Here is a 141,865-nt window from a genome sequence, read left to right on the forward strand (position 1 = left end):
AGGAAATCTTGTGGTGAGAAGGAGCCGCCTTGGCCCCGCCATCCTGCCATGCCAGCATACCCGCCTCCCACGGACTGGAGGCCGGCTTCAACCGGTCCGGGATGGGTGCACTAGGGCTTGCCTTTGGTTGTGGTTCGGTCACAGCGCTCCAGTCTCCAACTGGATTTTCCCCGCCAAGTGAAGCTGGGGAGGGGGACAAGGAGGCGGGGCGGGAGGAGAGCAGCGGGGGGCTGCTTGCGGATTGGCACTTGCACTGGCCAGACCCCCGCCACGTGCAGGGTGAGTTCGCAGTTGCCTCAGGACTATCTCGCGTGGCGTGGTGGCGGCTGACCTGGACCAGAGGGATCCTTGCCGGCCAATGCGCGCTCCCGAATCCAGGGGTCACGGTTGCAAGCTGCGCGAGTGTCCTTCCATCCTGTAGAAACTCGTGAAGGGCGCCAGGGAGGCTTTCATCTCGAGTATCCCCTCTACTCACACACCTACCTGACTGAAGTTTACTTATTTCTCTTGGAGCACTTGCCATCTGTCTTTGACCTGAAGACGCCACCGAGCCTAAGCCTAATCCCTCCGCAATGATGCTTGGCGCATCTCATGCACCATCTGTGAACCACAGTAACGACGTCAGACCATTTACCTCAAATTTTTAAAGCCTCGGTGTGTTTACAGTTTACAAAGCCCTGGGGTTTTCTCACTCTCTTTTGATTTTCTAAGCTTCCCTGTGAGGTGGGCGTGGCCCGGGACTACAGTCTGCGTTTCAAAGACAGGAAAAATGAGGTTCAAAGATGAGCAAAGATCTATCCAGGGTCACTGCGGTCAACAAGAGTCTAGACTGGGCTAGAGAGATTTTTTCAGCACGTCCTCTGTCTTGGAAAATGGAAGCGAAAAATTCTCCTTGCACAGGAGACTTTTCTTTCTACCCAGAGAGGGGTCAGAGGCCAAAGGGTGAATTATAGGAAAGATTAAGTGTCCAACCAGGATGGCCGTGGGCTCAGGGCAAGGTAGCTCGACTGAGGGTGCTGTCTTTCTTTCAGTTACCCAGAGTGACATTTTCGCTGCCCACAGTCACAGATTCCATCATTAGTATCAGAAATTGACTCTATCTCTGACCCCCATCCTTGCCCAACCACAAGAAGGAAAAGGTTAAAAGATGCCCGTTGGTTTGAATTTAAGATCAGAGAAGAGATACGATTAAAATGGCCCCATCTGCCCCCCCCCTCCAGGGAGGACAGCCAGCATTGGCGGTGAGGGAAAGCTCACTGTACTCACTGTGGCCACACCCGTGGTGACTTTCCTTCTTTTTGTCACCGCTGTGAACATTAGGCATTTATTTCAGCGGTCAGTTCTGAAGCATCGCTCACTTAACTCCACTCCCCAGAGCCACCTCGGACCCCGCCGCTCCTTTCTTCTTTGCCCCATGCGGTTCCCAGACAATGTCTTGGCAATTAATATTGTCTGAGCAGGTAAGAAGTAGGAAGAGGAGGGGACTCTTTCGCACTAAAGTGCTGGGGGCTACTAATCCTATCTATTAGTAAAGAGGCATCCTCGGGGGGCTAGCTCCTTGTAGCTTTTCTCATTCAAACCTTTTAGTCCCTCCCAGGGGTGCCCACCATATTCCCTGCCGACTTTAAAGCCTTGCCGAAATTCAAGTCAGCTCCAGCCTTAAAGCAAAGACGGATTGCGCTTTTAAAGTGGTGGGAAGGAAGTACCCAGCCCAAGCCCACCAGAAAACCCCCCTGCCAAAGGGAATTTGTGCCATGAGAAACTCAGGGAAAAGAGCCCAGAAGCTGAGAGGCTGGGGACCAGGGACAAGGCCTGCAAATCACAGATCCTTCTGGAATGCACACACTTTGTTTTCTGTTTGGATAACCCTTTGTCACCTCTTCCCACATTTTTTAAGTCTTCCGTTTTCTTTCTCTCCCCTCCTCTATTGACCCCAATTCCAGCTACCTTTTTCCATAATATATATATTAGTTTTTTCAGGGTAACTGGGAATAGATAAAACGTTCCTTCTCTTGCCCTCTTCTCTGGAGCGAACACTGAGGCTGTTTCATAAGAATGGGAGGGTGGGGTAAGCATCCCAGAGGGCACCCACATCCTAAACCAGAGGAACAGGAAAGAGCCCCGATATCCTACCCCCCCGCATCAGACAGAACTTGGATTATGTCATTGTACTTCCATAGCCTCTTTTTGTTGTTGTTGTTTAAGTTATATAAAGGTTTTTCCTTTTGTATGAGTCATTTTTCCTTTGAAGTCTATGGTTCTAAATACAGAAAAGGGACCAAAAATGGCAGGAAGTTGCACATTGGAGAGAAAATCCAAGAATATGGAGAGGCCACGTTGTGTAATCTGAAGACTCCTGAGCATGCCTTCTTGTGATGGGATTTTATATTGCTGTCTTCACTTTCTCACCGTTTCTCCTGTGTGTGTGTTCACTACAGGGCGACAGTCCAGGAACCCTGCTTAGTGTTTGACTCTGGATACTAACTGACATGGAAGAAACATTGCTGTCTCACTCATTCAGCCTGGAGATAAACGCCCAAAGACCAGGGTATGTCTTCCCGCCGAGGGGAGACAGAGGCAGGAAGTTTCAGGGAACCGTTTCTCTGACCACTCACTTGGTATGAACCATCAGGCAGTGAAACCTCCCTTCAGGCACAACTGGGAAATGTGCTTGATGCTTGACCCACTAGTGTGGCACATGTGCTACCCAGGCTGTTTCTACGGAATGCATACGTTCCCTCTGTGCGTAGGGTTGATTTGGCTGTTGGTTTTTTGTTTTTTGTTTTTTTGTTGTTTTTTTTTGCTTTCTTCTTCTTCTTCTTTCCCCAGCCTGGACATTAAAATTCTGTTTGAGTGCTGTCTTTAAATTGCTTTGATGCTAGGTGGGTTCCAACTCTGACCTGTCCTGATGGCAAGTGATGGCTGTAACAAGCCCGGGATCAATATTCATAGCGGGTGTCCTGGACTGATAACGCTATCCAAGACAATGTTCGCTATCAGTATAGACAGCTGAGATATTGCACCATTAGGGATGTTGTGTTAAATAACCTGATCCATTTCTGGGGCTATTTAATGAATTTCACAGCTTAGATAGTATCTTTAAGGAGATGGCAAAAGGCTATTCCGGAGGCACCGATGCAAATCAATGGTGCCAGGCTTCTCAAGCAATTGCACAAACAAAGTGGCCTGTAATTCCAGCACAGCCTTGAGAAGCTGCCACCCGCCCTGGGAGCAGGATTAACAATGGAGAGAATGTGCTGTGTATCCAGAGGGAGGGTGCTGATATTATGAGCTGCATTAAGGTCCCTAAGATAAAATCATATGTTCCCGAAATAAATACAAGTGGAGTTTTCTGTTCGAGACAGCCCACAGGTTAGGACATACATGCCAAAGAGACAGCTTCATCAGGCACAGCTGAAGGCCAAAGGGAGGTGGTGACCATGAAGACAGTCATGTATACATTATTCTGCTCGGGTAATCAGCCCGCTTTCCCCAGTCACTCTATACAGAAGGAGGGGAAAAAAAAGACACTGGGTTTTCAAAGGAAGGCTACTGGTGGAGTATTGGTTTGTTTACCTGACCCCAGGCCCTCATTGCTAGAAATTACAATTTACATTTGGGGGCAGAGGCAGGAGGACTGTTGCAAATTTGAGGCCATTAAATTCTATTAAGTTCCAAAGCCAATCAAGGCCTCATAAGAAAATTCAACAAAAGTATGTAATAAAACTGGGAAAAATAAAATGGCAACAGAAAATACAAAACTACCTTGGAGACTTTTGATTTGTGAAAGGAATGTTGAAAACGTAGCCTTCCTAGGCTAGGGTCTTAGCTCTTGGCTCAGCTGGTAAAGTGTTTGTCCTAGTGTGCTCAAAATTCTGTTTTTCACCCAGTACCATGTAATTTGGTGGTGCACACCTGTAATCCCAGCACTTGGGAAGTGGAGGCAGGAGGATCAGGAGTCTGAGGTCATCCATCCTTCCCTGCTTGTGGAGTTCCAGGCAACCTGGGCTACCTATACAAGACTCTGCCTCAAAAACTGATTTTTACAAATAAATAAATTATTCAAAACAAAAGCACAGTCTGCCTGCCTTCCTCTAAACTGCAAACCCCAAACATGGTCACATAGTTCACATCAAACAATAAAAGTGTGCCTTGTGGAAATCTAGAGGTTAAAAAACAACAACTTGTTTTTAAGACAGGACTGTGGGTTTTATGCAACAACTCAGGCTAGCTGGAGCTCGTGGTCCCCCTGCCCACTTCACATCCTGAGTGCTGGAATTACAGAATCATATCTGTAACTTAGAAACTTAGAGGAAACATCAAAGGTTATTAAGCAGCTGGGCGATGGTGGCGCAGGCCTTCAATCCCAGCACTTGGGAGGCAGAGGCAGACAGATCTCTCTTGAGTTCGAGGGCAGCCTGGTCTACAAGAGCTAGTTCCAGGACAGGCTCCAAAACAACAAAGAAATCCTGTCTCAAAAACAAACAAACAAAAAAGGTTACTAAGCAATAGAGGGTTACCTCAGTGAGCAGAACACTTATTTGTCACATGTATTCTGATACATAGTCTCATAATAATAATTAGTATTAACAATATACACTCTTTGTTTGGCTTTGCCCTGGCCCAGGCTTTGGGCTAATCTCTGTTGGAAATTATTTCAGGAGCTCTCCACAGAGGTTTTGAACTAGGTACTATTAGCTTGCAGCTGAGAAAATGAACTTAAAAATAAAAAAAAATTAAAAAATTAAAAATAAAAAAAGAAAGAAAATGAACTTAGAAGGGTGTTGGTTACATGGGGAACAGGCTCAAAATTGTTGGGGCTGGAATTTGAATGTAGTGAGATTTCAGAACCCTCTCTAATAATGTTCTTTCTGAGGAAATCCACTCCTGGCCCCAGGATGTAACCTAATCACAGCAGCTGGTCCTTAAAATTGTGCAGATAATTGGACTATGTAATAGAATATCTGAGGAAATAAGTGACCCCATGACTGGACCACAGGTTTCAGGGACCCCATTGGGGGAGATCTTTTTTGATTGTTTGTTTTGTTTTGTTTTTTTTCTAGTCAGGGTTTCTCTGTGTAGCTTTGGTGCCTGCCCTAGAATTGGGTCTTGTAGACCAGGGTGGCCTCGAACTCACAGAGATCGGCCTGCCTCTGCCTCCCAAGTGCTGGGATTAAAGGTGTGTACCACCACAGCCCGGCTTGGGGGTGGGGGGAATCTTTTACGTACAATGCGTACAATGCGTAGTGACGGGTCTTGAAGCATCCTTAGGAGGAGCCAGAGTAAGGGGAATTGCCAGACAAACCCAATTGCGCTGGATATCTAGAAAGGTAGAGAAGTGGGCCTGGCAGATGTAAAAAGCGGAGCGACAAGCCGAGGGACTGAGAGAACCAATGACGGACAGGAAGAGAAGAGGCACGTGAGATCTGAGCCTTTCCTTTCCGTACCAAGCTAACAGCGAGTGCCAGAGAAAGGTGCGTTTGCATAATGGCGATCAGGAAGCAGGGTAGAATTCTGCAAGCCCGTAAACCACCTGCCTCTGGGCAAAATAAAATCCAGTCAATCAGTTTCTTGTATGGTAACCCTCTATCCCCTAAATCTGCACCCACATCTCACGCTTTCCCCTCCCCTCCGCCCCCACCCGGTCTCCCACCTTTACAACTTGCTTGCCTCACATAAATATGAAAACCTTGGACCTCAGCTGTCCAGGCTGGGGCCTAACCAATCCGGTAAACCAACTGAACAAACCAGCTGTCCAGCGAGCAGAGGCTGCTACCTAACCGTGTGGATGGGCCTTGCGGGACTTCTACCAGACCTTCCTAGTCTCTGCCGCGATGCTGGCGTCTTCTCTGCCGCGGTGCCGGCGTCATTCTAAATGTCCTGGCACCAAACCAAGGTTCTTCGAAATCCCTGACCCAGACATCATCTGAGCCATGTGTTGCTTCCCTGTCTGTTCATGCTATCTCCTGAAAGATTCGCCCTCAATGGGACAGATGGTGGGGGAGGGGGCATTTGTGCTGTATGACAGCCTATTCCTGGTCTGCCTAATAACTAAACTGGATGCTGTCAGCTCTAGCAGGGGTGCTGGGCCACGCAGAAACCTCGGTCTCCCGAGTGTGCACCCTATGCCTATCTTCATTTGAGAAATGGCCAGTTTCAAATTCTCCCTTTGAATTTTGTTTTTGTTTGTTTTTGAGAGGGTCTCTATGTAGCCCTGGCAATCCTGAAACTCACAAAGACCCGCCTGCCTCTGCCCCCTGAGTGCTGGGTTCAAAAGTGTGCAACACTACACCTGCCCTTCCCTCTACATTGTTAGAATTATATTGACCAAAGTGAGGGAACCCTGCCTGGCACAATCTTTGTCCCAGTGCCTGGTTCTTAGGCTGTATAAAGCCATTTGTCTTTGAACCCATTGAGATAGTGGTCTGTAGGCAGAGTTTTTCTTTCTTTTTTTTTTGATTTTTGAGACAGGGTTTCTCCGTAGCTTTTGGTTCCTGTCCTGGAACTCGCTCTTGTAGACCAGGCTGGCCTCGAACTCACAGAGATCCGCTTGCCTCTGCCTCCCAAGTGCTGGGATTCAAGGTGGAGTTTTTCTGTGTCTGGGTAGCTGTTTCCCAAATAACCACTCAGAGTCTTACTATTAATTAGTAGTCCTGGAAGTCTCTTTGTAGACCAGGCTGGCCTCAAACTCAGAGATCTGCCTGTCTCTGCCTCTCAAGTGCCGGGATAAAAGGTGTGCACCACCCCTGCTCAGCTAGATATTGTTTTAAGAAGAAAAAAGAATGGTTCGGGCTGAAGCTAAAACCAGAACCTAGTATGGAAGTGGGTTTATAAGAGATCCAAGACTGGTCAATTGCCATACCTCGATAGAGCAACCCGTTCTTCTAGGCGAGTCGTCCACATGAGGCAACCCTGGTCTTTCAAAACAAAACCACACAGGAGCTGCAGCAAGAATTCAACTCAGTATAGTGTTTCTGGCAGAAAGAGGTTGTGGAATCTGCTCTCCAAAGATCACCCTGAATGTGCCCAGGGCTCAGCATGCCTGACCTGAGTCCCCAGTGTGTCTGGGTAAGCAATTCCAAAAGGCTGAACTGACCAAACTAGGTCACAAGAATTCTGGAGCCTCTGCCTTGTTTCTCACAGAATGCTAGCTCACTTGCTCTGGAGACATTCTGCTTTACTACGATGTCATACTGGGAGATATTCAAGTCACATGTAGAGGCTGTCCTAAACAGCCTGAGTTTTCACAGTTTTCTACAGAGTGAGTTCCAGGACTGTTAAAGAGACCCTGCCTCCAAAAAACAAAAAACCAAACTGAACCAAAAAGCCAAAGGGTCCTGTGCCTGGCATGTCTGCCTGTACATGATTACTCCCGTCTTCCTCTTGCCATGGTAGTTCTGCTCCTTGCTGTGGTAGTTACATATGCACCCCCACAATCACAGTACCAGCCTGGAACAATTTGAGGAAAAGGTTGGTTTTGGTTTTGCTTTTTTTTTTTTTTTTGGCTCACATTTTCAGAGGGTCTCAGTGTGTTGTGGGAAGGGAGGCATGGCAAAGCCTTTATGTCATGTTAGAAGTGTGTATTACGGCTGTTCACGCCACTGGTGACCAGGGAAATAGAGGGCAAGGGCTGAGTATAACCTTCAGAGACCCATCCCAAGTGACTTACTTGTGCCAACTCGACCCAACCCTCCTAAAGTTTCACAACACCCCCAAACAGTACCTCAAAACATGAACTTGTCAGGAACACTGCAGAGTCAAAGCCCGGCATCCCTGATTCCACACACCCACGGTGGAGTTGAATACAAATGTTCTTTCCTACAGCCCTGGGAGGACACATGAGTCAGCCCGAATTTTCAAAGTTCCACTTTCCTCTGAATATAGGGAGTGAGAGGCCCTGACCCAAGAGTCAGAGTTCTTTCTGGAACTGTCAGACCACGTTGAGAAAAGATTCCTCACTGGGTGGTTGATGTGGCACTCTGTTCCCTGGAGCTGGTATGGACAAAGTTTTCGATTAATTGCTTGGAAGGTCAATGAATGCCTTTGAAATTTAAGCTGCAGGAATTTGCTTCCTGTCACTGGCTAACCAGAGCCCTGGCTAGCATGAGTAAACCTGATAGGATTATACATACACCCGCTATAGTAATCAAGAATTGAAGGATTCATATGTGAGCTGAAATTCAGCCGTGGCTGCAGATTTGTTATTGGAAAAGAACTAAGCCTGAAGCAGCATGCTGGTGGAGTATGTATCCCTATATACTCCAGTGTGGCTGGACCAGTGGAATCTGACCCAAAAGGTGCAAAAGCAGTCTTTGGGGGCTAGGAGCCTAGGGAAGCCTTTGTTTCCTCTTCCCCACCCTCTCTGTCTGAAATGCAGAAGCCACCCTGGGAGTGCAGCAGGCATCCTGAGAGTGTGAGGGTCAAACCTCCTGCTGGAGGTGCAGGTGCTGATGGAGAAGGATGGAGCAGCCTGCTGCCTGCTGCTACTGGAGGCTGCTCTACTGGCTAACATTGCCTTTCTTCTGGCTCTCTGCACGTGAGAAAAGCTAACCTGGTCTGGTTATTGCACACAGCCAGATGTGACTCTAAGTTAGGAAATGCCCTTTGCCCATTATATTCAAAGTTCTTGGAATTTTGGATCAAAGGGATAATATTTGGAGACTTGCTATCAATCAGGTCTGGGCTGCTATGCCAGACGTGGATCGCTGGATCCATTCCCTACCTCTGTTGCAATGATGTACATTCAGTGGCTTCAGATGACAGGTTTTTGTATTTGACACAAGTCTAGATATTAGAAATCCTTAAACCAAGGTATCAGCAGAGCTGCTTTCCTTGTAGAGGATTTAGGGACATCCATTTTGTCTTTTTAAATTTCCAGGGGCTTCCTATTTCCCTTGTCCATGTCCCCTTCTTATTCAAGGTTGGCACTGTAGCATGAGCGCACACACACACACACACATTGCTGTTGGCCTATCGCCTTTGCTTCTAACTCCCCTGTCCTTTACTTTCTCCAATGATAACATTTGTGATTCTGTGGGCCCACTGCGTCAGCCAGGCTAATCTCCCCACACTGTCGTGGGTACAACCACACCTGCAAAAGCCCCTTTTTGGCATATAAGCTAATGTATTAGCAGGTTCTGGGCATCAATATGTAGAAATTTCAAGGGTTCACTGACCTTTCTCCATTTTCCTGTTTACCTACAGAGTGACAGTGTTTTGTCCAGGTCCCACACTTTGTCCAGGTCCCACACAGAGCTAGCTGAGAGGACAGAACTGCGCAGACACACTCATCACTGGCAGAGGTGGTAGAGGTACCCTTTATCCTCCTGAGCATGAATCTAGAATCAGACATTCTTTCGAGGTCCACGTCAGACCTCCAGTGTGCTCAGAAGCCATTGCTGTCACCCATGGCCCACAGCGCCCATCCTCTTGGCTGTATCTCTGTCGCTCATTGTCACTTGGCATTCATCAGCCCAGCTGTCCCAAAGGCGTTGTTTTATCCTCTGACCATCTTGATCTCTGAAGACAAAGATAACATCTTAGGCTACTTTGCACCACAAGAACTCACTGTATGGAGTAGAGGCTTCTGGTAGATTCTTCAGTTGGACTCACTCAGCTCCTACCCCGCAGCTCCTACCCACCCTTGCAGACAAGACTGGGTGACGTCCAGCTAAGTGTTGACAGTGGAATGGCAAGCACAGGAAGGCAGGGTTGACAGTTCTTGATTCTTCTGCTTCAGCTGAGGCAGGGACTGTTCTATTAGGTCCATAGCATCTTACAAACAGGCAATGGAACAGGACTGTCAGAAGAGCAGGGCATGTCGCACTTCTCATAGCGGTGGGACTCATGGCATGTAGGACTCCATAACCTGGTTCTGCAGCTTCCACCCTCTCAGCCCCAAATCTGTAAGCTCCTTCTTGCCTGGTGTGAACACATCCTCTCTAGCTGGAGTGGCTTCTCTCGTCTCTGTCTATAGTAAAATCTAGTCTCTGGCATAGCAAATCCACTCAGGGTAGGCACTACACCTTTCTCTTGCAAACAGATCCTCCAGTGAACCCATCAAAAGAATAATGCACAACCTCATTGAAATGGGTAAAAGTTCCACCACTCTGTGGGGCTGGAAAGATGGCTCAGTGGTTAAGAGCACCGGGTGATCACTCAGAGGATCCCTGGTTCAATTCTCACGATGGCAGCTCACCATTGTCTGTAACTCCTGTTTCAGGAGATCTGACGCCCTCTTCTGGCCTCCGCAGGCACCAGACACCCATGCAGACAAAACACCCAAACACATAAATAAAATTTTTTCAAAAAAGTTTTAATATTCTGATGAATTTTTCATGCTTTCTGGGAAACAAGAGCCTAGAATGGAAGCACAATGTGGTCCCTCTCCTTTCACGCTCAAATTTCTTAAATAGAAGAAGTCATTTCCTTGTTTCAATGTTATTACTTCACAGGGGCAGTCCAGAAAACCCTTCTCTTTTTATACCAGTGTTTGTGACAAACATAACGTTAAATGAAGTGTTAGAATTCATTCGAAATTTTTGCTGATTTAACACACTGTCATTCTCCCTTTCTCCCCACTCCTGTTACTATGGTCTTTATTTTTGCTAGGCTGTCGTATGCATGCAACTTTTGGACTTTTGTTTTTCATATAATGTTAGAACAGAAGAGTTTTCCAAGGTTGTTGCCTAGCCTTTCTTCAGCCTCTCTCTCTCTCTCTCTCTCTCTCTCTCTCTCTCTCGGTATTTCAAGACAGAGTTTCCCTGGCTGTCCTGCCTGGAACTTGCTCCTTAGACCAGGCTGGTCTCAAACTCAGAGAGATCCATCTGCTTGTTTCTGCCTCCTGAGTGCTGAGATTAAAGGTGTGCGCCACCACCACCCGGCTGGTCTTTCTTTTCAACCACACATTTCTTCCAGCATCCCTGATATCTGATCTGTGTCCCTACAGTAATTTTCTTTCAGTTTGTCTTGGCATTATCATTTACACTGCAGTCATCATGTTTGCACCTGTTCCTTTAGAGTTTCCAAGGAGCGGGATTGTGCCAACTATATAACTGCTTGCAAGGTCTCCCCCTCTCTCAGTTTTGAGACAAAATCTCAGTATTGCGTTAAGGCTGGTCTTCAAGACTTAAAAATTCAATTATTTAATTAATATGAGTGTGTGCATGCACTCACGGTGCTCTGGGTACAGTGTGCAGGCATCGGTTTCCTCCTTCTGTCATATGGGTTCCGGGAATCGAACTCAGGTTGTTAGGCTTCCTGTCAAGCATTTTGACCCCAGTGGCATCTTGCTGGCTCTAGTCTCACACTCTCAGTCCTGCTTGGATTACAGGTGAGACCCATCCCTGCCGTACTGTTTTACTTTTCATTTCAATTTACCTCGCCCCGATTCTTAGGGAGGCGTTCCGAGGGACGTGTTCTCAGTTTTTCTGCTATGCCCTGTAGATTCCAGCCTCGGAGAAGGAATGCAGCCAAGCACCAGGCGAGTACACACGGTTCCGGGTTTGCACCCGGCCCGCCCAGCTGTGGACTACATTTCCCAGGCAGCACCGCGTGGAAGGCGTGGCCGCGGGGTACGGGCAACAGCGACGCCGGGTCCAGAGTGTACAGCGGGACGCGATGGCCGCGTGGGCCGAGCGGCTGGCGGGCGTGCGGGGAGTACTGCTTGACATCTCCGGCGTGCTGTACGACAGCGGCGCAGGCGGCGGAGCCGCCATTGCGGGATCTGTGGAGGCGGTGGCGAGGTTAGTGGGCTCAACGCGGGGGGTGTCGGACTTCTGTGACTGCCGGGGGCGGGGCGTTCACGCCGGCCCCGCCTCCTCGTGCACTGGTCCCGCCCTTCATGCTGGCTAGGAGCCAGGTGGTGAAGTTTGGGTTGGCGCGGCTAGGTTTCCAAGGGTTGTAGTTTTGCTTTGGAAGCAGGTGAACGGTTGAACTTGGTTAACCTGCAAATAAAATACAGATTCCAAAAGTGTAGGATATTGCAATATGTATTAGGCCAATGAGATGGCTCCATGGATAAAGGCATTCACTATTGTGACAACCTGACATCAATCCCTGGGACCCACATGGTGGAAGAAAAGACTTGACAGCTGCAAGTTGCCTTTTATCTGACCTCCACATAGTGCTCCACTCTAAAAAGAAATAAACGGAAAAGTTATTTTAAAGTATTTCATTATGTTGCTTACATGTTTAAATGACCACTTTTAATATACTAGGCTAAGTAAACTATTTTAAATGTTCCACCTGTTTCTTTTACCTTTGAAAGCTTTAAATCACGTATGTGGCTAGCCATCTAATTCTTTTGGATTGGTTTTGATTTGAGGAGGAGAAAGCATCTGGTTCTTCAAGCCTGCCCATGCAGGACCCTGCCTGCAGGGACCACAGTTGACATTAAGTCTGAGCTATTTGCCTTTGGTGTCCCTAGCCAGCTCTAGGTAATGTTGATGGAGAGTTGGAAGGGGCTTGTTGTTTAGCTAGCACTCAGTCTCCCAGAATCACTAGCTGGGATGCCCTGACCTAACTCGGATTATTTATTTACCGGTAGTTAAGTAAATCGTTTGATCCCAAGAGGCCCTCCCCTACCTCTCCCTTCTCTCTCTCTCTCTCTCTCTCTCTCTCTCTCTCTCTCTCTCTCTCTCTCTCTCTCCTGTGTGTGTGGGGGGGCGGATAGCATTGGTGAGGTGACAAGGACTCCAGCTGTGTTTTGTAGCAAAGTCAAAGGGGCTTGGGAAGGACGTCTGCTCCTAGGAAGCACCTGCGACCTCTGTGTGAGCAGAGGTCTAGGTTTACCTGTTCTTCTGGTCTCAATATATTCTCCACTGACCCCAGAACGTAGGACTGGCTGTGTGACAGTGAGCCTTGTAGGTCGGTCATTATGTGGCGGCCCCTTTTGGAACGCAGTCAGGCACTGGACAGTGCTTTGAAGTGAAGTTCCTTCATGTAGGCAACCTTAGGAGATCTCATCTGAAGGGAAGGTAGATCATATTTTGGGCTCAAATGAATAAATGAGTCACTGTAGATCAGAAGTGAAGATGTTTCTAAGGTATACAAGCCAAGAAATAGTGCCACCCACAGTGGGTAAGTCTTCCCACTTTAAGTAACAAATGGAGATAGTCTACCCACAGACATGCCCAGATGCTGTCTCCTGGATGATTCTAGATCTCATCAAGTTGACAGTTGAGATTACCCCTGTCACAAACATGTACACACACACACATGAACTTGTACACATGTACAAACAAGTACAATGAAAATGAGATTTCCTTTGGCAAGAGAGCCTCAGAATGTATAAATAAAAAAATCAGCAGTTGAGCTGGAGTAAGGACCAATGACGTAATCATTCACCAGGGCAAAAACCAACAGTGACCTCCTAAGCATATGAAAGACCTCCTACCTGGTCACATTAGAAACACAAATTAAGGGGCTGGAGAGATGGCTCAGCGGTTAAGAGCCCTGACTGATCTTCCAGAGGTCCAGAGTTCAATTTCCAGCAACCACATGGTGACACAACCATCCCTCATGGGATCTGGCGCCCTCCTCTGGCCTACAGGCATGCATTGCCTGGTGTAAATTCTGCATCTAGGAAATATTCATATTGTGCATGTAACTCCCAATTCATTTCACTCTCTTGTGTAACCAGCATCTCAGAAAACTCCCTTGACACTCCCCAGCCCAGGGCAACCACTGCTTTGCCCTCTAGTCCTGAAGGTTAATTTTGCTTGTGAATCTGGATATTGTGGGGCCAGAAAGAACAGGAAGTGAAGGAGAGTCATGGCAGCAGGGCCTTGAGGAGGCAGCTAGTCACGTGACTTCTGCAGTCAAGAAATCACAGAGTGTGTTTCCCGTTTATGACTGTCCCTTTTGCCTGCTATCACTTGTGAGAGATTTGTTGTAGTTGTGGACAGTGGTTTGTAGATGGTTTGATTGTGTTACTAAGCTTGGTTCTATGGAGTGATGACTTACTGTTCTACTGTGAAGAGACACCATGACCAAAGCAACTTATAAAGGAACACAATTAACTGGGGGATTGCTTATGGTTTCAGAGGGTGACTCTATGACCATCAATCATGGGGAACACGGCAGCAGGCAGGCAGGTGGGCAGGCCTGGTGCTGGAGCAGAAGCTGAGAGCTTACCTGTGATCCACAAGTATGAGGCAGAGAGAACTACCTGGGAATAGCGCGGGCACAAAGGCCCACCCCCATGACACACCTCCTCCAACAAAGCCACATCTCCTACTCCTTCCTAAACAGTTGCGCTGACTGGGAACCAAGCACTCCAATATATGAGCTTGTTGCGGGGGGTGGGGGAGGCGCATTCATTTTCAGACCTCCACAAATGAGGGCACATTTGTGCACCCCTATCTTTCCCATTTGGGTTATTGCAGCTGGTGTTTTGGGGACCATGTGACTGTGTTCCTACAGGGTGTGCATGCATGGGATGTGGGAGTGTCTGAGTGGAGGAGTTGAATTACAAGGCAGGAGTGTGTTTAACAAGCGATCGCCACCTCTGCCAGCTCCACAGCCTTTGGTGTGTTTGAGGACCGTTATCACAGGCTGCTACATGTCCGTATCACCATGCGGGAGTCACCCCTGCTATGCAAGCCTGCAGGGGTCAAAACAAATTTCTTTACATTTTTATTTATGTGTATGGGTGTTTTGCCTGTATATATATATATATCTGTTTGAGGATGGCAGGGACCTTGGAACTGGAGTTACAGACTGTTGTGAGCTGCCCTGTGGGTGCTGGGAATTGAACCCAAGTCCTCTGGAAGAGCAGCCAGTGCTCTTACTTAACCGCTGAGGCACCTCTTCAGCCCCTTTAATTCTTTTTTATAAAAGATTTATTTTATGTGTATGAGTGTTTGCTGGCATGTATGTCTGTGCACATGTGTGCTTGGTGCCTGCAGAGGTCGGAAGGAGGACATCCCCTGGAACTGGGGTTATGGATGGGCTGTGAGCCACTAGATGGGTATTGGGAACTGAGCCACGATGTGGATGCTGGGAACTGAACCCTGGTCCTCTGCAAGAGCAACAAGTGCTCTTAATCACTAAGCCATCTCTCCAGCCCTTAAACTCATCTTAGCAAAGCCTTCCTGGGACCAGTCAGTCATAAGCCTCAGAACCCACAGAGTCTGCCGGGATCCTTCCCATCACCGTCTGTCTTTGCACCCTTTTCTTGGACAGCACTATGTCAGGATAGGCGAGCCTCCTTTCCAGAAGCCTGTGGGATTATTCTTGTTGAGGGGACAAGGAACCCAAATGACTGACAGTCTCTGAACTCCCTGGCTTCCTTGCTACTGGACCAAGTCCCTAAATCTGTGCCTGGTCCACTGGAGCGTCTCAAGTGACCTTTGGCTCTCTCATGACTGATGTTTCTTTTCTTACCTCATTTCTTCTGTGGGTTTTTGCTGAGCCGTCTTCCAAGCAGCCCTGGCCTCTATAATGCCAACCCTTCCTGCTCAGGCCTAGGGCAGCCCCACAGGCCCTCCCTTCTCGGTGACAGGTGCAGAGGCTTAGGGGTAAGAGATTTTTGCCCTCTGTTAAAACACACCTGCTTTTGAAGTTTTCTGGGGATTTTCCTCTCTGGGTAGCGGAGCCAACACTGGCCTCTCCCAGAACCCTTCACAGATGGGTGCAGCTTGCCAGGGTACACAGCTGGGCATCCAGCTGGCTTGTGTGGCCTTGGCAGCATTTTCCACCTTTCCCTCTGTGACCCCCCTTGAAGTACAGTGCTCCCTTTGAAGTTCTGCAGGAGTTCAAAGGAAGTTCCTGGGGTGAGACCCACTGTGGCAGGGGCTGGATGGGACCTGGGGGAACGCGCACTTCCCTGGCAGCTTCCCGGCACAGGGGCTACAAGGCAGCATCTTAAATTTTAAAGCCTAGTAGGGGATGGCTCACTGTCTCCCATTATTCTGTCTGGGTGTCCTGTTGTAAGCCTTTTGATGTTGTTGTTTGTTTGTTTTTTTACACTACCTAGAAAGTTCCCACTTATGGAGGGGGGACAGAAAGCACAGGAAGAAGGTCAACTTACTTTGAAAATGGGACCAACTATAGTAAGAAGCCTCACGTGAAGGGGGCCTGTCAGGAGCCGGGCAGGCACTCCCTTTCTAGAATGAGGGCTGAGGGCTTGAAAAGGCGGAAGCGAGGCTGAGTTCTTATTAAAAACGGATGACTGAGCACATCCACCCACACAGCCGGCGAACATCCACCCACACACCCGGGGAACATCCCCCCACACACCAGGCAAACATTTGTTGGACGCCTGCAGTGTGCCGGGAACCCTGCTCTAGACCTGGAGAGTTTATGATGGCGAGCCAGGTGTCTAGAAACCAGGGCCCTGGCAGAGCCAGCGTGGCAGTGCCAGGAGACCAGACTTGCCCTAAGCAGGCTCGTCTGCTAAGTAGAGAAAGCCTGGACTGTGAAGAGGTCCAGGGCTGCAGGTGCTCATGGGCCTTACAGGTCCCATGGGCATTGAATTGAGATCGAGAGAGACAAACCTAAGAACATCCCATATGGAAGAAGGGGGCAGCTTTGCCCTTCCCATGCGGTGTCTCCCCCGATGGACCCCAACCCCTGCTACCCACTTAGTCCTGCAAGCTGCTGGGTGGGGCCCACTGACTGCTGTAGGACTTGTGGGCAGGTGTGGCCATCTGTAACCCGCCTGGGTCCCTCCATTTATTGGAGCCCATTTGTGGTCAGATAGGGCTCCCTGAGGGGAAGCATTCAGAGGCAGGCTGGGCACAGCAGGGGCTGCCGCACAAAGGCCCTGGTGGCTGGGCAGGCCCTGGCGAGGGCCCCCAAGGCATCTGCATGTGAAAGGTGATGCGCATTTACTGCATCCTGTGGAAGGCCACTAAAAAGCACATCTGCCGGGCCAGCCTAGCCCACGCTGGCCTTTTGGGAGCCGGCGGAAGGAAGCAGGCTCGGCCTCAGACCAGGGCAGTCTCATAAAGCAATTCCCACCCAGGATGGTGAGCCAGACTCACAGGCCAGCCCTCCAGATGGCCCTTCTCGATCCTGAGGGGGAACAGAAATATCGGGGACCCTAGGGAAATCCAGATGCCATACAGACAGTCTTGGTGCAGCAGCAAGTGATTGGGCCAGGGCAGCTCTGAAATCTGGCTGGCCCTCGGACCCCCTCAGAGCTCAGCTGCCTTTACAGCATCCAGCCACGAGGCACAGTTCCTAGGAGTAGCCATAATAATGCAGACGGCAACCCAGGCCAAGCGCTTCCTCTCAGTCCCACCTGTGGGCCGGGCTAGCCAGGGAGTCAGCTGGGGAAGGCTCCCACAGGCCTTGGGCAAGGGGGTCTCTGCTCTGACCTTGGGTGAGGGCTGTTGGTACTGACTGAGCTCCTATACATGGCCCTTTGCTGTCCTGAGATGAGCCATGGTGGGGGAGGGCATGGCCCAGAGCAGCCTGTTCTTTATCCTGGGTTCTGGGTTTTCTGTTTTGTAATGTCAACACTTGAAGTTTCATAACATAGATGACTTCCTTTTGTAAATGTTCCTGCCAGCCCTTGATTCAGAGAAAAGTTGAAGGCCTCTGTCATCAGCCTGTCCCAATAACTGCCTCAGATTGACCCCGTGGGTCTTCCAGCCCCTTGCTTTTGCGTTCCCCCAAAGCACAGAGGTTTTGTGATAGAGCCCACTCCTTCTCCTGATCTTTGCAGCCCCCAGGGCAGATGCCCATCACACTGCACACTGCCCATCACACTGCACACTGCCCGTCACACTGCACACTGACTGTCACACTGCGCACTGTCCATCACACTGCACACTGCCCATCACACTGTACTGCCCACCACACTGTACTGCCCATCACACTGCGCACTGCCCATCACACTGCGCACTGCCCGTCACACTGCGCACTGCCCGCAACACTGGGCACTGCCCACCACACTGCATACTGCCCATCACACTAGGCACTGCCCACTACACTGTGCACTGCCCATCGCACTGCCCATCGCACTGCCCATCACACTGTGCACTGCCCATCACACTGCACTGCTTTGCCCTGTCCTCCCAACTCTATGTTCAACCAAAGAGTGGGGATTTTAACTCTTTATTGCCCTCAGAACAATTTTTTTGTGAGGGAGGGTGGGAATTTGAGACAGGGTTTGTCTGTGTAGATCTGCCTGTGCTGGAACTCACTCTGTAAACCAGGCTGTCCTTGAACTCAGAGACCCTCCTGCCTCTGCTGGGGTTAAAGGTGAGTACTACCACCGCCTGACCATTATAATACCTTTTTAAAAATGATTTTATGGTTTTATTTATTTTACATTGTGCGTGTGTGTGTGTGCACGCGTGCGCTCACATGTGTGCACCAGCCCACAAGCAGAGGTGAGATGGTAACTTGCAGGAATCAGTTCTCTTTCCACCGTGTGAGTCCTAGGGATCAAATTCAGGTGACCACTCTTGGCAGCAAACTTCCTGATGTCTGAGCCAGTTCATCTTCCCTTATTTGTTTATTTTTCTTTTCTTCTTTTTTTTTTTGAGATAACGATTTTCCTATGTTGCCCAGAACATAGGGAGACCGGAACTGCTGGGCTCAAGAGTATTGCCCTGCTCCCGTCTCCTCAGAGCACGGTTCAGCACAGTTCTCAGCCTCCCTAATGCTGCCACCCTTTGATACAGTTCCTCACGTTGTGTTGACTCCTGCCATAAAATTATGTCGTTGCTATTTCATACCTGTGATTTTTCTGCTGTTATGAATAGTAATATACCAAAGGGTTCGTGACCCCCCAGGTTGTGAACCATTGCCCTAGAGGTTGGGATTCTGTGTGTTCACCCCTGTGCCAGACTATTATGCCATCTTTTCAAAGACAAAATAGGCCAAGCAGTGATGGCGCACGCCTTTAATCCAGCACTCAGGAGCCAGAGGGAGGTGGATCTCTTTGAGTTCCAGGACAGCCAGGACTATTACACAGAGAAACTCTGTTGAAAAGCCAAGAAATAAAAAAGTACAGAGTAAATACAACAACCCTAGTCCATCCTGACTGGTGTCATAATTGATTCATGAACCTGAACTTGGTGGAGGGAGGTGGAGAGGTTTAGGTGAATGTGGAAGGCTGGAACCACAGCTCTGTCTTCAGTAGTAAGATTTGTTGTCTGGGTTGTGATCTCACGTGGGCGGGGGCATCCCTAGAAGTCAAGGCAGCCTGTGTGAGTGTGGTGGAGCAGGGTTACTGCTCTCCTTTAGTGTGGCACAGTAACCTGTGAGGCTCACTTTGGAAGTCATAGATGGAGAAGTTCTCTGGCACTGCTCAGGGTTATGAGAGGGGTAGGGTGGCTTCTCATACCCTTGAGAACAGTACAGATGCCAACCAGCATATAGAGGAGGAATCTGAGGGAGATGGCGAAACTTACATATCTCACAAGAAGGGGTGGGGTTTGATGGCCACACCCAGCAGGTGCCACCTTTTACCTGCCACCAAAGAAGTGATAGGTGTCAGAGCCAGGGGATGAAAGCCTGGGTTTCCAATCCCAGCTCTGCCCCACAGCTGGGGTGTGGGCGTAGGCCAGGTTCCTTAGCCTTTCTGTGCCTCAGTTCTCTGCCTGTAATGCTGCGTGGTGAGGCGAAAGAATTAGGTGAGGGATTTTCTCTGTCGTCAACGTTTGACGTAACCATAGGCACTCCATGGACGGTATGCTGTCAGGTGGAGAACCTGGGACGAGGGGTCGCTTCCCTGAAGAGCAGCGTCTTTCAGTTATAGAGCTTGGTTCCTATTCAAAGTCAAAGCATTCTGTTCTACCCAAGGCCAAGCAGGAAGGGCTGCTGTCCTGGCTTTGCCCTGGTAGGTCTCTCAGCATCCTCCCGCAGGTCCCCATCTGTGAGTGGGACCCCCATCGCTCAGAATGTCATGGGATGCACATGTTACCGGGTGCTGCCAGTAGTTGTCGAAGGGGTGTGTCTCTCCATCCTCCGGACTTGAGGACACCTATCAAGTCTTGAAGCTTCTTCTCCCCAATAGAACTCCGTCCCCCTGGTCCTGTTTCACTGAAAAAGCCCTGCCTTCCTATTGGACAGCACCTGCCTGAAAGGCTGAGATGCCCAGCCCCAGCACAGGTCACCCTCTAGTCATCACTGTCTCTTACTGTTGAGTATTTGTTAAGTTTGCCTCATTCTTCCCAGAATCAACAGCCCTATCTGGTAGCTGTTGTGAGTGCCTTGCTGAAATGAGGAACCTGGGGTTTGAGAGGCTTAGGCAACAACCTGCAGAACACATAGGGAAGCGTGCTTACGTTCTGAGCCTGGTTTCCACCATGCCCTTGGGATGCTTGGCCCTGAACAGTCTGGCTTGCTCAAGGCTGCCAGTGCTTGGGGATGAGTGCCCACCAGCTGAGCTTGCAGGTCTGAAGAGTGGGACTTGTGCCCCATGGATATCCCCAGCATGCTTCATCTGCCTCAGTGTCCCCTCTGTGTGATCCACTTGGGTCAGGGTCACCAGGGTTTCTCCGGTTACCGAGTCTTATATACTTGACTCAAGTATTTGTCAATTGCTATGAGATCGATGCTCTGGCCTTGGCGTGTCCCTGTGATCTGAGTTCAAGCACGTCACAGAGAACACAGTGGTTAGTTGTTCTGAGGGCAGGTAAGGTGGGTACCAGCCCAGGGAAGGCATGCTTGTGTTTTGTAAGGGCCCTGGCTAGGGGCCTGCCCAAGTCACATGACCACCTACATGTGGGCACTGAATGCACTTGGCCGACTGGCCTTCACCAAGAGGAGAGTGTGGACTCTGACCACACAGGTGCTACTGCCCAACTTTGACCTTGGGGAGGCCTGGACAGGCCAGCAGATAGCCATCTGCCGAGTGAGGAGGAGAAGGAAGGAGTCCAGCCAAGCTTTTGGCGGTACTGTGTCTGGTGCCTTCCACCATTCAGGGTCTTGTGCTGATGTCAGTGAGTGAGGCATTCTGGGAGATAGCGGCTCCTCTGTACCAGTCTGGATAGTGTCTCCAGCATGCAGTGCTGGAGAGCCTTCTGAGTGACAGCCCTGGAATGGGGTGGCTTAGATTCCTGGCTTGGGAGGAAACTGGGGAATCAGGAGCTCAAGGTCATCCTTGCCTACTCATTGAGTTTGAAGCCCACCTGGGCTCCTTGGGACCCTGTTTATCAACAAACAGACAAGAACGAAAGCGAGTCAGGAGCCAGCCATGACACTACCATGCATGCCTGCTTCCAGCACTTGGGATGCTGAGGCAAGAGGCTTTTTTTTTTTTTTTTAAATTTAAGTTAAGTCTATCCTGACTTATGTTGTCTCAAGAAACTGAGCCAAACCAAAACCCCAAACCAGCCTTTTACCCTTTGGCTGCTGAGGACCTGGGGAGCTGCCTGTAATTCATTTTCAAACAACCCCAAAGCTACTACTCTTCCCTTGTGATGGTTTATATAGCATGTTAGCTGGACAGGATCTAGAAATACCTTGAAGACACGTCTCTGGGTATGTCTGGGGGAGATTTTCTACATTGGGTGATGGAGGTGGGAAGAACTGCCCTACATGTGGGTGACACCATTCTGTTAGCTGGGGTCCCAGGCTGAATAAAAGGGAGAAAGCTACCTGAGCAGCAGCATTTATCCCTCTCTGCTTCCTGACTGTCAAGACAATTGTGACCAATTGGCTCCTGCCGCCATGCCTTCCCCACCATGACTGACTGCACCCCGCCATGCCTTCTCCACCGGTGGACTGTACCCTGCTACGCCTTCCCCACCATGATGGGCGCTACCCCACCACACCTTCCCCACTGTAGTGGACTGTACCCCACCATGCCTTCCCCACCGTGACAAACTGTACCCCGCAATGCCTTCCCCACCGGGATGGACTGTACCCTGCAATGCCTTCCCCACCGGGATGGACTGTACCCTGCAATGTCTTTCCCACCGTGGTGGACTGTACCCTGCCACGCCTTCCCCACCGTGATGGACTGTACCCTTGAGTTGTGAGCCAGAGTAAACCCTTCCTCTCTCAAGTTGCTTTACCCAGGACTTTTGTCACACCAACACAAAAGTGATTGGCTCATCCATCCCTCTAGGAAACCAACCCTTGTACTCGCTGGCCTGCCTCCCTCTTCAACAGTATGTTGGTCCCACCTCCCCACCCTAGGCAAGGTCCCTGTAGGACTGCTGGTTATAGCGGTGGAAGACAGACAAGGGGAAGGTCTTCCCAATCTTTGCCATGTGAGCTTCTCTGGTACCAGGTGGGCCTTGGATTCAGTTTGGAAGTTGGGTCACTTAGGTCACTCCCAGGAAAGCATCAGCAGTGCCTGATTTGGAGACAGTCTCACATTCGTTTTGGGCAGGAAACTAGCAGGCTTCCAAAACACCGCTCTGCAGGACTGTGCTGGTCACTTCCTGTCCATCTTGGACTCCAGTGAGCCTTTGAGCTGCCATTTCCCAAGTTTGAGGTTACTTCATGGACATTTCACCTGTAAACATATACTTTAATCCCTGATGGCCCTGTCCTCAGGGTCTCCATGACCCTGTTCAGGAGTTTCTTGTCGTCTCCATGACATCTTTTGGTTTTGGGGACCCTGACTTCTCCCACAATCCCTTATTTCCTCCCAGTTGCCCAAGGCTCTAGACACTGGACTTGTCTGTCCTCAGGGCTCCTCTGCCCTGTCTGTTGCTGTGACACCTGTTGAAGCACAGGATGCGATGGCCTGAAATCACACATCTGCTCTCCAGGAGCCCAGAGTTGGCAGAGCGGCAGGAAGAGGCCTTGGTAGCGCACAAAGCACAGCTAGAGGAGGCTGGCCTCTGTATGAACAGGAGAAGATCAAGCTTTTGGAGGGAGGACCATGTGGACCTGGCCTTGAGGGAGGGTAGGATTCAGCTCCAAGAGATGATGAAGGCAAAGACATAGACAGTGAGAGGACCTCCGGGCAGATAAAGGCAACAAGGGCTTGAGGGAAAGAGGGGACCCATTGGGAGTGACCCAGGCTGTTCTTTCCTTGGCAAGCTCCTACCCCTGCCCAGATTCCCTTTCCGGTCCCTCTAAGGGGCACTCATGACTCTCCAGCCTCTCGACCCTTGGCAAGCTGGAGAGGGCAGGCTCGGCGCTATCCCAAGGTCACTCAGGATGTCCAATAATTGTCCTAACACTTTACCTGCCGCGGAGCGGTAATGAGAGGGCTTTCATTATTTGCGGGTGAGCGCTCCTGGCAGATGCCCGACAGCCAGCAGATGTGTAAAGTCCGAGGTGATTTGTAAGGGACCGGCTCATCTGATGCACGGTAATTGCACAGGGCGATGTTGTCACTCAGAGGAGCCTCCTGGCCGGCTGGGATGAGGTTAAGGTCAGTTCAGAGATGCAGCTGGGTCACAGGAAGTAGGGCTTCTTGTGGGGGAGGGGGGAGGAGTGGCTAAGACCCTGGCCACAATTTCAGTGGGGTGTTCAGGCCAGCCAAGGGCATTCCCCTCCAAGGCTTCTGGGTGTTGGGGTGGACCTGCAGCCACTGCCCTTCATCAGGCTCCTTCTGCAGCACTCTGGAAGCTGTGCCTTCTTGGACTTTCCTCTGGTCTGGAATCTGTGTTCTAGGCCTCCCAAGGCCAGATCTGTGTATAGCACATGGCACCAGCACTCACAGAGAGCTGTCAGTGGGACCCCTCAGCTCCCTCTGCCTGGGTCGTCATAACAAACACCACCAAGCTACAGTTTCTACTGCGTGAATTTCCTACTCCCAGTGCCCGAAGCCCTGGATGTCTGTGATCAAGGGGCCAGGATGGTTGGGTTCTGGTGGCAGCAATTTTGCTGTGTGTTCATGTGATCTCTTTGCTGTGTATGCACTGAGGGAGATTCGAGAGCGAGGAAGAGAAGGGAGACGGCATGCACTAAGCCCCGTGGGGTTCTTTTTGTTTATTTTGGGAATAGGGTCTTCTTTGGTATCTCAGGCAAGCCTAAAATTTGCCCTGTGGACCATGGTCTCAAACTTGCAGCAATCCTCCTGCTTTTGCCTTCAGTGCTGGAGTTACAAGCCTGTGTCACCATACCCAGCCTGTGAGGTTCTCTGAGGACCCCCGTCTTACGATTCCACTTAATCATAATTTGCTGCTCATAGGCCTTGTCTCTGAGTACAGACACCCTGGGGATTAAGGCTTCAGTGTAGGAACTGGGTGAGGCACAGTTCAGTCTTCCATCCAGGCCTTCACGTTGGTATGTGGCTTCTTGCCCATCCCAATTTTATCCCAGGTACACACACAGGTCAGGCCCACACATGTCTCACCCCTCCCTAGAGTAAGATGCCTCAGAGCGGATCTGGGACCGCTGGGCTCTGCCTGGGGCATAGTGTTACCTTTGAATGTCCTGGGGAATTTTTTCCCTCTGTGCAAGAGCCTGTGCACACCTTCAGTAGATAACTGAGGGCCCCATAGGCTTTGTGCTTGCAAACCAGATGACCTGGCTCAGGCCTCTTCTGGGTTTCCCTTCTTGTCTCCTGGGTGGGGGGTAAGTTTACTCAGTTAGCTGGTACTTAAGCAGGGCGCTTGTGAGGAGGACCTGCCCTGGGGGTGTGAGGATAACTTCAGGCCATGGACATTTAGCACAAAGACAGTGCTTCTCCAGGGCCAAGACTCCATGAAAGCTGTATTGGTACTTTATCAGCGTTAAACTTTTTTAGTGAATTCTTAATTTTATGTGTGTGGGTGTCTGTGCACCGTGTGTGTGCATGTGCCCACAGAAGCCAGAAGAGGCCGTCTGATCCCCTGGAACTGAAGTTACATACGGTTATGAGCTGCCACATGGGTGCTGAGAACCAAACTTGGGTTCTCTGCAATAGCAGAAAGTGTTCTTAGCCACTGAGCCATCTCTCCAGCCCGTACTTAACTATTTTAATAATAATAGTGACTACTATAATTATTTCCAATGATTTTAAAGAAAGAGACTTCCTGGGGCTGGCCTCTGGTGGTCAAAGGGCCTGTGGTAACGCATTGGAAGGGGGCACGGTCAGTGTCACAAAGGGACAGGACGGGGGGGGGGGGCTCTGCATACACAGTTCCAGTCACATTGTCCCTGCACAGATAAAGTCCCAAATTGAAAGCCCTGATTTTCCAACGAACTCCTGTTGGTATCTCAGAGAAGACAATGAGCTACGCCCTCCCACCCTCATCAGAAGTTGTGTTTGGAGTGACAGCTGTGAGGCTCCTGCCATCTCGCTGTCACACCGATTGCTCACTGTTCTGAGAAGGTCACATCATCATTCATTAGCAGTAATTAGTCCCTTGAGACCCCTGCACTTCTTCACTCAACTGCTCCATTAACTTGGGTGTGAATCACACATTCTGGGCACCAATCAGTGAAGACGCATCCATAACATACAAGGTGATGCTATTAGTTACAATATATTAACTGCCTAATTTAAAAATAAAAACGCCATCTTTATGAAGGGCAATTAACCACTGGGTGCAATTGGTCATTCATAAACCTCTGATTAGGGAAGACAAATAAGAAGAAAGGGGGTGAACCACCTAGGCTGTGGAAGATGCGGTCTGTGCGCCGATGGCTGTAGATCTACAGATTTCTTCCTAAGTGGCCCTCCATAGTCCCAGAGCTGACCGGTCCCTGAAACCCACCTGCTTCTATGGGTGCCAAGGGGCCACAGGCTCAGACAGCCTAAGGGAAGTCCTAGTAAATGTGTTTTAGCTTAGTGTTTTCTCCTCAAGGTCTCAGCTCTGGGTTGCCTCTCCGTGAGGCCTCTCCCACCTGCCTGTGCAGACAGCCATTGTCCCTTTACCCCATTTGTGCCCTTCATGGTCCCTCTCCTGCCAGGCACAGATTGCCTTGCCTGCGATCCTTCGTGCTCACTGCCAGCCAGCCTCCATGCTGCCCCAGATCTGTGGCCAGCAAGGCCCTTCCTGCACTCACCTACAGGTCCGAGCCCAGTACCAAGTGCACACTGACTATTTATAGATGGGTTGAGTGTTATCTCATTGGGGGCCCCTTGGGGCATCTTCTTTGTGGCTTTGTATCCAAAGAACTCACCCACATGTCACCAGGATGCTCTGAAGGAGGGGTCATAGTGCTCTTGGCTTTCAGTGCATCTCAGTTGTACGGAACCTCAATTCTGGGTTTATGCAAGGTGGGGTTCCCATTTCTACATCCCAGAACTGTCATATTCCTGATGCCTGTTTCTGACAGGCCCTATTTATTGACTTTAATGAGAAGACAAGCTTCAGCTTGGTACCTCTGTCTTACGCTGTTGGAGAAGTGTGGATCCTGAGTTAGTAACTCACAGACATGGGGAGCACAGGTCCCAAGGGGAGATGCAGGTGCTGCGGAATGAGGTGGAGAAACACCTGTGGGCATTTGGAGACGGCTTTGCAGCTGGGCCCGGAAGATGGCAATGGAGCATTGATGAGTGGGTCTGGGGTAGGTGACATGTCCCAGGTGGGGGTGGGGTGAAGTGTCCCTAGCAGAGGCTGGGTGGGAAGCTCAGCTGGCTCAGATCATGTGAGGTTACATAGGAGTTTGGGGGTGGGGTCTGCCAGCATTCTCTTTTCCAAGAAGCGGTCTCTTCCAGCTGTGACATCCTATCCTGAACACCAGTTGCTCTTGCAGAAGTCCCTCTCTGGGCCTCTTCTTGGGAGGCCACACCCCTCTGTGCCGAGCACACTCTCATTTGTGTTTTTGTGCCCCAGACTGAAGCGGTCCCCGTTGAAGGTGAGATTCTGTACCAATGAGTCCCAGAAGTCCCGGAGAGAGCTGGTGGGGCTGCTTCAGCGACTGGGGTTCGACATCTCAGAAGGAGAGGTGACCGCCCCTGCCCCGGCCACCTGCCAGATCCTGAAGGAGCGAGGCCTGCGGCCACACCTGCTCGTCCATGACGGTAGGCCTACCTAGGACTTAACTTTTGTGATGGAGGCTGGGGAGAGGGCTTCTACTCCCATTTGGGCCAAACCACACATGCAGGTCAAGGCTGACTTCTTCCATGACCCTTATGAGTCTTCACGGGGACAGAACTCATGAGGCTTCCTGCTGGGGGACAGGGGAGAGGTAAGACCAGGCCCCAGCTGTCCCCAACCAACCCCCAGCCTCAAGGCCAGCTTGCATGATCCTGAGAGTAAAACCTGAGGTCGTGTTCCTTGATCTAGGCAAGGTCAGGGATTTAACCCAAGAGGTAAGATTATTGAGAGAGAAGAAAGGAGGGAGGGAAGGAAGTAGAGAAGATGAATATGGGGATGTGAAAATCAAGATTGCAGCCCCTAGCTTTGGAATATCTGCCACCCGTAGCCTGTCTGCCTTAATGGCAGCCAGACTGCTCTTCGGTGCAGTCTACAAATGGCTGTCAGAGCAAGGGTTGAATCTGGATGGTTCTGGTCCTCAAGACCAGAGAACCTTGAGCCCTCAGTGGGGAGCTTTTGGGGAACAAGCAGAAGGAACAGTATTCTCTGGCGACATTTAAAAACAGGGTTCAAGTACTTCGAAATGCTCTTTTGTCGTTCCTTCCCTCCTTCCTTCTTCCTTCTTCCCCGCCCCCACAGTGTTTTCATCTGGACAAACCTCTGGGCAGAGGCGGGACGCTCCCGTGAGGTGGAGAGTACTCTCCTTGGAAAGCAGGAAGATGGAGTCCATTGCCCTGGCACCAATGAAGGGAATCATGCCCAGCCTTTAAAAACCCTCTTTCTACCCTCCTTTCCCTGTAGTTAGGAGCCCTGCCAGTGTCTTTAGAGACCCCGTCTCCTGTTCCCCGTCGGAAGGGTTGCTAGGCATGGAAGAGACAATGAAGAAGCTGGGCTGGGGCTGAATAAAGCATTGGCTCAGATGTGGTGCTAACCAAGGAATCCAGCTGTCCTTCCTCTGCTGCTGTGTCTTCTTTCCAACTGTGTACCTGATCCTCAGACTTTGGCCTTTTCTAGGTTTTATTATTGATGTTTTCCACCCAATACTGTATTATGAAAATCTTCAGACATACAGCAGACCTCCAAAATTCTCATGGTGGGGTTCTGATGATGACCCCGTCATAAGTACCTGCTGCCCAAGCACTTGGACTTGAGTTTGATCCCCGACAGCCCTATGAAAAGCAGAGCAGTGTACCCCTATAATCCAAGCACGGAGGATATGAGGATCCCTGAGGCTCGCCAGCCATCCAGTCTAGCAATTAGCAAGCTTCAGGGTCTCGACAACAATGTGGAGAGTCATTGAGGAGGCACAATTTTATCCTAACCTCCGCAAACGCACACACGCTCACACACACACACACACACATGTTCGCACTTACATGCACACACACAGTTTTTACTTAGAATAGTTTTACAGGCCATGGATGTTGAGAATGATACTCTATAATGTTTTCTTGGTTATTTGTCCATCCATGCTTCCATCTATCTAGCTGATAGTTTTAAATCATTCCACAGTGGATGTTGGTGCAGTTCCCTATTGCGTTCCAGCCTGTGATTGACTAGGGCTCAGTACCTGGTCAGGTATTTTCTGTTGATGTAAGTTTTACATGTGCTGAAAAAAACCAAACCTCTATTACGCTTTGACTGAACTTAAATTTTGCACCCCAGAATCTCACACCTCTAGAGACCTCCATTATTGTAACCCTGAAGCTTCCTGCAGATCCTTCCAGTTGGTCCCTGGCCCTACCCCTTAGTGACAGTTATCATTATTATTATTACTGGTGTTTTGAAACAGGGTTTCTCTGTGTAGCCTTGGCTGTCCTGGAACTCACTCCATAGAACAGGTTGGCCTCTAGTTCACAGAGATCCGTCTGCCTCTGCCTCCCACGTGCTGGGATTAAAGGCGTGCGCCACCACCACCCGGGTGACAGTCATTGTTTTTTTATTTTCTATCATAGATAAATATACCTGTTTAGGATTATCAATAGAATTGTACAATATATATTAACCCAGGGACCCCAAAGGCCACCCTAGGCCGCAGTTATTCCTTGGACAGACTCAGAAAGACATTGCATTCACCATTAAAGCTAGGCACAGTGGAAGATCACAGCTCCGCTTAACAAGGGAGGAGCTGCTTGGGGTGAAGGGCAGAAGAGACCAATCATCAAATCCCAGTTGCCCCTGCATTGGATGTGCTTGGTTGTCTCCGCAGTGATGTCTGACACTGCAGCTTGGCAACAGAGAGGCGCTGGAGCTTTGTTGCCTACACTTGTCTGAGAAGGGCTGGTCTTCTAAGCACACAGTCCCCATGCGACTAACCTTAGGGGCTCCGCCTCCACCCACATACTTCTCTCAAGATCAAACCGACCCAGTGCAACCCAAATCCTTGGGTGTGGAACCCCCATCAGACAGGATTTTGTCAGGGCCAGGGCTTCTCCCTAGCATTGTTAGAGGGGCCAGTCTAAACGACCAGCCTTTCTCTGGAGCGCGCAGAATTCGAGCAAGCCAGGCCTGCTGAGACGGCCCTCGCTTTCACAGAAAGTAGACTCTCACCAGCCTAGAGGCTCATCACATGTACCACTGTGTTCTTGCTCTTGCCATGTAAGGAGCATACCACAGTATAGTTATGTCTAGCTGTTTCCCAGCTTCAGGCTGTTCTGAAATACATATTCCGACAGGCAGACCCGGCAGAGAGAAAGTGTCCCTGCCGGGAGCAGGCCACATTCTGGGCTTTAGGGCCGTCTGTCTCTCTTGTCATTCCAGGGGTCCGCTCAGAATTTGATGACATTGACATGTCCAACCCAAATTGTGTCGTGATTGCGGATGCCGGTGAAAGCTTTTCCTATAAAAACATGAACAGAGCCTTCCAAGTGCTAATGGAGCTGGAAAACCCTGTGCTCATATCACTGGGAAAGGGGTGAGTCGGTGGCAGGGGGCTGGTGCTGGGCAGCTCTGCCCCATGCCTTGTGGTTCTCTGCTGTGGGATCAAGTAGAGACAGATGCAGACGGGGCTGGGGTGGGGGAGGGAATGAGCACAAGGCGCCTTCTCTCCCTCCCTTGCCTTTTCTCTTCATTCTCTCCTTTCTTCCTTTTTAATAATCTTTCCAGAGATGCTTGGCCAAGTTTCTGTGTGAATCTTGGGCCAGGAGAGGGGTGGGGCCATTAGTGCAGGTGGAGACCCTGAGGAGATCTCAAAAGCCAGGTGTTGTCTGTCCTAAGTTTACAGTAAGGGAGGAAGAGGTTGCTTAGCATAGCACGTAGCACAAGATGTTTAGGAATGGTCCCTAGGGATGCTTTGTGTATTAATAGATAGACTTGGGGTCTGGGAAGGATGCTTTAGTCTGGGTCCCGGGTGCTGGGTGCAGTCTCTAGAGTTAGGATTTGGTCCCCATGCTTCGGCTGGGCTTTGTTTTGTTTTGTTTTTGTTTTTCGAGACAGGGTTTCTCTGTGGCTTTGGAGCCTGTCCTGGAACTAGCTCTTGTAGACCACGCTGGTCTCGAACTCACAGAGACCCGCCTGCCTCTGCCTCCCGAGTGCTGGGATTAAAGGCATGCGCCACCACCACCCGGTTTTTGGCTGGGCTTTTATCACACCTCAACACCAGACTAGTTGGTTTCCACTGCTCCAACAGATGCCGGAGATAAACAGGTTCAAGGAAGGCTGGGTGTCAGGCTCATCGTTTCAGAGGTTTGCTTTGGGCCTATGGTAAGGGCGGACATCATGGGAAAAGTGTCCAGTTTATCTCCCTAGAAACTGGGAAGCAAAGAAAGAAAGATCAAGACTCGCAGTGTCCCCTCCAAGCTTCCCCCTTAAAGGTCTAACTTCCTTTTACTAGACCCCACCCCCTTTTTTTAAAAAGAATAATTATTATTGCTATTTTATGTGTATAGTTGTTTTGCCTACATGCATGTCTATACCCATATGTGTGTGGTGCCCGTGGGGGCCAGAAGAGAAAATCAGAAAACTGGATTTACAGACTGCTGTTAGCAACCATGTGGGTGCTGGGGATTGAACCCAGGTCCTGTGGAAGAACAGCCAGTGCTCCTAACTGCTGAACCATCTCTTCAGCCCTAGTACCCACCTTCTTACGTTCAACTCATGGGTCTCTGGAGGACAGTCAGGATGCAAACCCTAGCACCTACTTTTTCTTTAAAAAGAAGGGGGGGTGTTTACTTAACGTCTTCCTCTCTCCCGCTTTCCTTTCTCCCCTATTTACTTTGTTTTAATTTTGTGTGTGTGTGTGTGTGTGTGTGTGTTTTGCCTACATGTGTGTATATCTGCCACGTGCATACCTACTACCCCTGGAGGTCAGAAAAGGGTGCTGTGTTCCTTGGAAGTGGAGTCATTGCTAGTTATGAGCTGCCATGTGGGTGCTAGAAACCAAACCCAAGTCCTCTGTGAGAACAAATGCCCTGAACTGCTGAGCCATCTTTCCAGCCCTGTTTTGTTTTGGTTTTGGTTTTTTTATATTCCCAGGTTGGCCTGAAGCTGCTTATATTCTATATAGTTGAAATTGATCTTCAGCTTCTGATTCCCTTGCCTCTACCTCTCGATCTCTGGAATTACAGGCATTGCCATGACGACCAACAAAGCACTTTTCCCCTCACATTAGGTACTGGGTATTGAACTCAAGGCCTTGTACATTGCCAGGCAAGGCTGGACCACTGAGCTATATCCCTAGCCCTGCTGGCATCTTTCCTTACCGCCAAGATAGCATATGCTCATTGAAGAAAACCTAGAAGTCACAAGCCCAAGAAGAAGATAAAAGGTATTTGCAGTAGACTGTACAGCACAAACATCACCATGTGGGTGTGTGTCCTCGGATGAGTACTTGCAGATGCATGCATTCATCCGACGCTGCAAACATGACTGGATCGAGAGTTACCTAAGACACACACACTTCTGGAAGTATCTGTGAGGGTGTTTGTAGAGAGGTTTAACTGAAGAGTGAAGACTCGCCCTTAGGGCTGGAGAGATGGGCCAGTGGTTAAGAGACCTGGGCACTGGCTGCTCTTCCAGAGGACTCAGGTTCAAATCCCAGCACCTACATGGCAGCTCGCACTTGTCTGTAACTCCAGTTCCAGGGGATCTGACAGCCTCACACAGGAAAAACACAAATGAACGTAAAATAAAAATAAATTATGCATAAAAAAGTAGACTCACCCGTAAGTGTGGGTAGCGTCCCATGTCTTGGAGTCCTGGAGTGAAGAAGGAGAAAGGAGAATGCTGAATTTGCCCAGCGTTTGCCCCTCTCTGCTTCCTAACCGTGGATGCAGCGTGACCCAGCTGCTTCACGCTTTTGCCCCCATGCCTTCTCCACTGTGGTGTTCTGTACCCCTCAGACTGTGAACCCCATTTCCTTCCTTCCTTGTTATATAGTTGGTCACAGCAACAAGAAACGGAACCAGTGTAGGCTTGGCCTTGTTTTAACACTTGTGGGGTTCTTTTTTTTAATCTATTTTTTGTGTGTATGTGTGTGTATGCTTTTGCATGTGTATGGGTACACATGTGTATGTGTATGCATGTGGAGGCCCAAGGTTATTGTCAGGAATAGCATCCTCCATCTTCTTCTACCTTATTCAGTGAGGTAGCATCTCTCAGTCAAACATAGATCACAACAATGGTCCAATTTGTGGGTGTCTCTCCCTTCCTAGGCTGGAATTAGAGGCGGGCCACCATGTCCACCAGACGTTTATGTGAGCTGGGGATCTGACTCCGCTCCTCACGCTTGTACAGCAAAGGGTTCAAACACAGAGCCTTCTCCTCAGGCCCCTGGTGCCTGTTTCCTACACTCACCAAACAACACCTTGTGAATGACAAGTACCACAGTGACCAGATTATCTCTGTGACACAGTTAATCCGCCTTGTGACTGTCCTGGGGTTATGTTCAATGCTCCCTACTGTTGGACAGTGAGGTTGTTTCTTATTGTCTGGGACAGTAAGCTATGATCGAGTGTCTTTGTCATATCAGATGAACTCAGAGACCACTAAAGGAAGATTTTTAAGTTTTTTTTTCTTTCCTTTTATTTATTTATTTTGATACGGGGGGGAGGGGTCTCACTCTACCCAGGATGACCTATACTCTCAGCAATCCTCCTGCCTTAGCCTCTCAAGTGCTGTGATTACATGTCTGAGCTACCAGTTGTGGCTGCAGTTTGAGCTTCATGATACATGCTGCCCAGCTCACTTCCAGAAGGCTGGACATGTGTAGCCTGGTCAACAGAAACAGCACTAAAAGTTCGGAGTCTCACACTCTTGAGGTTGCATGATGCTTTGGGGTTCCTGCTTTAGCCTGGTAGGCAACAGGGCTTCCTGCTGGGCCCTCATGCCCGTTGCTCTAGGCACACTTGACCTGCTTAGCTCACTGACATGGGCCCTGCCCTTGGATGTTTTAGTGGGCAAACCTGCACTGGAAAATGCACATAATGAAAAAGCAGTATTCTGGGTCATTTATGTCTATATATTTTTGATGGATTTTTATCATTGCTAAAGGTTATTCCAGATTGAGTAATGGCTTAAATAAGTACACTAGTGAAAAAGATGGAAACAGGAATTGCTTGCTCTTGGCTGGGTGATAACTTCAGCAGACACAGCAGTCGGGGAGGGTTGATTTGATACGAGCGGGGCCTCCAGCTCCCTAGATTTTGACTTGGGTGAAGGGTGGCATGTTTCAAACCCGGAGAAAGGTTCCAGAGGGTGGTGGCTTCTCTAGGCAGCCCCGGGGTCCAGGAAGAGCTCCTGTCATGACAGTGAAGGCTGGGGTGGCCTCCCTGAGGGTACAGGGAGGCAGGATGTCCCCCTTCTTGGAATGGAGTGATTTACATTTGGCATCTGTGTGGACTGAGAGAGGGAATTGCCTTTGTAATTTCTCCTGTCATGCCGCCATCAGAAAATTAAGCTGTTTACTCTACAGACTATGGAGGTTAATGGCTCTTCTGGGAGAGGTCAAGTGGTCATTTTGCAGGGAGGCCGCACCGAGGAATGGGAAACGGCAGGAGAACGAAGCATAAAATCAGATCTGACTGCTCCCCGTGCCCCGATCTCCCAGTGCTACAGTGGCCCTCAGTGGCTGGAGGTCCCAGGGCCCTCCCAGGCCCACAGCAGGCCACACTGTGCCATAAAGGAAGGAAAACTATATCCGGTCGCTAGTGAAGGGGTGTAAATCCGATGCCGATTGGCTGCTCATCTTAAAGGGAACGGTGTTTACAGCCAAGTGGAGTTTTGTTTTCCTGAATGAATAAGAAATAAAGATTGTGGGCTCTCTAAACATCAGCTCAGATTCAGTTTAAAAAAGAAAGTAAACCAGGCAGCAGTAGTGGCCCAGGCCTTTAATCCTAGCACTCGGGAGGCATAGGCAGGTGGATCTCTGTGCCTTCCAGGCTCACCTGGGCTTCAGAGTGAGTTCCAGGACAGCTAGAGCTGTTACACAGAGAAACCCTGTCTTGAAAACCAAAATCAAAAACAAAAAGTAAGAAAGAAAATTGGGAGGCGGTGAGTGGGGATGTAGCTTAGTTGGTAGAGTGTTTTCCTAGCATGCGGGAACCACTGGGTTCCGTTCCCCAGCACCATATATGAGGTAGTGGGGCACAGCTGTAACCCCAGCACTTGGGGGGTGGAGGCAGAAGGACCTCTGTGAGTTGGAGGCCAACCTGGTCTACAAAGAGTGCCAGGCCAGCCTGGGTGTGTAGAGGGACCCTGTCTCAAAAGCAAGCCTCTGCTGAGAAGCAAGGAGGAGGGTGGGATTAAAAGTTCTTATTTTAGCTGGGCAGTGGTGGCACACACCTTTAATATCAGCAATCTGGAGGAGGCAGAGGCAGGCAGATCTCTGAGTCTGAGGCCAGCCTGGTCTACAGTGCGAATTTCAGGATAGCCAGGGCTACATAGAAAAATACTGTCTCAAAAAATTTTTTTTAAAAAAAAGGGTTTTATTTGGGATTTCTGAAAATCCCTTTTCTCTGGCTCAGAAGGTCATGTGATTTGAAACACCCTGAAGTTACTTTAGAATAAACCTGTAGATCCGAGGCCAGCAGAGCTGTGTTCCAAGGACTCCTCAGGGGTGAGATTTCCAAATGACAGGGGCTTGTTCCTGTCCATCCAGTCTCCTGTGTCCTCCGGCTGGCCCCGGGGCAGCCTGGAAATCCCCAGAATCCTCCGCAGCAGACAGCTGCCCCTGTTAAAGTTTTGTTTTGGAAGTTTCTGTTTGCTTCTTGCTGAGTGTCTTCTGTTCTGAGTTAGGTCTGTCCCGGCTCTGTCCTCTGCCCAACCCCTTTCTACTCACCCTTTCCTTTGGAAGGACCCTGATAATCCTCTCCTGGAGTTTTTCTCTGGCTACCCATTGGAACAAGGCTGGGAGTCTCTGGGAGCCTCTGAGAGCCCTTGCCCGTGGAGGATGGCTGCCCGCGGAGGATGGCCTAACTGTGGGTGTGGAGGTGGGCCACTGTGGACCCCATCAGGTGCTCTGGTGATCCCAGATGCTCCCTGGTCTCCACACTCCTTCCCCTCACTCAGGACACAGCTTTAATCGTCTATTCTGAGGGATGCCTCTGTCCCCCATTCATGCAGCTCGCCATGTTTGCGCTTATAGTTTCCCTGTGGGTCTGTTTATGCCTCCTCTACACTGGGAGTCCAGGGGTGCCTGCCAGGTCTCATCGTGTCCCTGAGTCCTGCAGAGTCCTGGGCTGAGTAGGGTAAGCCACCTGTCACTCAGACAGCACAGCACCTCTGTGTCTCCCTCTGCTGGCCAAATTCTGTTTATCATTCTCCAGTTCTTTGAAACTCTGGACTAAGGAAATAGTCATTATAATTTATTGTAAAAATAGAAAAAAAAATGAAGGAAACACTTTTAAGTAAGTGTATGTGTGTCTCTCTGTCTTCCTATTTGCCTATGTCTGTGTATCTGTGAGTGTAGGAATGTTCATGGAAGGGTGTGTATGAGGAGGTCACAGGTGTGTATGTGGTGTGTATGTGTCTGTCTGTCTGTCTGTCTGTGAGTGTAGGCATGCCCATGCCAGGTGTGCATGTGGAGGTCACAGATGTGTATGTGGTGTCTGTCTGTCTGTCTGTGAGTGTAGGCATGCTCCTGATAGGGTGTGCATGTGGAGGTCACAGGAAAGCCTCAGCTGTCGCTCTTCATCTTCCACCTTGTTTGATACAGGGTCCCCTTTGTCGTTTGCCTGGCTAGCTTCTGGGACTTCCTCTGTCTCTGCCTCTCATCTAACCCAGGAGTGCTGGGGTCACGGACACCCGGTGTCACACCTAGGTTCTGTGGTTTCTGGGGCTCTGCAGGTCCCCATGCTTGCACCACAAGTGTTCTGCTCACTGAGCCACCTCACCAACTTTGGAGATGGTTAAAGCTGTCGGCATGCAAGCAAGAGGGCTGGAGTTGGAATCCTCAGAACCCACATCAGTGCCAGGTTCTCCTGGCATTTTCTCACAAGCACACAGAATTCTCCTCACGCAACTCCATTCTCAGACCATGTTCCAACACATACACAGGAAGAAAAGAAAAAGACTAAGGTAGGATCTGCTGTGTATCCCAGACTGGCCTAGAATTGACTCTTCCCCTGCCTCAGCCTCCTGAAGACTGGATTACAGGACTAGCACCAGCAGGCCTGGGGCCTGTATTCGTTTTTCCACTGAGCTCCTGTCTCAGGGCCTGTGTTCCAGCTCCAGTGAACAGCTTACAGGAGACTTCTCCAGCCTGCCATTGAGTGGTGGTTGTGTTCTGGGCATATATGAGGAACTTTTATTGTTATTGTCCAAGCTTCACAACAGCCCTAGATATGGATGGTCGTTTCTTTTGACCATTTTAGAGGTGAGGAAGCTGAGGTCTAAAGGCTTACATAGCCCAAAGTCCCTGTTAGAAAGCTGAGAGGGGTCTGAATGTTGGAGCCAGCCTGCGTCTCTCTCCTCTCGTCCTCAGCACACATACTTAGTTAATGTCCCCTGCTGGAAGGGAGAGAAAGGAGGGAAGGGAAAAACTGACAGGGATGGTCAGACCTAATAATTCTAAACTCAGATCCCCGTGCCATTCCTGGGTGTCAGCGAACCTCATCCCTAGAACATGATGTGTAAGCCACCTTCTTGCTTCCTATGGTCACATGGAGAGCCCCAGGTATGGGTGGATGACTTTGCAGTCAGGACTCCTTGTACCTCGAGGCCTTGGTCTGATGTGGGATGGGCCGTGGGCACCTGGAAGAGCAGTGTGACCGTCTTAAGGAGGACGGCTCCCAGAGAGCCTGCGTTGTCTCTGCAGTTGGGCAGACATGCTTCTTGTCTTGTGGAAGCAGCTGGTGCCCCAAGAATCCTGGCACCTTGCCTGACCCCAGCTCACAGGGGATGTGGCAGGCCGCTGTGGAACTAATGGAGTTCTCTCCTCAGGCAGCAGTTAAGGGTTAATTATTAGCAATTAGGGAGTCAGCACATGCTCCGGGGGCCTGCCATCCCTTCCTGGAACACGGGTCACTTGTCTTCCTCTGTGTTAGTAACTGGATCCATCTGTCCCCCTTGGGTCCCCGGTTAATCATTGCGGTAGGGTCCCCACAAGGCCAGCGGCAGGGGGCTACTGGCTGAATGACCCATGTGGCCTCCATCAGTCACTCTGAGCATGGCGTCAGTACTGACCCGCACCTGTGGCTCTCTGCTTATCTCTCCCCTTCTGCTCTCTTGCAGACGTTACTACAAGGAGACCTCTGGCCTCATGCTGGATGTGGGAGGCTACATGAAGGCACTCGAGGTACCCGCCATGATCTGTCCCATGCCCTCTTCAGGCTTTCTGGAGAAGAGGGAGCACTTTACATACAAGAAGCCTTTCATGTGTAGGGTTTCTAGCCGCACACTCCCTCCCCTCTGGAGCTGGCTCTCCCATTGCCTGGGTCACCACACAGTCAGTCACATGTGTGTCATTCTCTCATCCCAACCCCGGCCAACCTCCTGGTCATCTCTCCCAGCATGCTCTTCTCTGACTCCTGGATGCCTCCTTCCTGGCCCTGTCATACCTCAGGCCTCATGTGTCCCCTCTGGCCTCATTCCTGAGCTGACCCTCTGGGTTACAGAAACATCTGCGGCCAGACCTCTGGAGTTCACTTTGACTGTGGCCAATCAGTTAGCCCTGCCTAGACTCCTACCGACCACTCCCCTGCTCACCTGTGCCCAGGTGGGTGGATTGAATCCTGTCCCCTTCAGGAGGGCCTATGATCTGCTTGGAGGTGGGCAACAGGGAGAGGCAAGAGAATGGAATTCTAGCTGAACAGGCAGGCGAGGGCCCTGGTCTCCTGCCCCTCGGGAGCCTTGTGGCTTTGCCAGGTATGGTATGCCACTTTGCCGTGGGCAGCCTTGGAGTGGGTGGCGGAACTGGAGGCAGGACACCTGTTGTGGAGTTGTGACAGTCTTGTCCGTGAGATGTCTCTGAGGCCCATAGCATCCTGCTTTGTGAAGGATCTTAGCCATCATGAGACAGTCTCTCCCATGCTTGGTCACCTTCCCGTTCCTGATCTCAAACCCATGCTATGCCTTTTCTTTGCCAGTATGCCTGTGGTATCGAGGCTGAAGTGGTGGGGAAACCTTCCCCTGAGTTCTTCAAGTCTGCCCTACAAGCCATCGGGGTGGAAGCTCACCAGGTACGAGTGGCAGAATTGCCTTTCTTTAAATTTTTTAAATGACATTTACTTATTTCTTTTGGGTGTGGGATCATGTGAGTTCATTCTCTCCCTCCACCAAGTGGGTGGTAGGACTCGAACTCAGATCGTCAGGCTCAGCAGCAAGCGCCATTACCCACTGAGCCATCTTTCTGTCCCAGAACTCTTCTAACTGAGGAATCAGAGAGTTACTTGCCATGTGTCCCAACAACTAGATCACACGTGGTCCCCTCTTGTAATGTTTACCCCCCCTTAAAAAAAAACAAATGTTTTCCTTTCTTGTGTTATATGTATGTGTACATGTGCATGCATGAACATGTATGTAAGTTGCAGGTACACGTGTGCCACAGTGTGCATGTGGAAGGCAGAGGACAACCTCGGGTGTTAGTCCTTATCTTGTCCTCTGTTTGAGACAGGGTCTCTCTTACCTGCCACTGCATATGCCGAGCTAGCTAGCCAGTGAGTTTCCAGGGACTCTCCTGTCTCTGTCTCCCATCTCTGCACAGGATCACTGGGATTACAGATGTGTGCTGCTGTGCCCAGGTGCACATGGATGCTGGGGATCAGAACTCAGGGCCTCATATCTGCACAGCAAGCACTTTTCCAACTAAACCATCTCCTCAGCCCCAGAACTAATTTTTCACTCTCATGTTTTAAAGCAAATCTCAGGTCTGTTGTATCCTTTCATGTTAAAAAAAAACATTCCTTTTAAAATGGGGCATTTTAACAGTAGAACCCCAGGCGGTGACCCAGGAGCACACAGAAAGATGGCGAGTTTCTTGGCCCCTTGGGACTACAAACCCCGCCATCTACTATGGCCGCTAAAGGGTGGAAGTAGCAGGAAAGTGCAGGCGTTGATATGGAAAAGCTGGAGCCCTGTGTCCCAGGACTGTGAAGGAACAGCACTGTTTGGAAGGGAAACTTCGGTGGCTTCTTCAGGATTAAATGAGTCTGCTGTCTATACCTGCGATGGCGCTCCGAGGTGTAGACACAGATGAAAGGAACTGGGCATCCAGATAACAACCACCACCATGCAGGGTCTGAGGGTAGCTCAGCGGCCAAGCACCTGCCTAGCAAGAGCAAAGCCCTGGTTTTGAGTCCCAGCACCACAGAAACAAGCAGTCCCCTAAAACCATTTCCAGATGTTTGTGGAAGCTGCATTTACACGAACTAAAAGGATGAACAGAACTCATGTCTGCCAGCCCCCAGCGAATGGGTCAGCAACATGTGCCCCACTCGTACAGTGAAACGTTAAGTCATAAAGAGGAGGAATGAGCCAGGAACAGGGTCTGCCAAGGGCAGGAAGCCTGGTGCAAAAGCATGCCTGGAATCCTTAGAGAGGGCTAGAGCAGGCAAGCCCACAGAGGCAGAGAGAGTGGACTAGTGGTACCAGAGGTTAAGGTGGGCACAGCAGGAATGTCAGTTCGTAAGTCCCTGGTCTCCAGTGAGTGATGGAAATGTTCTAGAGCTCAGGCTGGTGTGATAGCTTAGTGAGTAAAGTCACCTACAGCCAGACCTGGTGACTAGGCCTCACAGGGTGCGAGAGAACTGACTCCCAGAACCTGCCTGCTGACCTCCCTATGTGTGCTGTGCTGCACACGTGCGCTTCGTGCCTGGCGTGTGGCAGGCTAATGCAATCTGAGTTTAAACACAGTACCCATGCCTTTTCCCAACTGTCAGTCTCTCCTGGCTCCAGCCTGCCGTTTTGTTGAAAGGCTTGCTGTGATTATTTAAATCTCGGGATATGTAGACATTATAAGACAGAGTTTTACATAACGACATGCACACACAAGTTAAAATCCCTGACTCTGTATTTGTGTGTGTGTGTGTTTAACGAAAGTGCCCTGTGAAGGGCTGCAGGCTGCTCAGGTGCCAGGCTGTGGTATGCCTTGACTGTCCTGAACTGCCCTAATCAATAGAGTCGTCACTGCCGTTCTCTTGGTAGTGGCTCTGCAGAGGTGCTTTGGGCCTGAGCTCCAGCGGTGGCAGCCCCTAATCAGCGATCCATGGCTTTTGCTGTGTTCGTGTTTGTCCTTGTAAATATACTAGGCCATGGTGGAGATGGCTTAGTGATGTCACCTCCGAGTTTCTGAGGTGTCTGGAGGCTGAAGGTGTAAATATGTCTTGAGGACTCTTCATGCGGGGTGTGTGCCTGCCTGCCTCACTGTGTCCTTCCCTGTGATGGGGGCATTGTCTGCCCAGCAGAACCCGGGGAGAGCTGACAGCTCACGAAACACAAACTTTCCTGGGAAGCCCCTGGGCCCTGAAAGCCGGTCCTCCAAGCACGTCGCCTGTTAGGCTCTGTTTTTCAGAGCACCCAGGATGTTGGAGGAGAGACCTGCAGGCAGGCAGTGTTGAAGGAACAGAGGATCTCCTTTTTGAGCCCAGACTGGCTTCTACCTCACTGCATAGACAATGATGACCTTAAACTTCTGATACTCCTTCTCGGTCTCCCAGATTCCAGGATCCACCCCTGCTTGGTGTACTGCTGGGGAAGCAGAGTGCAGGTTTCCATATGCACTGGACGAGTGCTCTGCTGGCTGACCCACATGCCCAGCCCCAGAGCCTGCTGTACAAATCCAAACGACGGAACTGCCTTAGAGGGTGACAGCGCCCGCAGCTCTCTGCATCCCTGGGCTCTCTTGGAATGCGGTCATTCAGTTTTGAATGTCTGTCTCCCCTGTAGCACATCACCGTCACCGGCAGAAAGGAGTAAAAGCCAGGCCTGACAGGTGGAATTTTATTTCCCCCGACGGTGCACCTCTTGACCTCCATCTTCTTGCCAATGATTTTTTAAATCCTAAATGATTTGGCAATAATTGCTCCTCTCGGTGTGATTATTGCCCTTCACTGATGGTAAATCTGGAAATTCCCCAGGGTTCCGAGAGCGTTTTGGTATGCAGAGCCCACAAGCTGGCCCAGACAGGCCTCACTGCACATCCCACTGGCTGCCTGTGTCTAGCCCCAACTCCCTGCCACCCACCTCTCCACTTCCTGGGGTTCTGCCCTGTGCTGGCATCATGTCGTCATCCCAAGCATCCATCCCACAGACGCTCTTCCATGTGTGATAACACTGCCTCCGAGGGATTAATTTTTTTCCTGAAACCATCTTCATGGACCACATCAAAAATGGCAGCCCAAGAGGGCCCTGAGAAGGCGATTCCCTCTGTCTGTTGTGTGTGTGCATGCACACGTGTAAGAGTTTGTTTCGAGGCAGTATTTCATGTATCCAGGCTGGCCTTGAATTCACTGTGTAGCTGAGGATGACCTTGAACTTCTGATCGTTCTGCCTCTACCTCCTAAATCCTGGGATTACAGGCACACACCACCCCACTTAGTGTATACAGTGCTGGAGCTCGAACCCGCAGCCTTGTGTATACTAATGAAGAACTCTACTGACTGAGCTATGGCCCTAGCCCACGTGTACACACGGAAGGTGCCAAGCATGGCATGCAGTAGGTAGGGTGTGCATTTCATTTCTAGGAAGTCCAGTCCCACAAAGGTCCCAGCGCCTTTGGCAGCAGCGGATGAACCTGAGCTGGGACCTTTGAGTTTTCAAAGGCTGAATCAACAGTTTTGGAATGGCTCCTTTAGAGGGAGTCAGCAAGCCACGACTGTCCATCTGTACCCGAGGCCACTCCGAACAAGTTGTTGGAGAGTCCTGATGCTTCGGAGTCTCGGTTCATTGCGTCACTGTACCCCATGCTGTCCCACTGCAGCGAATGCTACCCACGGCTGGGTCTTCCCAGGTGGCCGGATGGTTTCTACACTGCTGTATGAAAGTTGGTAGAAAACAAAGCAAAAAACCTCCACTCTGGGGGCTGGAGAGATGGCTCAGCGGTTAGGAGCATTGCCTGCTCTTCCAAAGGTTCTGAGTTCAATTCCCAGCAACCACATGGTGGCTCACAACCATGAGGTCTGGTGCCCTCTTCTGGCCTGCAGGCATACACACAGACAGAATATTGTATGCATAATAAATAAATATTTAAAAACAAAAAACCTCCACTCGAGCTCTCACCCCACCCCCACCCTGGCCTGCCCCAACACTGACACTGTCTCCTAGAAAACAGTTCCGTGTTTTGCTGTAGCTGGGCACTATTACATGCTTAGGATTTCTTTAAGCTGACTTTTTTAAAAGTTTAGTGAGTTTTAAGAGGAACTTTATAAGTGGAAGACGAGCGTGTCTTGGCTTTCCGTAATATCCTAAGAGTAAGCACCATGTGATTATTGGGGACACTGATGGAGATCAGTTGTCACCAGTATTTTTAACATTATCTGTGAGACACAGGAAGGAGGCGGAAGAGAGATGAGAGAAGTCCAGGGAGGGATTTCGAGTGCGCACTGCTCCCTGGCGCCCTGTGCCTCGCAGTGGTTCCTCTCTTTGCTCTGCAGTCCTGCTCTGCTTCTTTCCCATGTATTCCTTTGCTGTTCCTCCTCCCGTCACCCTGCGATCTAGTCCCCTCCTTCACGTGGTGGCCTTTCTCATGTCAGGACCTATAATCACACATGTATATAAATGTGTGCCCCCCGACATGTATAATTTCAACTTCAGATTCTGCTTATGAGAGGAAACACGCCATATTTGCCCTTTTTAAGTCTGGCTTGTCTTCCTTATTGTAATGATTTCTAAGTTGCATCTATTACGGGTGCCTCCATTGATACCATCATGCCGGAGACCAAGCCTTTGGGGGACAACCTCAAACCATGTCTACACCACAGTGGCTGCCTTTTTGCTCTGTCCTCCCATGGCCTTTGCTGGGCTTATATGGAGGCAGCTGTGGGGTCTCTTCCTCCTCCAACGAGAATCAAGAACCGCTCCACCCTTGACCCCATGGAATCTAAACTACCTTCATTGAAGTGATCTCTAAGCACTCACCCTGGGGCTCAGGCCATGCTGACTTTGCAGGATACAACTCAGCCCATAATATCCTCCCCACACATGTACTGTGTCGACACTGAAGGCAATGAGGCTGGGTTTGTCGCTGAGCCACCTCATGCACTTGCTGGGCCTCAGAAGACACACCCTTCCTTGTTTGATGTCCGGTGCCTTGAGGACTGTTGGTTCTGAGAGCCTGCCTGTTTGGGGGGTGGTTTCAGGTGGTAGCACTTAGCTCCACAGAGTCTTCTGAAACCCTACCCAGTAGGCAAATATTTCTTGTGGGGGGGGCAGGTGTTAGATTTTGATTTTTACACATCGTCATTTGACGTTTGAAAGTAAAACCTTCTGACCTGGGACTATAAAGACTTGCCAGACTTGGATGTAGTTTTCCCAGCCCAGTCACCTGATCACAGACGAGTACTTAGCATCAGGGGAAATGCCGTCTGCTCAGTCTGCACAGAGGCGGGTGCCCCTCGAGGCGCCAAATCACTTTGACGGTTGCTGATTGATTTCACATTGGATAAATAAACTGGTCGTGGCCCAGGGGAGCAGCGGGAGATATATTCAAGGTGGGTTGACTTTAAATCAATACGGTGACAATATTATCTTGTTTAATTTGGATGATGGTGGCTTTAAACATCAAATCAAGCAGTTTATTATGTCAAGAAAAAAAAGAGAAAGCTATGAAGAGCCCAGGAATAAAACTTTCCTGACATAACTTCTGAGACTATTTCACTACTGACAGGCCGTCATGATCGGTGATGACATCGTGGGCGACGTCGGCGGTGCCCAGAAGTGTGGAATGAGAGCATTGCAGGTGCGGACCGGGAAATTCAGGTCAGTGCCCACGGCCACTTCATTTTCCTGCTCTTCTCTGGCCCTTCCCAGAATGCCAGCCTTCTCGACTTGGGGGTTTTCTTTCCAAACAAACAAAACAGTATGTGGACACTCATGGCCTTGTCTGTAGCTGGCCCCTAAGCACCAGTGCGGCTGACCTTCGTAGTAGAAATCACTGTCTTTCATTGCGTGGTGGTGGTGAGGCAGCTCTCGGAGCAGAGCCTGAGCTTCAAGCAGACGTGGATCTGTGTGGAGTGGGGATAAGTATGCGAGGCTCTGCCTGTCCTAGTCCTGCCGTTAGGGAATCATGGTGGGTTGTCCATGCTGCTTAGGGCAGTGTGCTCAAAACCTTTGTAGCCACTGAGGTTACGACTGGCCTCATGCCATCCAGCCACGTTCCTTCTCCTTTCGCTCCACCTTCCCCAGCCTGCAAGAGGCACAACACCTAGAGACCTCAGGGTTACTCTGGGTCTGAAGTTCATGAACAATTGCTAGGAATTGGGCAGTTGGATCTGCCTGTGGTAACTGGGCTGTGACTTGGCTTAGCCATTGAGAGTGTCTTAGGCATCGACCGTGTCTTGCTTATTTATTTATTGCTTAATAATTTTTTATTATAATTAGAATACAGTTACGTAATCTCTCCCCTTCCCTCTCTCCAACCCCCTGTTGTATATTTTGAGACAGGCTTGCATATAGCCCAGGCTGGTCTTAAACTTGCTATGTGGCGAAAATTGATCTAGAACTTCTGAGCTCCCCTCCACGCCTCCCAAGTGTTGGGATTATAGGAGTGTATCTCCATTCCTAATTTATGCTATACTGGGGTTTGAACCCAGGGCTCTATGTATTCTAAGCAAGCATTCTACCAACTGAGCCATATCACCAGCCCCTGTCTTGCCTATTTTCAGTGGATTCTATAGTGGCTAAGCCATTCAAACAAAGCACTGTTTGGTTGATGCTAGAGAGACTTGGTGAAAACATGGTTGTCTGGATTTGAAGGATGGTAAGTCAGTCACAAACATCGGAATGATTGTCTTAGGCAGGGCTAGAACCCATCAATGGCCTGACTGTTTCTCCAAGGTCCATCCTGGGTGAGAACCCTGAGGGAGGCGTGAGCTGAAGCCATCTGTGAGCTGGGAGTGAGGGAGGTAGTCTTGGCACTCCTGGGGTCCCGGGTCAGGAAGCCACTTCCCGACTCTCCCAGGGTGGAAGTGCCTTTGAAGCCCCCAGCACACCTGAAATACAGACTTTCTTTCTTCCCCAACCTCTCTGAGGAGGGTCTCGTGGCTCCATTGTTTATGTCTGGCCTGACAGAACCCTGCTTAGAAGCTACAAAGGCATTCTTCCCAAGTGACTAGCCTTCTCCTTCCTGGTCTGTTCACACTGATGTAAAACACAGTACCACACTGCTGAAGACAGGAAATAGAGTCCCTCACAGTTCTGGAGGCTGGGAGTTCAAGATCATGGTGCCGGTAGGCAGTGTTCGATTCCAAGATGACTCCGGATGTGTCTTCCTGAATCCCCAGAGGAGGAGGGATACTGAATCCTAACATGTGCAATAGGAAACAGAGAACCCACTCCCTCAAGCCCTTTTTAAGGGGTGTCAGTCCCCATGACCACACACCTCCCAAAGGCCCACCTGCCAACACTGTTGTACCAGGAATCAAGTTTCCAACACTAGAATTTGAGGGAACACATTTAAGATCTGTGATTCCTCCTTTCCCTCGTTCTGCTTCCTCCTGATCAGAGGCTCCTCACTTGGCAGTGGGACACAGCACCCTCCCGTGGCCGTGCTCTGTTTATGGTGGTGTCCTGCTTAGCAGCATGAGCCCAGCCAGCACATGTTCAGTGTGTGTTGCAACTTAGTGGCCAAACACGTGAGTAGCACGTTTGTATTTGAAAGCCCAGAGTTCATTAAGGAAAAACATCTCAGTTGAGGAAAATGTGTCCTGAGTTGGGGCCCATGTGGCAGTCTAAGCCTGTGTGTTCCAATGTGTCCCATGTACTCAGAATGCACTGTGGCTTTGCTCGTGGCTGGAACAAACCTCTAGGCTGCTGAGTCTCTGAGGAAGATCCCACACACAGAAGGGAGGTCCACACACAAGTAGGACTGGAGCACCCGCTCCAGTCTCCCAGGTGTGGGCCCTTTGCCAGGTCCAATCATCTGCGTGCCATTCAGAGGGAAGTGTCAGTAGGGTGTGTGTGTGGGGGGGTGTGACTCAGTGGTATAGATGCAAATTTCTGTCCTGCCTGGCCCCACAGCTGTTCAGTCTTAAAGAAACACACAGAGGCTTATACTAATTATCAACTGTTTGGCCTGTTAGCTCAAGCTTATTATTAACTAGCTCTTCAAACTTAAATTAACGCATAATTCTTGTCTACGTTTAGCCATGTGGCTTGGTACCTTTTCTCAGTGAGGCATTCTCATCTTGCTTCCTCTGCCTCTGACTGGTGACTGACTCTCTGCTTTCCTCTTCCCAGAATTCTCTTATACTTCCTGCCTGGCTACTGGCCAATCAGCATTTTATTAAACTAATACAAGTGACAAATCTTTGCAGGGTACAAGAGCATTATCCCACAGTGGAGTGCTTACCCAATGTGTGAGGAGGTCCCAGAGCCATTAATTCCCAGCCCCATAAAACCCAAAACCACCCAAAGGGAAGTGATATCCACCTGATAGAGCTTGTACTTAGAGAGAGAATTCCATCCAGAGAGAGAGAGACCGTCTTTTCAGTACATACGAGCACACAGCTGTTTTTGGTTTTCGTTTATTGTGAAAATGGGATTATACTATGCAAGGCACCTTCTTCCTGTTTCATGGCATCTTTCCATAACTGTAAGGTTTCATCCGGTGCCTGGCACATGCCAGGTCCTCTGGTGGCCAAGGGTGGTAACCATGCAGCTATGGGTGTCCAGGAACTGACCCCTTGCCCTAGTTCCACAGGACAGGACTGTTTGTAAAGAGGCAGATCGTCCTTTGCTAGCCTGGAGGATGGCAAAATAGGAATCTTAGTTCTTACAAGGGAGCAACTGGATCACTGTAGTTGGGTGTTGTTTTTGTTTGTTTCTTACTCTTTAGTTTTTGGAGGCCCGCCACCCAGCTCCCAAATAAACATACACAGAGACTTATTATTACTTATAAATGCCTGGCCTTAGTTTGGCTTGTTTCTAGCCAGCTTTCCTTAACGTAAATAATCCCATCTACCTTTTGCATCTGGGCTTTTGTCTTTTTCCTACGCATCTTTCTTTTTCCTTCCTCTGTGGCTTGCTGTGTAGCTGGGTGGCTTAGACAAAGTAGCACAGCTTCACAGCATTAAAAAATGAAACATAAAGAACGCAACACATCTTTGCATCATTAAAACAAATGTTCCACAGCATAAACAAATATAACACATCTTCAACTAATATCTCACGACACGTCACCCACAGTGAGGCTACTCCAGCACAAGAGGCTCAGTTTCTGCCATTGTACATGAGTGTTGAAAAGATGAGGGGCCTATAGGTTGTAGTTCTAGAAACACTGCTAGATAGGAGAGCCTCAAGGGGCTTGAAAAGTGACTTGTCTCCATGGGAACATGCAAGAAACACTGTTTTCAGAGACCATGTAGAGATAACAAGCCCAGCATAGATCTTCTGTGAAGAAGACAGTTTGAAACATTGGTACTTCATTACTCTACTGTTAGTGACTGTCATAGTAAGGGTTTCTGTTGCTGTGAAGAGACACCATGAACACAGCAACTTTTATTAAGGAAAACATTTAATTGGTGCTGGCTTATAGTTTCAGAGGGTTAGTTCATTATCTTCATGGCAGGAAACACAGCAACATGTAAACAGGCATGGTGCTGGAGTAACTGAGAGTTCTGCATCTTGATCTGCAGGCCACAGGAAGTAAACTATGACACTTGGTGTAGCTTGAGCATAGGAGACCTCAAAGCCTACCCCATTGTGACGCACTTCCTCCAATAAGGCCACACCTAATAGTGCCACTCCCTATGAGCTTATGGGAGCCAATTACTTTCAAACTACCACAATGGCCTAGTAGGAAATTAACCGTAATCCTAACCCTGACTGCTAACCCTATCTCTAACCCTAACATTTTGTATGTGGCACTTACTATCAGTGGACTCCTAGCAAATCTTAGTCTAGCCCTAATCCCAAGCTTTTATGACAGGAGGTGTGTGTTTGTCCCTGTACTGTTCCTTTCTCCAGATGACACTTAAGTCACAGATGGATGCTCGGTGACCTGACTGTGCACTGGTGGCCAAAGGGGTTCTGTTTTACTCATCCCTAAGGAATGGAGTGGCCATTGTGAATAGCTATGGTGGCTGCTGTGAATCCAGCCGCGTGTCTGGCATCCTGCACACTACCCCTGCAATGTATGTTCTCAGTGTGTGCCAGCGGGCGGACTCTGAATTCAGACCAGCTCAGGTCCCTTCCTCTCCCTCATCTTGTCCCTTTCATACATATCAGGTCCCAGGGTCAGCGCTGTCAATAAGTGGGGTTTACAGAAAGGCCTGGCGTTGGGAGCCTCTGACCCAGAGCAGGTCCTGAAGTGCGTCATCTGACCTCATCCCTACACCAGGGAAGTATCATTGTGCCTGTGGATGATGCATGCAGGTCTGGTTTCCAGGCGGTGCTGTTTTAAGAAGCAAATGGGAATTCTCTGTGGCCTTTAGTTCCTGCTGTGGTCACATGGGTGCTGGAAGGCCCTTACAGAGTCCTCGAGGAACCTGCACCCAGGAAGGTTTATCGGAGCCATCTCAGAATAGACCCAGCTGCCTGGAGTGGGGTGAGGTCCCTTACCTAGGGTCAGCCCCAGAGGCTGGTGATTGTCTCAGCAGGAAGGCCAGAGGACCGAGTGCCCGAAGCCTGAGTAAAAGGCCCAAGGCATCTGCATTAGGCTGACCCTGGTCTCGCTTCTACGTCAGACTCCTTCTCCCAAGGCACCCACGTGAGGCCGACCCTGGTCTAGCCTCTGCACCAGACTTTCTCTATACTCTGGTCCCTGGGACAGTGCCGGAGGCTGCTCCTATTCCTGCTGATAAAAGAGGAAATGGAGCAGAGCCTCAGAGGGATCATGGAGCCCCAATAGCACTGTGCCGCCTCTCACCTGCGGATGCAGACACTGAGGCCCAGAGAGAGCAGGGACGTTGGTGCTGGGCTGTCCTGCCACCCAGGCCACCAACTCCACCTACTCTGTGACCATAGCCTTTAGGTCCTAGATCGTCATTGCGAAAGCAGTGGCTGGTGGTCGGGAACACAGAGCGTAGGTGGTGACCATGCTGCGTGGAAAGGGGAAGGGCTAAGTGTCACAAGTGACTTCAGCTGTGCCCCATACCCTTAGGGGTCTCCCGTGCCGTGATACTGTTGTAAGAACAAATGATCTTTCAGGATGCGCTCAGCTTGTCCAAGGTTTGTGAATTTGGGGGCTTCTCCAAAAGAAAAGCCGTCCCACCAGAGCTAATTAATACCTGCTAGCCCATGCCCAACCAGGGAAGCCCCCACCTAAGTGGAAGTCACTGGAAACGGGACCCTGCCTGCCCCAACACGGTCTGGCTAGCCCAGGAAGTGGGTGCAATGGTAGCCAATCTATCCCCACACTTTAAGTTGTCCCGAGTCCCCTCCCCACCAAGCGAAAATCATTTAAACAAGCATCTGTACCTCAGACAGGGCTACTGTAGGAGGCATGGAGTGGTGGCTGTGGCATCCTACCCTGGCCTGAGACTGGGAAGAACGTGGCGGGGGGGGGGGGGGGGGCTGTCACATAAACCGTCCTCACAGTATTCCCTGTCCCTTGGCTAACAAGGTACCTCAGGTACTGGGGAGGGTAAAGTTCAGGGAAGACATGACGGCACCAGGTGGTAGGGGAGCAGCATCCATGCACTGACCTTCTCAAATCGGGTCCCCACCTCTCCTAACTGTCCTTTTTCTTTCCATCCTCTCTTCTCCAGGGTCTCGGCTATACACTCAACTTTCCTTTACTCTTTCATGTGCTACCTTGTGCTCTGGCCACAAGAGGGCGCTTTGTCACCAGGTTCTGGAAAAGCCAACCCTCCCTTAGTTCAGGACTTGAACACACAGAGCACCCCAGTGCACACTCACAGGCAGCTCCCCGGCACACACTCACATATTCACATCCATGCCCCTGAACTCCCAGCTCACTCCCATGCATGCTCACCCCCTTTTGCCTCCCTGCTGCTGTGTGTCTTTGTCATGTTTGCTGGACTCGGGACAAGCTGGGGTCTCAAGATCCAGAGCAGGTGCTGTGACCCATGCAGGCTTCTTTTTCATTCTCTGGCTGACACCTTCACAGGGGGAAAATCCTTGGAATGGTGCTCTGGGCTTGGGGTCCCCGCCATTGTTGGAGAGGAGAGAGGCCAGGTCTCTTTGTCAGGCGAGTCCTTGTCCACCAAGTCCCCTCCTGCCCCCTCTTCATTTGGTCCTTGAGCCCTTGGTCCATGCTATGCCCCTCCACCCCTGTTCCCACGTGTCCCCACCTACCTCCTAAGCTTGTCTGGATCCTGTAAGGATCCTTGCCTGGCCTCCTTAAAGATGGACTCTCAGTGCCCTTCAACCAGCAGGGGGCTCCACTTGCTCTGGGTGGGGATTAGAGGGGCAGAGTGACTTTTAACATTAGCTTTTCCATCTGTACCCTAAACGTGCTTTGCTCCAGGAGCTGGGGAGATGGCCCAGGGAGTAAAGCATCTGCCTTGCAAACATGAGGACCTGAGTTCAAATCCTCAAAACCCACAGAAGACCAGCTGTGTCAGGAAGCATTTAATCCTGGTGTTCCCACTGTGAGATGGGCAGACACAGGAGAATCATGGGAAGTTTACAGGCCAGCTAGTCTGGTGCCTGTAGCAGCAGACAACCAGAGACCCTGTCTTGACCCCTGTGATTGTCCTCTGACCTGCACACGGGCTGTGATAGACACACCCACGCTCTCACAGATCAACATGCATAAACATGTACGGACACAAATAAAAATAACAGAATTCCCCCAACCTTCTTACTTCCGCACCATTTTGGAGTTTCCCAAATCGATATCTTTGTATGCTGTTGCACACAGATTCTTCTGTTTAGGTCTCTCTAGAGACTCTCAGAACTCTGGGGAGAGCTGTGAAGCCCCATGATGGCCCGCAGGCTCCTTCATCCCATGCCCCGCTCTGGCCCAGCCTCGGCTCTGTCAGGAGCAATGATTCTGAAGCCCGCAGGCAGCAGTTTCATGTGCTTTTTTTTCCTTGTGACAACACCCAGTTCACACTGTGGGGCCAGCAGATGAGGGTCAGTGCCCCCGAGTGCCATCCTTCAGGTGACCAGTGATGCCCGTTACTGATGAGGTTAGCATTGATACCTTGATGATGGTGATTACCACTGGAGGTAGGCGGTAAAGACAATCCTCTGCTCTGTATGGAGTTTGGAGCCAGCCTGGGTTTACCTGATGGTGAGGTCTAGCAAGGCTGTGTCATCATGTGTGTCTCCAGTGAAGGCTTAGCTATGAGGATTCAGTGTCCAGGAGGAGAGGGGCATTTGTGGGTGCTGATTGCATGCGATGGTGTGAGCTCTGAAGATGAGAATCTCAGGTTCACTGGGCACAAGTGATAGAGAAGCCTCCAGTGATGGGGTTTGCAGGGCAGGGGCACCTGGGAGCTTGGAGCCCTCTGCTACAGAGGAAACTCCTGGACATCCTCCAGGCCTGAGGAGGGGTGGGTAGGTGGGGGAGTCCATGGCCAGGGACCGCCCAGTTTTAGAAGTGATGTGTTGATTTCCTTCTACACATGGCCTCAGCAGAATTTTGTTTGTTTGGTTGGTTTTTTGTTTTTTTTTTTTTTTTTTTTTTTTTTTTTTTTTTTTTTTTTTTTTTTTTTTTTTTTTTTTTGCTTTCTTGTGTCTAAATTGTACACAGATAGCTCTAGCAGGAAGGGGCAGTGCTCATCCGTCAGGAGTACCAGGTAGGAGGCTGGGAGCTGGGGTATTATCAGCCTGCAGGGTGCTGTGGGGCTCCAGCAGGTCCCCGCCCTCACAGTGCCTGACACTCCTGGAGAGAAGGTGCTTGCTGCTGGCAGTGGGGCTTGAACTTTGTGTCCCACCACACTGCAGCCTGAGAGGTTCACATTGCAGGACCGAGAGGGGCCGGCTCAGGGTTTCCCAGGCTGCTAATGCTGACCTCAGTTCTGCTGTGGTCTCTCAGAACCTGGGGACCGTGGTGAAACTTAGGATGTCTCTCCCCATCGTGTATCAGAAGCGGCTCTTTTGACACTTCCTTATTCCTTGACTCTTCTGGACCAGGGAAGGTGGTTATCCCACCTTGAAAACAGAGTGAGGTTGGGGAGCTCTAACCTGACCTCTTAAAGAACGAGGCTGAGGTTGGGGAGTCTGGATAGGAGGCTGCTCTGATCCCAGCCTTCCTATGCCTCTCTGTCAGTCAGCCTCCCCACCTCACAGTGGAACAGGCTTATTCTGGAATGCTCCACAAGGAGACCCGGCTCCCATGGGGTGTAGATGGGCAGTAGGATCCCCGGTGGTGTGTGTAAGGCAGGCCTTGGTTGTTGTTTTTCTGTGTGTGGCAGGCAGTTCTGGCAGGCGTTAGGCAGCCCGGGGAGGAAGGGGTTAACCTTCTTGGACCCCACCAGTCAAGAGGAAGCTTAGTGTTTCCACGTGAAATAGTTTAAAATAAACTTCAAGGCGAACTCAGACAGGGCTGCTGCAGCCAGATGGAAGGAAGCACACCAAAGTGCCGGGGCGGGTAAGCGTCCCAGCTGGTGTGCCGCTGCTGCGTCTCAGCTCAGGCAGCCTGACTGAAGAAGCCCCCCACAAGCCCAGTGGGCTGTGGACAGGAGGCAGGCAAGCCAAGGCTTTAAGTCTGGCCCCTGGAATGTCGTCCTGGCTCTGCTGGAGACCGCCAGGTGGCTCAGCCCCTCTGACTCCCTAATAAAAGCAATAGCCATCTCTTTAAAAGAATGTGAGCCGCACGGTGTGCCAGGAGACCAGTCCCAGTGCTGCTTCTTGGAACAACCATAGAAAGTAAATCGAGTAAATGATTTAAACTCAGTTGCCTCTGGGTTTAAATAATTCAAATTCAGGAACAGCTCAACCTAGTGGACCCTAGAGTTCGAGTGATTGTAAAGTTCCCACTTTCCCCGTCTTCCCACCGCTCTCCAGCTGCTGAGAACAGGTCAGGACACATGCGCTGAGGTCCTCGGGGGAGACGCTGGATATCAGACCACTGCCCACATGACCAGAAGCAGCCTCTGGGATGGAGGCTCCAGGGGTGTCACAAATCAAGACCCGGAGAGCGGGTGGCAGGCATGCCCAGCCTGAAGCGAGATATGCAGTTGGAAGGTAGTGGAGAGAGCTGGCGCAAGGCCGTAGGTGCCCTCGGTGCCTCCTCCACCTCAGGGTTGGCAGCAGACCCGTGCTGTTCCAAAGCTCCGCAGTGCCTGGTCATAGCTCTGGCAGGGTGCCATCCCTCACTTGCCCCTCCAGGTTCAGGTATCAGCTAGGAGGACATTATACCATGGCAGCCAGGGCGCTCACTGCAGCTGAACCCCTCACTTCTGCACCTCTCTCAGGCTGCTCCCCCTGTGTTCTAGGGGCAGTTGCTGCAGAGGGCAGCTCTGGGGAGACTCTTTCCCAGGCACTGTGCACCCTGGCAGTGTACTCAGCCTGGCACCCCAGCCCAGGACAGCCCCGCTTTTCATTTGCCCTGGTGGTTCCTGTGGATTTTGCTGCCGCTGCCTGGGGCTGTGTGGACTGGCTTGCTGTAGTTGAGGAGCTCAGGAAGGTGTTTTCATGTCTTTTGAAACCAGAAGCAAAAAAAGTATGTGTAGTTATTGCAGCCCAAGAAAATGTCTGGGTACAAGTCTGAGGCTCTCGCTGCCCTGCCTACTCTGGCCCGAGCCTCTCAGTCCTACAGTTTCTCCACTGATCTCCCTCGCCTTGCTTGGGGGTTTCGGAGGGTATATCTACCTGCCCTCACAGCTGCTGTCTACCTGTGTCCCGCACATTTGGACCTCACACATGGGCCCTTCTGGCCCTCCCGTCCTGTAGTTCTTACTACAGCTATGATGGGGCCCCTCTGTGACCAGTGACCTTTGCCCCCACTGTGTTGCATGCGTCCTAGGAACAGGGTCTACCCAGACCACCCTCACTGCCATCCCGTACCCATCACAGGAGACAGGGCCTCTGCCAAGACCTGTTGGAGGGCTGGGTGCCCAGACATAAGCCCTTGTCTGAGAGGTGAAAAGGAGGAAGAATTCCCCCCACTTCAGCCAATATTCTGCAACCCTGGGGTCAAGGCCATATGTAGTGTAGACAGGACATCCTGTCTGGGGATGTCCAGGATGATACAGGAATCCCTGACTGGGCGGGGGGAGAGGGGAGGAGGGGGAAGATGGCGGTCTTGTCCTCCCATAGACTTATGCTGCTAGCTGACCTAGGAGACCCCAGACCCTATCGTCTTCCCCTCAGACGTATTCTATTCCAGGGTTGACTTTCCTATGGGTAGGGAGCAGGTGCCTGTGTCTGCAACGACTCTGAGCCTCTAAGATGATCTGAAGGCCTACCAAGGCTAAGCCCGTGGGAGCCTGGGAGCAAGGAGTCTTTCCTGGGTTTAGTACCTTACTTGAGAAGGGAGAGCGGAGGAGCCGGGGCCTCTGCCACAATGATGCCAAGCTGTGTTTTGTTCTTGTCTCGTCAGGTGGAGGGTTCTGTGGGGCCTGCCTAGGCCCAAGTCTAGTAGTCTATAGAAAAGTCATTTCCTGCCCTCAAGATTCCATTCCTCCTTCCTGTTTTTACATGTTTAATACAGGCTGCAATTTTTGTCTTTTTAAAATTAAAGTGATTTTTCTATTTCTGCACGAAACATCTGCCCTTTGGAAAATATGGAAAAACACAGAGGAAATCACTTAGACTCCCATCTCTCTGAGGGAGCCCCAGTTAGCTTTTCGTTCTGCCTGTTTCTTTAAGAAGCGGCAATAACAAAAAGACATGAAATGCAATTATTTATAAAATGCAGTTTTGCACTTGAAATCTCATGAAGAGTATTTAAACCTCACTATATTTCTGTCCTAGGGCATGAATGGTTCCTAACAGGTGACCAAACAGTGGGGGGCATGATGACCATTGGGGCTGCACCCAGGAAGTTGCAAGCTAGCGGAGCAAAGGGGGTGTAGGGTACTTTGTCTGGTCTGGCCTGAGAGCAGTGAAAACCAGAGCTAAGTGCACACCTCCAGCCCCCATGGCCTCTCCCTGAGGAGGATCCTGAAGGGTAAAGAGGAGAACCTCGGAGGAGTGTCAAGAGAAAGGTAAATGAGGAACAGGAGCAAGCCCTGGCCACATCTGCCCTGTCCTTTTGCTGAAAGGGGCTCAGGAAGTCTGTATGGCAGGTCGGAGATCAGAGTGGTGCCCATTACCTCTGCCACCCCTTAAGGGAACCCACCCATCAGCACTGCATGTTCTGCTCCTGGACTAAGCCAGTGGGACAGTGGCACGTGCTGATTCTGGTGGCTCCAGGAAGCCCCCACTTCTCCAGACCACCTCCATCTTCTTCCAGGGGGTGGAGCCATTTCTCTACCTGGACCCTTAGGGACTTTAAAGAGGAAGAGAGATAGTCATGTAGGAAGGCACAGGGGACCAGATGCTGTGACCCAGCTATGGCTTGGCCAGGCCTGCCTCTCAGTGGGTTTTAAGCTCTTCTCCCAGAAGGGGCAGAGTGGTTGACCAGACTCTGGCATCTACTCTCTCTGGTCACCTCCCCAACCAAGGGTCCAGCATCTTAGTGAGCACTTGAAATATCAGCCAGTGTCCCAAGCGCAGGGCTCAGTGCCTTACTACGGCAGCTCTAGAGGAGCAGAAATGAGGGCAGAGCTGGTGGTATGGCTCTCAGTTTGGACTTTGGGACTCTGCAGAGATGGGTACGTTATTGGAGCACTGTGCTTAGAGCAAAGTGCAGGGAGCACTTGGTGCATAGAGCCCTGTGCAAGAGACGGCTCTAAGGGGCTGTTGTCAGGTTCTCTGCAGACCTGGAGCAGAGCGACCCTGGATGGATCCTGACCATGGCAGAAACCAGGAAACAGCCACACCGTGCCACTAAGTTGACTTCCCAGTTCAGACTGCAGCGTTTATTGATTCTGTCCATACACAAGCACAGAGCCCTCCCAGCCCACCTGTCTTGGCCCATCTGTGCTACTGTAACAGAGCCAGAGTTGGTAATCAACAGAGAATAGAAGCTTGTCCAAGGCTCTGCCACAGGTAAGGACTTTCTGTGCTCAATCCTCACGAAGTGAGAGAACAGAACAGCAACCAAGGCAGGGAACGGTGCCCTCCGAAGGCTCTTTATAAGTAACTCAAATCATTCACCATCGGGGAGCCCTTGGGACTTCGTTGCCTCTTAAAGGCCCCAGCTCTTAACACCAGCACAAGGCCATGCCTAGAAAGGAACACATTGAAACCTGGCCCATCTTCAGAGCCCACCTCCTCTGAGGGTCCATTAGGATGACAACATCCGTCTTGTCTGGGCTGCTGAATTTCAGCACTGTTCATGTCATAATTCACAACCTTCCCTGTAGGAGCCTGGCAGCTGTTTATAGCTCACCCCATGTGGTCTTGTTCAGTTCAGCCAAGAATGAGTATAGCATCCTGAGCAGCATCCTTGCAGTGCTGGTGGAGTCGCTTGTTCCTCTGTCTCACCTCATGGGCCATCCCAGGGTTAAATCGGACAGCCGGCATTATAAATGGGTACCCAGCGGTCTGGAGTCAGGCTGTAGCTGTTCTTGGAATAGCATGGAAGGCAACCTCAGTGGAGTGTACTGGTCCATGTGAGTGTGACGCATTTGTGACTAAGCCCGGGGACCCTCAGACAGAGAGTGACAGCCTCAGGTCCTGCTGGCCCCTCTGAGGAAGGCACTCAAGTACTGGGAGAGCTGCATCCTTGGGGCAACAAAAGCCAGGTTTGGGTGCTGGGGTCTTAGCTTAGTCCTCCCCTGTTTTGAAGCGTCCTTCTCTCCAGTGGTAGACAAAAATGTTTGACTGTGCCAACTTCTGGGAGTGTTACATACCAAATAGGAACACCCCTGTAACCTGGCTAGGGTTGCCCCAGGTAGATGGCTAAGGCTCCATCCACAGCAGTGATAACTCCTGACTGCCTTCAGCCTGGGTTGAGGTGCAAAGACCCTGGGCCTCTGAGCAGAATTCAGGGTGTGTGGGGAATGTTGGGGCTTGGCTGAGAAGTGACTGCAGAGGTCCAGGTGGCAGGAGCAGGCAAGGGAGGCTGTGCTTGGGGGGTTAAGAACTAGCTTTGACTTCTTGCCCCCCCCCCAGTAAGGACAGCCTAGGAGCCCCGACTCTCAAGGAGACAGGGACATACTACAGTCCACTGATTCACAGCCCACCAGTCAGAGATGGCTTTCTCTCCTGATTTGGGGTATGTATGAATATCATTAACGCCCTTTCAAGTGGGGTGCCGTGGAGGGTAGAGGGTTGGGCACCCTGAGCACCAGGCCCTCTGCTCTCTGTCCCTGCCCCGACAGATGGGGATGGAAGGGGGATATAGATGGGAGACAGAAGAGCAGTAAGTTGGGCCAAAGCAGCCAGCCCCACAGAACAGGAAAGGACTGGACTGCCTGTGGCAGGCAGAAAGGCTACGTGGCAGCCTCTGGTGTCCAGGGCTACACAGCAGGCAGCCTCAGGGCCTCAGGACACATTGACTGTATCTTAGTGACTAGGCCAGGTGAGAGGGGACTGCATGTTTCTGGAAGCGCAAGGCAGCTGGTCACCTCTGCACCCTGGACGCTTACCTCTGACTCCAGAAGCTAAGGTAGTAAGGACCTGACAGTGTGCTTCCTCTGTGACGTTTCTTCCCTGGAGACTAGCCCAGCTCATGGGGACACAGAGGCCACAGCACTTCTACCCAGGCTGTCAAAGACATCTCTCTGTGTTTCAGAGACTGTGCCCTGTCCCAGCGTGATCCCATACATCTCTGATTCCCTCCATTACATCCTGTCATTTGAGTTCCATTGGGCACCCCACCAAGTGTAACTCCAGTGGCCCTGTAGAGGACAGGCGGCAGTCGGGAAAGAGTTTGCCGTACAAACATGAAGACTTGAATTCAGTCTCCGGAAACCACTAAGTAAATAAACCACTAAATAAATAAATAAACAAACAAACAAACAAAAAAAAAACCCACCACCACAACAAACTGGGCATGGTGGTTTATGCTTGTGAACTCAGCAGTGGGGAGACAGAGAGGTGGATTCCTGGGTTTCACTGGACTGCCAGCCTTGCCACCCGGGGAGTCAGGGGACAAGTGAGATCTCTCAAAGCGAGGTGGAAGCACATTGAGGGTAACACCTGAGGGTGTTATGTGTGCACTCACATGTGGGGTGGGGCTGGAGGTGTGTGCATGCATGCGTGCACATGCACACACGCACACACACACACACAGTTTCCTGGGGAGAGGTAGGAATCTAGGGCTCACAACAACCAGCTGGCTTGGCCTTCCACAAACATGTGGTCTGTTCTTCGCCTTCCTCCTTCCCAACTTCAAAGTCCCTCTGCCTATATAGCAGAGAACGGCCTTTTGAATAAAGCCCTAAAGAGCCAGCATTTCAGCAGTGTGACCCCGAGGAATCGGAATGGCCCCTTGGCTGATTTATATGCTATACATTTGGGGTTTAAGTGGAGCATAATTGTAATCCATATGCCTGTTAAGGTAATTACACTTATAAACCTAATATAATCCATAGATCAATGGGTTTAGAGCTAATTAAGGCAACCGTAATTAACATTTACAAAACCCTTGCAATTACTGGATATCCTCTAAGCTGGCCTTCCAAGCTGATAATGAGCGCCACTCAGCATTCTTTATTCTGCACGTTGGGGCCTTCTGGGTCTCCCTATGGGGAGGGGTCAGCACCTGCTGTTATCACCCCCAAGGCTCTGAGGCAGGTCCCTACCCCAGTAGTGATAACTGAGGGAGCGGGATCCTGTACCTTGTTTTCTGGCCAGTTAGATTCCCATAACTAAGGGCGTTTTCGAGAAACAAATGTACTAGACCCTCAAACCCAAAGCAGGGCTCTCATCTGGGGAATGTGGAGCTTCCCTGGGCTCAAGAGCTTAGAGGACAGCCTGCGCTCTCCCCTCACTGCCCCTTCTACCTGCTCACAGCACGTGGTTTCTTCCCCGAGTGGAAGCAGGTAAAAAGGGGCCTCCAGAAAACCCAGACAGCGCAACAGTAGGACAAAGTACCACCACACCTAAGAGCCGCACAGAGGTCCCCTGTCAGTCCCCACCCTATCTGGGAGAGCCGAAAAGCCCTGCAATCCAGGCCCCTGCCTTGAAAGGATTGCGGCAGCTGCCCTGTTTAGGATCCGACTTTTCCCTGATTGGAATCCTACTGTCCTCGAAACATGTCCTCTGTGCCCAAGGTACTCTCCTGGCAGCATCCTGTGGCCCCTTGCGAGCCATTCTAGCATGGAAGGGAGGGCACTTCAGGCCGGTGTGCAGGATTTGGGGAGGGGTTATTGGCTTGGGCCACCTGAATGCTGGTGGTTTTGTGAGCTCTTTTAGACTCTGTACACAAAGGGGATATAAAGATAAAAACAGTGGGCTTGAAGCGTTTAGTTTAGAGCCTCGTGTGCAGTAAGCACCCAAGTAGTGTACCTGCTCTCCTTGCCATCTACACTGACCAGGAGGGCACGGTGAAGAGGGGTCAGGGCCAGTTAGGTAGTTCTGAGGTCAGTGCCTGTGTCTTGCCGGCGTCTCTGTGTCCAGCGTCTTGACGGGCCCTCTCCTCTCATCTTTTCTACACTTGATCATCTCTAGGCAACAGAGTATTTTCAGAACTTTACAGCTCTGCCAGGAATTTCCAGCCAGAAGCAGGTTCCTGTAATGGAGGGCTAGGACGGGATGTATGTATGTGAGGAACGCACTCACGTTGAAGAAAAAGGCAAAGCCTCATGACGTCTGTGCATGGCCGTGCATGGCAGATAGCATGCACCGACGCCTGACAGCAGCAATGCAGCTACGTTGCAGGTGTGAGAGAACAGAGAGAGATGGAGTTCTGGTTCTGAGTTTGTTCGCCAAGTGTGACTAGGCCAGGATTTGAACCCAGACTTTCTTGTCTCCAGGGAGCCCCACCCTGTTCTCCTCCTAAGTGAGCCGTATGAAGCTGAATGAGGATAGGGGGATGGCAGGGGATGAGAGGCAGGGCAAGGCTTCAGGGCCCAGACAAGGCAGGTGGAGGTGGCTAGCTGAAGGGAAGGACCACAGTCTGGAAACCCTGCCCCGGGACCCTTTGGTGGTCCACGGGCCTGCCCAGCACAGCTGTTCCACGAGAACCTGCTAAGGAAGGGAAGGCACTACAGAGAAGCCTCCTCACCAAGCCCTGCTGTGCTCCCTGTCCAGAGCCCAGCTGAGTTCTGAGTATCTGAATGTGTGCATCTCCTGTCTCCATCCGATTACCCTTGTCTCTGCCATCTGGGAATGCTGGGATTCCCGACAAAGGCAGGTGTGGCAGGGGCTCCCTTTCCCTGCACAGGACTGCTGAAGAACCGGTTAGCTTCATTGGGTTCCTGCACTGCACTGTCCAGGACCCAAATATCATCCGTGGACATATTTGATCCCCTTTTCTATTTTCTTTAAGGCAAGAGAACCTTTCCATCACTCAGTCTCAAAAAAAAAAAAAAATCAAAACAAAAACAAAACACTGTCACAACCTTCAGCCTCATTAAAAAAAAAAAAAAAACCCACTGTGCCTGGTGGTGGTGGTGGTCTTTAATCCCAGCACTTGGGAGGCGGAGGCAGGCAAATCTCCATGAGTTTGAGGCCAGCCTGGTCTACAAGAGCTAGTTCCAGGATAGCTAGGACTGTTACACAGAGAAACCCTGTCTTGAAAAGCCAAACAAACAAACAAGAAAAAAGAAAAGACTGTACAGAAAATAGCAGTTTTTCTTTTATTTAAAGATTTTTAAAATATGTGTGTACATGTGAATTTATGTTCCCCGTGTGCAGAAGCCTGCGGAGGCTAGAAGAGGATTCAGATTCCCTGAAACTGGAGTTAAAGGCAGTTGTAAGCCCTTCTGTGAGTGCTGAGAACTGAACCTGGGTCCTCTGCACAAGCAAGAAAAGGTGCTCCTACCACCCCAGTTTGCAGTTTTCCTACAGGTAATAAAGATGCCGACACTGCAGAGCTCTGGAGTTCTGGGCCCAACCCTGCCCAGAGCCATTTCCATGAATAGGTTTTCAGGATCCGTTTACCAAGTCCCAGATGAGGGCACGTCACTTATCCTGTTTAGGGATAAGTAAAATCCTTGATTGTATTTGTCCCCCCATGACACATCAGAGCCAGGCTGAGCAATGGCTGACTTGCCCCCAGTGCCCAGCATTTGTCCAGTGCTTACAGGCAGCAGCTCATTTTGTCCCTGCCGTCACCCGAAGGCCACTGCTCTGTGGTAGAAGGGACAGATCGCATCTGCTGTCCACCCCAAACCTGCACGCCTGCTGGGGTGCACGGCGAGCTCTGGGCTGTGTTTGAAAATGAGGTGAGAGCATATGTTCTTTGTCTGGTAACACTCTTTCCAGTGATGGGTGAAGGGCATCCCTCGACATGATTAAGCCTGCCACCATGGGGCCTTCTCCCACATGGCCACTCTAGTGGCTTCACCCAGCTCCTTTGTGTGGACACACGACAGCCAGCCTTTTATGATTATCATTGCATGATACAGTTGTTCGTGACTCTTTTGTTTGCTTGTTTGCTCTCAGTCCATAGCTGAGGTTACCCTGGGACCCATCCTGGAGTCCAGGCTGATCTTGAACTCACAGCAGTGCTGCCTCAGTCTCCCAAGCCCTGAAATGATGGGCATGAGCCACCATGCCTGACACTAACCCTGATTGTAGACAGGGCCACCATGGGCATTCTTGTTCACGTGGCCTTGCACTTACTTGTGATTTCTGCATGAGGATAAATTCTTTCATAGGGGATTGTTGGGTCAGAGGGTAAACAGAATTCTAAGATTTGAGTACTTCTGCAGAATTCGCCTTCCAGTTGTTGTTACCCTATCTGTATGACGGGCGTCTTACTTCTTTATATCCATGACAACAACAAATACTGCCGAGGCACAGTGTTGTTCTTTTAAAAGCAGGCCTGCATTGGTAGGGGAATGGAGTCATCTTTGATGGCTGATGAGACCTTTTTCCTCTATAAATTGCATATTCATTTCCTTTCTCAGCCTTTATTGTGTTTTTTAGTTGAAGGCTTTCTCTTAATGAGAAATCTGCATTTCATCAGAGATGGAACGCAGCGTCTGTGGCTTATTGATTCCCTAGAGAGGATGGAGAGGCTGCCTCCTTTTTGTTCTTAGCGCCAATCAGATACTATGACTGAAGACACTGGCAAATTAATTTCAGGCATGTGAGACTGGTGGTTGGTGCACCATAAGGCTCCTGGCCAACTCCATTTTAGCCATTACGCAAAACGGTGAGGCCGTGTGGACTCCACACAGACCAGGGTTCAATTCTCCACTTGGCCACTTTCTGCCAGACTAGACACCTCAGCAAGTGCTGGTAGAGTGTGGCCAGTGTGGTCACCAAAGTCCTACTTACTTGACCGGGGAAAGCCACACCGCCTCCTAGGAAGCTATGGACTTAATATGTCCAGTTCAGAAGCGGAACTGGGTAGAAGTCATGGAGGCAGCACCAGTAGGCAGGTGACATTTGCCATGTTGCAGCACCCCCACAGCCTGCCCAGTATCACACAGAACGGGCCGGACGCCCATCTGTATCATGGAGCAAGCCTTTAGTGTTTTCATGGTCCCTCCTAGGCCCAGGTGTTGAGCATAGGTTATCAGAGATTTTATTTAAAAAAGATGAAGGAGCAGGAAGTTGACGGTGACAGCCGGCCAGGGTCCTCTGATGACCGGACCCCCACCTGGCGCACTTTGGGAGGGTGTTTGGTGAGAATATCAAGTCACTAGTTCTTTCTCTACCTTTTTGCTTGGACTCGTAGGTCTTTAACACAGGAAGCAAAAGAAATTACAAATAAAACATACTTGGCCAGCTTCCTGGGCCTGGACAGCCCGATAGTCAGACCTGGCCCTTCCTTCTCTCTCACCCTCTCTGTGCTCTCTACAGATGATTCTGAGTACAAGTGTCAGACTGGCCTCACCCCTGAATGGCAGTTAGCCATGACTTCAGAGAGCAAGGTGTCCACACCTTGGGCTGAAAGAGAAGAGGGACTTGAAAACCAAGAGAGCTGTGGAGGGTACTTCAGCAGGGTGGCTTCCTTCCAGCAGGCTGGAGCCATCTCAAGTGGAGTCTGGACTCTGGAATGCTCAACGATCTCCCTGGACTTTGGAAGTGTTGGGCCTCTGTTGCCCTCTGGCCCTTGGCGATACTGACCTGGTGCTGAAGGAGGCTGGGTGGGATCCAGCACACCTGCTGGGATGTGTGCTAGTTGACTCCAGCTGCCCTGTATCCTCTACTTCCCCAGCTGTGGGTCCCAGGCTTCCAGCCAGGGACCTGACCAGGTTCCCTAGGACTCACACCCTCCCAGCCAGGTCCTAACCCAAGCTGTGTTGACTTAAAGGCCACCCACCAAGGCAGCAGGAGGGTGGAAGGCCTTGTGGAAAAGCACCAGGCTCAAACTATTGCACACAGGGTCAGGAATGGATCCCGGAAGACGTCCTCGGTAGCCTGGAGTGGGCCACGGGCTTGGGAGACTGGTTCTTAGAGTGCTGGGACTCACTGTCCCCTGCATTGTCCCCAAGGGCATCTGCCTGGGATGCATAAGGCCAGCTTTGGGTTCTGTAGACCGTGGGTTCCATGTGTCTGCCTAGCACATGAATCTGAGAAGCTGCCAAACCCTTTGACTAACACCAAGCCCATCTTTGCATGCCTGCATCCAGTTGTGATGAACCTATGTATCCAAGTTGGTGGAGACCCTTTGTGCTGTGGACCAAGTCAGCCTAGCTAAGGTTAACGAGAAACTAGGGGAATGGGCCTCTGTGACGCAGATGGAGAGGAGAAACCTTGTAACGTGGTTGGTTGCCGTTGTGTAGTGAAGGAGTATGGCAGAAACTCTCAGGCTAAGATGTCATCAAAGAGAACTTCAAATGCAAAAAAGGAACAAATGAAAAATGTGACTCAAAAAGCCAAGCACGTAAACAAGCAAACCATCTAGAGAACGCTGGTGGTGAAGGAAATACCTTCCACGGTCATGAGGTCAGCATGTCGGCGTTGGGAGCTCTGTGTAGTTTTGCGAGATGCTGCCATTAGGAGAAATTGAGTAACTTGTTTTTTTTTTTTTTTGTCTTGTTTTGTTTGTTTTTTTCAAGACAGGGTTTCTCTGTGAAATAGTCCTGGCTATCCTGGAATTCACTCTACAGACCAGGCTGGCCTCGAACTCACAGAGATCCGCCTGCCTCTGCCTCCCAAGGGCTGGAATTAAAGGCGTGCTCCACCACCGCCTGGTGCAACTTGGATTTTTACAACTCTATGTGAATCTACACATATCTTTTTTTTTTAAATATTTATTTACTTATTATGTATACAATATTCTGTCTGCCTTCAGGCCAGAAGAGGGCACCAGACCTCATTACAGATGGTTGTGAGCCACCATGTGGTTGCTGGGAATTGAACTCAGGACCTTTGGAAGAGCAGGCAATGCTCTTAACCACTGAGCCATCTCTCCAGCCCCTACACATATCTTGAGAGGTTTACTGACAGTGTATCAAGGAGGGAAAGAGCCCTTACGTGTAGCAACCTAGGAAAATGGATTCAGTAACCTGAACGCAGATGGTGACGACAGGCAGTAAACACACGCTTCATGGGGGACGGAGTCTCGGGGTAGCAGAGGCAGAGATTTAGGGTCACCTGTCTGTCTGTTTGGACACGGACGTCAACATCCTCCTTACAGACTTTTATGGACTGTCTGCTGGGCGTGGATGCTGGACCCAAGCCCTGCTTCCCCAGTGGGAGGTGGCTAAGTACGGAGTGATTCTGGGCTGGGAGGTAGGCATGCCCACCCAGCACCGTGAAATCATGGGGGAGTTCTCTTCCTGTCTCTACACTCCAAAGTTTGGTACAATTTCATTGTTGTTTATCAAGGAAAAGGTTAGATACTGAGGAAGGAAGCCACCTGGCCATTCTCAGAGAACTGGTCCGGTGCACGAGGGCCTGGAAAGCCTCTTGGCAGCTGCTAGGGGATGGAGGGCCTGACCTGCCAGGCTGTGGGAGAACTCGTGACTGCTGCGCTGCTGGGCTCTGCCCTGACTTCCCCTGACAGGGCCTGTTCCAGCTTGTACTCCCATCAGGCGCTAGACCAGAGAGCACGGGTGAAGCTGTGGCAGTCAGGAGAAGGTGCTGGTCCCACAGCAGGGCCGTCGCCCTGCAGGACGGTCTGTGCCTTACCCCATGCGTCTGCAGTGCCCTGCTCTCCATAAGCGGCAGCGAGGGAGGCCCACCTGAGGCTTTGAAGGTACTTCCTCCGAGCAGCCCTCACTTTCCACAGCCTGTGGCATGCTGGCGAACATGTAGGCGGGGAGTTTCCATCTTTGAAGTACCTCTTGTTTACACTGGAGGGTTTTGTCAGCTTGCTGGTCCTTTATCTGCCTGCAGAAGTGAGAGCCATCCTCCCTGGTCTTGTCTGAGTGGGAGTCCAGAAAGAATGAAGACCCTCGGGTCATTGAGATGGCTCAGCCAATAAAGGCGCTTGCGCCAAGCCTGACAACCCAAGTTCTATCCCCAGGAAATAAATGTTGGAAGGAGAGAGCCAGTTTTCAAAAGCTGTCCTCTGACCTCTACACACACCCTGGGCATGGGTATATGCCGTATGTTCCACCCAAGAAATAAAAAATAACATTGTAGGTATTGTTTTATTTTTGAAATTAAAATATAATTGCATCATTTCCTCCCTCCTCTTGTCTTCCTCCAGCCCTTCCTATGTGATCCCTCCCCCTTTGCTGTCTCTCAAATCCATGACCTCTTTCTTTAAAAACATGTTTTCAGAAAGAATGCAGGCACGTCGGGACTCTGCAAACCATAATCTCCTAAGATGCAACCACTGATGTGTCTCTGCTGCAGGTTTTATTTAGGATTATGGTTTAGTTTGGGACACTATTCTAAAATATGTAGCCAGACATCCAGAACGACACACTGACTCTGTATCCTTTGGGGACTTATTTAGGATACAGTATTACCAGGTTTGGTGGTGGGTACCTGTAACCCCAGTACTGAAGAGGCTGAGGCAGTGGGCTGCACAGCAGACCCACGATACCAGGGAAGGAAGAAGAGAGGGATGGTTAGGGCTTGTCGGGCACACCCAGGTTGAAGCATCCCTCCCTTTGTCTCAGATGCCAAGACCTTGCCGAAGGTCGGGAGGCAGCTAAGCAAGATGGCAGACAGCCACAACCAAGGCTGCTAACTCCCAGCTCCGGCCGACATGATCTGGTTACAGCAGTGAAGGAGAGAACCTCTCCGAAAACCGTGGCAACAAAGCCGAGGGCGACCCCTGCTGTTCTCGCAGGGTCTGGGTTCCTGGGCTCTGGAGGCCTGTGCTGTCCCTGGGTGGCCTGGCACTCCAGCCTTGGCAGCTGTGCAGTGTTTGTTGTGGGCAGTTACCATGCCACTCTCTGGTATCTCAGCGAGAGAGGCCGAGGGACAGGTGTGGCTGAGCACAGAGATTCCCAGTCTGGCCTGGCCTCCCAGACGCTCCTTCTCCTCTTACCCTGAGGGGACAGATCCTCAAGACTTCTGTCCTATCGAATACTCTCTAGTTCTTGGCACCTTTTCCACGTGAACAGTCTGGTTAGGATGGCCGTGTCCCCGAAGGAACTTAGACTCCGTAGGGACTACCCTCGCCTCCCTGAGACACAAGCCGCTTTCTTGTCCCCCAGAGGCCACTAAGCTGAGAGACCAGGGAATTCATTCCCGCTTCTGCCTGCGTGGGCGACCGTTGTAGGCCAGAGGGTGTTGGGAGCGGTATGGTAGTACTGTCTATTACCTCTTCCCAGGTCTGCATAGTCATGGCTCATTCACAGCTGGGAACAGTCACCATGGAAACACTGACACCATGAAAATGGGCTACTGTGTCAAAACAGGGGCAGCACTCTACAGGAACAGTACGTGCCTGCCCAGGGGGTCGTCTGTGCTAGGTTGATAGGACCCCCGCGGAGCTTGCTTGCATGAGGTGGGCAGCCGAGTTCCTCACTTAGATGAAGGAGGCAGAGTGGTGAACATCTCTCAAGAGCTCTGTTTAGACGGCTGCTCTTCCTGGGTTCGATTCCCAGCCTCCACAAAGTGACTCACAACCATTTGTAATGAGATTTGGTGCCCCCTTCTGGCCTGCAGGCATATATGCAAGCCAAACAGTATACATAATAAATCTTTAAAAAGAAAAGAGAGGTCTATTAGAGCTCATCCCATATTGCAGTGTATTTCCCCACTCTGGTCAGGAGCACTGTATTTCCCAGGTCAGAGTCAGAGCCTCATTTTGTCACTGGAGACACAGATAAGCAGTCAGAGCCTGCATCCCCCCCCCCCGAGCCTGCATCCCTCCCCAGAGCCTGCATCCCCCCCAGAGCCTGCATCCCCCTCAGAGCCCGCATCCCCCCAGAGCCTGCATCCCCCCCAGAGCCCACATCCCCCCAGAGCCTGCATCCCCCTCAGAGCCCGCATCCCCCCAGAGCCTGTGTCCCCCCACAGAGCCTGCCTCCCTCCAGAGCCTGAGTCCCCTCAGAGCCTGCATCCCCCCAGAGCTTGTGTCCCCCCCCCCCCCAGAGCCTGTATCCTCCCCCCAGAGCCTGAGTCCCCTAGGAGCCTGCATTTCCTCAGCACTCCTTCAGATGGTGTTGGCCAGGCACTTTAACCCCCAGCCCCAGGCAAAGCCCTCTGTTGTCCTATATCCCAGGCTCCTGCTGAGAGCAGTACAGATCAGAGAGAGGACATTTCCCTGGGACCACAGAAGCTCAGAGCCAGGACTTGTGTCTTAATCTTGTGCCAGAAGGCCTGGGCCCCTTGATCTCCACCTTTGTCTACCCCTGCCTCTTGCCCCAGCCTCTGTTGTTGCCGATTGTATTTGTATTGATTGTCCCTAAAAAAGACTTAAAGATACCTGAGGATGCAGGCCTTCCGTGTCCTATAGCCAGAGGCCTGGGCCTAGGCAAGATAAGGATTGCTAAATAAGAGAGACATCTCAACCTGGGGAATGCTGGCTCTCAGGCAAGTCGAAGGACTTGGGCCAGCCGTTCCCAGCTCTGCCTTCAGCTGTTCCTCCTGGCTTGAGTCTCCGCCATTTATAGATGGGCATAAGGAAGAGAACAGAAAATACAAACTTAGTTCTTGGTCTAACACCCAGCATAGAACAATGCTTGTACGTAAGGAGTGTCAGTGATAATAGCCTTGGTGTTCTGTTGTAGATCACTAAGGTTCCCAGCTGACCACAAAACAACACTTGGGTTTGACAGTTATTGACAAGGGACACTCGACCTCTCCCGTTGCTGGCTGTCGCTTATGATCACCTCTGCTAAACTGAGTTGTTAGCCACTGCACGCACACACATGCACAATCATGTGTCTCCACAGGTGCCCGTGAACCCATACGGTATACAAGCAGACATTTAGGCATGTCCTTATGTAAGTGCACACTTACACACGATGCTCACGTGCCCACACCCATGTACAAACAGCTGCTGGTTGTGACTGGTTCTGCTGCATGTGTTTTAAGTAGTTGTGTTTCTTCTTTAAATTCTCTTTCCTGAAAAGCAAGTGTCAAGAGGATACAGTCTGCCTTCTGCCTTCCTTCTGGATAGGATCTCACTATGTAGTCCTGACTGGCTTCTAGCTCTCTGTTCTCCGACCTCAGTCTCCCCAGCGCTGTATATAGATGTAAGCCACCACACCTGGCTCTAGTTGGTGTGTTGTTATTGTTGTTGTTGTTGTTTGAGACAAGGTAACAGTCCTGACTGTCCTGAAACTCACTTTGTAGACCAAGCTGACCTTAAACTCACAGAGAGCCACCTACCTCTGCCTCCCGAGTATATCACTATGCCCTACTTGGTTCTCTCCTTTTTTTTGGAGAAAGGATCTCATGTAGCCCAGGCTGGCCTTGAAATTCTGACCTTCCCGCCTCCACTTCCCAACCCAGTACGGTGGCAGCCATGTTGAGGGGATCCGAGACCCAGTTCTGGTGCCCCTACGGTGTGTGCCCCAGCTTCCACGCAATAGTGTGTGTTGTCTGTATGCATTTCCATGAATCCAGAAAGACACGCAGATGAGACTCACCTGCAGAAATAGCTGATGCCACACAGAGCAGGAAGTCGTGTGTGACACATGGCTCTAAGCACACAGCCTTGGCAGGCAAGCAGGAGCATGGGGGAGCAGGCTTGCTGGGCACAGGAGCAGGAACATGCCAGCAGCAGGTCCCCGGATAAGTACAGGGCTCATCCACTTCCTGGGGTTATGCCCCAGAGGGAGGCGCTCAGCCCAGGCTGCTTAAATCCCACCCTTCCTATACAGCCTGACTTTATCTCCATCGAGTATCCTGTCCTATTTACAATGTGCTAGGTTTGGGGGCTGGGAACATCAGGCCAAGTTCACAGAGACTCATGAACAACACAGGTATGCCAGGCTCTGAGAGGGGAGTGGTCACAAACGACTGGGTATCTGGAATGGCCCTGGAGGAGGAAGTAGCTGAATGGGTCTAGGGAGGATGTGTGGCAAAGTAACTGGAAGGTGAAGATCACATGGTGGGTCTGGGCGGGGCAAGGCATTGGGGGAGGGGTACATCTTGACCTGAGAGGGGCTTCATATTCCACCTGCTGCCCTCCAGCAGGTCACAGTGCAGCCTTCCGTCTCCCTTCACCATCTGCCCTCTCCTAGCTCGCGCTCCTGCTCGGCCTGGGCCCACTGCTCTCCTTCTCTGTCTCCCCTGTGGCCCTGAGGGCCTAAGCTCAGCCATGCTGTGCTTCTCTCTATGAGTTCTGCCTCCCACTAGCCCCTACCCTGAGTCCAGGAAACTTCGACTGTCCCCTTACCCGCCACAGAGTCCTCTGAGATTTAAACAAAAAGGAAGTATGCATGTGTAACCACCTGCCCCTTGGCCATGTATCTAGTGGGGGGAAACAGACAGTTCACAGTGAAGAATGCCAGAAGAGGGCTGGAGAGATGGACAACCATCTTTTTTTTTTTTTTAAAGATTTATTTATTAATTATGTATACAACATTCTGCCTCCGTGTATGCCCGCACGCCGGAAGAGGGCGCCAGATCTCATTACAGATGGTTGTGAGCCACCATGTGGTTGCTGGGAATTGAACTCAGGACTTCTGGAAGAGCAGCCAGTGCTCTTAACCACTGAGCCATCTCTCCAGCCCCTCACAACCATCTTTAATGGCGTCTGGTGCCCTCTTCTGGCCTGCAGGCACACACACAGACAGAATATTGTATACATAATAAATAAATAAATGTTTAAAAAAAAAAAAAGAATGCCAGAAGAGACGCTTGGGCCGTGGGGTGACGGGCAGCGTCCTATACTCGAGATGAGTGGAAGAGGGGGACACTGCCACATGTCAGTGTCCCCCCCATAATGCACAGTTTTGGTCCAACACATATGTAGAACATGTACCCAGACACTCGCAGTGGGTCTGACCTTCAGCATGTATGTAGGGTAAAAATTGAGATTAAAGTGCCCTCCTCCATGAAGGCATCTGCTTTTGACCTTCTAGACCAGTGGTTCTCAACCCCTCTGAAGTCGAAGGACCCTTTCACAAGAGTTGCCTAAGACCCTCAGAAATATCAGATATTTACATTCTACAATGTGATAGCAGCAAAGAAGATAATTTTATGGTTGGGGGTCACCACACTGTAGGGAAGTGCATTAAGGGGTTGTAGCAGTAGGAAGCTTGAGAACCACTGTTCTAGACCGTTCCCTCAGTCTTTTCATTTGTTTTTCAAAACAGGGTTTCTCTGTGTAACAGCCCTGGCTGACCTGGAACTCACTCTGTCGACCAGGCTGGCCTCAAACTCACAGAGATCCTCTCGTGCCTCTGCCTCCTGGGTGCTGGGACTAAAGGTGTGCGCCACCACTGCCCGGCTCCTCAGTCCTTTGCTATACCTCATACCATAGCTAAGACCTCTTGAGTGGGGGCGGCTCCTATGGGTCCCAGGCCATACCGCAGCCTCTGGCCAGGACTCAGGGAGCCAATCTTACTTGGTCTATTTCTGGTCTCTCACCCACCTGCCTCATCTGTGCCCTCAGCCCTTCCCCTACCCTAGCCCCCTTGAGCCCACTGCCACCCATTTCACTGTCTCTGCGCTGTCACTGGCTCGGATTCAAGTCCCTTCCCTCTGCTCCCTGGCTCCAGAAGGTGCCGTGCATATGGATGAGTGAGTAAAATTGAGTGAGGATGGGAAGGCGACTCCGCAGTTAAAAACACTCGCCTCACAAGCCCAATGACCCCAACATTCACATAAAAAGGTGGCATGCTCCTGCTTGTAATCCCAGCGTTCCTATGGCGAGATGGGAGCTGGAGACAGGAGGACCAGCCTGAAGCTTGGGAAACAGCTAGCCTGGGGTGTGCGGAGCAGAACCAAGAGAAACCTTGAGTCAGAACAAGGTGAAAGGGAAGGAGGGTAGAAGGAAGGAAGGAAGCAAGCATGCGTGCAACCTGGGTGTGGGACTGAGCGGGGCAAGTGAGACGGTGGACAGCAGAGACAGTAGCTTTGTCATGCTGAACCTTGAGTGGCCTGCTGCCTGCCCCCTTCCCAAGCCTCTCTGCCAAGTCTTCTGCACAGTCATTGATTCGTGAGGCCAAAGTGCATGCCGAAGGAAAGCATGGGTCCCGGCAGGACTGGCCATTTTCACCTTGTCTAGAGCATTCGGGCCTGGTTTTCTTAACCACTCATTCCCCACGCACCCAGGGTCCTTTTGCTGCCTAAGAGGGATGACTTCATGGGCTTGATGCAGCGCACCTATGAAAGAAAATAAAAGCGTCTGGCAGAACAGGAGTGGAAACACCGCTTTTCCAGAGAGTTAAAGAAACAAATGTTAGGAGTCGGCAGAGCATAAAGCGCTAGTGTGAGGTGTGAGGCAGAAGGGAGATGACGGGCGCACTGGAGAGTCAGACCTCCTCAGCCCGCCCCAGTACAACCCCCCCCCCAGGCCTCCCCACGTGGCCTGTTCCCATTTCCCCAGATTCTATCCCAGGCTTCCCCTATAGTCTATGCCAAGACCCCTGGGTCCCCCCCAGATCCCACTTCAGGCCTCCTCTGTGGTTCGCTTCTACATTCTACCACAGACCTACAGGGGTGCAGGAACTCCGGGGTCCCCACTGTACCTGTTCACACGAAAGTCTCCCCCCTGACCCCGGACAGGGGACAAGCAAAGGATTGGAGGTGCAATGGGGCTGGTTTGAGGTTTGGGGATACGAGTGTCGGATCTACCCTGGAGAAGGAGGCTACCACGGATGGAGGCCTGCCTTCCCAACTCCTTTTATGTCCCATCTCTCCAGGCTTGCGCTTCCACTCCATCAGCTTGTGCCTGGGTATAGTGCAGGATGTCAATCACAGCTGCATCTCAGTGCTCTAGTCCCAGGGACTTGTGTCCCTCCCTGTAAGGGTGATGAAGATAAAGCAGATCTAGTCCTGGGCTGTGCATCTTGTAGATAAAGAAACCGAATGTCACGTCTACTGAGTACCAACCGCTGGGCATTGACTGCCTTACTTAGTACCTGGGCAGAAGTACCATTATTCTCCTCAGTTTGGAGCCACAGAGAAGCCATAGCTGCTGGACAGTGGGGGGGGGGGGTCTTTGCTGTGCAGAAGAACTGGATGGGCTGGTGGGTCTCTTGGTCCCAACCATCACAATCAGTGGGAAGCCTCGAAGCGTGTCCCCTGGATGAAGACCAGGCCAGTCTGCTAGGTATGGGTAGCGCCTCCCACCCCGAGTCCACCCACCAGCCCCGTCCCCCAGCTAACCTTTTCTGTGTATCTCCTGTGATGACCCCTCCCCCCCGAGATTTTACTGACCCACGGAAATAGTAATTAGCTTCATAAACAGTCACTTGACACCCTCCAGAGATCCTTCCGGGTCCCCTCGGGCTTCTGAGGCCCCAGGGCAGGCAGAAAGACAAGGTGGCTATGACCAGTAACTGTCACCATCACTGTGTGGTCAAGTGGGACGAGGCTTTACCTCATCATCCACACGTGTGTGCATACACATGGAGATGAATACATGTGTGTATATGTACACATGTAGCTCCCTGCCCCCCTTTACCTCATCATTCACACGTGTGTGCATACACATGAAGACGAATTCACGTGTGTATATGTACACATATAGCTCCCTGCCTCCCTTTCAGGGTAGGCCTTTCCTTGGTGTGGTGTCTCTCCCTCTCCCAGCGTAGACTGCCCTGCTCTGCTCCCTTACCACCCCTGTACTTATTATTCTGTGTGTGGTCATTGGCTCCAGATGCTGGGCTCCCTAATAGGGGTCCAGGCCTTCTTGGTCACAGCCAGACAAATGGAGAACTCTTGGCTGTCCTGGTGAGGGGTAACAGATGTCATCGGGACTCCAGGAGTAGAACACAGTACCTGTCTGCTTCTTCTACCAGACCCCTCCTGGCCAGAAGATGGCCCGTGCCTGGTAGAAGCCGAGAGAAGTCTCACCAGAGTGGCCTCTGCTCAGAACTTGGCCTCTAAGCCCTGAGGCAGGAGGCCAGCCCATGCCCAAGTTACCCTTCTTCCTCCTTTAGCCACACCTCCTGGTTCCACTGACCTCCTGCCCTCAGGCAGAGGCCACCACCCCTACCCACCCAGGCCCCAGGGGCATAGGAACACAGCCCTGTGAGCCTCTTAGGATGGTGATATAAGCCCCACCTGACAGGTGAGCAGAGCTCAAGGGTTGTTCAGCAGGGTTGAGGAATGCCTCAGGTGCCAGGCGTTGTCCTGGACGTGGCACCCTCCGTGGGTGGGGCTTCTGCAGACTCGCAGCCCTAGATGGTCACCAGGATTCATAGCTGGCAGCTCTGGTGGGAGCTGTGGGGCAGCAGAGCCACCAGGAAAGTCAGACCGAAGTCGGCCCCACACTACCTGTACCCTGTGACTAGTGTCCCGGGAACCTGGTGGGACAGACCAGAAGGATCTGCTTACAAGGGAAGCTTTCCCTAGTGAGATCAGAGCAGCGCCTGCCTGTGTGGCCTGGTGCCCAGCAGCGCTCACTGGGGCGCTGCTCTTTGGTGATGGACTTGAAGAATCGTTACACCAGTAGGTGCTGCCACAGCGCTGGCGTTGTCACCCTTAGGATGCCAGAGGCATGGGATGGGGACCAAGAAAGTTCCCAAGAGAGGGGTAACCTGGACAGAGGGTTCTGTGAAAATAAATGTGGAAAATACTGGCTGTTCCAGTCACTGTCACTAGGATGAGGGTCTCCAAGCAAGTAGCAGGCGAAGTGATGGGCAAGACCGGCTGTGTTGTTGTCCTACCCTCCCTACCCATCCCATCCTGCCAAGGAACTTGTCCACTGCCTTCTTCTGCCCCAGCTCTGGCAAACGTGAGTCACCTCTCCAGACAGTCAACTTCTGGGGAGGGAAGGGCAGTGTTCTAGCACCAGCCAGTCTCCCCCAGCTGAGTGCACGTCACAAGGCGCCAACAGGGGAAGGCTGCACATAGCACCTATTCATCTCTAGTCCTGGCACACCTTGAGATCAGCATTTCCGCACAGCCAGGAAAGAGGCCAGTGTGACACCGTAGTATTTCAGTATACTGCTGCCCCACAGTTTATATTCCGGGCTCCCGTGGAAAAACATGTGGGTGGGCTCCAGGCTTTCATCTCGTCTCATTACGCGGATCATGTACATTAAAACATACCTCAAAAGAAAAAGAAGTCTAAAAACACAGTGCTGTCGTGCAATCAGTTGGTCTTAGGTGCATGGATGGTCTGTGCCGGTACCAGCACCACACTGCACAGTCGCTGTTCCTTTGTGTTAGCTTTGAGGTTGGTAGGCACGAGTCTTCCTGCTTCGTTCTTTTTCCCAGTTTTGCATCGGTTTGGGTCCTTTGCAATTTTGTATGAATTTTAGAATCAAGCTGACAGTTTCTGTGAGTTCATCTGGGATTGCGTTGAATCTGTAGTTTAAGCTGGGGGCTGTCTTGGACTACGTTGCTGTCACAAACTGAACAGTTTATAAAGAAGAGAAATTAGTCTCCTCAGTTCAGGTAAATCCAAGATCAGTACTGCCAGAGTCAGTGGCTCCTGAGCCTTGTTCTCCCCTTTCAAGATGGCGCCCCTCCGTGTGTCCTCAGGGGGAGGGGCAGAAGGGGAGAAGGGTCTGGGTGTCCCTCCCTGTGTTCTCAGGGGGAGGGGCAGAAGGGGAGAAGGGTCTGTCTGGGTGTCCTTCCCTGTGTTCTCAGGGGGAGGGGCAGAAGGGGAGAAGGGTCTGGGTGTCCCTCCCTGTGTCCTCAGGGGGATGAGGCAGAAGGGAAGAAAGGTCTGGGTGCTTTCTTGTGGCTTTTTATAAAGTCACTAACAGATTCCCGAAAGCCCCGCCCTTTAATGCTATCACATTGGCTAGTGGGTTTCCACCCATGAACGTGAGGACATTTGGGCCATGGTGAGGAACACTACGGTATTAAGTCTTCCTAACCATGAACGTGTTCTCCTGTTCATTTGGGTCTTCTTTGACTTATTTTAACAATATTCTGTGCATTTCAGAATGTAAGCTCTGCACTTCTGAGGTTAAACTTGTTGCTATTTTGTTATTTTTAAATTTTCTGTGTGTGCGTGTGTAGTATGTGGTTGTGCGTGCCCATTCCTGTGCGTGCAAGGCCAGAGGCCAGAGAAGGACATCAGGCATCCTGCGCCATTGCTCTCCTCCTCATTCCTCTGAGACAAGGTCTCTCACTGAACCTGGAGCTATGTCCCATTGCGTCTCCCATCTCCACCCCCACAGCGCTGAGGTTACAGGTGTGCAAACACCGTACAGTCAGCTTTTAATGTGGGTGCTAGGGATTTGTGTTCTCTTACTCACTGAGCTATCTCTCTGGCTGCCGTTTTATTATTTTTGATGCGGTTATGAATGGAATTGGATCTCTGCTGGATGCATTTCTTTTTTAGAAGAGACAGAATAAGTTTTAAGTCCATCTATGGGTTTGGGGGGCACACGGGTGCTACCGTCACAGTGTACGTGTGGCAGCCAGAGGACAACTTGCAGGAATGGGTTCTCCTCTTTTGTCTGGAGTCCTTAGGGATCAAACTCTGGTTGTCAGGCTTTGTGACATCTTCCTCTTGGCTAAGGTGCCCATAGTGTAGCAGATTAGTGACACAGGTCCCTGCCCCTCCTACACTTGGAGCTGCTTCCTCTCTGTGTACCTGCACCTGCCATGTATAGGAGGGGATTTCTGTGAGACACGCCAATCCTCCCTGGTGGAGTAAGTGGACAGAAACCGGAAGTGATCCGAGGATCCTCCTTCCTGCATGGGGGCAGAATTAGGGGAAGTAAATCGGCCTTGTCCCAAGATCCGATGTGAGTCATGGTCAGTGACAAGTAAGAGGTGAGCCCGTCCTCAAGGGCCTCCTAGATTCATGGGGAGAGGACATGGAATGGCCCCACTTGACCAGCGAACAGATGGCTGCCTCAAGGATAGTTTGCCTGGTGCTGTGGGATCCAACAGCACCCCCTTCATTTGTGTTTGTGGACGAGATGAGATTGTCTCCTTGGGGGAAGGGCAGGCTCTCGGGCAGGCTCTCCAGCAGGCAGCGGGAAGGTCTGCAGAAGCCTGCAGGCAGGGTGGGCACAGTGTGCCTGCAGGCCTCTGGCAACCTTGCTGTTTGTTGTCCATTTTAATGGGTCAAGACTTTTCATGAATTGAAAGTTTGCAAACTGGACATGCTGGATCACACCTGTAATCCCAGCTCCCAACAGCCAGCCTGTGCTACCAAACGAGACCTTGTCTCCAGAAAGAAATTAATTAACCACTTAGTTTAAAAGGTTTGCTCACTTGAAGAGGCCTTCCCTGGATTATATTGCTCTGTTTTATTCTCATTGTCCTGGGTGTTGGCTTTCTTTGCATCCGCGGGCACAGGCACATTTACGTGTGAGCACATAGAAGTCACTGTCACGTGGAGTCTTTCTAACCACCAGGAGGAAGTTGGAGGCTGTCAGATTAACGTGCTGCCAGGCCTGAAGTGTGTCAGCCGGTTCTGGGGTTGAGGAGGGGAGCCGACATCCTGCCTCTTCCTGGGGTTTTAGTGCCTCTCTGCCCTGCTTTCCAGCTGCAGTGTCAGCTGCCACCACATACGGAGCTGGGGGACAGACACGCACAGTGGGCCCTTGCTAACTGGTACTACTGTGTGTGGCCCACTTAGACACCCACTGTGTGTTCTAAGGAGGAAAATGTGGTCTTATGATTTTCTGGGGTGAAACTGGAATAGAGACAGTAGGTTAGGTGTGTGGCACACACCTTTAATCTCAGCAGCTGAGGGGCAGAGGGAACAAATAGCTTGGAGTAATGGTCGCTGTCTGTAATCCCAACCTGAAACAGGAGGTCAGGAGTTCCAGGCTAGTCTGTCTCAAAAACAAAAACCAAACTGAAAAGCTCCATCAGCTAATTTCATCCCCAGGTGGGCGGTCCTAGCTGTGCCGCTGTGGCCCTGGGGTTAGATGCATAGGTGCCACTCAGAGAGGAGATTGTTGCAACCAGTGTCCGCAAAGCACAGAGTAGGCATGAGTAAGAAAGGGAGCCAGGAATGGGCTGCAGAGAGAGCGGAGGAGGAGTGGGGAGAGCAGGGAAGTTGAAGGCAGCTCCCACCTGCACTTGGGAGGTGGAAGCAGAGGGATAGCCACACATTCAAATAAATAAATCAATATGGAGCAGAAAACCCCTGCTTTCACGAGAAGTACCACCATGGGACACGCCCTGGGACTCATTGGCTCTTGGGAAGGCCCTGGGGTAACCTCCACCTCCACCTCAAAGGGAATTCAGGTGTCTCAAGACCAACCTAGGGAGATCACAGGGGTCCAGAGGTGGGAGCTTGATCTCAAACTGGACATGTACTCCTGATCTCTGGCTCCTGGCCTCTCCCAGTCTTGCCCCCGAGTACTGGGTGTCTGAGTCACTGGGTGAGTCCAGTGGCCCAGCTCTGGCCACAGCCCATTATAGTTGGCACTCAGAGCATCTGTGCCAACCATCACTCCTCCAGTCTGAACCTAGCAGGGTCAGAAGTGGCCCCTGTCAGCTCCTTGGCAGTGTCTGTGAAGGCCAGAAGACAATAAGCCTTCCTCTTTAGAGACGCTTCCTGCGCTTTTAGACAGATAAGTCTACAACGGTTCACACAAACATGGCCGTCTTTCCGGACCTGGTTCTGTAGTGACATAGCTCCCTGAGGCTGCCTTCTAAGAGATGAGCCCTGCCCTGAGGTCACCTTGTCTGCTTCCTCACTCATCCTGAGTGGAGTGAGAGGCTCAGGGGCAGCGCTGACCATCCTCTGCTGGGGCGGTGGTGGTCACACTGCTGTGTCCTAGGCTGAAGAAGGAAGAGCGTGCTTAGGAAACCTAGACGTCCTTCTCTCGACTAGCTGTACGGGTTACTTAGAAGCGTGGACTGGGTATAAACTGTGCTTTTCCCCAGCAGAACTCCTGGTGAGGGCTCTGTGGTGATCTCACAGTGCCTTCTGTGGAACAGTGAGAGGGTAGGCTTGTCACCCTCAAGGACCCTCGCAAAAGAGGACTACTGAGAACCCAAGAACAATGGCAATGGGTTTTTGATCCTACTGCACGTACTGGCTTTGTGGGAGCCTAGGCAGTTTGGATGCTCACCTTACTAGACCTGGATGGAGGTGGGTGGTCCTAGGACTTCCCACAGGACAGGGAACCCTGATTGCTCTTTGGGCTGATGAGGGGGACTTGATCGGGGGAGGGGGGCTTGATGGGGCGGAGGGGGAGGGAAATAGGAGGCAGTGGAGGGAAGGAGGCAGAAATCTTTAATAAATAAATAAATTAATTAAAAAAAAAAAACCTTGTTCCTGCCACCATGAGGCAGTCTTGAGGCAGACACTCGATGCAGAAGCCCAGGGCCTTCTGCATCCAACAGCTCAGAGATTAAAGATGGCGCCTGTGAGTGGCGGTCATTTACCACAAAACAGATGGAGCTTCTGTCCCTCTTCCAGCGTGCATCCCACATGCCAGCTTCTTGTCTGTTCTGTGTGCAGAAGCCGTGGCTGTGACTGCAGAAAGCCCGTGGCAGGTCCACAGGGGAAGGTAGGGCTGTGTTGACAAGGGGGAGGGGAGACGAGCCCTGCAGGCTTAGGGAGCTCCTGGTACTGGAGCTCCCTCCAGCTCGACTGCCGTAATTGATGGCCTACGGCTCAGTTCTTAGGTGTCTCTTTGATGTGTTCGTCAGTGTGGCTCAGAGCAGGACTTTGTCCTGTCTGCCCTTAAACTGGCCCAGTGGCCTCCCTGCCTCTGTGAGGAGCCCCACAGCCACAGAGCTATAGTTGGCTCTGGACCAGACCTCTGGGGTCCCTGGTGCCGTGGCCCTCTCACACTTGAAGGCCCCGGCCCAGCCGAGCTATGAATAGCTACATTGTGCCTCAGTCTGACCTGCCACTGGCCACAGTTCCTCAGGGTGGTGGAATCCAGAGCTGTCTGCCTGCCAGTTCCAGTTGTTTGACTTCATACTTCAAGGCCAAGTCCTTTCAGGAAAGTTTTCTATGCCCCCACCTCCTCTGCTTAGAAAAATAGATGTGCAGTTGACCGGCATTGCAGGTTTTGAATCTGTCATTCTTTCCAGAGGGTAACATCAGAAGCACTCGTTCCGACTGTCTTCCTCCCCCTCTCTTTCTGTCTCTGATGCTCCTCCCACACTGTTCTTGTCTCTTTCTATTTTTCCCCATCTACCAGCAGCAGGAAGATGTGGTATTTTGGGGGGTTGGGGTGCAGAACAAACACTTTGCTTTGTCTGGGGCCTGTGAAGGGAGGCATCCTCCCCACATCCATGGGAAAGTACTGGGACCTTGTGGGCTGCGCTGCAGCGGGGCGTCTTTATTGCCTGTGATGTTGTAAGGGCCTCGCTCTGTTAATAACAGTCCCATGCATGTGTATGTCCACCCCGCCCAATAGTTTGGAAATAGTGCCATGTTGCCCTCTGGATGTGGCCATTTGTCTTTTGGAGATGGGTATAGGAAGGGCATGGTCGGGGAAGGCTTTCTCCCAGCCCAGAAACAAGAACTCTGCCAACCCAGAATTCCCAGTCAAGGCCTAATTTTGCTGTTGGGAATGGTGAGCAACCCCAACAGCCCAGTTAGGGGACTTGGTTTCTTTGCTTGAAACATCGGCAGCCCCCACCCCACACTCAGTGCAGCTTCTGTGCAGGGACTAAACTCGTGTCCCCAAGGCGGTAGTCTTCAAAGGCCAGGCAGTCGTCTGTCTCCCAGCCGCACAGCGGGCTGGACCCTATGTGAAGAGACATTAGGATCCCATGCCCACCACTGTCACCAGGCTCTGTATCTGAGAGAAGGTATGGCCCTTCCAGAACAGGCATCTTTTTTGGTAAGGCAAAGAGCAGGTCACACAGCCAGCTAATAGGGGGCAGGGTGCATTCCCAGCCCTAACTGGGCCCAGCAAGGCAAGGGACTGGCTTGAGGTAAGCAGCCTATAGGCTCCTTGCCCTAGACAGAAAAGGCCTGAGGTCATCAGCTTTTTTCTGAGATTTTTTTTTTTCCCACCAGCCCCAAACCCAGGAAATCTTGTTTCCATAGCTCTATGTGGGGAGCACAGACAGAGACAGACTTGTCCTTCCAAGTGGTAGGGGAGGCATTTGCAGAATAGAGGGTACCTAAGTGCCGCTTGGGGGTTCAGATATATCAATATGGCAGTTGGGGTACAAGAGAGGGTTGAAATATTGGCATGCATGACATTTACTGGTGGGACCCTTGGGTGTTTTATGGGAATAATTGAAAATTAAGGCCCAGCCCAGTGCAAGGTGAGGTATCTCTGTAGGTGCTGCGAAGCTCTCCCCAGGGGGAGAGACCCAGAGGACATGGCTCCTACTCCAGCTGTCCCTCCTACCTGTGCCGCCCCGGGCTCTTCTAAAAGCTCCAGGCTCTAAACAGCACAGGAGGATGTCTGTGGATGGGGATACAGAGGGGAAGGACTTGCTCTAGACACACAGGGGCAACTGGTGCTGTGTAGGTACCTTTCTGGGTCCTGCCTCAGCCTGCTCTGGGCTTGTCTTGTTCTTAGTTTCTTTCCTTCTCTGTCTGTCTCTCCCTACCTCCCTCCCTCCCTCCCTCTCTTCCTTCATGTGTATGTATGCTTGTGAATGGGCATGTGCAGGCCAGAGGATGCCGACTGTCTCCCTCCATCACTTCCCACCATGTACCATTGAGACGGGGTCTCTCACTGAGCCCGAAACACCCTGTTTTAGCTGAGCTGGCTAGGATCTGCCTGTTGCCACCCTCCAACATTGGAGTGCAGCCATGCCCAGCATTTTTTTTTTTTTACACAGGCCCTTGGGATTCAAACTCAGGCCATGCTTGCAAAGCAAGAGCTTTTACTCATTGAGCCGTCTCAGCAGCCTTCTACTTTCTTTTATTTAAATTAGGGAGAGGTTCCATACATAATTTCTGTATTTACATTATTTCCACCCCTTCCTTCCTCCAATTCCTCCCACGTTCTCCCTTTCCTTTTCAGATTCATGACCTCTTTTTTATGATTATTATTGTTATATACACACACATACTCATAGCCTACTGAGTCACTTAGGGTTGTTCTTCTGTATATGTTCAGGGCTGACCACTTGGGATTAGATAACCCATCAGAGGGCTGGGGGGCGGGGACAACAACAATGGACTAATCCTTCTCTGAACCATTGATTGCCCATAGCTTTTCATCTAGGGGTGCGGCCTTATGAAACGTCCCTCGCCCATGTTGGCATGTCAGCCGGTACTGTCACTATGGAGGTCCTATGTAGGTGACTGTATTGTTGAGATTTCCTGGGTGCAGCTTCGCTGTCATCTCTAGAAGATACTGTCTAGCAGATATTCTGGTCCTCGGGCTCTTCCAGGCTTTCTACCTGCCCTTCCACCATGTTCCCCGAGTCTCAGGTTTAGGGGTCACATTGAGATGTGTCAGTGGAGTCTGAGCGCCCCGTGGTTGCTTCGGCTCTGCATTTTGACCAGTTGTGGCTCTCTGTAACCGTCTCCATCTGCTGCAAAGGGAAGCTTCTTTGATGAGGGGTGAGAGCTACGCTTCCCGGTGGGCAAAAGGATGAGCATTAGAATAAAGTTAGAAAGCATATAGGTTTAAGAAAATGGCGGTTGTAGGTTCTCTTCTAGGTCTAAGAGCTGCCCAGAAATAGATAGTCGGACAGGTTTGCAGTCTTGGTTTCTTCAGGTGCTACCTCTACAAATGACCCGAGACTCCCCACTTTCTCTCTATATAGCTCCTCTCTTCACCCTGCACCAGCTGCCTCCGCTTTGACACTGGCATGAATTTTGGTCTGCGTCCATAGGGTTTCCACCAAACACCTAAACCAGCCTTTTCCACTCACCTCTGATTTTGCACTAACAACCCTTCCCACGAGTCTCTGGAGGCAATTAGATTCCAAGGTTTCGCCTCTGAGGAACTTCATTTAGGGACAATTTAAGATAATCACAGGTGCATGCTTCCCTCCCCCACCAGTGAATACACCCGAGACAAACTGGTTTATATGGGAGAATAAGCAAATTAAATGAGTCAGGAAGTCAAGTGGGCAGGGAGCGGAAACAAGCTCTGTGGGATCTTAACCCCCAGCAGAAAGCCTCAGAGGTGTGCTCAGGACCTGACGGACACGACAGAGCAGGCCCCGAGTGGATGAGAGATTGCTGTGATCATTCCTCGCCCAGGAATAGCTGGAATGGGAGATGCACCGGGGCCTGCTTCCCAGTGATCACCCCCATAGCACCCTAAAGAAAACATCCCATTCCCCTTGTCCCTACAACCCCCAACAAGCCCTGCACATCCTCATATCCCAGCATAGCTGATCCTAATACACCAAACTGAAAGTTAACAAGGGCCTTCTCTTGTGAGCCCCGTGGAGGGAGCTGCAGGGATAAGCGGAAGCTAATCACTGCGGCCTTCTCCAAACTCAGAAAAAAACTCAACCGAGAATCTCAAGCCTAAATTGCCACCAAACCCTTTTGCAATTCTCCTTTTCTCCAGCACCTTCTGTGGGTCACTGAGTCCTGCTGCTGTTATCCACTCATGGTGGCGAGCAGCGGGCCAGGGGAGGAGGTCCCACCAAGGTTCCTTTGGACTGGCCCATGGCCCTAGGCACAGTGGGATGGACGGAAGGCAGGGCTTGGAGGGTCAAAGCTGCATTGAGTAAACCCTCCTTGGAGGAGCTCAGCCTCCTGGTCATGGAAGAAAACTGGAGAAAACAAGATTCTGTCCAGGAGCCGTCCAGGCAGCCTGCCAGGAGCCCAGGCAGCTTGGACAGAGTCCCCATGGACACAATTGGCCCAGTGTGGGGCACAGCACCTCAGGCAGGCTGGCTTCCTGGTGCGAGCTGAATGGCCCCTCACCCTACCACTCGGCTGATTTACGAGCTGGCTTTTCTGGCTTGTGATTTAAGGAGGTGCTTTAGTTAGCTTTTCGGGGAGCCCGGTACAGGAGGTGTTAGGTAAATCTGGGCAGGATGCTGGCCTCCTACCTTGTCCCTCTGGGGTTGTTTCGGTTTTCTCATGTGTACAGAGGCATGAAGGTAACCTGCAGTGCCCGACACACGGGAGAGGGACTAGGGAAGGGCTAGAGGGCACCCTTCCTCGCCAGGCACTCACCTGGGGTGCCTGGCTCAGACCTCTCAGGCACAGTCTTTCTCAACAGTATCTGCCCTCTCTTGGCCTCAGTTTCCTCACTTGGAAACTAGGGGGCTACACCATAGAGCTTCTGTCAGGTTTGGGGGCTTAGGAGAGCATCCCTCTAGTTATTTCCAGCATCAGGGTGATGCTGAGCCCCTTGTCCCCCCTCTGCTGGCTCTTTGGCTAGAAGCCTCTAAAGCAATGGTTCTCAACCTGTGGGTCGCGACCCCTTGGGGGGTCACATATTGGAAATTGCATTATGATTCTTAACAGCAAAATTACAGTTATGAAGCAGCAACGAAATAATTTTCTGTTTGGAATCACCACATGAGAAGCTGTATTAAAGGGGTGCAGAATTAGGAAGGTTGAGAACCACTGCTCTAGAGCATCTTTCCCTGCTTCTCTTTGGTGTGTGACTTGAGGTCTCCTTGGGTGCTATGATGAGCTGCCATGATGTTGGGCATGCCCCCTCCTGGAATTCTATCCGGAGGGTGTTGGGTTGGGACCCTCTGTGATACCTGCTGCAGCCAGTGGCTGGGGAGAGGGGCCTGTGCTCAGGTGGCTTGTGTGGTTGATAGTATGCCCCCGCCTCAGGGTTACCTGGCCCAGCCCTGTCTGCAACAACTGGATATGGTCTGCAGAGCGCATGGCATCTGCTGTGCCCTGGCAAGCATTTGCCTTCGGGGCTAGCACTAACTATTCCTCCCATAGTTGTCAAGCCACAGGTTCAGAAGGGGCTGCCATGGCCCTGGTTGAGACTAAAGAATAAACTTGCTGGGTGTGGTAGCAACACACCTTTAAGCTCAGGAGGAAGAGGAAGGCAAATCTCTGTGAGTTTGCGGCCAGCCTGGTGTACATAGTGAGATCTAGGCCAAAGCTTCATAGTAAGACCCTGTCTCAAATCGTCGTTGTCGTTGTCATCGTCACCGTCATCTGGTTCGCGGACAAGTGACAATGCAGACATCATGTGCTTTCCCAAGCCACCTCCAAGGAGCCTAAGCGTGCCTTCACAGTGGCCTCGCTGGGACAGTTGTTAATCTCCCAGTCTCTGTAACGCTCGTCTGTAATATCTAACTCTTGCTACTCATCCTGACTCCTCTTCAAAGCTCTGCAGTATCCTACCAAGCGGATCCACCACACCGGACTCACTTTGCTGCAGGGGAGTGCCCTCTTTGCTGCGGCCTGCAATGCGCAGCTGCTCTACGCATCCCTGCAATCCCTTCACGCGTTTGTCTTTTAATCCCGCAAGCATTTACCGGGCACTTTCCACAGACCAAACTCCATGTTGCTTTAGAATGAACTCTTAGCAGAAATATCTAGGCCTGAGGTAGAACAGTGTTCCTTCCATGGATCTGAACACTCATGCCAGTGTCTCTCCAGCAGAGATGCCGGTGCATCTGGAGTAAGAGCACCCCTGCCCCTGGATAGGGTGAAGTCACAGCAGTCTGCACTGCTATTCAGTGCTGGCTCAACCTGTCACTCATAGCATCCTCAGTTATTCCTACTTCCTTGGCTTCAGAGGGGCAGCTTGCTCAGGGTGGGGTTTGACCCAGGCTTTTGGACCATGCTATATATCACCAAGTGGCTGCTGTGGCCTGTGTTCCTTCAGGTCCTCTGGGCACCTGGATTCCCTGTTTCGTGATTCTCAGTGGAACAGATGTGACTGAGGCAGAGGCTGGCCCACCAGAAGTCCCTGGAGAGCCACAAGGTCAGGAAACCGGTTTCTAAGCTCAGGTCCCACTTGCATAGAGCAGGAACTCCCAGGGAGCAGCTGGCTGACCATGGGCACCATGAAGGGAGGGGAGCGCTCACTGGGAGCAGAGAGATCAGGACAGAGGTTCCAAGGGGAAGCACCACTCTGCTACCTGGTACCCTGGCAAGTTGTTCTTAGGAGTATCATCCCCCCTCCCAGGGTGTCAAGGCCCTGGCAGCCTCACTTTTGCCTACTAACAGGATCCGTGTCTCAGTCGCCGAGCTCTGCTCGTGGCACTAGGTCCTCAAGTGGCAGGATTTAGTGATGCCAGCCAGCTTCCAGACCTGCAAGGATACCCCCTCTCCATGCCCATGCTCTCCTGGCACCCTATAAAAACTCAGAGTTTAGGGGTGCAGCCTCAGGAAGCCAGCTTGAGAGGGCTGAGTGGCTTTTCCGAGAGGCCCTGAGTGAGTGGACCCTGGCCCCGTGCCCTGGGTGTGGCGGGTACAGATCTCTCAGGGACCCAGCTGTTGCGCTCAGCAAGGGGTGGGACCAACTTGTTTAAATCCAAACACACATACCAGGTGCTTACCATGTTTTCTTCAAAACATGAACAGCTGTTAGAGGTTCCTCTGTCCCAGGCCAACTGCCAGCCCCCAACAGTCCTGCCTTTGCCTGCCTTTAGGTGACCATTGTTCATCGCCTGACAGTCCAGTCCTGGACCCCCATGAGATCTAGAACAGGCTACATAGGTTTCCAAACCAACCTCTCAACCCCAGCTCTGTGACCACGGGCAGGCCACTTACCCTTGGGTTGTCAGCTGTAAGATAGAGGTAGCATCTCCTTCCCTAACTGCTGTGAAGACAATAGCTGTGTGGGGCAAGTCCTCTCCCTAGGTCCTCGGGACGCACAGGCGTCCATCCTGGGTAGACTTTCCAGGGCCGTCACTTTCACAGATGACTTTGTGAACTTCTCCTTGGCTTGAGGAGCCAAGAGGTATGAGTTGCCGCATTTTCTGTCTTAGGAGAAATCCCAAGTCCCTTATCACCTGTCCCCGGCACCGCTGCAGGAGTGTTTGCAGGGCCTGAGTATCTGTTGCTTGCAGGGGCTTGCTCAGAGACTGCATTGCACCCTGTGGCCAGCACACAGCTTTGCGGTTCTGTTGAGAGCCCCTTAAGGATAATGCTTTCTGCTGAAATGTGTGGGCCTCAGGACCTGGCGATGATCCCTCCTGCTGCTCCAGTATGACTTCCCAAAAGGCCTGGAAGCTATCCCTGCCCACTCTGACTGGAGCCAGCTGAGAAACAACAGGAAACAGAGGCACAATTGATCGGCCACCAAGTGTAGCAGGCCTACATCAGCCTTCCATCAGGGAACAAGCTCCAGCTTCGGGTCCCGCCATCTGCTCTCTTCATCCAGCCTGTCCCCCTAGGTCCAGCACTTGCTGCGGGCACACTGTGCTCCCGCCACTTCATCTCCTTACTTCCCACTGCGGCCTCGAGGGGGGCTCGTCTCAGCTCACTTTCATAGCCAGAGAAGGCTCTGAATGTCCATTTGCCCAAGGACTCACGGGTGTTGAAGCCAGCCCTCTGGGAACCCCTGTGTCCCTGTGTGAAGGTTGAGTACCGGCGGCAGGACCAGGCCTGATAGCACACAGCTGTAGGAGAGCGAAAGGTGCTAATGTGGGTGCCATGGGCACGGAGTGGGTACCTGAGGAAGGAGGCCGGAGCTGGGAGTTGGAGGGCTTCAAGGAAAACTGCCTGCTGGACATACATGTTCTTGGGGATTGAGTCCCAGCAAAGTTTCACGGGGCAGATCGGAAATGCACTTGAGTGCAGCGTGCTTGGCGTAAGAACACACATTAGAGGCAGTGGAGGTGGGACAAGCAGGAGCCACTTGTCTTGTCCTTCATGGCTGCCTACAGCTTCCGTCCCCTGTTGGGTCTACCAGATTGCTCAGGAAGCCAGGTTGTAGCTTCTGGTTTTGTTTTGTTTGCTCTGAGTTTTTTTGAGATAAGGTCTCGTAAAATATAGCCTTGGCTGGCCTGGAACTCGCTACTTAGACCAGGCTGGCCTTGAATACAAAGAGATCCACCTGCTGCTGCCTCCCAAGTGCTGGGATTAAAGGTGTGCGCCACCACACCTGGCTGGCTTTTAGTTTTGGAGGGCTCTGTAGGTACCAACTAGAAACTCTAAAGATCCTCAGTAGGCATACAGAGGACACCTACCGCACACTCCAGCCGTGGCCAGGGACTTCAAGGAGAACACCGTCACGAACAGCTGGCTTCTGCTTCGCCCACACTCACCTCACAGGAAGCTGTCCACTGTGTGGAGGAGGTTCAGGTGGCTCCATGGGCTGGGTTCTGGTTGGTAGGTGTCATCAGTTGAACTAAATCACGAATAGACCAGGCAGCAGGGTGATCCTGGGCAGTAGGTAACAGTGTCCATTGCAAAATCCTTCCTGGCTTCTGCTGCCAGCTGCCTGATATCTCTAACACCTCAGGTCTGACATTACTCAGACCTGGTTTCTGGTCCTGGTGACTCTGTAAGCTGCTTCTGTGGCCCTTCCCAGAAGCCTACAGCCCTCCGTCTTGTCAGCTTTTATGGACTATGGGCTCTCTTCACCTCACAGTCAAAGCTACAGACATTTTTCAGCTGAGATTTGGACCGGAGGTGGAAGGAGGGGAGAGGTGCCCCTGCCTCGGATGTCAGGGTCTGGCCAGAGGTCGCCAAGCCCAAAACCAACTCCCAGAGGGGCCATTCAGAGGAGCCTGGATCCAGATTAGGTTGAAATGTTGCAAACCCACTCTGCTATTACCGCAGGGGCTCTGGGCTGTCCCCACCCTCTGAGTCATTGTTCCTTGTCCCTAGAGACATGGGCCACAGCTGTACAGAGTACTGGGCAGAGCTCCCGGGGATATCCCGCCAGGTCTGCACCCAACAGGTGGAGGACCCAATGACCCAGAGTTCAGCTCATATGCTGGCTGGCTGTCATCTCCCCACAACCCAGGGCTCTGAGCGTCATGTCGTGGGGCCAGAGGTAATGAAGCAAAGGGTATCTCAGCATCTAAGTCAGGAGAAACTAAGACACCAGCAGGGTTATCTCCCACAAAAGCCAGAAGAATGGGGCTTGGAGACCTGCCTTCCCTGGCTACGTATCAAGTCTGCTCTGAAGGCCATAAGAGATACCTCTCCGTTAGACACAACAGGGCTTCCTGCTGTCTACCTGTCAGTGAAGTTTCCTGGGGCCCAGTGGGGCAGGCAGGAGACCAGGTTGTCACATATGCAACCAGAAGCCAGCCCCCTGACCTGAGTCTGTGGCTCTTAAAAAGTGTGTGAGACCTCTGGTTACCTCCTTTCCCTGCCTCAGTTTACCCATCAAGGCTCAGCGCTCTTGAAACTGACTGGCAAGCACCACCTCCTGCTAGCAGGGACGTCTGGTCCCTCCCAGTTGGAGGACAGGTCAGGTTGGGAATGAACTCTGGGTCCTTTAGACTCTGTCTCAGAAGAATTTAGTAAGGTCAGCCCTGCCCCACCGTAGGTCTTCAGCTATCGATGGGGCTGAGACCACCGGGGACCTGAGGAAGCCATGGAGCTACAACCGACAGCATGCCCCCTCCTGCCTCTGGGCTGCACGTCCAGCCTCCAACATATGCTGCCCACATGCAGGGGAGGGTGTGTCTCAGTGGGGGGCACAGGTCCCCACCCACTCGTTGCTCTGCAGACATGCTGACAGGTTTTTGCCCTGGTGGAGGTGGAGCAAGAGTGAGAGCAGACAGCTGGAGCCCTGAGAGGGGGATGGGAGCCGGGGCACTACAGCATGGGAGTCATCTGGAGCAGAGCTCTGGGAGACAGGGCTCCTCGCCACTGCACAGAGGGCTGATGGGAGCCCTGCCCTCCTCCTCAGCCTGGCTCTTCCGTGGAGAAGTGCAGGCGTTGGGGGTTGGGCTGGGTGGCCCTCAAAGTGTACAGCATTTCCAGTTGCACTGCACTCCTGCTGGGGTGTCTGAGAAAGTGGTGATCCCACTAAAGAGCCAAAATGGCAAAGCATTGGGCAGGACACTGGGCCTGACCCCTGGCCACATTTTTGCTTTGTTGGACTGTCAAGAGAAGGAACATTTTGGTTACCTATGCTGCTGTGAGGGTGGTGCCAGTCATACAAGGTGTCTCCACTTCCTTTAGTGGCCAGGGAGCCACAGCCCTAATATAGTGGTCGGAGTGAGAATGGCCCCCGTAGGCTCATATGTTTGAATGTTTGGTTCCTAGTTGGTGGACTGTCTAGGAAGGATTAGGAGGTGTGGTCTTTTTGTTGGAGGAGGCATGTCACTGGGGTTGGGTTTTGAGGTTGCAAAAGCCCATGCCAGGCCCTCTGTTTTTGACTCCATCTTGCTGATAAGATAAATGTAAGCTTCCAGCTACTGCTTCAGCACCATGCCTGCATGCCTACTGCCACGCTTCCCACCATGATGGTCATAGACTAACCTGAAACCACAAGGAAGCCCCCAATTAAATGCTTTCTTTTATATGCTGCTTGGTCATGGTGTCTCTCTACAGCAGTAGAACAGCAACTAAGACACCTCAATAGGGGCCTCGTGACTCTCTCAGGTCTGCCGTTGGCCAGCCTCTGTTGTTGGAGCTTGGAGCTGGGTGAAGGCCCCAATCCTTGAGGTGTGGCCACCATTCAGATTGCTCCAGGCCAATGAAGAATCCTGATGAAGCTTTGTCCATGGTGGCTTCAGCTGGCATCAGGTAGGGACAGGACTGGAGATTCAGGCTTCAGACTGAGGGTTACAAGGGTACAACAGCGAGCACTGGTGCCTGAGGTTGGAGGGTGCCATGAACTTAGGGACCAGGTAGGCCCGGCCCTCCAAGGGCTATGATAGGAACAAATCTCATTGTAAGTCTCTTAGCCACCAGGTCTTGGCTGTAGTGGATACCAGAGAGGCCTTGACTGAATGAGGACATGGGCTTTACCTAAATATGTTTATAAACAGAATGACCCAGTATTTCCCCCAAGGGACAGGGCAGGAACACCCAGCTCCAGGCACACTCTTTCCCACCCATTACAGAACCTAGGTCTACTGTTACAACAAAACAGAGGAAGAGGAGCATTTGCCTGAGAATTATGTCCAGGGTGAACCACCCAACTACACTCCTGGGAGAGCGCTGACCCTCGGGCACCAGCCAGCAGCCCGGCACAGGCCAGCACTGACTACTGGTTTGAGATGACCCAGCCTCTTGCCTGCTCCTCTGGCACCCAGGGAACTGTGTCTTGACCGTGTGTGTTCTGAACCAGCAGGTAGACCGTGGGAATCCTTTGAATACATGCCCAGTGGAGAGGTATCCCAATAGGCTTCCAGAAGAGTTTGGATTTATAGACCAGAGGAGGCAGGTCTCCCAGCCCCCTTCTGGCCTTTGCGGGAGCCACTCTCTGGTGTCTAGGCTCCCGGGTAGTTCAGCTTCCCACCCCACCCACATTCAGATATAAAACATGCCCTTTGCCTCTGGCCCCATGAAGATCCCCTCTGTCCTCCAGCTGCGTCACTGTGGCCTAAAGTTGGCATTACTACCCCATGCCAGTTCCCAGTTCACTGAATGCTCTGTCCCTGGGCAGCCCCAGACCTGGCCTCAGCCACCAGGGGCAGCAGCCCAACTGCTCCAAAGCAGTGGACAAGAATGCATGCCTCCCTGTAGACAGGAGAGCCCTGCGCTGCTCTTGGGGAGCAGGCAAGGGCTGGGAGAGAGCAGGAGCGAGCCCCTGGCAGTGCTGCCCCTGAGGAGGTCCTCGACGGGCTCCTGCCATCTGTGCCCTGGAGGTGGAGGTAGTGGGAGGCTGTCCTTGCCGGGCTTCTTTGCTTGGGTCCCGGTGCCATTTTCCTTCACAGGGTACAAAGCCCCTCCCTGTGACGCTGGCCCGTGGGCTGCATGCACAGAACTGCCTTGTTTCTGCCCTTACTCAGTCCTTCCCTGCGCTCTGGGGCCTGTGGGGGAGGAATAGCTAATGACAGGCAGCACCCTGCCTCCCAAGCCCTTTTGTTCATTCACTGGGTGATAGATACTTCCTGGGTGCTGCTGAGGCCAACCCCGCACTGGGGACAAGAGGGCGAGAAACTTGGCCCCTCCGTTTTGGAAGCACTGTCACTGGCAGGTGGAGAAGCAGGGCGCTGTCCAGTCACAGTGGGACGGGGGACAAGCTCTGTGTGCTCAAAGAGCACCACATGCTATAGATAGTGCAGGGTCAGAGGTAAGGGACTCCAGCGAGTGGAGTCGTGAAGGGTATGTAGGAGTTCTCATAGAACAAATTTCAAGAGCGTTCTAGGCCAGGCGGTAGTGGTGTACACCTTTAATCTTAGCACTCGGGAGGCTAAGTGGATCTCTAAGTTCGAGGCCAGCCTGATCTACAGAGTGAGTTCCAGGACAGCCAGGAGGACTACACAGAGAAACCCGTTCTCAAAGAAAAGAAAGAAAGAAAATAAAAGAAGAGAAGAGAAAAGGACATTCTAAAGAAAGACAGTGGTTAACACTTGATACAGGAGGATGACTTTAAGTTTGAAGGCAGCCTGGGCTCCCTAGTAAGACTGTCAAGAGGGAAAGGGGAAAGGCAGGTCAGTGGCCTCTGAGTGTGGGAACTGTTTGAAGCTGGTGGCTGTCATGTGGAGGGGTCGAGGCGGGTAGAACTCTGCTCTGCTGAGTGTCTGGGCTGTGGGCATTTGAGACCCTCAGCAGTTTATACAGCAGAGAGGCCAGAGCAGGTGAGCATCCTGGAACATCCTGACTGAAGGAGAGAAGGAGGGATACCAGACCGAAGAGGATTCTAGTTGATCCAGTGGAGGGGCAGGGGACAAGCTGGAAGGAACCAGTCAGGCCTGGGCAGAAAATACCTGCTTTTCCTTGTGAAGAATTCACCAGAGGGTTGAATGGCAGCCATGCTGGTGGAGGGCCAACCTGATCATGCAGCGTCTTCTGTGAGACTCACCACAGGCTACTGGGCAGGGACAGAGGAGTGACTCTCCCAGGCAGGCTCCTAAGCCCCAGACTCCAGACAGTACCCAGGTGAGCTGGACGGCTGGCAAAGCTGCTTCTGCCCCACTTCCAGCCGGCATCCAAGGGCCAGGGTTGACTGCTGTGAACAGGCATCCTGTGTCATCCTCAGGACGACGGTGGAAGCTGAGCTCAGGCCTTGGAGCCCTTCACAGACTTCCTGACCTTCTGGCTACCCATCCTACGCTCCAGCCTGGCTGTGTTCCTTCCCTTCTCTGCACAGGCCCCACCCATGAATGCGGAGCCCTTTATTCCTGTCACCCTTCCCTGTGGCGAGAGGCTCCCCTGGTCTCTTCTAGTTCAGGGCCTTGGCAGCCACAGGGAAGCCCCTCCCCTCCAGGACATAATCTCCAGCCAGTATTCTAGAGTTGTCAAAACCAGTCTCTGAAACGGACAACGTGGGTTTTCGCTATTCTCAGACAGATGAACCACTTCCTTCAGGCTGGGTGGAGGCTTGAGGGGGCAATAATAATCTACCACAGGTAGATACAGTTCCCAGGAAGTGTGAGTCAGACCTGGGGTAGTCCCAGTAGCATGGCCCTTAGCAGTGGAAGGTTTTCAGAGGCTGGCCCTCCTCCTGCCACACCCCAGCTGGCTGCTTAGTGTGAAGCCATGAAACCTTGGGACAGTGGGAAGGAAGGGAATTTCTGGTTGCTAAGACGGGACTCTGTCTCACAGCCCTGGCAAGGCTGCCCGTGGCCCCTGGGATGAGGCCCACACGTCTTCAGAGGACTGTGAAGATAAGCCCTCCCTGGCCCCTCCTGTGCACAGTGCTGCCTGCCCAGAGTCCATTCTGAACTCAGAACTCAACCTCATTGAGTGTCCAGGCTTCTGCACCAGCTCAGTGTCCAGCCAGACTGCAGGTGTGGCCAGTGAATGGGTAGGCGTGGTCCTAGTCCTCAGCATCCCAGCCAGAGAATGGCTCTGCTAGGAGCCCCTGGCATCCCTATGAGGCAGCGGTGACCTCCAAGAACTGGGCAGCACATGGCATCCCAGAGCATCAGGGAAGGGAAGAGTTCTGGTTGTCAGTGCCTTAACTGTCCCCACAAAGCACCTGCACCAGGCCAGCTCCCTAGTTGCCAACAGGGTGCTCTTGCTGGGGGACCCTTCTGCTAGATGCAGACGGGAGCCGGGGCTAGCGGTTACTCTGGTGCAGAGTGGTGTGGAGTGGCAGATGGGAGTGTGTGAGTGTGTGGCTTGGTGGGACTGCAGAGGGAGGCACAGTGGGAGCCACAGCCCTGGCTACCTGGCAGGGCAGAGAGCACGGAGGTGTCTTCAGGGTAGAACAAGGCCCGTGCTACATGCTGGGAGGCAGTTTCACGGTGGATAGCTGGCAGTGGCTTCAGAAGGCCATTGGAGGGTCACTGGCTGCTTAGGTTTGAGTGTGGTTTGTCCCCCAAAGGCTCGTGAGATGGAGGCTTGGTACCCAGTGTGACCATGTGGGATGTGATGGCACCTTTGAACGACTTGGGGTTTTCAGGAGAGTTGGGGTGGTTCTTGTGGGCACTGAGAGGAAGAACCTGCTTAGTAGTGAGTGTTAAAAGCTTAAGCCTGACTCCTGAATCACTCTCTTATACCACGCTCCTACTGTGACATCATCCTTTATGCTCTCCGTGAGAGAGTAACGTGGGATCTTCAGTCTCTAAGAAACTGGGGTTGGAGCTGGGCGGTGGTGGCGCACACCTTTAATCCCAGCACTCGGGAGGCAGGGGCAGGCAGATCTCTGTGAGTTCGAGGCCAGCCTGGTCTACAAGAGCTAGTTCCAGGACAGGAACCAAAAAGCTATGGAGAAACCCTGTCTCGAAAAAATCCAAAAAAAAAAAAAAAAAAAAAAAAAGAAACTGGGGCTGCACAATCGTCTTCTCTTTGTGTTACCTGGGCTCTAGTATACAGTAATAACAGTGATGGGCTGCATGCTGCTAAACTAATCTCCAGCTCTGTCTTCCAGGCCCAGCGATGAGCATCATCCAGAGGTAAAGGCTGACGGGTACGTGGACAACCTTGCGGAGGCTGTGGACCTGCTGCTGCAACACATGGACAAGTGACAGGCCATCGGAGCCAGTGGACAAGTACACCACCCTGTGCCCACGCTTCTTCCCACCACTGTGTCCCCTTCCCCACACTTCCAGGCCCCAGGCTACCCAAAGCTCTGTTGGCCCTGCCCTCTGCCCACTGCCAGCATGGGCGGGTGCAGGAAGTTCTGGGATGCTTGTCCCTGGGCCATAGCTGGACATCCCCTTCCTCAGCCTCCCTCCCCAGCCTCTGGCCTGCTCTCCTCCCTGGCCCATGCCATGTTCCCCATAGTGACATCCAGGAAGGCAGAAGAGACCTGTTAGTCCTCTAGAAAATGAAACTCTCAGACATGGCTGGAAGGTCCCTCTGAGACCGAGTCCCTGAGTTCCTTCAGTTACCATTGGCACATGGTCCTTCATTGGCACCATCCAATTGGATGAGACATGTTGACTCCTCTCTCCGATGTGAGGGAAGAACCTACAGAAAACCCAGGGGCATGCCCTGTACAGTCCGGGAAGCCCAGCGCTGAGCCAGCCTACCCACAACTCACAGCCCTACGTGGCTCCAGGCAGAGTGACTGATTAGCACTCTGCCCCCTACCGCTTCCCTATGGCAGTCGTCTAATGCTCTCCCTGTCCCCACGAGTTACCCAGACATGGGCAACTTAGGGCAACTGACGACTACCCTCCCACAGAGCGGAAACGTCCACCTCTACAGTCAAGGCTGCAGGCACAGGAAGTACCGTGGAGTCAGGATGCACAGACTTGAATGTCTTGTGCCCAGTGCACAGAACAAAGTGACTCAATAAACATGGCCTCAACAGTCCGCATTTGACTCAGCTTTTGTTGGTGAGGGTCTAAAGTGGGTAGAGAGAGAATGGAGGCCCCGAACAGGGTCTCAAGTTCCAACCCCGTTCCTGCCACTTGCTGAAGTCACTGAGCAGTAGAGGGGCAAGGCTACAGAACTTCTTACCTGCTCTGACCCCTTTAAGAAATTAAGACATGGAGGCTGATAGTGGCCAAGGAGAGTTTCTTTGTCTCTAATGGGAGAAGACAGACCAGGGCAAACACCAGCCCCTGCCTCCTGTATTCATTCATATTTTTAAAGATTTTATTTTCAGTTCTATCTATTTGTGTGTTACATGTATGTATGGACAAGCATGACATGGGTGCACTTGTGGAGGTCAGAGGAACAGCTAGTTAGAGCTGGTTTTCTCCTGCTACCTTTACAGAGTTTTGGGGGCTCGAACTCAGGTCATCAGGCTTGCGTGGCAAGCACCTCTACCAGCTGAGCCCTCACCAGTCCTGAGTGACATTACGACAGCGGAATACCAGAGGCAGGCTGAGTGTGGTGGGGTTGCACGCTCATAATTCTCACACTTAGGAAACAGGAGCAGGAGGATTGTCACAAATTCCAGGCCAGCTTGAGCTACACGGCAAAACTGTCACAAAAATGGTAACAAAAACTGAAAGAAAAAAAGGAAGAGGAAGAGCAGGTTATATAACTCAGTTTGGGAGGTTGGAGGGCACAGCACCAGCCTCAGTTGAAGACTCATAAAGACCTCATGGAATCTGTCATGGTAAAATGGGAAGACAGAGGGGGTGTCCCTTTTGAGGGAATGTCCCCCATCTGACCTAAAGACCTAAAGCTTTTGTTTGTTTTTGTTTTTTCAAGAGAGGGTTTCTCTGTGTAGCCCTGGTTGTCCTGGAACTTGAGCTGTAGACCAGTCTGGCCTTGAACTCACAGAGATCTGACTGCCTCTGCCTCCTGAGTGCTGGTATAAAAGGTGTGTGCCGCTACTACCCGGAAGATTTTCCATATTTTAAAGGTCCCACCAGCTCCTGATACCACCACCTAGGGTATCAAGCTTCCACTTTTGACTCTGAGGGCAACACGGCCGTCTCCAACTGTAAGTGCCTCACTACACTTGGCCATGGTGAGCCATGCTGTCCACAGTGGGACAAGTCAAAGGGCAGCGGCCTTCTCAGAGGGGCCTCTGGGACAGTACTCCCTCCTACCCGAAGTATTGGGTTTCAGAATCTGCCGAATGCATAGCTGGTATTGCTGTTTCTATCCCCAATGGATCCAGAAGCCGTTGGTGAATCTCTGGAGACTTCTCATGAAAAGAGGTCAGCTGAGGAATTGCCTCGGTAGGTAAAGAAGTCAACTGGAAGTGAGCTCACTGAGATGGAAGTTAGCTGCAGTCACTAGCTAGCCATTCAGGCATGAGGCCCTGTATTGACCTCCTGGAACTCAGGTTGAAAAAGAGTGTACCAGTACATAACCAGGGCGGTGGAGACAGGAGGGTCCTGGGGGCTGGATGGCCTGCCAGCCTAGCCAAATCAGTGAGCTCCAGGTTCAGTAGGAGACTCTATCTCAAAAGATAACAGACAAGGATGGCAAGGCGGCTCCGTGAGCAGGCACTTGCCATCGAGCCTGAGAACATGAGTAAGATAAAAGGAGAGAATCAACTTCTGCAACTTATTTTCTGACCTCCACACCCATGCTGTGGCCCATGCACTCACACATGCTCAAATAAAGAAACGCAGTGAGAAAGAAAACATAAGGTAGAAAGATGGAGGAGGAAGACATCTGACCTCTGGCCTCCACACACATGTGCACGCGCACACACACACACACACACCATCATCATCATCATCATCATCATCATCTGAGGACCAAAACCTGAGGTTGACATCTGGCCTCCACATGTGCGTGCGTGCACACATGGCTGCCACTGTAAACACATAAAGGAGTCATGGGTCTTCCGTGAGAGGAATTCCCTAGACAAAGACACTCTGAAGCCTGGCTCCCCCCGGCACTGTGAGCACACCAGCAGGGCCTTGCTGGGCAGGCTGACCTCTAGTTTATCAGACAAAAAAACAGTGGCCAAATGTCTGCATCAGGCTGAGGGGCCCACCAGTCTGGCCAGTGTCACTGACCTTTAAAGAAGGGCCTTTGGCTTAATAGCTGGATACACAGCAAGCTCCAGTATTGTCCCACAGCAGCTCAGAACAGAGGGTGTGTGGACCCTAGAGCCATGTGGGAGGCTGTGTTTGCTAGAGTGTGTTGTATGGGTATTGGGACTCTCTCTTTCCCTTTTTGCTTAGAGGTTGCCGCACAGCTCTCGGCTGGTCTCTCCAGATAAGCTGAGCTTTCTCTGCGAACCTTGGATTATCTGGGCAGAGATCACGCTGTCCTCTGAGCCACAGTGGGCTCAGTGAGATGGTCCTTAAAGTGATTCATCCAAGATCCAGAAGGAAGAGGCAGAGTGGAGACTCCAAGGTCTAGTTCCAACATCCTGTGCCCTTTCTAAAACTGGGCTCTAAGATGCTCCCTCCAGCCTCATCTGAAAGCCTGTGAAGATGGCCAGTGGTGACCTCAGGGCTGCAATCACCCAGCACACATCTGTCTGTCTTCTCCCGCAAGAGAAGATCCATTCCTGCCCCCTCTAGATCCAATGGCACCTTGCCTTGATACTTCTCGGGGACAACACTGCCCAGTGGCATGACTTCCCTTCTCTTGGTCTTTCAGCTGCCCACCAGTCAGCCTATAGGATTATCACAAGGGTCCCCACTGCCTCTTGTGTCCTCAACAGGTGGACCAGTCAGGAAGAAGCTGCCTGCAGGTCACCGTAAAATGGGGACACAGGAGCCCCAACACATGGCAAGGGTAGAGGGTGCTCAGGAACTCACCTCACAAGCCAGTGGGATTAGCATTGTAGCTCCAGCTTTCCTTTAGGTGGTAGGTATGTTGAGCAATTTGCACTAAGTTTTGATGCTTTGGAGCCATAGAAGCAGTATTACTGTAGGGAATACAACCAAAAAGTTTAAAAAGAAACCAGTAGCCATTTGGAGGTCTGGCCACTGTCCAGGCCAGGGTGTTTTTTTTTCTTGACTTTCTTCCTATGCACATTTCAGGAAAGGGCTGCTCTCTAGTGCACCGAGGGCCATCACCAACTCACTCACAGAGGCCCATTGGGTCACCAGCCCTGTGTACAGACAGGGGTCTGCTTAGTGACTGGGAGCATCCCTGGAAGAATGCACCCGTGAGCCAGCTGGACTTGGGGACTGTAGAACACTGAGGCCTGTAGCTGCCCAGCGAACAGGGCATGGTGTGATACTGTTCCCTCCAAGCCCAAGCCTGGCTGCGAGCAGGGGTGTGGGGGTGTCAGGGGGGCTATTTTAGGTAGACCTCAAAGTTCAGAAGACACAGAAATGTTACAGAGACACCAGGACAGAGGCCAGGGCAGTCTTGCTGTCAACTTGGGCTGGAACACGATCAATAGGAAGCTGGTACCACTGGGGAGTCTGAGGTGCAGGTAAGAGAATGTTGGGTCATCCAAGGCCACTGTGCCCTGCCTTTGGGGATCTGAAAAGCTGGGCTGTGCTTGGTGACTTTCCGCACCCTCTCTCCTGTTGTCACCTTACCTACCATAGACAGAAGGCAGAAGAGTGGTGTCCTGGGAAGACCAAATGATGGCCAGCCTGGGATCTCCCGCGTGTGCTCCAATTTAACTGCATATGGTGTGTATGTTGTTGAGTATGGGAGTATGCCAGTGTGCATGGGATGGCCTTTATCTGCCGAGCTCTCTCCCTGGCCCCAGGGTGGTTTTGTGAGTTGTTTTGTTCTGGTGGCTCTAGGGAGTGAACCTAGCACCTGGCACATGCTAGCAAGGGCTCTACCACTAACCTCTACCCTTAGCCCATGGTTTTTGTTTTGTTGTTTTTTCATTTTTGTTTTTTTTTTTTTGTTTTTGTTTTTTGAGACAGGGTCCCCAAGCTGGCCTTGAGTATGCAATCCTTCTGCTTCAGCCACCTGAGCACTGGGGGTACAGGTGTGTTTCACTACTCCAGAACATCTCTTTTTTCTTTTATTTTTATTTTTTTGGTTTTTTCAAGACAGGGTTTCTCTGTGGTTTTGGAGCCTGTTCTGGAACTAGCTCTTGTAGACCAGGCTGGTCTCGAACTCACAGAGATCTGCCTGCCTCTGCCTCCCAAGTGCTGGGATTAAAGGCGTGCGAAATTTTTATTTTTTGTTTACAAATGTTCTGCCTGCACATGGCTGTGAACCACATGAATGCAGTACCCAGGAAGACCAGAAGGTGTCACTGGATCCCCAGAAACTAGAGTTACAAGTGGTTGTTAGCTGCTCCGTGGGTGCTGGGGACTAGATCTGGGGCCTTTGGTTCTTAACCATTGAGCCGTCTTTCTGTCCACCGCCCCTCCCCCTTTCTTAAATTACATGTTCCTAGATTATTGTTTGGCAGAGGATCTGTTGTCAAAGAAGCAGAACAGAAGGGTATTCCAGGATGCCACTTCCAGACTTGCACACTGGCCACAGCAGAGGGCCTGGGAGAGCATTCCAAGGCCAGATCACAGGGACCAACACGGTGACAGAAACTGAATACTCTCCACTGGGGCCCTTGGGACTGTAGACATGGTACATCTCCTGAGCTTCAGTTACCCAGGTCTCCAGTCTGGAGGCTAAGCACAGGGCTATGGACCCATTCTGGAGGGTGTACTGTGTGTTCTAATGTCTCCACAGCCCAGGAATCAGAGTTCTGAACTGTGCTGCCCTCTGTGGGGGCAGAAGCCCCGAGCTGACAGCCCAGCTATACCTCAAGGTATAGGAGAAGGAAGTTGGCTGCCCAGGCCCTGCGGGACTCTTCTTGGTGGCCCTGTCTCTCAGCCAGGTCAGCTTCCTCTCTTGCTCTCACCTCAGAAATAACAGGGTAGCATGTGCCCCCGGCCCCCACTCCCTCATGGCGGCCTAGGTCTCTAGCTCCTCCTCTGGCGCTGTGATGGTGGCTGTGGCTAGCCCCCTCTAGAAGTCGCTCCCACAGTCTGTCCCCAAGGCATGAGGACAGGAATCCATCCTGTGGCCCTCCCAGTCCAGAGCCAACAGTCTCATGGACAAGAGGGGACAGAAGAGCTGCTGGCTCACTGCACCCAACAAAAACCACACAGCCATACCCAGGCAGCCGGGTGTTGGACCAGGAAGCTTTATTTACACAGTAAAAGTAACAAGCGAATTCCTGAGACTAGAGCGACCGTAGCGCGAGGCAGTCATGGCCTGTGTGGGAGGGCAGGCAGCGGTGCGTGGTGCTAGTGAAGAGACCCAGCACAGGCTACTGCCCACGGACTGCTGCCCTGGTGGGGGCCTGACTCACCACGCCAGTCACCGTACTACCTGAAACAGTACCACCGCTGCCTGCTGGCGGGGACAGCACACATGGCCCCAGGACAACCTGCGGGCCCATCTGCTGCTGACCCCTGGGCATCCCCGACACTGACAATGGAATTCATTTGTCAATGAGACCATGCTAGGAGGGCAGGCTATCCTACCTAGGCTACAGGAGCTCCATCAGTCCGCAATTTTAAAATAGCTTTTTCTTCCTCCTTAAGGGGCCTGGCACCAGGGGGACGGGGTCTGACCAGCAGCATGGATGTGGCAAGGGGCAGCATCTGGGCTGCATGGGCAGAGGGTCCCTGAGCCCTGGCACCTAGCTTACATTTTAAGTGGCCATCATTCAAGTAATTTTAACTGCATCAGTGGAAATGGGGTCCAGGGTCCAGGGGTGAGCTCTAACTGCTGTGGACCTTGAATGAGCCCGAGAAAAACGATGCCATCTGTCTGCTGACCCATCTGGAAACTGGGAGAGGGCACTTCCTGCTTAGTGTGGACCTTTCTTTTATTTAACTTTTCTTTCTGCATACAAATTTAGAAAAAAAAATTAAGGCTTTCTGCACATCTGCATGTGTGGGCGAACAAGTTCCTCGGGCCTGTGCACGAGGAAGCCCATGGGTGTGGACTGGGTTCTACCTTCACCACCCATGAGTAAGGCAAGCGTGGGCAGCCAGTCATGTAAACTGTCTAGGCCGCCACTCTGAACTCAGATCAGGTACCTGCAGAGAACAACTCCTTTCAGCTCAGCGGCTTTTGGAGTGAGCGGGGGTGCAATGTGATGGATGGCCCTCTCCCCTGGCTGGCTCTGGCAGGGCCACACCTTGCTCTAGACCTTTGGGCTCCCTAGGCAGTGGGTGGCTAAGCGCACCCTCAGCTTCTTTGGGGGATGACACTCACAGGCAGGTTGAGGGAGGGGAGGCTTTTAATGTCGCCCGTACTGAAGCCACACTGCTGAAGGCTAAGCCACTCTGCTTGCTGTCTGTGGTGCCAAGCACGTGGGAGCCTCCTCCAAGAGATCCAAGACCAGAGATGCTGGATCCAGCGAATGGGTCTGGGTAGCATGACTGCTGAAAGACACATGGGCACCTTCCAGAAGAGACCTGCTTTGCTCAATTAAAAGAATGTCAAAAAGCAAATGAAGACAGTCTTCCTCTAAGCAGAAAAGCTCTTGCCATCTTCTCTGGCTACTATGCTGGGGCTCGGACTGAGGCCTCAGTGGGACAGGGACAGTCCAGAGAGGCCTGAGGAAGCTGAAAAGGGCCAGCCCTACCCCAGGTTTGGAGCATTACTGCCCAGGGAACAGTGTCCGAAAGGAAGGGTGATAACTGTCCTTCAGCCAGCAGTCTCAAGACAAGCCGTCCATTACAACAGCTTTAAGACACACCTGCCGCCAGAGCTGCTGGTCCCAGGCCACACACAGGACAGGCAGCTGGCTACTGGTGGATGCTTTGGCCTTAGCGTGCTGTGTGAAATGGGCCCCGGGGACAAGGCCCAGCCTCTGCCGTCCTTAGGAGGGGTGGGATTTAGGGACTGTGAGGCGACTCCAGACCCAGAACCTCTCACTCACTGTGGGCTTTCTGGGCACTGGTGTGTGTTTCCCACACCCTCTCAGCTACCTTCCTCCAGGTTTTATACAGAGAAAGTATGGCCGCCACGAGGCATCAGGCAGGGCTCCCATGTCATGACTTTGCCAGCTTTCTACTTTGGCTTTCTGGTGCCCTGAGTCCCGCTGGTCTCCCACCACCACATGGATCCACCATGCTACCCAACCCGGGGCTATAGGAGTGGGACTTCCTGTACCTTTGGGTCAGATTTTAAAGAAACATCACCTATACATCAGAACTTGAGCCTCAGTCCTTCGGGTGGATTGACAAAGTTTAAACAGAAGGGTCCCATGGAGCTCTTTCTTTAGGTGAAAGATAACCCATTTGGGCTCAGCCAGCAGAGGAGGGAACCACGGGGGGTAGGCACAGCAGAGTGACTACAGAAGTGCCTAGATCACATGTCTATGAACTCCAGAGAATGCACCAGTTATTTTTAGCCTTATGGGAAAACAAGCCACTTGTGGAAGCCAGCCCACTTGCTATTGTCTGCAGAAGATGCCAAGTTTGCTAAAAGCCAGAGTCCCAGAGTGCAGAGCCCTGTGACATGTCCGCAGAGAAGACTTGGGGAGCTGCCTGAACAGAGACCCTCTGGGAACTATGCTGGGAGTGAGGAGCTGCGAGGGGGAGTGTGAGTCAAGCCATGCTGTGGCTGGGCCTGCAGAGAGGAGCCTTAGGGCGAGGCTTGCATCAGCGGACTGGGAGGGGTGTTCTGAAGCCAGTGGCAGTACACTTCCATGAAAGCCAGCGGGGTCTGTGCACAAGCAACCATGTGCTAGGAATGGTGTGACTTGCGGGCCCCCCGCCTAGGTCACTGCAGAGGGATGCCTGCCAAGTGGGCAGCCTGCAAAGGGCCAGTAGACATCCCTCTGCCCAGGAATGTAGACAGGTCCAAGTCTCCTGCACCTGCTTGTAGCTCCTGAGGACACTATGAAGAGGTCATCTTGTCACTGACATCTCTACACTCGGCTGAGTCCACCTAACTCTGCCCTCGGGGACTGGGGAGTAGGAAGGCTGCCAGTGCCAGCCTTGCTAGGGCAGCCCCTGTGCTGGCAGAGGTGTGGGTGACTCTTGGTGCCATGGGAAAACTCATGGGCCCACCTTTCAGTCAACACAACCACCAAATACCTACCCAGTATGAATGGCTTCTGGTCATCCCTGACCTATCCCCTGGTCCCCAAAAATGGGACACGGATTATCCCCCAGAATCCCTGCACAGTGCCCCAAATGGATTAAGGCCACACGGTCTGGTGTCACTACAAGAGGCATCTCCCGAACCTTCCCAAGCCGGGGGCAGGGAGACCTGGGAGAGAAGGCACGGAGTAAACTAAGTGAAGGAGGCTTTGGGCAACTCCCCAGGCGGAACCTGAGCGAGGCCACAGTGGGCTCAGGCCCCTGGCACTCTACCCACATGTGGGACGCAGCTGGCCCAGCCCTCCTGGAGAATGGCTACCCAGCACTCCATGAGGAACAAAGAGGAGGAAACCAAACCAAAAAACCTGTTCGTGGGCTACAGTAGTTCCATGGAACTGGTGGGAGGCCGGCAGTTGCCTGTGAGGTGGGGCCAAGTTGCCTTCACAAATATGGGCACCGCAGGGGGACAGCTGCTCCCTGGGAAGTGGATGGGCTCCCTTTGGAAGCTTGGTCCGGACCCAGGAGCCAGGATCCCCCTTGGTGACCACCTAAGTCCCAGAGTGAGGCCCACCCATGGCAGAGCCTCTGCCTGGGGCCGCAGCCCACAGCCCCCTCAATTGTTCTCGATCTGCTCAATGTCCAGCTCGCCGTCCAGAGAGCAGAGGCTGTTCGTGCAGGCGCCAAGGCCCTGCCAGGCTGCAGCCGGCTCCCCCTTCCTGCAGCAATCCTCATCAAGACTGCAGCCGTCCGACTCCTCACACGACAGGTCCTCCTGGCAGGGGAAGTGATCGTCGAAGGAATGGGGAGCAGGCTCTGGAACCGGGGTTGCGGCAGGGGTCCGGCCCCCCGGGTTGGAGGCTGAGAGCAAGGCGGTCCAGGATCGGGTGCCACTGACAAGGGCAAAGGGGCTTGGGGAGCTGGGGTCTTCCATCCCCACGCTCAGGCAACTGAGGCTGCTGAAGGCCTGACAGTTCTGTGGGAGAAGAGACACCATGGTCAGCGAAGGGCCGGTCTCCTGGAACCTGGGGCCACACACACCCTACAAAGCCCCACAAAGCCTAGCTGGCACTTCATCTGCCAGGCTGTAGCAAGTCCACCATGAGTGAGACTTACTCATGAAGAGGTACCCCCGGCTAGTGAACACTGTGTTGCTAAAAGGTATACAATTACAGTTACTATAGAGGGCAAGAACTAGATGAGGCCACACTTGTGGGTTGCAGTGAGACAGGACCATCTGTGACATTTTCAGTAGGCTGTAGGAAGAGTGAGCCTTGCTAAGGCCATTTCATTCCAGATGTCCCTCATCTGGGATTGGTTCTCCCTCTTCAGTGTGCAATCCTTGTATGAGACTGCAAGAGTGGTCAGCTTCAGGATCTGGACAGGACCCGTTATGATGTAAATGCCCTCTCAGTAGCCGCTAACCCTGGCTTATGCACACATCCTATGCAGATACAGTTCTTCCTGAATATTTTTTACTGTGACTTAGTCTGAGAAGACAGTGGAAGGTATGCATGAAAACAGAAACAAGATGGTTTTTTTTTTTCTTGGTGGTGGTGCTCGAGGTTGGACCAGAACCTCACGTGTGCTAACTGTGCCCTGTATCGCTGAACTACATCTCCGGCCCTGACATGAATACTCACGGCTACACTGCATTAAATAAAATCTGTGAGTGATCCAGAGTCCGCATGTCCTCTGAGACATGCTATCTATGAGATAGCGAGCATGTAACACAATGCCACCTTATGAGAAGGGAGCTGAGTCAGATGGAGTTATCACCAGGGTACGCCGCTGCCATAATTCCTACCCCACCCACTTCCCATGACCAGAGCGAGGCAGGGTGGTGCGAGAGATCTTTATCTATGTCCCAACTGGGTATTCAGAACTTGGCAGATATCTGGTTTAATACGGGTCCTGGGTTCCAACTGAGGCTGAAAATGCAGTGGCTTTGACCCACACCGGTCTGCAGCAGGAGGCCGGGCTCCTGCTGCTTCTAGCCGGCACTCGTTGGGGGCCTCTGCAGCCTCATCTGAAAGACATGTGACGGTCCCCACCTTAACTGTGGGACATCTACTAGCCCCAGAGAGGAAGTGTGGCTGCACAAGAGCTTCTCCCTGGTGCAACACCAAGTATAGCTAAAGATGGTGTCGAAGCCACTGAGCAGAGTGTCAGCCCCGACACTGCACACTGGTGCCAAACAGTTCAGATGTGGGTCTCCTAAGCAGACATGGATGGGGGTTGTGGCCTGCCTAATGTCCCTCATAGGCCCTGCAGCCAACTGGGGGAAGAGGAGCAGACTTTGGCTTCTCCCCAGTGCACAGGAACTTAATAGCGCCTGCTGTCTCTCACCAGGTGATGAAAGACACAGGCCTGTCCCAAGGGCCCCAGTCCTTTCAAAGGCTGAAGTATTTGTCTGCTAGCCACTACAGCAAACAGGCTATTAGAACAGGCTCAACAGACAGAAGATGAAAGGTGCCCTCTCCAGGGGAAAGTGGCTGTGCCTACCACAGGCACACACGCTGTTCCGACACTCTGCAAGAAACATCCTGCTAGGCCGGGCGATGGTGGCGCACGCCTTTAATCCCAGCACTCGGGAGGCAGAGGCAGGTGGATCTCTGTGAGTTCGAGACCAGCCTGGCCTACAAGAGCTAGTTCCAGGACAGGCTCCAAAACCACAGAGAGACCCTGTCTCGAAAAACCAAAAAAAAAAAAAAAAAAAAAAAAAAAGAAGAAACATCCTGCTGATGAGTCCACTTTTCTTGAGATCTTTCAACTAAAAAAGAAAGGAGGGACAGACAAGATGGCTCAATGGGTGAAGACACTTGCCACCAAGCCTGGTGACCTGAGTTCAACTCCTAGGATCCCCGTGGTGAAGGAGAGAACTGACTCCCAAGAGTTTTCCCCTGACTTCAACAAGCTCACCAGAGCACCCTCCCCCCATGTGCCTAATAACTAAATATCAAGAAAGAAAAGAGAAAGGAACAGGCTGGGGTGCTGAGGGGCTCAACTCTGGGTTTCAGGAAAATCCTGAGACTCAGGCCCAGGCCAGAAGAGCCCACAGCTGTAAGACCCTGCTGATGCTGAGATTTATTTGATGTTCGATGTAGACCCCAGTCACAGAACACATTCCTTCCCTGCCACAGCAACACTTGGATGCGACTCAGGGAAGACTTCTGCCTTTCAGGCCACTGACCTGAGCTGCGTGAAACAGAGCGTGGCACAAGAGGGGGGTGGGGATGGGGCTCAGCACTGGCAGCTCCTTCCTGGGCCAGACTGCATGGATGGCGGAGGCCTAGGGGTGAGGCTAGGACTAGTCAAGGACTCAGGAGCCCAACCCACCCTGCTGCATCCCTGGCTAAGCACTGCATCTTTTTGCCTCAATAGCTGTGTAAGAGCAAAGAGCCATGGATAGTCGGTGCCCAGGTGTCTCCAGTACTCACTAACTGCTAGATGGGCAATGCCATCGGTACTAGAGTGTCATCACATCTGTTTAGTGTGCCAGATGCCGGAACATGCCTCATTGTTCTCTGTGAGCTGCAAAGTGAACAGAGGCAGGGGCCTTGAGGAAGGCCCCAACAGAAATGCTCCCTGCCCAGAGCTCTAGAACTGTGCTCTCCTTATCTTGCCGGGGCCATCCTGCCTCACCTTGATCTTGCCCAGCAGACGAGCTAAGGTACAGCTAATAGGTCCCAACTTTGTGTCCAGTGTAACAACAGCATATGCGTTCAGACTGTGTGTTCCAAATTCATATCAATGCCTAAAGGGTTAATAAGTGGAATTGAGGGTAAGGTGCTTAGGCCATGGGGGTGGAGCCCTGGTTGAGTTGAGGGTTAGTGCCTTAAGGCCCGAGGAAGCACCTCTCCCGCTTCATCATGTAAGAATGGCAATGAGAAGGTGTCACCTGCAGAGAAGCAACCCCTAGCAGATGTGGCCCCTTTAGTGCAGTGATGATGACTTCCCTGGCTTCTAGAGCCCAAGTCCACTCTGTTGCTCCTCAGTCACTGGCTCTAAGGGCTTGCTGCTGCAGTGAAAACACCAGCAGCTATGTTAGGTATGGGACATAGCCCATGGTAGGGCGCTGGGGACTCGTTTGCTAGACCTAAAAAGTGCCAAGGTCCCACAGGTCATTTCAGAAGCTGAATCTGACTCGTATGGCATCATGGCTTCAGGAGAGCTACCTTAGCCTCTGAACGTTGGTCTGTCTGTTAAACATTGTGGCCAAGGGCACCATGGGGGCCACCCTTCTCCCGACTGTCTGTAGTAACTGAGACTTTCTTGCTTCTTAGCAGGGTGGGAAGCTACATGTCTAGGTGGTGCATCTTGTCCCAGGCAAATCACAGAAGACCACAGAAATCCCCTCAGAGCCATCTATCTATCTGTCCGTCCGTCCGTGTGTTTCCCCCATCTCCACCCCCACCCTCGCCAAGCCAGTGCACTTGGAAAACTTTGATGACTCAAAATTCAATCATTTGGCCACAGTTAAAAACAAGAGCCACCACTGAACGCTCCATCTGGTGACATGCTCCACCTGCCAGGGAATAACGCGGCTGCCATAATGAGGCAGCGGGTGTTCTGTCCAGAATCCCATCCCTGGGAAGCCCACCCAGGTGGAGACACACACTGTGCACCCATGCTCAGGCCCACTGCATCCTCAGCACGCCTGCCTACCCTCTCCTAGCAGGTCAGGCGGCTCCCACGAAGAGCGAGTGAGCACTGCATGGGCTGTCGCTAGCCTGGAGACCAGCGTACCCACAAAAGAGTCCGGGGAAAGCACAGAATGGTGACGTTCCAAGTGCCGCGTGAACACACCATCCCAAGGTGAAACTGCTACTCTAGGACATACCTTGCCTCACCCAACAGCTTCTGTTCTTGAGGCCCATGGATGGGCGCCCCACTTCTTACAGGTCGTCAAGCTCAGTGGGAACTGTCCTTATGGCCTCAGGCTAATGACCAGAGACACTGAGCCCATTCTTTGAGCCCACAAGAAGGACTCTAGAACAAAACCATGCCCAGGCAGTTTTTCTACCAAACCAAGCAGCCCTCAGCTCTAGTCGGTCACAACAGGGACCACTGACCATGCTGTTGCTCTAGCTTGGGTCTCTGGCTCAGCACCCAGCACCAGCTGCCTTGGGCCTGCCAGCCAGAAAACACTGCTAACTCTTCTCCTAGCCATAGGGCCTTTATTATACATAGACTTGTTCCAGCATCTTCCTTCTGGGTAGGAGGCTCTGGGCTGGGCAGTGATGAAAGCAGCTTACTCCTGGGGTTCTTTCTTTCCTGAATCCCAGTCCCCTGAGGGAATCATGTCAGCTCAGCATACCCTCGGCCTCTGTGCCTGGTCAGGGCAACTGCCTTGCCAAGCCTTGTGCCGGATCAGCTTGTTCCCTTCTCCAGGTGATATGGGCCAACATGTCAAGCATGACAAGGGGACCTCAGAAAGATCTTCTAAGCTTCCAAACCATCTGTTTCCTCAGCAGTGACACGGAAGGCTAAGTAAGACCTGAGCAGAGCAGATGACAGCAAAGCCCGCCCCCCCCCCCCCGCCCCTAACGCCCAGGGAACGCTGCCTGGGTGCCAAGGGCCCCAAGCTTATAAGCTCTGTCCCTCATACTTAGAAGTGGGCATCTGGGGACACAGACAGGCCAGCTGGTGTGTGGGGGGGTGCCTAAGAACAGATGGCACAGTATCCTTCTCACCCCACTGCAGGCCTCAGAGGAGGAGTACAGGCAACCTAGATTCTAAAGCCACAGGGGCTGGGCTTCTCTGGTGCCCTGTGGCCTTGCTTCCTGCCTCCTCACCTGAGAAATGCATTGTTCTTTTTGAGCTAGCTGTTCCAGCAGGGATATTTTAAGAAATGCAAAGGCAAGTGGAAGCAAACTGGGGACAGGGAGTGGGCTGCGGACATCCCACCGAGTTCCCTTAGCCAAACCAAAGCACCAACTCTCCCTTGCTTGGCTGCTGCAAGGTCACAGTTATCCCTTTCGGAATGCCTGGGGGCTAAGAAGCCTGAAGGACACCTTCCTCACAGGGGCCGCCCAGCTCAAGATGAACTCCACAAGCGACAGAAGTACTGTCCTGCAGCCAGCAGAATGACATCTCAAGGGCTAGCCATGTCACCCGAGCCCCAGGTAGAGGCCCAGCTCCTGTGTTGCCTTGCTACACAGCCTTTCCGAGTCTTGTCAGCTTCCCTGCCCTCCATCAAACACCTGCTTAATAATCCCTGACTCAAGTTCTACTTCTTGGAACTAAAACACGGTACCTAAGGCTCGGCATGTGGGACCACAGGGTCCATCACACACCTGCGCTCCAGGGCGCTTCTCTCCAGGAACTCCTCTGTTCCTTCTAGAGCAGGAATGCCACACCCTGAGCAGATGCTGCTGCTGGGCCCTAAGCACTACCACCTTGAGTCTGCTGGGAAGCCAAGGCTGTAGAGACATCGCCCCTTGAGCAGCCGCATTCGAAGCACAGCTGTTGCATGAGGGTGTCAGTGTCTGGTGGTGACAGGCGATGTTCACCAAGTGCAGACATGCTTTCTCCTGGACAAAAAGTGTCCAGTCCCTCTGCGGTCACCATGCTTCAAGGCTGCCATGCTTGCTTCTCTTTCCCATGTCATTTCCCTTTTTTAATGAACCCATAAAAACAACATGTCATGATGGCTCAGTCACTAAGCAACATAACAACACAAGCAACAAGGACCTGAGTTGGATCTCCACAATCTGTTTTTTTGTTTAGATTTGGTTTGGAATTTTTTAAAGCCAGGTGTAGTGGTGCATGCTTATAATCCCAGAGCTAGGAATCAAGAACAGGCAGATCCTTGGGGTTTCCTAGCTAGCCAGCTTGACCTAATCAGAGAGGCCTTGTCAAAAAACAAGGATGGAGGCTAGAAAGATAGATCAGTAGTTAAGAGCAGCTGCCTCTCTTGGAGAAGACTGGCTTTGATTCCAAGTACCCATATGTCAGTTAACAAAACCACCTGCAACTCCAGTTCTAGGAGATCTGATGCCCTTTCTAGGCCCCCACAGGCTGCTGCACACATGTGGTACACACAAATTCATGAAAGCATGCATACATATGCGAGAGAATAAAGGAGTAAACAGGTGGACAGCAACTGCGGAACACCACCCACGGTTAACCTCTAGCTTCCATGCGTGTGTACATACAGACACACATATGCACATATGCAAACATCTGAACATACTCACACACATGTGCACATACACGTACACAAACACATAAAAGAAAAGGCCAAACATTATTGTCCTAGGTCTCAGAGTCTCCTCAAATCCTTCTAAGACACCAGAACAACAAGGCCAGTCCATGAGGCCAGGGGGGCAGCAGCTGGCTCTAGCTGGCCTTGCATAGTGCTAAGCCCTTGGATCTGCCTGAGTGGAGGCACTTCCTGCCCAAGCAGACACTGTACAACACTGCACAACAGAACTGTGCAAGTATCTAAAAACAACAGGCCACGAGACAAATTCTCAAGGTCTCCTTTGTGTTGGGGCTGACAAAGCATGTAGTTTCCCTGGATTTGCTTTTGATTTGCTTAGTATTTTGAGAGAGAATCTCACTCTGGAGTTCTTACTAGCCTCAAACCATCACAGAGATCCACTTGCTTCTGCCTCCTGAGTGCTCCGATTGAAGACCTCCATGTCCGGTCTTTTGTACATACTCTCAAGCAAGGTCAACAAGACTGCTCAGCCCACCTCTCTGTGTAGTGCTCCGGACCTTTTTGGGCCTGGATGGTCTCCTGACTCTCAGGCATGTGGGAAACGCTGACTGGAAAACCTGGAGGGAAAGCCAGGATGCCAAGGGCTGAGACAAGGAGCTGAAATAAGTCATGGTCCTCGGGGCCCCGAGAGCACCACTGATTTGGCACCAAAGACTCTGGGCTCTTCCCAGACTCCAGGTTCCAGAAGCCAACAGGCTGATGGGAACAGTAAATACCCGTTGTGTGGAAGCCATCACTGGGGAGGTTCCCTCCTTCCTTCCTGAGCCACTGCTTCCCCAGTGCCCATCTTTAGGAGCCAGCATATGCTCTGCAAGCATCTGCCTCACGCTAGGGGATTGTGGCCCCCCCCCCCCCCCCCCCCCTGAAGCTACACCAATGACAGACTACAGAGCCTATTTTAGCTCAGGGAGTCATTTGTCCCTTCTTACTAAGAAGGGAACAAGGACCAGGGGACATGATATGCTTCAAAACTCTGCCAACCACCTCCAGTCCAGGAAAGCTAGCATACAGTCAAAGCCAGGTATGCTATATGGCTGCTAAAATCGTGCCACTCTCAGAGACACCCTAGGAACAGCACCATAAAGCTGTGAGATTCCCCTTCAGGACCTTTTGACCCACAGTCACTCTGGGCCTTGGCTATCTCGGCTCTGCAATTCCCTTGCTGCACCTCTGGGAGCACCTTCCTGTTATAGTCTATGTGCTGTGGTCTGGTCCAGGGTAATACTGCAGGCTGCAGGTCCAGGTGGTAGTTTGGACTGTAAGAAAATGACCTAACTCGGGTTGTTAATTCTGGAACAGTCTGTTTACAGGCACAGCCTAAGAAGCTGGGCCTGTGAAGAATAGACTTAGGGCCAGCAGCCTCAGTCAGACACCAGGACCAGACCCAGAGTTTAGCAGAGTCTTGATGTCACCCATCAAATAGGATGTAGCCAAGGAGAGGCTGCTTCACAACGGGGAACTCCAAAGATAACCACCTGACCCAGAGTTTTTAAGGATCGGCTAGAGTGATGTTCACTGGACCACACCTTTCAGGTAGGCCAGAGCCTGGCCCTGCTCCCCACGTGCTCAGGATGGTGCAGCCATGTGAACTCCCTCTGCTGTCAACCTCTCTGGATGCCCAGCTCCTACTGGGCATGCTTTCCTTCCACTGGCATGTTCTTTCTCCCCTACTAAACCCAACCTCGCACACCGAGTTTTGGAGGAGAGCTCAAATACCTGTTTTATTCTCTGTTCCCTGACAGTCATACAGGTCATGCCCCATAGCCTACTTCAGGGACTGCCTCACAGTGTGCCTACTGAAGGGCCCAGACCTAAAGTGCTGCAGGTAAGAAGAGGCCTTGGAGGTCCAGAACACTGAGATTTCCTGAATGGCAATTAGCCAGTGTCCCCTCTCTGCTGGCACCCGACAGAACACATGATGGTTGCTGTTCCTGCTTTAGGTCCCAGGATGGCAGATGGCATGCCTGAACACAGAGGGTGTGGAAGCCAACTTCGAGGGCCTCCCTAAGCCCTCACCATTGGAAAACAAACATTTTGTTTCTGCAGTGAACATTCCACTCGGCATAGACTCAGGAAGGAGTTTGTGAAACCACTTGGCCCACAGTTTGGGGTGAAGAGGATTCTTTGCTTAACAATGTCAAGGGACCTTTCCAAAGCACACAGGGATCTGGCTGGGGGCCAAAGCCAATGCTGTCGGAGACCACAACCCGCAGGGAAGTACAGGCAGCAGAATGCTCACAGCAACTCTGGGGCACAGAGGTGGGGCTGATGTGCTCTAGGAAGCAGTGCCAATGTGCACAGGGAGGGAGGCAGTGCTGATGTGCACCGGGAGGGAGGCAGTGCTGATGTGCACCGGGAGGGAGGCAGTGCTGATGTGCACAGGGAGGGAGGCAGTGCTGATGTGCACAGGGAGGGAGGCAGTGCTGATGTGCACAGGGAGGGAGGCAGTGCTGATGTGCACAGGGAGGGAGGCAGTGCTGATGTGCATAGGTTTTAAACCCTTGATCCTCCTGCCTCAGCCTTCCAAGTGCGGGGATGGTGCCTATGCCGCCATGCCCAGCTATTTCATTTTTGATATTTCCATTTCATTTTGAAAATACACAGATGACGTGAGCCTGGAAAGTTCTGTAGCCAACAATACAGGCTAATCCCACAGACCACCCCATAGCAACTAAAGTTTAAGCAAAGACTCGAGAGCTAGAAAGACACAGCAAGTGCATACGTCAGTGGAGACCAAGAGAGCAGAAGTCGACGTTCCAAGTAGACACAGCACAATGTCTGGTGGCAATGGAATCTCAAAGCAGGGAGGAGAAGTTGAGTTTCCAGTTGAGACAAATGGGAGTGTATCAAAAGCAGTGGAGTGGCTCCACATTTACAGTGTGCACAGGGTGACTACAGACCAAAGACCACAACGTGAGGCCACAGAGGACTAGCAGGAGATGGGAGAACTGCTTTATAATCTAGAGGTTGACCGTCCTTTCAGAAACTCAAAATATAGAGCCATTAAAGAAATAATTAAACATGACTGAAACATGTGCATGTCAAAAATGCCAAAAGCAGGTGGCACGTGCAATGCTGCTGCCACTGAGCCACTGCACCGAGCAGTCTGACAGTTCCTTAAAATGCCAAACTCCGCGCTTCCATGAGATCCAGCGGTTCAGCTCTGAGGTAGGTGCCCCGGAGAAACTCATCCCTAGTGCCTCTGTTTCGTCACTCACTATGGTCGAAGAGGAAAAATGATGCAAAAGCTATCAGAAATGAGGAACTGAGAATGCTGCAGTGTGGAAGCTGTGTGCAGAGTGAAAGAAGTCTGCAGAAAAGGGTGTGGTTTGCGACTCTGCTTATAAATGATACCCAGGATGAAGAAGTCTGCAGAAAAAGGATGTGTGTTGTGTGATATCCAGGATGAAGAAGGCTGCAGAAAGGACAGAGATCAGTGTTTGCCAGGGGCTGGGGAATAATGAACAGTGGTGGCTGTAGAGCTCTGCAAAGAAACTACAAACTGCCCACTGCACGTGACAAATGCATGAGCAGTGCAGTGCATGAGTTACGTCCCAGGAAAGTACAAGAATGCCAGAGAGTCAGAAAACAAAGAACGAATTACAAGTAAATATCTGTAACTCAAACCACAGCCAAAGCTAATCTCCCTAATGTCAGCTGGGAAGAGAAAGAGCAACAGCTGTTTTTTAAAAGGAGCAGTGAAGAGAACACAGAAAAGGGACACAAACGCTCTCTTGAGTACATGAAAAGACACTAGACTGACTCAGAAATGCAAACTAAAGTAGCAGCAGTAAGCTGTGGTGAGCACAGTCTACAACACAGCAGTGGGAGGCAGAGGCAGGAGAGCGCATGCACATTTAAGGTGTCAGCCTGCCCTATGCAGTGGTCCTAGGCCAACAGAGCGACAGAGCAAGCCCTTGTCACAAAGGGGGAAGGAGAGGAGGAAGGACAAGGGGCAGAATGCAACTACCTATCTAGTTGGCAAAAACCTAATGTCTGACCAGGAGGGGGCAGAAAGCAGACCATCTAACTGTGACCAACCACCTGTGACCAGCAATCCTACCGAAGGGAGTGCATCCTATGGGACATGTAGCTGCCACATCCCAAAGGAGTCACACATATTGCAGAACACAGCTGAAGAAGACTGGAAACAGGTCAGAGTCATGAATGGAGCCAGGTAAAGGCAGGCTTACCCACAAAATAAACAGCCAACAGCTAGCCGGGAAAGCAGAGGAGGCAGCTCACGCTGGCCACAAAAATCACCTGTGGGATGCTGGGCTAAGGGGATGGGTCGGTTGTTAAGAGCTCTAGCTGCTGTTCAGAGAACAAGAGTTCAATTCCCAGCACCTACATGGAGGCTCACAACTGACTGCAACCCCAGTTTCAGGGGATATGATGTTCTTCTAGCCTCCACGGGCACCAGGCATGCACATGGTACACGGACACACATGCAGATCAAATGCCAATACACATAAAATACATAGGTGCAAATGGGAATGTTCATACGTGTGAAGGCTCAGACCCCAGCCTGTGTCACTATCGGGAGGGGGTGGCACCTTGGTGGTGTGTCCAACTTTTTGGCATTGCAATATAACATTGTCATCTACAAAGTCTGAGGAAGGCATGACTGATTTACCAAAGAGTAACAAACAAATTACTCAAAAGGTGTCTCATATTTTAAGTACGTTTAAAATAGTTTGTATTACGTTGCATTCATAGCTAGACAGGAAGAATTGAACAAACCTGTTCAAGGGTGGTGTCGTGTGTTAGGAAGCTAGGTCCCTGAAGCCATGCCCTTGACAGGAAAACTGGGACCCTGGTCTCCTCCCTTTCCCTTCTCAGTTGCCATGAGCTAAATAGGCCCCTTCTGCCATGCACACCAACTACGAGTCTGTGCTGCCACAGACTCAAGCAACCATGCCTGATAACCTTTCCTCCGATATTTCTGTCACAGAGACAGACGGTTGAGCCTTTGGGAAATATGAGGATTTCTTTGTATGTATACTATTCTTAATTTCCACACTTGAATGTACTATCTAAAAATGTGTCTGCATGGCCTTTTATTTCAGGAGAGGATACCCTAAGGGAGGGATGAAGGATAAAACCTTCAGTCAACTTGTATTTTTTAGGAAAGACGCCTTCACCCCATCTCCATGTTAAAGCTTTTGGTACATCTCCTTCATAGTTCATTTTTTTTTCTCTTTCCTGTTCTTTATTGGTAAGAATTTTACAAAACTACACAGACAAAACCCAAATCAAACAAACAGCAACAACAAAACCTACCAGGCCCAGCTTTCTTTTCCTAATATCACCAATTAAATCTGAGGTTGAGATGAGAAAAAAAGAAAAGAAAAAGACTACAAGAACGAGGGTGGGAGGGAAATATACCTGTGTGGACACTTGCCTGTTTATGGTAAATCTCATAGCCTTTGTGTGTGGTCACTGGGTCCTTTTACAGAACACAGGATAGGGGACACCCTGGTGGGCATTGCTGCCATGAAGTACCAATGTTCTTGTTGCATCTGCCTGCTTGCCCCGGGCTAGAAAGGGGCTTCCTGTCCTGGGAAAAATGGTTGCTTTTTAGACTCCCAAGGCAGTACCTGGTTTACCCAGATCCCCAGAGTGGGTAAAGAGAAGTCTCTTGGCTTGTCACAGGTTCTGGGGGAACACTTCAGCACAAACGTGGAAGACACACTTGGGTTGGTGTCAACACTTCCTTCCAATGCGTGTGCAATGGACCCTAGTTCCACCTGTTACATCTTCAGACGAGATGTAGAGACCAAATTCAAAGTGCTAGGCTCAAGTTGGGAGGAGAAACTCTAAATCCTAAAGAAAAGGCAAGCAAGCATTGTGGAAAGAGCTGTCTCATTCCTGTGACCTTCCCACCTGGGCAATGACAAATCAGAAGCAGTCCCCAACCCTCCAAGGTTGTCCTCTGTGGCTGGCAGTGTTTCCCCTCCTGCTCCGGGCCAAATCACAATAGGGATCTACAGGCATCCTTGGGGCCAGCAGGCATAGCCTCTCTGAATCTCCGTCTATCCTCTAAGTGTCTGATCTTGCTGACCTCATAGCAACTAAACTCGCTCTCTTACCTTTGGGAAATGCACCGTACTTCATAGGATAGTTAAAATGTCCACCAGCCTTGCCCCCACAAAGCCCTCCTGGAGCCTTCTGTGCCTAGCAGAGAGAACCCCATGTCCTCCAGGCTGGAGCCCCATACCTGGGCAGGCTGCCAGAATCCTAGTGGTAGTCACCTGCATAGATCTCAGCCAGAGAACTAGTACACATTAATTGACCCTGATGCCTGCTAGAACAAAGATGGATGAGCCGGTGGGCGAATTAATGAGAGGTTGAAAAGGTCGAACAAGGAGCTGGGGTGATGTTCAGTGGTAAATCCTTGCCTAACACATGTGAGGCCCCAGAGGGAAGGGAAGCATATGTGGGGTACAAACCTGTCCCTGATCTTAGCATTTGCAACTCTTTTATGCATGCTGAATTTCTCTTTGCAATCTGTAAAATGGGGAAACAAAACTGCACTCTAAGGGCTTGTAGCCAAGCTCAGATGAAATCATGTGCAATGCTTGGCTCAGAAGGGTTTAAACAACACTTGATGGTGCCCAGCTGCACCGAGTGTGATGAAAAACAATCCCCAGAAAGGCAGAATGGGCAGAACCTCTGGCATGCTGTGGAAAGGAAGAAGGGCCACACTGGTTCTCACTGACCACTGGGGTCCTAGGAGGCAAGCACCGGGCAGTATCCAGCTGGGCTTGGCTGGCATGCCCCAGCATGCCCAGGCAGGGTAAATGGCTGGGGACATGCCCATGGGCAACGGGTGTGGCAGGACATTCCTGGGCACACTCTGCTTCTCTGGGCTCGGCAGGTTCTACCCACAGAGCCAGAGGCAAGTGGCGGGGACAAAGTATGTGGCTCCTTGATGTCCTCTGAGTCTAACAGGAGGACCTGTTAGAGAGGGCTACCATTCTGGATACTTTACCTGGAAGTAAATAAAACACTTGCTTGGCTTTAGTATCCGGGAGAAAGAGACACACCCTGAACTCTTGCCCATCAGGTACCTGCCAGGGATAGCCTGCCCTCTCACCAAAAAAAAAAAAAAAAATTCTCCAATCTGATCTGATGCAGAGAAGGAGCCCCTGATGCCACACTCTTGGGCAGGGCAATCTTGGTGGGATTCCATACTGTCCACTGAGGGCAGGCTGGACCTGGGCCGGATCCCAGCAAGAGGTGGAGGTTCTGGAACAGGAGGAAAGGTAGCAAGAGGGCCCCAAGGGACTGCTGATGAGGGGGCTCTGCCTTAGTAATGAAGCCTGGCCTGGCCTGGAGCATGCTCTGTCTAGCCAGACCCAGGACTAGAAGTCTTCGTAGCTCCACTTGAGTGTCTCAAAGAGACAGGAAGGGAATGGTGTTACTCTCCTTGGGGACTGCCATGCAGAAGGCGCAGAACATGTAGAAGCCCCAAGGTCAAGGCCTCTGTGTGCCCCCTTTTGCATGCTCCCCCACAGGCTCTGGAAGGGTTGGCCAGGGCTTTGACTTTCCCAGGGACACACCTCAATATAACTGTGTATTTCCTGATAGGTTTATTTTTTTTCCTTTTGTTCATGTCCGTCTAAAAGCTTGGCAGGACCTAACGACACAGCACCTGCATCCCCGGGCATTTAAAAGACCCCAGAGAACCCTGCCCTTGTCGGGTGTGGCTGCCACAGACATCTGTCCTGTAACCAGGCCAGGGAGATCTTCATGAAGTATAGGAAAGCCCGGCCATGCATGGGTAAGTCCACAGGGACTGTCTCTCTCTCTCATGCCAACACCTTCTCTGGCTACTGTGATTAAACAAAAAGAAGGCCAGCTTTGAGGGTATGGCAGTAGGGGACAGATGGGCAGCCTGGCATGGCCCAGATGCCACCTTCACAAAGCTAAACCCTCCTTCCTACAGGACAGCCAGCCTGCAGTGGGTGCTGCCTAGGTGGCCTGAAAGACTGGTGTTCAGGCTAACTCACAGCCACTGTGCTCAGTCATAACCACAGCCAGGAAGGCTAACATCCTTTGGTAGTAATGTCCACTCAGCCTGGAACACTGTAGGTCAGTGCGCCACAGAGACCCACATGCACTCATAACTGATGCTCACCGTCCAAGGCGGTGATGCCAGGGTGATAAGCTGCTTTCTCCATCTTGGTTCTCATGGCACACCTACGTAGGCTAGGGAGAGTCTAGGGGAAACCCTTAAAGCTGGTAGACATCTCTGGTGTTCAGGCTGACTACCTCTCCACTCCCTATTTCTTGTGTCCTTTCCCTGCTAATCTCCACCCCGTCCCTTCCCAGTGAGACTTCGGTGTCTGCACAGAAGAAAAGCTGGCAGACCTGAAGGGACTTCTGGGCCTGCCCCACCAGAAGCCCTCACGCGATTTTCTCACTGCTCGCTTGAGGGTATTAGAAAGCGAGGGAGTGAAACACACACACAAAAGACGGGGCCGGCCCCTCCCTCAGTGGCTGACAAGAATGCGTGTCTTGAGAGCCGCCATCCACTGTGGCGGTGCTCGGGCTAATGGAGAAGCAAGGAGCCCACTGGCCCAGCTGAGAGCAAGAAAGCAACTTCCAATGGATAGAAGGAGAAACATTAATTGCAGCTTTACAAAACTCTTTTCTTTGCAGCGAGGCAGGGCTGCGGGGCCACTGAAGTCCAGGCGGCTTCAGCAGCTCCTGCTATTCACTACTTGCAGGTGGCTGACCAGTTTCCCAGGGCTGCTCGAACAGTGACTGCGCCCGGCTCTTTCAGTATGCCTGCAGGAATCCATACAGGTCCACTTAAACCAGTCTGAAGCTGTGAAAGGCTCCATCTCTCGCAGCCCAGGCCCAGCGGCCCAAACAGAGCCCTAAGAGGGCTGGAGGGCCAGTAGGAGAATGGTGCCAATTAAAAACCCGGAGCCTGCGGGCCTCTCTTTCTTGTTTTCATTCCTACAGCTACATTGTGTCCACTGGCAGCAGGTTCCAAAGGCGAAGCAGTCCATTCGCCTCCCAGAGCTTTGGAGCCTCCACCACTGAACTAAGCCAATTAAAACCACGGTTTCATCCCTGGCAGCCTGAAAGATGGGGTCTTTGACGTACATACTGGGAGGATGGGTCCCTTCAGCCTCCTTCCATCCAGAGAGGCAAAGGACACACGGAGTGGGCAAGGCCCCACCTGGAGCTCTAACTCCAGAAAAATCTGGTCTCTTGAACCTCTGGAACGTTCTAGGGCTGCCTGCATGGGCCAGAAGCTCCGAGACTTGGCAAGAATGGGATAAGGGATGGGTTAGTCTGTGGCTTACACTGCTCCAGTGATGATGTGACTCCAGGAGCTTCTATCAGCTGCCTGCTCCCAGTGCCCCTGGCAGACAGTCAGCTGGCCCAGCAGTGATGGCGACTACAAAGGAGCTGGGCCTGGATAGTTTCTAGTCGCTTACCCTGGTTACTAAGCACTGGAGCCTATTTCTACAACTGGACACTGGAAAAGCTGGCTTGCCACTTGACAGCAGAAACCATGGCCACTAACCTAGCAACACGAGTAACGGCCCTGCAGGTGCTCTGCCAGCAAACCAAGGAACTTTGAGTCTTTGAAGGCCAATGAAAGGCCCCAGGGATTGGGGGTGCTCACTGCCCTTTCCTCCTTCCCTTGAGAATTCCAGGGCAGCTCCTAGCCCAGACATGGATGGAGATGTGGGTGGCAACTCTGTTCTTTCAGCAAAGCACACGTTAATTCCAGCTGACCTGCCTGGCATTCAGCAGCCTTCTGCAAATTAGCAGGGTATCCGAGTTTCTGAATGCATAGTCCTCCCACCAGGAGTGGCTCCAAAACACTTTGCTCAAAGGTCTCGGCCACAGAGGAGGCCCAGGAGGGACCTCCCTGGTTTGCTGGGAGGGCTCAGGATTCTGGTTCCCAGAGGGCCGGAGGTGGGCTCTGGAAAGATCAGGACAGACCCAGGGCTTGACCGAGAGGTGGGGGTAGGGCGAGGCAGCACTATGAAGGAAAGATGGGGGAAGGAGACAGGAGGGCCCTGCGGATCAGCTTTCCCAGCCGGAGCCTCCTCTCGTCCGGCTGACACAGAACTCAGCTGTTCAGAACAAACCTATCCATGCCCAACTGGGTAAGGGTGGTAGGGTTCACTCACTAGCTTCCTGAGGGTCTGTCTCATTCTGCCTGCAATACCATGAAATGGAGCCATGTGAGTGTCACCTGCACGGCAGGGGCCCATGGGCAACAATACTAACTGTGGTCCTGTGCCATGGAGGCAGCTACAAGTAATGACCAGGTTTAGCCTTCAAGGGGGAGTCCCAGGGCACCTGTGGCCTGTGTCAGGAGCTGGCTTAAGGCTTCAGTGTGAAAAGGGGCAGCTGAGGCAGCTCAGGATTTCCCTGGAGGCCTCAGGTATATGATAAGCACCATCATCACCTCCACTGGGTGAACCGTTTTCCCATCCATGCTTCAAGCCTTTCTCAAGGAGGGGGGACTTACTAACCTAGAATCTTCTTATATTTGAAAGAAAACATGGAAAATGAGAGCAATAATAAAAATAATTCATTCTGATGCTTCCTCCATTCTTGCTGAATCCTGAAAATGTCCTAGCCCCTTAAACAGGCTCCAAGGTTTTGGGGTAGCCCCACTCTGCAGAAGTCTTCGCAGTATGGGGGTGGGGGCAGCGGCTAACAGCCAATGCTGTGTACAGAGAGGTGACAGCAATCAGAGGGCTCTAGCCGGGCAGTTGCTCAGACTGCTCTGAGAATCCTGAAGTCCTGATTAATGGACAAGATGGCGTTGTGCTTTGGCAGTGGGGCTGGGGTGCCTTTTCTTATGAAAAGCAGGGCCGCACACTGCTGGCGGCTGTCTGGCAGAAAGCCTGCTTGCCTGGCCTCATTGCAAGGGCTCAGGGGAGACCCTGGCATCATTCAGGAGCCAACAGAAGTGAGCTGAGAGGCCATTGGACAATGTCACTATCTTTCTTGGACCTTAGGGACATGGACTCAGAAATGGAAACAGCAGGAATTGTGGGGCCAACAATGGGGTGGGGTGGGGGGGGTCAGGGAGGGCCCCAGGAACAGAAACCTTTGCAGCAAGCCTGTGTTTCTGCTGCCCAGCTCTACCCTACCCTGCATGGCATTTGGGCTGAGCAGGCACCAAGCAGGTGTCTCCTCCTGCCATTGTCTGATTCAGCGGGTTCTGCTTTCCTGTCTGAGACCAGCTTTCAAAGGGGGTCAAGGTCTTTCACTCATTAATGGTTCTGAACCTGGGCCATATTGCTTCCAAATAAACATTACCTGTCACAAATGCGGGTGGGGCACGTCTGAGATCTAGTGTTCAGAGCAGGAAAGCTCCCTTCCATGCCAAAGAGCACAGGCTCCAATGTTATTAGCATGGAGGTTGAGAAACTTCGCTCTGGTCTAATGTCACCGTTTCTCTCCCATCACACTGGGAAGGGCGACTCTCTTTCTTCTTGGTATCTATATTTGCTGTGGCTTCACTTTGGGCTCACCCATCTTCTCCAGGCATCTCCTCCAGTGCCTGGAGGAGGAGGGGAAAGAGAAGCAGACAATCCCAGGCACACAGCGATGAATGAGAACCTCTGACAACTGCTTTTTGAGAGTCACCTATCCCTGACTGGGGCTCTCAATGGCTATGCTGGCACTTTGTGTCCCAAACTGTCCTGTGCTTCCAGCCCTAGGCACCTGAACTGTGAGGCCAGCAGCTAAAGACACAAGGCATGATAAATCAAGGGGTAAGAGGACACAAGCTTCTCCATGCACTAGTGCCCCTGTGTCCTGCATGGAGGTCAAAGCTGCTCTCTGCTTCTCCTCCCCATGTCGGCCAACTCTCACGACTTCCCTCTGAATTTCACGCCTGTGGCCACGGATCACTTCGGAGGAGGCTGGAGATGCCAGGATGGGTATTCAGCTCCTAGCCAACTTCTGTATTTCTTCCCTACTGTGACAAGCCAAAACAGATGTGAGACACCCAAATGTCATTCTCCCCAGGTCTAAAGCAAGGCTCCAGTCAGCAGATCCTAGTGCCCAGGCACCCTTGCAATCAGCCCAGGAGTCATGCATGACGGAGAGCCATCAGCCAGAGCAGAACGTGTTACTGCTTCAGGAACTTCTCGTCAGGGGGAGAGAGGTCTAGGAGCAGTGACAGCCAAGGGAGACCTGAGCGAGGACCCTGGGGAAGCATCTGCCAGGGACTCTGGAAATACAATCTCATTTAACCTGGACCACTTCCCAGAGAGACCCAATTTTGTCAGCATCTCTCTTTGTAAGTGGAAATTTGGGGCCGAAATTACTCAAATGTACGACTGAAAGCCATTGCAAGACTCTGCACCGGCCCAAGCCCCAAGCCCTGCTCTTCACTCCACTGACCGAGGTGTGAGAAACATGGGCTGTGAGCCTCGAGTACAATGTTGATGTGTACATTTGGAAGCTCCAAAGTCAGTGGACTGGGAAGGGTAAAGGAAGGACAGAGGGACCTCTTGTGGACCCTTCTTCCAGCGGCACACAACTTGGTCCTCCTAAACAGCCAGAAGCAGTGAAGTCTCCAACCCATGAGTGTGGGGCTGAGGCTCTGAGAGGAAGGCTCTGTCTCCGGTTCCACAGTGAGGAAGGAAGCAGCAGGAAGTAGCAGGGAAGGCAAAGTCACCCACAGGAGTCCTGAGTCATCTTGGGGTTACCCCAGCATCTGCCTGAAAGGATGAGCATGGGCCCAAAAGAGAGTTGCCTAAAAGAAGCAGATAACATCGCCAGATGTCACTAGAGAGACACTCTTTACCAGCAGGGAAAGACACCATACAGGAGGAGCTCTACCAGCAAGCAGGTAAAGACACCATACAGGGCCAGTCCTCAGAGAGGCAGACTAGAGCACCAAGACAGCACACCCAGCTAGCAGCCAGCAGGGGGCCCAGGGTAGAGACAAGGAGAGGAAAGGAAGTGGGTGCGGGCAAGGACAGTATCAACAGGAAATGCCCTTGGAACATGCCCTGTAGCAGGCTGAGGCCTGGCTGCCACCACCCCCACAGCTCTCTAGTCTCGGTTCTCCCTGAGATGTTGCAAACCTGTTTGCCTCTGCATTGACAAAATGACACACCCCTCCACTCAAGAGCCCTCTTTCTTGTAGCACCGGGACACCCCAGCTTCCTGAGGAAACAAAGACACATCAAGTCTCAGAAGTTCTGGGAACATCTGTCTGAGCTTGAGGCCACAGGCAGGGAGGGGCATGGCAAAAGCCCTAAAGCAGGACACACACCTCTGAGATGCAGAGGGATAGATAGGCAGTGACTGCCTCCATGAGCCTGAGACTTCCATGAAGGGCACAGGCCTGGTAGGGCTAGAGGAAGTCAGCTTCAACCTGCTGTGTCCTGGCCTGCCTGCATCTACCACCATCTGCCATACAGCCGTCTCCTCCCCTCAGAGCTGGGTCTCCCTCATTCATCAAACAGAAATGACAACTCCTGCTCAGTCCTTCTACTAGGACTCGAGAGGACCCGGAAGGGAGGTCTCTTGAAAGGGCACTACTACTTAGCAGTGCCCAAGGATGCACTCTCTCACTGTGGTCACAAAGCCCGAGAGGAGCTCTGCTTTGCTTTGTTGACTGGCACTCAGGTTCAGAGAGGTTCGGGAACTTGCCAAAGGCCTAACGAGTCAAGGCCTCAAACGAGAACCAGGCCCAGCTCACTTGCCCTGTCTGTTCAAGCTGCTCTGCCACTTCCAGCCTGGATGGGATTAGTCAGTGTGGGAAGCTGCCTGGGGAGAGAAAACACCACCGCAGCCCTGAGGAATGCAGGGCAAAGCCGTGACAAGTCACTCAGGCCCAGGAAGAGCAGAGGAGACAGGACTGAACCAGTGGGGGAGATGAGTAGGAGGCGATGGCCTCTCAATTTGCAGGGGTGGCGGAGGACCAGCTGGGGGAGTGCCAGGGAGAGGGCAGGCCTGGTCGCTGTCCAGGCCCCATCTAGCTCACAGTGATCTTGGGCAAAGAGCCTCATCCCTCTTGGGCCCCAGGTTCCTCAGGTACACAACAACATGACCCTTTCAGCCGTAAGGCTGATGGATGGGTTCAAGCCAAGCCCTCCTGCACCTGCTTCAACCTCAAATCTGGGCCTAAGAAAACCAGCTCTGAGCACTCAGAAGCTACAGTCTCAGGGAAGGTCTCCAAACTGTGCTTGCGCCTGCTTGGTTCCCTCCCTTCCCCCACGTGGAAAGGCAGGATGGGATGGGTGGAGAGACTCCTGGGAGGCTAGCAGCCAGGCATGAGACAGGAGGGAAGGACAGAGTGCAGCCCTGCCCCACCTGCCACCACATCAGTCGGCAGCTGCTTCTGCTGGCAGGCTTTCCCCCAGGGTATAGTCCACAGTTGGCCTACACACAACTGCAGGATGCCTGCTGTGAACAATACCCACGTGCAAGATGGAAGGATGGGTGAGCTGAGAGCACCCTCCCCAGAACTTGGAGTGATGCCATCTCTAGTCTTTGGGGTACAATGAGAACTATGGCTTCCGTCCCTTTAGCTGATACCAAACGCACGTAGGTCTCAGGAGCTGGGCACTATCGTTCCCATTTTGTAGGAAAAAAAAAAAAAACTGAGGCCTAGATGAATAACCTGCTCAGAGTGCTGCAGCTTAAGAATGACAGAGCTAGGAGTGAGCCCTTGACCTCTCAGTCCCGCGCTCGCTCCGTCTCGGTGCCCGCAGATCTTCGGTAACCTACTAAAGGTATTTATAGCCTGAGGAGTTAACATTATAGCAGGATGATGGGGCGACAGCACAGAAGACATAATTGCCTGCCAGACGGCTGTGCTCCCTAATGGAACGAGATGTTTTATTCTTAGTAATATAATTTAAGTATTGGTTAATTTTACCATACTGGAGGCTCTGCTCTATTCTCACGGTAAGAGCTAAAGAGACGCCTCTTCCTACAAGGAAGGACTTTTTACCAGTTGGAGGAGGCCAGAGATGACAAAGCCTTAGTGAGGACAGGAGCCCAGGTCACTAGGGCAACTGAGAGGATGGGTATTTGCCACCTGCGTCCTGCCCAAGCCTGAGCCTCACAGGACCGGGGAAGGCAATGAGAGCAGCATGGGCCTGAGATGACGATGTGACAACAGCAACTCCTGGTCACAGGCCAGACGTGGTGGATGATTTGTACCCTCTGGCTTGTGTGGTCTTCATAGCAACCCCATGAGGCAAGTTATTATCGTCCCCACTTTGGGGAAAGGAAAGAAACAAAACAGAGTCATGCACAGTTACACATGCCCATAGAAGCAGAAAGACCAGACAGGCGTTCAAGGCCAGACTTGGCTACACAGTGAACTGAAAGCCACCTTGAGCTATAGAACACTGCATGAGAGCTCATCTCAAAACAAAAGCAAAACGAATGAGGGTCCTGAGTCCATCCCAGGCTAGAGGGTGAGGTTGCGACCAGAGCCTTAGCCCACTGGGCTCCCATTCTCTGCTTCTTTGTGACACCCACACGAGAGACGCCAGGAGGGAAACCACTGCTTCTGTAGATGGTCCCGTCTCCCTCCCTCATCAACCACACACCCTTTGCTAGCAGCCCTTTAAGATAAGAGGCTTATCTGACATGAGCGCATTTGTACTGGAGTGGATTCCTGTTTTCTAACTCTCTTGCCTTCACCAGTGGCTGTGAAGTGAGTTCCTCAGTAGCAAGAGAAGGGCCGTGGGAAACGATGGGCACTGGAGAGCCGAGGGGCTCTTTGCACATGGCTCTGCTGTACCAGACACCAAGGCCACCCCAACCTCCCTTCAGAGGCCAGTTTCTGGACCAACCAGCTCAAAGCTAAAGTACCAACAGCAGGGCAGATGATGGGGCAGACCAGCTGCGCTCCAGCAAAGCCAAATCTCTTGTAGTTACTGGATGTGAACCCGCTCTGACTGGTGGGCACCAGGGGTACTGCATGAGCAGGGGGCCCTCCGGAACTCATGCCTGGGATTGAAAGGCAAGTGCTGGAGGGGTTTTCCTTCTAAACGTAACCCGTTCTGAGGATGGGGAGAGCCTGCAGCAGGTACCTTTGTCTTTCTCCCAGTCAAATCCCTGGGTCTGTGAGGCAGCACCGTAAGAGAAAGGTGAGGAGGCTCTGGGTGACACTACTTGCCCTACCCATACTCTTGGGCCTAAGGAGCCCAGTGAGGGGAGTTCACACGAGGCCGCCCGCTTCGTTGAAAAGCAAGGCAAGAATGCATGACGACTACTGTGTCAACACTTGAGGCTCACGTGCACAGTGCAGCCACAGGTGCACACAGGCCTTGAGTTTCTGGCATTTTCTTTTCTATTTGCTGATGGGAAGACAGCTTGGAGCTCCAGCGTGCAGAACTACACCTCCTCAGGCCCAGGTTAGAAACCATTTATAAGTTCACTGCCACACTGGCTACTTCTCTCACATTCAGGAGACACAGCTAGACTCTAGACTTATCTCTCCGCTCCAACCCCAGGACTGTTCCCATGATGAAACTTATCACATCACACAGATGGCTAGGAGGCCTAGTGAGTCTATGTAAACTCAGGGCTGGCACCAAGACCCAGTGGGGCTGATGACTGGCCTCTTGGATGCCAGGCAGAAAACCATAGGCTCCTGAATTTGACACTTCATCACCTGACCTCACTTTCTCAGGCCAACCAGGCATTGCTGAGGAAGAGAAAGAGCCACACTGTTGGGATTCTGCGTACCTCACAAGTGGGCTTTGCCACTCCAGGAGATGAGCTATTAGCTTCCGGGAGACTACTTGCTGGCAGCTGGGACTGGATCAGGCAGGAGCCTCCCAGGTCTGGAGTGAGTCCAACGAACACGAGTGGACACCCAGCTCCTCTTCTTGACTGGGTACTGTGCCCAGCCATGGTTAGCTGCTGCCAGCCTCTGGAGGTTCCGCATACCACCCTCCATGGAAAAACTTTCTGCTTGTCTGCCCACCACCTCCATTCTATCACCCACGTTTCTTGTCTTCACAACACTGTCTGATATGATCATTTTTGCTATTGTTTATTGTCCAACCCTGCCAGGAAACACCTTCCAGAGAGCAGGCCCTCAGCTATCCTGCTCCACACTGGATCTTGAGTACCCGTACCTATCCCCAGATGAATTCACTGAGAGGGAAGGATGGGTTATGCGTTCAGTGCTCCGCATGGTAGGTTGCTAGAAAGAAATAGATTAAATGGGTGACAGAGAACTGGAGTACAAAAAAATCCGGGAAGTTACCTAGATTCTGCCCGCTGCAGCAGGTCCCAAGACCCTGGGAGACAGACATGCAAGTGAGTAGGTCTGAGGCCAACTCATACAACACAAATCCAGCTATGCATGGCAGCAGTGTGGAAACACAGCAGGCATCACGGACCTACAATCCCCAATGTCTGTGGCCAATGGTCTCAGGGAGCTCTGCAGTGTAAAAGACAAAGGTGTTCCCAAGCAGCAGAGTTATAACAGATGGGCTGGTTCAGAGAGTGACACATTGCAGACTGTAAAGGAACCACAACAACAGCAGACACTGTCCAGTTGGTTGTGCAAGGTCCTGGTGCAAAAATGACAATGGAAGCAACTCTATTTCATGGATGAGCTGCAGACATCTGAGGAAGCCATGATCAGTGCAGCCAGCCAATGCCACCCTTCTCAATGGATAATGGCGCTGATTAAAGAACACATGACGTGTGGCCTACAATGGGGTTGTACAGCGTGCAGTTAAAGAGGAAGAAGAAAGGCTACAAACAAGGGCACATCAGCATCAAAGAATTCACAGAGCTTGACCTAAAGAGCCCAAACAAAGTCAACTCTTTGCACAAGGACAAGAAGAAAAAAAACATTTGTGTGTGTGTGTTTGTGTGTGTGTGTATACACGTGCACATGCACATGTATAAAACAACATGCCTTTGAGGATGGAGAGATGATGGCTTGGTGGTTAAGAACACTTGCTGCTTTTTCAGAGGACCCAAGTCCAGCTCCCAGCACCATCAAGTGGCTCACAACCACTTTTAATGCCAGCTTCATTGGATGTGATTACCTCTTTTGTCTTCTGCAGGCACCTGCACACATGTGGTACACACTATCTCATACACACATGTACCATATCACTAAGAATGAATAAATCTTGGGCTGGGCGTGGTGGTGCACGCCTTTAATCCTAGCACTCAGGAGGCAGAGGCAGGCAGATCTCTGAGTTAAGAGTCTAGCCTGGTCTATAAAGTGGTCTATAAAGGACAGTTAGGGTTGTTACACAGAGAAACCCTGTCTCAAAAAACAGACAAACAAAACAACAACAACAAAATTAATAAATCTTTATATTTTAAAAAACTCGGTGTCTTAATGGCAGGGTAAGAAATGGGTGCAAGCGCCGTACTTTGTTTAAGCAGTTGTTCTTTCATTTTCCCAATCTGAGGAATAAACTTTTCTCTCTCATCATTGCTCCATGGCATATGTAGACAATTTAAAACTGGTTCTTGACTCTGTGAAATCAATGGACTCCTGAAGCTAAAGAGGGCACCTGGAGTCTATTCAATATCACAGTTGTTTCGGAAAAGAATGGCAGGGTCTACCTCAAGCCCTGAAACATGGTCACTCCGACTCTGGAAGAATTACATGCGCTGTACTTTAGACAAGGTCTTTCTAAAACCTTCTGGACTTTACTCTTCTTACACAGGTATTTTGTACCTAAGAAGAACAATAAATGACGAATCCAGAAATTGCTATTTCTCTTTTTCTCTTGAGACAGGGTCTCAGAGTATTGGCTAGGCTTGAACCCGTTAGCCTTGTGGGGCATGGGACTGTACACACGCACCAGCACATTCAGCTTGAAATCGCTCGGGCTGGTAGATCAGATTGTTAGCATCCACAACGAATGGACCACTTGTTTTCACCAGCGTTTTACAGCGAGGAAGCAGAGGCTCAGGGAAATTCCGTGTCTTGCCAAAGTCCCACATCCATAGCAGCTCCACCTGTTCCAACGACCTTGCTCCTGGCCTGTTCCCAGCCTCCTGGCAGCCACAGGCTCCTTCCAACCTGCCCTCTTTCTCCTTGGCCACCGAAAACAGCTAGCATGATGTGTAGAACAGGCTAACCTCAAATGTTAAGACTGCAGAACCAAACGGCACTCGGGCAGAGTGTGGGTCATAACAGGTGACATCTCTTTCTGTGAAAACCTAGTCCATCCCTAGCCTCATCCGGCAGACAGCCCTACGTGAGGAAAAGGTGGCCAGCGGGCCTGGGAAGGCTTTTGCCGGACATCAAACTAAAGAAAACAGTGCTGTGATAAGGATTAGGGATAATGTTGGCCAATATGCTGTGCATTGTGCCACCAAGCAGCTATGAGTCATCTCAGCAGGGGTCCCAGGCCATATGCCGCCTCCTGCACACAGCCATGTGCCCAACCCTGGTAACACACTAACTGCATTCCTGAGAATGGGCGGGTGCCTGTCTTTCACCCTGGCAACCTGGGAAGGTGGTGCCATACTTTGAGCTTTCCTCCTCAGTTTAACATATGCTACCCAACTCTGCCTACTAGGCCTTGTCTAGTCACTGGATCCCCAGTGGCTGTGCTACCCAGGCTCTGCACAGACTCTCAGCCACACGCCCTGAGTTCAAACCCCACACCAGCTAGGACTAACACCTGGCTTCTAGCAGCCATTTCATCAAGTCTCTGTACTCCCATCCTATACCAACAGCCATTCCTGCATTAGGGCTAACAGAAGGATTGGCAGGCCAGATTGCATACAGTATTCAGAGCAGTGCTCCATATGAGTGCTTCTGTAGGGCTTACAAGTCCATTGTTACTACCTAGTCCTTTCTCAAGGACCCTTAGGATGTTTTTGGTGCCTTAGTTTAGCATGTGTTCCGTCTCAGCTGTTTATGCACCTCCTTCCCAGAGAGAAACAGAGGTTAAAGCGTGCGCCAACCCCAGTGTCTGCTACACAGTGGGAGCTTATAGGATGCATGGACCACCCTAGCCTTGGAAGCTTACTCCCTTTGCAATCCCCGTCACTCCCATCATAGAAGTCTGAGCAGATTACCACCCCACTCCCACTACATGGCTGCACCGAGGGGCCACAGAAGGAACTGGAGGGATGGGGAGGGGGGCTGCTACCAAGACCAGCTTTGCATTATTCCACATATCCTCATCATTCACGAGCGCAAACCAAGCCTGTGCCAATATCCATGATGTCTACGCTGAAAACTTTCCAACTTTATTCCTGGGTCCCTGGAGATGCTCTGGACCCTGAACAGCACCCCTGGCCTGGCCTGGCCTGGCTGCTACAGTTTCAACCCTGGGATGGCCTCTGCTCACTGAGCTTGAGGTACGGCACAGGATAAAACCGCAGCCACATGAGGCTTTTAAATGCTGGAGCCAATCATTCCCGTCCTTTTTTTTTTTTTTTACAAAGCTGCTACAAAACCACCTTTCAGGGCCAAGTTATTTTTCTTACAAATTAATGTACTATAGCAACTTCCGAGCTGGTTGTCCACCTCGGTCAGAGAACACATCAGGCCAGAAGGGAGACTCCTAAGTCCCCAGCCTGGGAGAATCTTCTAGAGCTTGGTCTGACCGATGAAAATCCCAGCGCCGCCCTGGCTGCCTGGGTTTTGTTCCACCATATTGAGAGGCATAGCTCCATCAAAATTCTTCGAGGGAAGGAGGGAAGGAGAGCATAGGAAATGAACACTCCCTGTTCTGGCCCACACTTTCTCAAGCATGGCAAAGACTCAAGGGCGGCCTGGAAAGAGCTCGGCAGGACTGGACAAGCGGGCCAGCCAAAGCTTCCAGCTAGTATGGGAACATGGTGCTTCTGGGCACTGAGAGGCAGCATAGGCAATCCACCCACGGAAAGGTGCCCAGGTGCCCATCCTCATAGTCCCTTCCCCAGTCACATTCTTATTTCCCACTTTGGGAGCATAGAATGGCCTCGCGGGAGCCAGCTCAGGGCGAGGCAGATCTGCAGGCAATCAAGGGGTGGGCCACCTTATGTACGTCACTGTCACATTCCTGACCACCAAGATAATTGTCCTAAGCCCTTTCAGGGACCAGCTTTTGATGAGAAGTTGCTACGCAATCCAATTCCTTTCTGAATAGGGAAACTGAGGCACTGGGCTATCTAGCTCAGGGGCCAGATAGTACATACTAAAGATCTGCAGGTTGAGGGGCCCCTGTTGGAAGCCCCAGCCTCGCCAAGAAAGCCACAGACGCCATGTGCATCGAGGGGTCCCACTGTGTGTAAAGAGAACCTGCATCCCATCATCAGACTCTCTAACTGGAGAGGCTGAGCTGAAAGGTATGTTTTTAAAGTCCCACAGCATACCCCCTCTTCTCAAGCTGGGCGGTGGTGACACACGCCTTTAATGCCAGTGCTTGGGAGGCAGAGGCAGATGGATCTCTACGTTCAAGGTCAGTCTGGTCTACAAGAGCTAGTTCCAGGACAGTTAGGGATATTACACAGAGAAACCCTGTCTCCAAAAAAAAAAAAAAAAAAAGAGAGAGAGAGAAAAAAGGGAAAAAATGTTCCCTCTTCTCAAAGTATCAAAAGGAGGTGTGCTAGCAGAGCCCCTACAGAGCCCAAGACACTGGACCTCATCACTGTGAGTGCCCCTGAGGGCCTGCTCCTGAGTGTGAGGACGTCCCCGTGGTCCCTCTTGTGCTATCAGGTCTCTCTAGGCTTCCAGGATGGGACAACTGGGAAGGCCTAGGTGGGGGACAGAAGGAGCCTTCATTTCTCATTTCTTCTACCTTACCTACGCTCTCATATGCCTGCCCCTTCTGGAGGCTTGCTGGGGGGCTTCAGCAAGACTACCTTCAGTGCCCACTCTGTTACTGCTCCAGACTTAAGTCTCAGATTCAGTAATAATCAATTTTTGCCTCACTTCATCCAGAATGATGACAACTGTCACTTCCGAATGCCTACAAGGCTCTAGTACTGGGGTAGGAGAGTCTAGAATGCGATCCCTGGACGACGCCTTAGAGCTCCCAGCTGCCATCTTGAGCCTGACTACTTGGATGTATTCACACTGGGAGCCCTCTCTGCAGCCCTAAGGAACCCTGGCACCCTGAACCCTGCCTGGGCCATGTGATTGAGTACAACAAGCACACCCTTGGAACAACTCCTGGCTTCGTGACTAGGGCCGCAATTCTGAACGTCACAGTTTCTTGTGTAAACAGCAAGGAGCTGCTTTCTCGGGCTGTAAGGACAACACCTGTGCTGCCTATGCCCAGGAGTGGCATAGGCCAACCTTGTTGTTGAGTATCATTGATCCAGCAGCTGACTGTCCATCAAGAAACTGGGTCTTTGCCCCACTTCATTCGTTCATTCATTCATTCATTCATCCATCCATCCATTCATCCATCCATCCACCCAAAGTAAGTATCCAGTGAACTACTTACACTTCTCTGTTATCCATACAGCTCCCCCAGAGCATTCACACCTATCACACGGCTCGGGAGCATCTCCAGACACGGCTAGGTTACCATGTCACCAACACTGCCACCGACACTGACCCCACTAACAAGCAAGACCAAGTGAAGAATGCCCATAGAAATGGGAGGGATCACTGGGTATTTGCAAGACTCACATCTGGACCTGTCCCCTATCCTTGTATCTGAATATCATGTGAATATGGCCCCCAAAGACCACAGTCCACAAGCCCTGGTCTCCCTCTTTCTTCTCCCCTGCTGCTACTCTGGGCTAGCCTGACACCAGAGCTGGGTTAGCCTGACACCAGAACAATGGATGTTGCCGCCTCCTTTGGAAGCAGGGTTAAGCGAGCTAACCTCCTTCTGCAGCCTCATCCCGCCCTACAGGGCATTGCTGGGTACAGGACACATGTACAAGTGCCTGTCCAGGTCCTGAGAGGAAGAGGTGCCACTTTGTTATTTTGCATGTTGATCAAACTTTCAGTGGGTGGGGCCTAGGGTAAATGAAGTACAGGACTCCAGTAAAAGGTTCCCGACATGAACCATGTCCTCCTCCTTCCTGGGAAGAAAGGACCGTGCCAGGAGGCTGATCAGGCAGGTGACCCAAACCATAGAGAGGACAGAGTTAGCACTAGAGTAAGGTTGACTAGGTTAGGCTCTGACTCAGGGACCACGTCCTAGGCCCAGGTGCAAGAACCCATAGTTTGGCTGCCTAGGGCCAAAAATAAAACACAGTAACCTCCCACAGAGGAGACTGCCCACATCTAAAACCCTTTCAAAGGCTAAGATAATCAAGTTCAAATACAGATTCTGGTGTGGCAGGCTTGGGGTTGAGGCCAAATTCCAAATTTCTACCAAATGGCTGAGCAATGCTAGGTGCTGGAGGGAGAACAGCCTGCCCAGTGTGAGCTGGAAGGTTTCCGTGGCCACTTTCAGGCATTTACAATTGTTGGCTATGATCTTAATCTAGTCTAGGATTCATCCTCTTCCAGAGGGCCTACCAGAACCCTCCATCTCCCCAGATTTCCCTCTACTCCCACCTAGGGATTATGTAGAAACCAGAATTACCTGGGCCAAGTCTGCTGTAAAGACCTTGAATTCACCTCCTCCTACCAATCTGGGAGTCTCTGGGCCAAGTCTCCAAGGTCTCTTGAGCTAAGTGTTGAACACCTCTGGGGCCCAGCACATCTTCCAATAAACAGTTCACAGAAATATTATGAGGCTAAAATGAGCTGACGGGGTGTGGGGAGCAGCGTCAAACCCAGAGGCTGCAATGGTCTCCAGGTGCAGCTCCAGTCCTAGGTCCACAAAGATCTGGGCACCAAGAATCCCATGCGGCTTACATCTTACTTGCCTAAGAAACCACCTCTTCACTTTGGAAAGAGGACAACTTGAATACATGGAACCTCCCTTCAGAATGGACTCCTAGAGTTGCCCAATGCCAGTAAATCAAACAGAGGCTTGCCCAGGGCCTTTGCTCCCTTCCTGGAAGCCTGTGACATGGCTCGGGGCTCCACCTGCTCTTCGGGGCCATGACCCACTCTTTCAACACCCACCTTTCTCGGGGCTCCAAAAATGACCCCATGACGTCCAAGAACATTTGCCCGGTCTTGCCAGGTTCCTCTCATGTGCTGGGTGCCCAACATCCCTGGAGGGTAGCGCTAACACTGCCGAAAACCGCTGAAGGCTAGTGAGGAGGCTCAGTGGGGAAAAGGTATCTGGCATAAAACCTGGTGAGCGGAGTTTGATCCTGGAAAGCCATAGGGTGGAAGAAGAGAACAGATGCCTACAGCTCCCAACGTCAGCAGAAGAACGTCAGGCAAACCGAGGCTGGAGGAAGAGCTGGCCTCTCCTGACTGTGTCCTGTGCTGGTCCACCACCAGCGCAGTCTGCTCCTCTCTCCACAGCTGCTTCAGCATGCGCCTCTTCCAGAGTATTCATCTCCTGCCCTCTCCAGGCCTGGCCAGCTGTGGAGCCTTCAGACTATAGGCTGCCAAGTCTCCGGAAGGACAGGAGAGAGCAGCTTCCTGCTGTTGCTTCTCTGAGATACTGGTTCTTCCAAAACCTAGTTACACATACTTTTAGTGACTTCCTTGCACCAAATGGGTGGTTTGTCCTGGACATGCTCTGGTTGATCCAAGAGGCATGCCACACTCCTCTACACAGAACTGGCAAGGACAGCTGCCTCGCCACCTGCTCCATGAATGGCAGATGCATGGTGTGGCCATGCACAGTGTCGGGGCGGGACTAGGGGCCTGATGACCTTTAGAGATGATGCCAGTTTACTGTGTACGAAGGAAGCCTCTCTTCTGGGAGTTGTTTTATATGGTAGGGCCGAGCATTTCTTTTGTTTTCTAAAAGAATTTTTTAAAAAGTCACCCTTTCCCATACCCAAGAGGACTATCTGAGAGTTCTAGTCTGTCAAGGGGGACACTGTAGAGGCTGTGGCCATAAAGAGCAATTAGCTCACACTCAACAAGACAGCTGAGGGAACCTGTGGAGAGGGAACGGCAGCGGAGAGCTGGTTGTCTATGCAGCATTCATTTCCCTCAGTTCTCCACTGAGGCTGCACAGAAGAAGACTAATCCAGATGGCCGACACCACAGAATATTCTAGATGAACAGGGAGAGGCTGCTGAGGCAGTGCTTGGGGTGGCAGAGGACCATATCCCAAAAGACACACCACCACCCGAGCCTGCACAGAACAGCAGCAGTCTGTGGGTCTCAGGAATGGCACGGCCATGCTCAGCTCTGGGCCAGACTCGGCCATCAATCTCATATCTGTCTCAAGGATCCCTCTGCTTCCTTCGCTGGTCCTTGCTGAGGCTCTCCCAGCCCTGCTGGCACCAGGCTACTCAGGGCCTGGTGATCCTTTACAGAAGGCATTGTTCTGATGTCCTTGATGACGGATCAGGAGCTAGATGAAAAAGGCCAAACTCCTTCCTGAGTCTGTCAAATATGCTTTTCCCTGAATCCTGAAGCCCACTGAGGTTTACTCAGGTTTATATGGAGACTCGAAGGGCCACCATAGACCTCCCCATCCCCCCGCCCCAGGAGATGCTACCCCAGCTGTTGTAAACTGACTAGACATGCACAGCTGAGGTGAGACCCAGCACGACAAGCACTCAAAACCATGGAAGAACCCTTGCATGGCCCTATGCCAGCCCAGCCCTCCTCCAGTCCTGAGCTTAGAGCTTGGACTAGCATGAGTCTCATGGACAAGGACAACACTCTTTAACAGAAGGACTGAGGCTCCAGAGGGAAAAGGCAGCCTGGCTGATAAACCCCTGGTACGCAATGACTGCAGGGAGGTGGCTCTACGGATGCTTGGTGAACCATCGGGCTTCATTTGTATTAAGAACAAGCAAGAAGAAACATGTGGGCTGGGGAGATGGCCCAGCGGGTAGAAACACTTGCAAGCACAAGGACCAAAAACAATCAATGTGATAGACAGATGTGTAGTGTGAGTTTCTGCATGCCCAGTGCTCTTGCAAGATGGGAGATAGGACAGGAAACTGTCTAGGAGCTCACAGGCCAGAGGGCCTGGCATACACAGTGGGAAGACAACAGCGATCTGGTCTCAAACAAGGTCGGAGGCAAGGACCAACACCTGCTGAGGTCTTTTGACCACTATGTAGCTGCATTCACACACCACTGTATACACACAAGGAAAGAAGAGACAGTCAAAGTAAGTGTGCAAATTGGATCACAGGGACTTATCAGGAAACTCTAAACAGAATATTCTAATCAAAGTTATGAATGTTGGGTGAAAGTTAGGGTGGCTGATTCTGCCAAGTACAGGCTACAGCTGAGAAGTTGGAGGCCAAGAGCAATAACTGCACTTTGGTGGGTCCTATAGTCCCCACTTGAGCATGCTTCTGGAGCCCTTAACACAATCAGCATGTTCACTGCCCACCTGTTCTAGTCCGCAATCAAGCTTGCCAACAGCACCTTGACTGTCCCCTGACTTCCCCAGGCCCCTCAGCTCATCATAGTCTAGAGGCATTTTCAGGGTTTCTGTTGCCCCAGGATTTCAAACCCTTGAATACTTCCACCCTGTGTGCAGAATAAAAGTCAAACATCTTGTATGTATGTGGGTATGCAAGCATGTGTGCATGTATGTGGAAGCCAGAGAGCCATCTACTGTGTGTGTGTGTGTGTGTGAGAGAGACCTTCTCAACATAGCCCTGGCTGTCCTAAAACTCACCAAGTAGATCAGGCTGGCCTCAAACTGAGAGATCCAAGTTCGAATCTGCCCCCTGAGTGTTGGGATTAAAGGTGTATGCCACCACTCCCAGATCATCTACTCTGGTTTTTGAGACTGAGGCTCACTGCATTTGCCAGTGGGACCAGGGATCTGCCTGTCCCCACCTCCCTAGTACTACCCTACCTCCTAGACAGGGATACTAAGGTATGGAATGGTGGCATATATTGCCCAGAATGAAGACCTGGCTGCCCCAGAAAAAGGACTCCAGCAGGAAACAGGTCCTGCCTACCTCCTGCCTCTGTAGCCTCAGTGCTTCAGCTCATACACAGCCTAGGAACAACAGAGATTCTCTACAGCCTCCTCTCAGGCCTCTTGGTAAACTAGTCATGTGATAGTAACAACAGCTCACAGGTCTTTTCTGTGGCCTCCTCTGGCCAGCCTGGAGCTGCCCTGGGGAGTGCTGAGCCCTCAGCAGGAAAGGCTGTTTTCCTTCTGCCCATAGACTGTGGCCCCTAGAAGAAGAGGCTCACAGGACTCTGTGCCAGCACCATGCAGGCCTGGTGAGCCAAAGGTGCTCAGGGTTTGATCAGGAAGCTCCAGGAGCTCGCATCTGGCGAACTGTCCCAGAGAAGAAGAGGCACCCACTCCCAAGAGTCCTGGAGCCCCCAGAGCACCACTGCCTCTCAAGTGAGGCATGGAAAATCACCAAGTGGCATGTGAAGCTGCCTCTCTGGCATAGTCCCAGGAGAACTCCTATTTTTTTTTCTCTTCCCCAGGAGATCAAAGCTATTATGTCAACATTTGGGCCCTGATCTGAGTGACTGAGAGTAGACGGCTTATGCAACCTAAAGACCGAGCCTGGGAACAAGGAGGAATTCAAGTGTCTGAGGAGGCTTTTCCTGAAACACGGACTTCCCCCTCCAAGGTGCTATGGTACTGTGGACACACACCTATCTCTGAGAGAAAAGAAAGCCATGGGACAGGTATTCCAAACACAGTCTGTTCCACAGTTGGCAGGGCTTGGCCTACCAGCAACACATACCCAGCAGGCTGACCAGAGTTGCAAAGTAGCTCCACCAGGGGAGCTGATCCATGGGCACAGGAGAAAAGTGCAGGCTCCTCAACTGCAGCAGCTTCTTTCTGGAATTTCTTTTTCTTAGAATTTGCATATATTCATGTGTATTAGCAATACATGTATGTTTAAAAATGCACACAGCTGGGTGTGTGCAGGCCAGAGGAAGGCACTGAGTGCCCTCTGTGACTTTCCGTTTCATTTTTATTTCTTTTTTGACTGATTGGTTTACATGTATGAGTGTTTTGCTCACATGAATGTCTGGGTACCGCATGCATGCCTGGTGCCCACGGAGGTCAGAAGAGGGCATGGGATCCCTTGGAACTTGAGTCATCGACAACTGTGAGCCGCCATGTGGGTGCTGGGAATCAAACCCAGGTCCTCTACAAGAACACGTGTTCTCAACCACTGGGCCATCTCTCCAGGCCTCCACCTCCTATTTTTCAGCTAGGCTGGCAGTCTCTGCCCCTCCCCCACCCAGCTGGAGTTACAGGTGTGCACAAGACCGCACTCTGTTCTTTCCATGGGTGCTGTGATCTGTAAGCATGCACTCTTAACCACTAAGCCATTTCACGGTCCTTCGGCTCTCTTTCCTATGAAACTGTGTTGTTGGAAACTACATGCTGGACCCACAAGTACATGGCCTCCCTCTGCTCTCCTGAGAAAAAGCAATTGCTAATTCCATCTCACAGACATAGAGGGTCCAGTGGATGCCCAGGGTGCACAGCTCAGACCACAGCTCAGACCAGCAACGGCAGGGTAGGCTTTGTCTTCACTTTGATTCGGCACTTCCTTCATTTCAATACAACCCAGAGCTCCACCCCAGCCTGCACTCTGTGCTGCAGATGTTCCAACCCTAAATTCCTCTCCCTACCATCAGTACAGCTTCCCATCTAAGCAGCAAGGCCGATGGGGGACCAAGGAGTAGGCAAGCCACAGGTGAGGCAGAGGACACTGAAAGAGTAGACAAGGGAAGGCCACAAGGACTTAGGCCAGCTAGGCCTACAGCCAGGGATCTGGCCGAGCAAATGACAGGCTGGCCCACAAATGCCAAGGCTGCCTAATGTCACACATCCAGCAGCACAAAGAGCCACTCCACATGCTGACTAGAAGAGCCTGCCCCTGTTAACGGCAGCTCTACCGGTACACAAAGCAGAGAGGAGGCTGGCTGGAGGGAGCATCATCCAAGGGTGACTCTGCCCAGCCAAGAGCCAGGAGTCATCACTGAGCATCTGTTACAATCCCTGCTGTCTGCAGCAGCAGCTCCTCAGGCGGCACAGTCCTGTGGGCCCCGCTCCACTAGGCCCTCTGAACTCATGGGCAGGACCCCAGCTCCCCTAACATATGCCAGCATGCTTGTTTCTAACTCGTGCTCTTTCCTGCCCCACAGCACCCCAGCCAGCTTTCAGGAGTTTCTCAAACATCTGCTAACACAACAGTTGCTGCCTGTTCTGGGGCCTCCTCGGGGAGCTTGAGGATGCAGCGTGTGGGCAGCTGCAATCAATCAAACCTCTGTTTCGGCATCCTGAGCCCTCCCTGTGAATGTCTTGCTTCTGTTTGAAGCTCTGTTGAAAAATATAATTTGTTTTCTCTTTCAAACTGACCAGCCTGGAGGTAAAAACACAGCACCCAGGGGCATAGCATTCATGAGCAATCTTATTAATTGTTGCTTTTCTGAAGTCTTTGCTCATACACATGATCCATGTCTAAATGGTCGTGCGTAACTCAGTACTTGCTGGGAGACAGGCAATGTCTGGTGGTCAGGCCGGGTTTCAAATGAAGCAGTAACTATCAGTGCCAGGGCAAGTCCTGCTGCTAAGCAGTTCTCATGCTCAGCTCAGTCCTGCCCTCAGTTGCTATACACTGGCACTATGGAAACAGGAGGCTCGGCTGCACGGAACACCACAGGCAACAGGAACCTCAGACCACTTGAGGAGGAAAGCATGGGAGATCCAGAGGACCAGACAGACCCAGACAGGACTGGACCACATGGACCCCCATGCGGCCTTTGAACGGCTCACATCACAGAGTAGAGACCATAACTAAGAGTACTCCTTCCTGCGATCAGCCCCTCCCAGATTCAGATGGCGGTGTCACCTGCGGTCTCATCTGGCATCCCTGGCCACAATCCTAACACTGGGATTTTAAGAAGTTGTGAGCAAAGACAATCGGAAAGCTTTTTTTTTTTTTTTTTTTTTTTTTTTTACTGTATTTCACCTTCACTGCTAAGAGGGACAAGGGCCATTGCTGCTGCTAAGACAGCTGTGCCCCAGGGATGTGGCAGGAGATGGGGTGGCTGTGGACTCCAAGGATATTCAGCCTCGGTTCCAAGAGTGCTTGCCGGGCATGGGGAGAGAATGCTCACATATGGCCAACTTCCAGGGGAGGCGGATGAATCCTATTCTGTCACCATTTCATCACCCTCGGCTCGCAACAGGGAGTTGAACAGGCACACCGACAGCCAGCAACTGCCTCCTTGCCGTTTACAAGAGCAAAGAATGGGGCAAGAGGATGAACACACACGGAACGGAAAATGGCTGAGACAGAAAGCGGCTAGACTAGGACAGCAGGAGGCAGAAAACCAGCGTCTATAATAGAAGACAGACTGTACCTCTGGGAACACTCAGCACGTGTGTATCTATCTGCCCTTGCTGTTGCTCACACTTCTTCCCTGGCCCTGCCAAGCGCAATAGTGAACTGTGCATGTCAGCACTCTTTGTGTGCGAGACAGTACGCTGGGTAACACGGCTGCTGTGTGCACGCACATATGGCTAGAGACACAAATCTCTAGATCATACAAAAACACACTGAAGGACACAGAGACATAGGCACACGCATTCATGAACACTCTAAGATACATTGCGCTGGTAGACCTGCAGTTGCTGTCTGAGCTCACTGAAAAGCTACCTGGGAAATGTGGTTACCCCCCACACACACACACACTTCAGAGAGTGTATCTCAAAGTGTGTTCTACAAGATGGCCTATGGGTGGACGGTCTCCCTGGCCCCAACTCAGTGTCAGGGAAAAGAAGAGGAAAATGATACAAAAGTAAAAACATTATGTCCTTTAGAACCGTCAGCTCTGAGGATGTAGCTCAGAGCAAGAGTACTTGCCCAGCATGCACAAAGACCCGGGTTTGGTTCCCAGCAACACGGTTTGGGGGGTGGGGGGAGAGGAAGGTAAACCATTTCCAAAAGGGGTTACCATCCCTCATCCCATGATACAAAGGTGCCTGCATTGGGAATGGGAAGTTGG

At 51.6% G+C, this 141,865-nt stretch overlaps 3 protein-coding genes and 1 long non-coding RNA gene across 5 annotated transcripts in view; 1 reads left to right on the forward strand and 3 right to left on the reverse strand.

The window, feature by feature from the left end:
- The window catches only part of Nkx1-2 (NK1 homeobox 2), a 2,846-nt gene extending 2,323 nt beyond the window's left edge, over positions 1 to 523 (reverse strand). The window contains exon 1 of the mRNA XM_050137928.1: positions 1 to 523. This exon is cut by the window's left edge and continues 156 nt beyond it. Coding sequence (XP_049993885.1) covers positions 1 to 523 — 523 coding nt within the window.
- Positions 524 to 11,531: 11,008 nt separating this feature from the next.
- Positions 11,532 to 95,577, forward strand: Lhpp (phospholysine phosphohistidine inorganic pyrophosphate phosphatase). 2 transcript variants are annotated; one of them, XM_050137096.1, is made up of 7 exons: positions 11,536 to 11,744; positions 26,634 to 26,821; positions 29,598 to 29,751; positions 37,506 to 37,569; positions 38,360 to 38,452; positions 44,095 to 44,186; positions 94,688 to 95,577. In XM_050137096.1, exons 1-7 carry the CDS (start codon positions 11,620 to 11,622, stop codon positions 94,782 to 94,784), a joined length of 813 nt encoding a protein of 270 aa, XP_049993053.1. In that variant the 5' UTR covers positions 11,536 to 11,619; the 3' UTR covers positions 94,785 to 95,577. The 2 variants fall into 2 exon arrangements, with proteins under 2 accessions (XP_049993054.1, XP_049993053.1); XM_050137097.1 differs by lacking the exons at positions 44,095 to 44,186; positions 94,688 to 95,577 and adding an exon at positions 40,928 to 42,421 and having other exon boundaries at positions 11,532 to 11,744.
- Positions 11,752 to 15,573, reverse strand: LOC126498433 (uncharacterized). Its single transcript, XR_007590829.1, has 3 exons — positions 15,388 to 15,573; positions 12,793 to 12,966; positions 11,752 to 12,134 (listed from the first exon to the last, which is right to left on the reverse strand). It is a non-coding gene; the product is annotated as an uncharacterized lncRNA (long non-coding RNA).
- Positions 95,578 to 100,740: 5,163 nt separating the features above from the next.
- The window catches only part of Fam53b (family with sequence similarity 53 member B), a 65,792-nt gene continuing 24,667 nt past the window's right edge, over positions 100,741 to 141,865 (reverse strand). The window contains exon 4 of the mRNA XM_050136671.1: positions 100,741 to 104,649. Coding sequence (XP_049992628.1) covers positions 104,290 to 104,649 — 360 coding nt within the window. The 3' untranslated portion in view covers positions 100,741 to 104,289. The remainder of the gene's footprint in view (positions 104,650 to 141,865) is intronic.

Source organism: Alexandromys fortis, unplaced genomic scaffold, assembly GCF_014885135.2.
Source record: "Alexandromys fortis isolate MF-2015 unplaced genomic scaffold, M_Fortis_MF-2015_v1.1 scaffold_3, whole genome shotgun sequence".
NCBI classification, from domain to species: Eukaryota; Metazoa; Chordata; class Mammalia; order Rodentia; family Cricetidae; genus Alexandromys; species Alexandromys fortis.

Bases quoted from the DNA above. Each gene is read 5' to 3' on its own strand.
- Lhpp (XM_050137096.1), top strand. From the start codon at position 11,620: ATGGCCGCGTGGGCCGAGCGGCTGGCGGGCGTGCGGGGAGTACTGCTT. The intron at 26,822-29,597 runs GTAGGCCTACCT...TTGTCATTCCAG, and splicing joins ACACCTGCTCGTCCATGACG to GGGTCCGCTCAGAATTTGAT. The intron at 29,752-37,505 runs GTGAGTCGGTGG...GCTCTCTTGCAG, and splicing joins CTCATATCACTGGGAAAGGG to ACGTTACTACAAGGAGACCT.